At 42.7% G+C, this 144179-nt stretch overlaps 5 protein-coding genes across 8 annotated transcripts; 1 reads left to right on the top strand and 4 right to left on the bottom strand.

The window, feature by feature from the left end:
- Window positions 1-18489: 18489 nt before the first annotated feature.
- Window positions 18490-22683, bottom strand: LOC120055753 (parafibromin-like). Its single transcript, XM_039003697.1, has 4 exons — window positions 22281-22683; window positions 20433-20533; window positions 20025-20166; window positions 18490-19568 (listed from the first exon to the last, which is right to left on the bottom strand). Exons 1-4 carry the CDS (start codon window positions 22571-22573, stop codon window positions 19532-19534), a joined length of 573 nt encoding a protein of 190 aa, XP_038859625.1. The 5' UTR covers window positions 22574-22683; the 3' UTR covers window positions 18490-19531.
- An 8711-nt stretch (window positions 22684-31394) lies between these two features.
- Window positions 31395-34850, bottom strand: LOC120055754 (parafibromin-like). Its single transcript, XM_039003699.1, has 4 exons — window positions 34327-34850; window positions 32481-32581; window positions 32071-32212; window positions 31395-31614 (listed from the first exon to the last, which is right to left on the bottom strand). Exons 1-4 carry the CDS (start codon window positions 34617-34619, stop codon window positions 31578-31580), a joined length of 573 nt encoding a protein of 190 aa, XP_038859627.1. The 5' UTR covers window positions 34620-34850; the 3' UTR covers window positions 31395-31577.
- A 7902-nt stretch (window positions 34851-42752) lies between these two features.
- LOC120056255 (parafibromin-like) lies at window positions 42753-52038 on the bottom strand. Its single transcript, XM_039004505.1, has 5 exons — window positions 52008-52038; window positions 46611-46803; window positions 44757-44857; window positions 44349-44490; window positions 42753-43881 (listed from the first exon to the last, which is right to left on the bottom strand). The coding sequence occupies exons 1-5, from the start codon at window positions 52036-52038 to the stop codon at window positions 43845-43847; spliced, it is 504 nt and encodes a 167-aa protein (XP_038860433.1). The 3' UTR covers window positions 42753-43844.
- A 2092-nt stretch (window positions 52039-54130) lies between these two features.
- Window positions 54131-102030, top strand: LOC120055751 (beta-1,3-galactosyltransferase 2-like). Of its 4 annotated transcripts, none has more exons than XM_039003696.1 (2): window positions 54131-54228; window positions 98520-102030. In XM_039003696.1, exon 2 carries the CDS (start codon window positions 98788-98790, stop codon window positions 100033-100035), a length of 1248 nt encoding a protein of 415 aa, XP_038859624.1. In that variant the 5' UTR covers window positions 54131-54228; window positions 98520-98787; the 3' UTR covers window positions 100036-102030. The 4 variants fall into 4 exon arrangements, with proteins under 4 accessions (XP_038859624.1, XP_038859621.1, XP_038859623.1 ...); XM_039003693.1 differs by lacking the exon at window positions 54131-54228 and adding an exon at window positions 54453-54726; XM_039003695.1 differs by lacking the exon at window positions 54131-54228 and adding an exon at window positions 80778-80807.
- LOC120055750 (parafibromin-like) lies at window positions 55036-124559 on the bottom strand. The gene is made up of 18 exons (XM_039003692.1): window positions 124456-124559; window positions 123773-123948; window positions 122690-122795; window positions 122428-122497; window positions 122206-122268; window positions 121897-121949; window positions 121291-121379; window positions 120498-120711; window positions 119773-119871; window positions 119354-119432; window positions 112300-112364; window positions 77237-77294; window positions 66511-66546; window positions 66321-66408; window positions 58894-59055; window positions 57040-57140; window positions 56632-56773; window positions 55036-56164 (listed from the first exon to the last, which is right to left on the bottom strand). Exons 2-18 carry the CDS (start codon window positions 123901-123903, stop codon window positions 56128-56130), a joined length of 1593 nt encoding a protein of 530 aa, XP_038859620.1. The 5' UTR covers window positions 123904-123948; window positions 124456-124559; the 3' UTR covers window positions 55036-56127.
- Window positions 124560-144179: the final 19620 nt, after the last annotated feature.

Below are 144179 nucleotides of genomic sequence, written 5' to 3'. Positions count from 1 at the left end.
TTTATCGGTAGTGACAATGTTTCCTAGCCTCAGTGCAGTGGGTAGTTGGGAGGAGGTGCTCTTATTCTTCAAGGACTTTACAGTGTCCCAGAACATTTTGAGTTTGTACTACAGGATGCAAATTTCTGTTTGAAAAAGCTAGCCTTAGCCTTCCTGACTGCCTGTGTATATTGGTTCCTAACTTCCCTGAAAAGTTGCATATCACGGGGGCTATTCGATGCTAATGCAGAACGCCACAGGATGCTTTTGTGCTGGTCAAGGGCAGACAGGTCTGGAGTGAACCAAGGGCTATATCTATTCCTGGTTCTACATTTTTTGAATGGGGCATGCTTATTTAAGATGGTGAGGAAGGCACTTTTAAAGAATAACCAGGCATCCTCTACTGATGGGATGAGGTCAATGTCAGAGGGACACCGATTAGAAAGGCCTGTTCGCTGAAGTGTTTTAGGGAGCGTTTGACAGTGATGATGGGTAGTCGTTTGACCGCAGACCCATTACGGTTGCAGGCAATGAGGCAGTGATCACTGAGATCTTGGTTGAAAACAGCAGAGGTGTATTTGGAGGGCGAGTTAGTTAGGGGAATATCTATGAGGGTGCCCGTGTTTACGGATTTGGGGTTGTACCTGGTAGGTTCATAGATAATTTGTGTGAGATTGAGGGCATGAAGCTTAGATTGTAGGTGAAGCCCCAAAATTGCCCTCGCTAGAAGCCTGTGTTTCAGACCTAAGGAAGTGGATGGCTGCAAACGTTCTACTTTTAAACTCGGACAAAACAGAGATGCTTGTTCTAGGTCCCAAGAAACAAAGAGATCTTCTGTTGAATCTGACAATTAATCTTGATGGTTGTACAGTCGTCTCAAATAAAACTGTGAAGGACCTCGGCGTTACTCTGGACCCTGATCTCTCTTTTGACGAACATATCAAGACTGTTTCAAGGACAGCTTTTTTCCATCTACGTAACATTGCAAAAATCAGAAACTTTCTGTCCAAAAATGATGCAGAAAAATGTATCCATGCTTTTGTTACTTCTAGGTTAGACTACTGCAATGCTCTACTTTCCGGCTACCCGGATAAAGCACTAAATAAACTTCAGTTAGTGCTAAATACGGCTGCTAGAATCCTGACTAGAACCCAAAAATGTGATCATATTACTCCAGTGCTAGCCTCCCTACACTGGCTTCCTGTTAAGGCAAGGGCTGATTTCAAGGTTTTACTGCTAACCTACAAAGCATTACATGGGCTTGCTCCTACCTATCTTTCTGATTTGGTCCTGCCGTACGTACCTACACGTACGCTACGGTCACAAGACGCAGGCCTCCTAATTGTCCCTAGAATTTCTAAGCAAACAGCTGGAGGCATGGCTTTCTCCTATAGAGCTCCATTTTTATGGGATGGTCTGCCTACCCATGTGAGCGACGCAGACTCGGTCTCAACCTTTAAGTCTTTACTGAAGACTCATCTCTTCAGTGGGTCATATGATTGAGTGTAGTCTGGCCCAGGAGTGTGAAGGTGAACGTAAAGGCTCTGGAGCAACGAACCGCCCTTGCTGTCTCTGCCTGGCCAGTTCCCCTCTCTCCACTGGGATTCTCTGCCTCTAACCCTATTACAGGGGCTGAGTCACTGGCTTACTGGTGCTCTTTCATGCCGTCCCTAGGAGGGGTGCGTCACTTGAGTGGGTTGAGTCACTGACGTGATCTTCCTGTCTGGGTTGGCGCCCCCCCTTGGGTTGTGCCGTGGCGGAGATCTTTGTGGGCTATACTCGGCCTTGTCTCAGGATGGTAAGTTGGTGGTTGAGATATCCCTCTAGTGGTGTGGGGCTGTGCTTTGGCAAAGTGGGTGGGGTTATATCCTTCCTGTTTGGCCCTGTCCGGGGGTATCATCGGATGGGGCCACAGTGTCTCCTGACCCCTCCTGTCTCAGCCTCCAGTATTTATGCTGCAGTAGTTTATGTGTCGGGGGGCTAGGGTCAGTTTGTTATATCTGGAGTACTTCTCTTGTCTTATCCGGTGTCCTGTGTGAATTTAAGTATGCTCTCTTTATCTTTCTCTCTCTCTGAGGACCTGAGCCCGAGGACCATGCCTCAGGACTACCTGGCATGATGACTCCTTGCTGTCCCCAGTCCACCTGGCCGTGCTGCTGCTCCAGTTTCAACTGTTCTGCCTGCGGCTATGGAACCCTGACCTGTTCACCGGACGCGCTACCTGTCCCAGACCTGCTGTTTTCAACTCTCTAGAGACTGCAGGAGCGGTAGAGATACTCTTAATGATCGGCTATGAAAAGCCAACTGACATTTACTCCTGAGGTGCTGACTTGCTGCACCCTCGACAACTACTGTGATTATTATTATTTGACCATGCTGGTCATTTATGAACATTTGAACATCTTGGCCATGTTCTGTTATAATCTCCACCCGGCACAGCCAGAAGAGGACTGGCCACCCCTCATAGCCTGGTTCCTCTCTAGGTTTCTTCCTAGGTTTTGGCCTTTCTAGGGAGTTTTTCCTAGCCACCGTGCTTCTACACCTGCATTGCTTGCTGTTTGGGGTTTTAGGCTGGGTTTCTGTACAGCACTTTGCGATATCAGCTGATGTAAGAAGGGCTATATAAATAAATTTGATTTGATTTAGGATGGCCGGGGTGTTAAGCATGTCCCAGTTTAGGTCACCTAGCAGCACGAGCTCAGAAGATAGATGAATTGTTTTGTTACAGACCTGGATAGTAAGATAGAACTCTGCAGGCTCTCTGCAGTAGATTGCAACACCGCCCCCTTTGGCAGTTCTATCTTGGCGGAAAATGTTATAGTTAGGAATGGAGATTTCCGTGTTTTTGGTGGTTTTCCTAAGCCAGGATTCAGACACGGCTAAGACATCCGGGTTGGCAGAATGTGCTAAAGCAGTGAATAAAGCAAACTTAGGAAGTAGGCTTCTAATGTTAACATGCATGAAACCAAGGCTTTTACGGTTACAGAAGTCAACGAATGAGAGCACCTGGGGAGTAGGAGTGGAGCTAGGCACTGCAGGTCCTGGATTAACCTCTACATCACCAGAGGAACAAAGGAGAAGTAGGATAAAGGTACGGCTAAAGGCTATAAGAACTGGCCGTCTAGCACGTTCGGGAAACAGAGAGTAAAGGGAGTAGGTTTCTGGGCACGACAGCATAGAGTCAAGGCATAATGTACAGACAAAGGTATGGTAGTAAGAGAGTACATTGGAGGTAAACCTAGAGATTGAGTAATGATGAGAGAGATATAGTCTCTAGAGACGTTTAAACCAGGTGATGTCATCGCATATGTGGGAAGTGGAACAACATGGTTGGTTAAGGCATATTGAGCAGGGCTAGAGGCTCTACAGTGAAATAAGACAGTAATCACTAACCAAGACAGTAATGGACAAGGCATATTGATATTAGGGAGAGGCATGCGTAGCCAAGTGATCGTATGGGTCCAGTGAGTGGTTGGGCTGGCTGGGGACACGACGATTCAGACAGTTAGCAGGTCGGGGCTAGCAAGCTAGCCGTTAGCAGGCCGGGGCTAGCAAGCTAGCATAAGGGCATTAGATGGACGTCGCGATGGGGGAAAAGTCTGTTTTTGCCTCCTCGTGCAGTGACATCGATAGACCAGTCGTGGAATTAGTAGGGTTCCAAGTAGCAGAGGGGTCCAAGTCCAATTGGCAAAATGGGTATAGTGGTCCAAGAAACTGGCCGATGGATCAGCTAACAGTCCAATATGCTCTAGATAGCTAGCAGGCCGCGGTTAGCAGAATGGGCCTTCAGGGGATGTCGCGCCTGTGTGGCCTGTTGGGATCCTCGGGCAGATTATGTCGGTATTCCAGTCGTGAAAGATCGGCGGGGTTCTGTGCCACGTACCGGCGGTAGAAGGGGACTCGATATTGTATCCGAGGAGTGGGCTCTAGGAGTAGCCCAGGAGCCCTAGCCGGAAGATGGGTCTAGCATGGGCTAGCTCCAGGCTAGTTGGTGCTAGCTCCGAAACGGAAGCGTTAGCCAGGAGTAGTCAACCCAAGTTGCGGTTAGCTAGCTGTGATGATCCAGATGAAAAGGTTCAGAGTTTGCGGTAGGAATCCGGGGATATGGAGAGAAAAATAGGTCCGGTATGCTCTGGTTTGAAACGCGTTGTACGAACTGGCGAGAGCTTTCCGAGCTAAAGGTTAGCTGATGACCGCTAGCAGTGGTTAGCTGACTGATAGCTGATAGCTGGTAGCTAGTTACTTAAAAAAAACAGATCCACACCACATTGGGTGAGGCGGGTTGCAGGAGAGTATTTTGAAGTTGAGGTTTAGGAAAAATATTAAAACGAATACGAAGAAAAATATATAAAAAGATATATACATGGGACGAGACAAGACGTCTGACTGCCATGCCATCTTGGATTAGCCAGATAGCCGCTATTCTATTACCAATGGCATTTAGGATAGGTGGCAAGAAAAAGTATGTGAACCCTTTTGAATTACCTGGATTTCTTAGTCATAAAATTTGATCACAACAATAGATAAACACAGTGTGCTTAAACTAATAACACACAAATTATTGTATTTATATTTTATATATGGAATAGATAATTTAAACATTCACAGTGTAGGTTGGAAAAAGTATGTGAACCCCTAGGCTAAGGACTTTTCCAGCTAATTGGAGTCAGGAGTCAGCTAACCTGGAGTCCAATCAATGAGATGAAATTGGAAATGTTGGTTAGAGCTGCCCTACCCTATAAAAAACACTCACAAAATTTGAGTTTGCTATTCACAAGAAACATTGTCTGATGTGAACCATGCCTCGAACAAAAAAGATCTCAGAAGTCCTAAGATTAAGAATTGTTGACTTGCATAAAGCTGGAAAGGGTTACAAAAGTATATCTAAAAGCCGTGATGTTCATCAGTCCACGGTAAGATAAATTGTCCAAAAATTTAGAAAGTTCAGCACTGTTACTACTCTCCCTAGGAGTGGCCATCCTGCAAAGATGACTGCAAGAGCACAGTGCAGAATGCTCAATGAGGTTAAGAAGAATCCTAGAGTGTCAGCTAAAGACTTACAGAAATCTCTGGAACACGCTAACGCTAACATCTCTGTTAACGAGTCTACGATAAGTAAAACACTAAAAGAATGGTGTTCATGGAAGGACACCACGGAAGAAGCCACTGCTGTCCAAAAAATAACATTGCTGCATGTCTGAAGATCGCAAAACAGCACCTGGATGTTCCAAAGCGCTTCTGGCAAAATATTCTGTGGACAGATTAAACTAAAGTTTAGTTGTTTGGGAGGAATACACAACACTATGTCTGGAGAAAAAAAATGCACAGCACACCAACATCAAAACCATCCCAACTGTAAAGTATAGTGGAGGGAGCATCATGGTTTGGGGTTGCTTTGCTGCCTCGGTGCCTGGACAGCTTGCCATCATCGACGTAAAAATGAATTCCCAATTTTATCAAGACATTTTGCAGGAGAATGTAAGGCTATCTGTCCGCCAATTGAAACTCAACAGAAGTTGGGTGATGCAATAGGACAACAACCTAAAACACAGAAGTAAATCAACAACGGAAACGCTTCAACAGCAGAAAATACACCTTCTGGAATGGCCCAGTCAGAGTCCTGACCTCAAACCGATTTAAAATGCTGTGGCATGACCTTGAGAGCGGTTCACACCAGACATCCTAAGACAATTTCTGAACTGAAACAGTTTTGTAAAGATGACTGGTCCAAAATTCCTCCTGACCGTTGTGCAGGTCTGATCTGCAAATGTTTTCCACACACATAGCTATGTGTAGCCTACTTGGACACCAGGTCCCCACATTTCCCACGCTGAATAGCCTGAAGCCACAAGGCTCTTCTCGCAGGCTTTATTTCCCTATCTGGGGAGAAATGCGTAGGTCGGATTTTTGACCTGGTTACAGGGCCGGCACCAGAACGAATCAGTTAGACAGGCCTTTACTATCCATAGGCGGACACGTTTTTCATGGGACCTCCTATGTGTACACACGCTTGCACGTTCACAATTTTTTTTAAATGGGTTTAATAGTAAAGACCATAGGCAGCTCGTGAGTTTCAAGTTTGGGGAAGCTTACAATTTATCCTACAATTTGTACCGATCTGCATGACAGTTATTGATTATTTTACATGCACATTTTTGTGGAACAGTTTAATTTCAATAATACCATTTTTGTATCTCAAAATCATTGTCATGTGGTTAATCATAAAAATCTGAAGTAAAATGTTAAAAATCGAAAAGTTAAAATTCAACTAAGGTGAGAGCACCAGCCTCATTGATACACTGTGGTCCATTGGTGGCTGAAGAAATGAGAGCATAGAACTCAGAAATAGCCTATAGGCCAATGCATTAGTAAGCCTATAACTTCCATCGTCAACTAAGTAAAATACATAAGCCTAAAGCAGACAAATAAAAACAGTAGATAATATCCTGATGGAAATCTGGTTATTTCAATCACATTCATCTTTCTACTCCATCTCCCTGCCTCCCTTTGACTTGAGATATTGCTAGTGAAGTGCAACAATGCATCAAATGATCAACTGGGTCCGGCCTGAAGCTGTCGCTAGAGAACTTGTAACATTGTATCAACTAGCCTACTCCGGGTTTCCGTGGCAGTGAGCTCGGGGCAGACAGCTGTTTTTTATGAAGTTTCCACTGGATATACGGGATCATCAGATCATAACATTTTGTTATTTCACACTAAAGCTTGGGTGGATTCTTTGGGTGGATTCTTGTTGTTTGGTTGGATTCTTGTTGTGTGGTTTACTGTTTAAACAGTCACTGAGAATATATTTCAATGCAAAATGGGCTACTTTGATGATGAATAGCCTCTGTAGCCTACAGATTAGATCAAGGAACCAAGTGACAACACTACCCCCACAGCTGCGGAAGGAATGATACAGTGTGTCTCAATTTCCAGGTAGTAAATAGTATGTCGAATGCCGGAGCCTATTACAAGGAGCCGCCCCTTTTTTGCAACACTCTGAATCTTGCGCCTGCGTAGAGCTTGTAGTAAGCTTTACACCCAATAATGTATATTTACACACTAGATGACTGACAGGGGGCACTGTGTAAAATATTGCTTGGAAGCTATAAAATGCATTTGTTGTTGCCACATGTATTCTATTACAGACAAGTTAATGCATATATTTTAATTATATTATCTGAGCTAAACATACAAATGTTAATGTCTCCGATACATGAAAAGTACTTAAATACATGCAATTTTGTCCTTGAAACAATTAATTGAAATACTGTAGAACTCGTATGGAGGACTGCTTTTCTGTGGAGTGCCAATATAGCCAACCAATATACCCAAAGCCTCTCATTGGCCAATGCATAGCATCAGCAATCCAGGGTTTATATACATCATTGGTTACACCTCTGACACCGGCTAACAAAAAAGTTATGAAAAGCTATCTGTTTGTTGGCTAACGTAAATTACCGCCTCAATGTCTTTCCTCCTTACAAAATGAACTAACTCAGTTATCCAAAAGGGTCCTATTTAACTTACAATGTGTATCAATAGCTTGTAAAAAGAAAGAAACAAATGCTGTACTATAGAAAATATTGGATGACAGCAACATGCATTTGAAGGTCAGAATACGTTTGAGTTACTGTATATGTACAGTATGTGGAAAAGTATATAAATCAAGCCCACATCTGGGCAATTTGTTTTTGTATTGTAAAGAAATGTAGCTTTTGTCCTTCTGTATGTCTTTCTGTCTGTCTTTCTGTGTGTTGGTCTATCGGTTTGTCTGTGCTAGATTACGTCTATTTTTATGTCTGTAGTAGTCAATGTCAGTCTGTCAGTCTATCTGTGCTAACACACATCTGTCTGTTCCGCTAACTGACATTCGTCTGTCTGTCTGTCTGTCTGTCAGTCTTTTCATCCATCCATCCGTCTATTTGGATAGATGTGTTTGCTAAATGGCATATACACTGAGTGTTCAAAACATTAAGAACACCTGCTCTTTCCATGACAGACTGACCAGGTGAATCCAGGTGAAAGCTATGATCCCTTATTGATGTCACTTGTTAAATCCCCTTCAAACATTGTAGATGAAGGGAAGGAGACAGGTTAAATAATGATTTTTAAGCATTGAGACATGGATTGAGTTTTTGTGCCATTCAGAGGATGATGGTGCAAGACAACAAATGTAAGTGCCTTTGAGTGGTGTATTGGTAGTAGGTGCCAGGCGCACCGGTTTTGCAACGCTGCTGGGTTTTTCACGCTCAACCTGTTTTCCGGGTGTATCAAGAATGATCCACCACCCAAAGGAAATCCAGACAACTTCACACAATCGTGGGAAGCATTGGAGTCAACATAGGCCAGCATCCCTGTGGAACGCTTTCGACACCTTGTATGGTCCATGCCCCGACGAATTGATGCTGTTCTGAGGGCAAAAAGGGGTGGGGGGAGCAACTCAATATTAGGAAGGTGTTCCTAATAGGTGACTCCACATAGAAGGTGACTCCACATCGCTAGAATATTGTTCCAAAGTTGCCTCAGGTCACTGTCACTCTTGATGCTGGATGTTTTCCCTAATGAAGTTGTGACTACAAATCAAATCAAATAGATTTATAAAGCCCTTCTTCATCAGCTGATATCTCAAAGTGCTGTACAGAAACCCAGCCTAAAACCCCCAAACAGCAAGCAATGCAGGTGTAGAAGCAGGCATGTTAATGATTCAATGTCTGCCAATTTTACAGGCAGTTTTCGCTGCCGTGATGCGCTCACATCCCAATTACTAATATCATGCTTAATCATCATCTCTTCAGTTAGCTTGAGAACTTTATCAAAGTCTCCCCCTGAGTTCTCTGAACGTAGAAAAGCTGCTTTTGAGGATTTCAATTAAACCAATACAATCCGTCACAGATAATGTAGAGCTTTGTAATCCCTTCGTAGCAAAATCACTAGTGTCAAACAATTTACTAAACTTGACTAACATAAATAAAAACGTGTTCTGGATTTGTTGTAAGAGGGCATCGGCTTCTCTTTCTGTACTTCTATGAATCAAGCATGTCTATGGGATTACTGGTTTTGCTGGTTTACTGTGTCAAAAAAAGTGTTGACATGTCCTGACACTTTTGCTGCGGTGCACAGAACCAAATTCAAACGGTGGGAGTGGCAATGCACATACACCGCTTGCTTAAATGTTTGCTTTAGTAGGACATGTACCCCTCTGTCCCTGACTGAAGCGCCATCGAAACAAAAACCCACACACAGAGTGGGATCCAACTCCAGGGGTTGCAACACTTCAAGTATTTTCCGAGAAATTCCTTGTGCAGACAAATCAGCGGTTTCCATAATCCCAACAGCTCTTTCTTGAATCATTCCAGCATGAATGTATCGGATGCACACAGCAATAAGTTCTCGTTTAGATTGATCTCTATATTCATCTGCTAGTATGGCAAAATATGTGGAAGGCGCAGAATGAACTTCATCTTTTATCCTGCACAGTAACAATGATGCTGCACGCTCCAGCAACTCGTTCTGGATTTCGGGGCTCATAAGCCTGGCATTGCGAGGTAGCTCATTAAGCCTGTTTTGTATTTCTGAATCATACTTTGAGATGAAATTGAAGATTTCTAAAAAGTTACCTTTGTTGATTGCCTCTTGGGTTTCTTTATGCCTCTGAGGGGAATATCCTGCTTTGCACACATTAGAACAATATCTATGACCACTTTAACATGTGCACGGTTTCTTTCTATAAAATCCATGTTTGCATCACCATGTATTTGGTCCAACACAGTCCCACGACTTCTAGGCCCATGGGTCGCCTTGTAGGATTCACATTTTGCAAGGGCACTAGCATGTAATTTGCTATTCTCGTGTTTGCAGCAAGCATTTCTGAGTTTCCAGTTTTTAAATCCATCTCGTACAAATCTGAATTCGACATTTGCCCCAGGAAAGTGCCTACAAAACATACAATATATTGCATCTTTTGCTTTACTATACTCAATCCACACGAACTGGTCATACCACCTTCAAGAGAAGCAGCGTGATTTGCCATTTATCATACTTGAAGGGAACTTTGCTAGCTTTGGTTGACAGGCTGGTTCCTCAACGGCAGACAAATCTGTCGATGGACCTACTGCAGGTTCACCCCCGCCTGCAGCATCAAGAACGATAGGAGACGGTGGGGTAGGCAAGCATGCCTGGCTCAACGTGGCATTGACGGTTGTGATGGCGATTGCGGTTGTTTCTATCTTGGCGCCACCTGTTAATGTCTCACTCTGGAAGCTATCGGTAGATTGATCCAAATTATTTTCTGGCACACTCCTTTTCCTCCAGACGTCTTTATTTTGAAAAACCTAGCAATCGACATTTGGTTTGCCATTGCTAGAACTACTAAATTACCTTAGCTGGTGAGTCAATTCGAGTAAGCTAGTGTGATAGAGCTTGCTAGCTTATGCGCTACAAAGTTCAGCCACGTCACGTTGCCAGATTGTTCAGGTAAACCACCGTAGTATTTTTTTTTTTTTTAACCAATAGTAGGAAGCCAACTTGATTGTCGCAAACTATTTCTTTGTTACATTATATTAAAATTACCCATGGAAAATAAATCTCACATGCGTTTCTTTTAAAAATGTAATAAAATAAATACAAATAAAAATGTATTTTGAATAATTTCTGAAACCTTTTTGAGGTGAGATCAAACTGGATAGGTCACGGTCTACCCAGGCCTACCCGTGGCTATCCCGCTGCATTACACAGGTGCACCTTGTGCCGTGGACAATAAAAGGCCACTCTAAAATGTTCAGTTTTGTCACACAACACAATGCCACTGACGTCTCAAGCTTTGAGGGAGCGTGCAATTGGCATGCTGACGGCAGGAATGTCAACCACAGTTGTTGCGAGAGAATTGAATGTTCATTTCTCGACCATAAGCCGCCTCTAACGTTGTTTTAGAGAATTTGGCAGTACTTCCAACAGGCCTTACAACTGCAGACCACGTGTATGGCGTTGTGTGGCCGAGCGTTTGTTGCAGAGTGCCACATGGTGGCGGTGGGGTTGTGGTATGGGTAGGTATAAGCTACAGACAACGGACACAGTTGCATTTTATCAAAGGCAATTTGAATGCACAGAGATACGGTCACGAGACGGTATCTCACAACAAGCCCATTGTTGTGCCCTTCATCCGCCTCCATCACCTCATGTTTCAGCATGATAATACACAGCCCCATGTCGCAAGGATCTTTACACAATTCCTTCAAGCTGAAAATGTGCCAGTTCTTACATGGCCTGCATACTCACCAGATATGTCACCAATTTAGCATGTTTGGGATGCTCTGGATCGACATGTACAACAGCGTGTTGCAGTTCCCGCCAATATCCAGCCATTGAAGAGTGGGACAACATTCCACAGGCCACAATCAACAGCCTGATCAACTCTATGTGAAGGAGATGTTGCGCTGCATGAGGCAAATGGTGGTCACACCAGATACTGACTGTTTTTCTGATCCACGCCCCTACCTTTCTTTTAAGGCATCTGTGACCAACATGCATATCTGTATTCCCAGTCATGTCAAATCCATAGATTAATTGACTGATTTCCTTATATGAACTGTAACTCAGTAAAAATCTTTGAAATTGTTGCATGTTGTGTTTATATTTTTGTTCAGTATAATAATTATTAAATATTTATTCTCAGCACTTTCTATTTTTGATATTGATACTATGCAAATATGCAAGTAACCATTTCACTGTACCGTTTACACCTTCTGTATCCTGTGCATGTGACAAATAAACTTTAATTTTATTTGAAATAGTGTGTGCTTACCAGAGATGGAAATGTGAAGAACAAATTGACCTGCACCAAAGTCAGATTAGGAGACATGCCAAGGACTTGATAAAGTGTATTTACACTTGCAGTTTTTTCCTTATTGAAGGCTACTACTTTGACCACTTTTAGTCTTGAAATCTTTGGTTGTTTACTACAGTACACCAACTTACTATGTTTAGCACATGGCCTCACAAGTGAATTCTTAAAGATATGGGTGGGGCTAAGGCTTCAGAGGATGTAAACAATGCTGAATAAGTGTCGACAAATAAGAGCTCTCCAGTAGGTGTGCCAAAACATTCAAGGGTCCTTTTCTCAAAAGTGGGGTTACAAGTTTATCAACTTTCAAAGCAGAATTACTTTCCCATTGTTTCTTCACTGCAGTGTATGATATACCATTTATTGTGCTGAGTCTCTACCTTTATCCAATATAAAAACAGCATTTCAAATGTTGCTTCATAAGACCGAATAGAGGTGGTCGGTCACAAATCATTACAATCCCCCCCAAAAATGTGGCAATCAGCTAAAAAGATGATAAAAGGTTGAAACATTGACCTACGGGTCAAAACATCATGATACATTTGGGAAGACATGTTAATCCCAGTGTATGCAGTTGTCCTTTTTTTGTTAATGAACATTGCAGGGTGTTCACCCTGTTTTTAAATCAAATCAAATTGTATTTGTCACATGTGCCGAATATAACAGGTGTAGAGTAGACCTTACCATGAAATGCTTACTTACAAGCAATTAACCAACAATGCAGAATATTTTAAAAAGGAAATAAGAAAAAAACACAAAATAATAACGAGGCTACAGTGAGGGGAAAAAAGTATTTGATCCCCTGCTGATTTTGTACGTTTGCCCACTGACAAAGAAATGATCCGTCTATAATTCTAATGGTAACAGTGAGAGACAGAATAACAAAAGAAATCTGAAAAACGCATGTCAAAAATGTTATAAATTGATTTGCATTTTAATGAGGGAAATAAGTATTTGACCTCTATGCAAAACATGACTTAGTACTTGGTGGCAAAACCCTTGTTGGCAATCACAGAGGTCAGACGTTTCTTGTAGTTGGCCACCAGGTTTGCACACATCTCAGGAGTGATTTTGTCCCACTCCTCTTTGCAGATCTTCTCCAAGTCATTAAGGTTTCGAGGCTGACGTTTGGCAACTCGAACCTTCAGCTCCCTCCACAGATTTTCTATGGGATTAAGGTCTGGAGACTGGCTAGGCCACTCCAGGACCTTAATGTGCTTCTTCTTGAGCCACTCCTTTGTTGCCTTGGCCGTGTGTTTTGGGTCATTGTCATGCTGGAATAACCATCCACCACCCATTTTCAATGCCCTGGCTGAGGGAAGGAGGTTCTCACCCAAGATTTGATGGTACATGGCCCTGTCCATCATCCCTTTGATGTGGTGAAGTTGTCCTGTCCCCTTAGCAGAAAAACACCCCCAAAGCATAATGTTTCCACCTTCATGTTCGACGGTTGGGATGGTGTTCTTGGGGTCATAGGCAGCATTCCTCCTCCTCCAAACACGGCGAGTTGAGTTGATGCCAAAGAGCTCCATTTTGGTCTCTGAATCATTCAGATGTTCATTGGCAAACTTCAGACGGGCATGTATATGTGCTTTCTTGAGCAAATGGACCTTGCGGGCGCTGCAGGATTTCAGTCCTTCACGGCGTAGTATGTTACCAATTGTTATCTTGGTGACTATGGTCCCAGCTGCCTTGAGATCATTGACAAGATCCTCCCGTGTAGTTCTGGGCTGATTCCTCACCGTTCTCATGATCATTGCAACTCCACGAGGTGAGATATTGCATGGAGCCCCAGTCCGAGGGAGATTGACAGTTCTTTTGTGTTTCTTTCATTTGCGAATAATCGCACCAACTGTTGTCACCTTCTCACCAAGCTGCTTGGCGACTTTGGTCTTGGCCATGGTGGAGAGTTTGGAATCTGATTGATTGATTGCTTCTGTGGACAGGTGTCTTTTATACAGGTAACAAACTGAGATTAGGAGCACTCCCTTTAAGAGTGTGCACCGAATCTCAGCTCGTTACCTGTATAAAAGACACCTGGGAGCCAGAAATCTCTCTGATTGAGAGGGCGTCAAATACTTATTTCCCTCATTAAAATGCAATTCAATGTATAAAATTTTTGACATGCGTTTTTCTGGAATTTTTTGTTGTTATTCTGTCTCTTACTGTTCAAATAAATCTACCATTAAAATTATAGACTGATCATTTCTTTGTCAGTGGCAAACGTACAAAATCAGCAGGGGATCAAATACTTTTCCCCCTCACTGTATATACATGGGCTACCAGTAGGGTTGCACATTTTGGGGAATATTCAGAGGTGGAAACTTTCCGTGGGAATTAACGGCAATATATGCAAACTAATATTAATACCTTTTAAATGTAGATGTTTTTTGCATTGGATATATTTACCATATCATATGGAGACAGAAACATAAACCTTTTACCTTATCATAAGTAGGCAATTGCAAATGATTAAATCCTTCCAATAGAAATTTAAAAAACAATTTAGTTACGAATTTAACTTTAATTATGGGATGATTTCACAGAACAACAAAAGAAAGGGAATATTGAATGATCCCCAATGATCCATTGCATCTCCCAAAAACATTTTCAACATAAATCTGTAAAATGATAGTCTAGAAACTAAAGCTTTGGTTGTATTCCTCTCAGGCTTCCATGTCTTCTCCCTGGACCTCCTCAATGTCCACCTTTTGAACATCAGACTCTGAGGCCTCATCTTCACTGCCACTTTCCAACCTTGTTGAGGATGGCTCGTTGTCAGGCTCAAAAAGCCTAAAAGTTGCCTGGATGGCCACCAATTTTTAAACCCATGTATTGGTCAGCCTGTTGCTTGATTTGGTGTGTGTGTTCCCAAACAAGGACCAATTGTGCTCTGAGGCGGCTGATGTTGGTGGGATTTGGAAGATGATGATGGAGGCAACAGGGGAAAGAGCCTCAGATCCACAAATTCCCTTCCACAAGGTGGCTGATGAGATATGTTGGCACGACTGCCATATCACATCTCCATCCCAAAGCCCTTGCTTGGAAGTGTACTTTGCCAGACTGCCAAGAGCCTTGCCCTCATCCAGGCCAAGGTGGCGAGACATGGTAGTTATAACACCATAGGCCTTGTTGATCTCTGCACCAGACAGGATGCTCTTGCCAGCATACTTGGGGTCCAACATGTACGCTGAACAGCAGTTTCCTCTGCTTGGAGCAACAGTGAAGTGGGCAGAGCAGTACGGATTTCTTCTCTTACATCTGCAAGCAGAGTCTGAACATCAGACAGGATGGCATTGTCTCCCTTAATCCGTGCAATGGCTACTGCTATAGGTTTCAGGAGTTTCAGGCTGCTTACCACTCTCTCCCAAAATACATCATCCAGGAGGATCCTCTTGGTGGGGCTGTCCATATCGGCAGACTGTGATATGGCCATTTCTTGGAGACTCCTTCCCCTCCAGGAGACTGTCAAACATGATGACAACACCACCCCAATGGGTGTTGCTGAGCAGCTTCAATGTGGTGCTCTTATTCTTCTCACTTTGCTTGGTGAGGTAGATTGCTGCTATAACTTACTTGATGACCCTTCACATACCTAACCATTTCCTTGGCTCTCTTGTAGAGTGTATCCATTGAATTCAGTGCCATGATGTCCGTGAGGAGCAGATTCAATGCATGAGCAGCACAGCCAATGGGTGTGATGTGAGGGTAGGACTCCTCCACTTTAGACCAAGCAGCCTTCATGTTCGCAGTATTGTCTGTCACCAGTGCAAATACCTTCTGTGGTCCAAGGTCATTGATGACTGCCTTCAGCTCATCTGCAATGTAGAGACCGGTGTGTCTGTTGTCCCTTGTGTCTGTGCTCTTGTAGAATACTGGTTGAGGGGTAGAGATGATGTAGTTAATTATTCCTTGCCCACGAACATTCGACCAGCCATCAGATATGATTGCAATACAGTCTGCTTTCTCTATAATTTGCTTGACCTTCACTTGAACTCTGTTGAACTCTGCATCCAGTAAATGACTAGATAAAGCATGTCTGGTTAGAGGGATGTATGCTGGGCGAAGTACATTCAGAAATCTCTTCCAATACACATTGCCTGTGAGCATCAGATGTGAACCAGTTGCATTCACAGCTCAAGCAAGACATTCATCAGATTTCTCTGACTCCGTTCCTCCATTGAGTCAAAAAAACTTCTGATTCCAGGAGGACCATGAGCTGTTGCTATCGATAAGGTGTCTGATTCACCATTTTCACCTCGAATAGAAGTAGAGGGACTTTTGTCAGAAGTTGCTTGTTGTGAGCGCTGAGGGAACTTTATGCACTTGGCCAGATGATTCTGCATCTTTGTTGCATTCTTCACACATGATTTGGCACAGTATTTGCAAATGTACACAGCTTTTCCTTCTACATTAGCTGCAGTGAAATATCTCCACACATCAGATAGTGCCCGTGGCATTTTCCTATAAAGATTAGAAAAAAAAATTGTTAAAAAAACCCAAATACAATTCCATGTACAGATAAATAGTTAAGCAGTTAGATTAAACAACTTTGTAAAATATATATTTTTAAATTGAAACATGTATGGAAACAGGTGAATTAACACTGTTAGCAGGCTCAAGAGAGCTAAAACCCACATGGTAGCAAAAATTAAACTAGCAGAAATTGTTAATGAGTTAGAAATGTTTTAATCACACTTTGCTGTAGGCTACTATATACTAGTTAACAAAAAATCATGTATGTCATATAAAATATATTCACCCCACCCAGTATTGTAATCAAAACTTATCAGAATGAATGTAGGCCTTGTCGCAGACAGTGTAGTAGTGTGGGCTCAATAGCATCTCATTAGTGTGCAAGATCTTGAGAATCAGCAGTACATGTGATGGAAGAGTGCACTGCATATGTGATGGAAGAATGCACTGTGCATGCAGAAGGTTGCAATTCCATTGAATTGGGGATAGCTGAACCAACTTATGCCAATAGACCTAGACTTGCCTTATGTGTATCCCACAAAAAAGGTGCACTGTTATAAGCTAACTTTTTTGATGAATTTAAGCAAATATTCCCCAAATTCCCGGGCTTAACTTCCCATGGAAAATTATCAGAACATTTCCGACCCTTTGCAACCCTAGTTATATTTGTGACGCTCTATGCGCTGCAAATCCCGAGTGGGCTCCTGAGTGGCCCAGCATTCTAAGGCACTGCATCTCAGTGTTAGAGGTGTCACTACCAACCCTGGTTCGATTTCAGGTTGTATCACTTCTGGCCGTGATTGGGAGTCCCATAGGGTGGTGCACATTTGGCTCAGCATTGTCCGGGTTTGGCCGTCATTGTAAATAAGAATTTGTTCTTAACTGACTTGTCTTTAAGTCCTCATTGGTTTTTAGGAGCATATACCCACGTTGGTGATAGAAAGATGAACTGAGGTCCAAACTCCAGTCAGTAGTGGGTAATGCACCTTAAAGTTGGTTGCCAACCGCCATATAAAGTCCAAAGAAGAAGAAAAAGCCTGAAGGAGAGATTACTAGAAAAGTTTTACCCTTTTATCTGTGGATTAATTGTCAGAGTAGAGGACCTTGAGCATTTCAGGTAAAACAACCCAATGTTTATATCCAAGGACAAATTAGCTAGCAACAGCAAGCTAGCTAGATAAATTGCCATACATGTTTGCTTATCGACCTGTCCCTAAATTAATATAATTGGTTCAGAGTTCGTTTTGATATTTCATCCTGCGTGTCCTGATCCTGTTTGGTGTGGGGGATAAAATCAACATGCGCGCGTTGGCAGAAGCACCCGCGGTCTGGTCAGCATGTCAGTGTGTGGCAAAAGTTAGATATCTAATCAATGTAAAATGGAATTAAAATGACAAAACTCTAAATTAAGGGAGAAGGATAGGCTACAACGACCACGAGCCAACAGGTAGGCTCCTTTTTAATATTCCGAATGGAGTTATTTGTAACTGTAGGATGAGAAAGCGAATGCACTGCAGCCTTAATTAACCCTAGCTAGCTAGCTTGACTATCTTCGTGAAGGGGGCAGCTGCATCCCATAAAGGCGACCGGGTGTGTCGAAATAAGTGGGTGTATGGAAAGCGAATCAGCTAATTGGGCCGATTTGTTGGCACTCAAGACCGTTAAGCCGGCGGTCAGTGCCCTTTACTCCTCCTTGGCAAGTAACGGTAACGGCATGGAAAGTAGCTACCCAGAGTGAAAGTAAGTACACGCATACAACGCATGAAGCAACAGTAGCCTGACAGTTACACCTATAATTAACTTGATCAAAAATACGAAAAGATAGTCCGTTTTATAACTGAAAATGTACAATCATCCTCTGACTTAACGGAAGAAAAAAAACAGCTCAATCAAAAACCTTTACTGTATTTGTTTATAAGTAGTTTTCCTATCTAGCACCCGGATGTTTTCCTGATCAGATCATGAGGGCAGGAAAAACTTCAAGTCCAAATAGAAACCCAACTCTGCATGGTAAAGAAAGCCAAAGGAGATTTAAACTGCAACACAGACGATACACTTTCCGTCTACCAACTTTTATTAACCATTTGCATTGTGAACACATCAAATAAAGCAATGTCCATCATTCCTTAAATTTGCACAACACCAACTAAAAATAACTAAACATCTTTACATCGTCATGTAGTGACCAAAGTGGTGTGTAGTTGCAAAAAATTTTTTTGGGAATTTACTGTCTGGAACATTTGAACCCATCTATGCTGAATCATTAGCTTTGTTATGCATCAAGAATAAGATACCTAGCTTCTTTGATCTTCAAAGTCTGGCTCATATATCATCATATATACATTTGGATGCATGGAATGTCGCTCAGATGCACCTTGGCTATAAGACTGCACACCTATGCGCTTTCAAACTAGGATTCTGTCCCAAATGGCACTCTATTCCCTTCATAGAGCACTGTAGTGCACTATTTAGGAAATAGGGTGCCATTTCGGAAGCATTTAGTAAAAAAGTAGAGACATAAATGTTCCTATCGCAAGGAAGTAAAAACATCGGAAAATGAAACTGACAAAGAGGTCTCCTATCCCTTATTGCCAGCAGTGATTTTTATTTGTACCAATCAATCAATCAATCAAGTTTATTTTATATAGCCCTTCGTACATCAGCTAATATCTCGAAGTGCTGTACAGAAACCCAGCCTAAAACCCCAAACAGCTAGTAATGCAGGTGTAGAAGCACCAGATTTCCAAAGGGCTTCTTATCCAGCTCATGTTTCACATGGAATTTACAAGATCCATTTCACAAAGGAAGTTGTTTTCCCCACCTCCATCTATCCATCCCCCTTCCGCTCTCTCTCCATCTCTCTCGCTCTTCAATCTGTCTCCACAGTAAAACGCTATACTGTTAGAAAATATATAGTTTTGGTATATTGTACATAGGAACTTGAAAAACATGGGAAGCGCCAACCTCCCCTTCCCAATGTCCAGACATACTGTATCTGCTGCTTCTATCTATGAAAACCATGAAGACCAGGTAGAAAGTATTTTCCTGAATGACTATCTGAACACGCGGGTCTATTCTGGGTCCCCAAAGTGCTGGTGGGGGGGTGTTGTGGGCCCGTGTGTCTCCTTTCTCTTCTAGTGGTAGTCCTGGTGGGGAGGAGGAAGGCTAGGTTTGGGGCGGGAGTTTATAAATGCCTTGACGGGACCTGTGGAGGAAGGAGGCCACGGTCCAGGCTCAGAACCTCAGGTGCGACTTGTGTTTCACCATGTATCTGTAGAGGGAACAGGAAGAGAACATGGCATGTGGCCAGAAGGAGCTCATTCATTCTACTGTCATCCCATTCAAATATAAATCCCAAATATTTCTATAACCCCAGAGTATATGAAGTATAAACTTTTACAGATAATATTATTTAACTCAATGTACATGAGTGCTAACATTTACATGGAAACTTATCTTCCAGGGTTAGGGTCAATTCAGAAAGTAAATCACATTTTAACACCACATTTTCCCAATTGAAAAGAATTGGAATTCAGTGCACTTCCAGAATGAATTTTAAATATAATACATTATTTCAGAAATATTTTTCAAGTAATTTCATTGAAAGGATAGACCAGTATAGAAAGAGGGAAGGGAGAAGGGTTTTCATAACAAGATATAGGTGGGTTTGGTATCAACCCCATTGCGTCATGAACATACATGTGCACAATGTGCTATCAAAACAAACCTGTCGAGGGTCTCCCAGAACTTCAGGAACATGGGCCGGTCGAGATGGCGCTTGTGGTGGCTCAGCTCCAGCACGGTCACGTCCCACTTCTGCACATTGGGGTCCATCTTCTGCTCGTCATACTTCAGATGGAAGGCTCGGACTGCAGGGTGACCACAACCACACACAGTCAATTAGGTAGGACCAAATCTCGTTTCGAGACATGGGTTGGACAGGTTAGCTCAAATACATTAACTTAAGTCCATCTAAAGGGATCACAGGTTAGTAGCCAAAGAACTGTATGGGTAGCACTTTACAGTTTGAAATAACTGGGTAACCATTTACCTGTCACAAGAAAGACATACAATTACCTTGTCGAAAGTAAAGTGCTACCCCTGTATGTATAAGAGCAAGTGGGGGGAATCTCACTTTTAGCGAAAATGTCCACAGGAGATCCGTCAGGTAGCAGCCAAGGCCAGCCCTTGAACTGCCAGGCAGGACCTTGCACGAAAACGGCCACCACGCGATCCCTGCACAAACACACACAGTAAACATCAACCTCTAGTGTGAAAACAATTAATACAAAATTAGACCGTTTTGCATGTGTGGCACAGTAAAATGGGAGTAAGTTTTGCACAATCGTCACATTGTAAGCCAGATGTAGAGAGGATGTATCATCATTTGTGGCCATGGGGTAAGTTTTGAGGGGCTGGTTGCTCAAGTGGTATAGCGGTATGTGGGTCAAGTACTTTCATTTACAGCCGACCATTACCACAATATCGTGAGGTACTGTCAATCATGTAGTACTATTGTGTCTACACACACATGTACAAGTCACATATTGCTCTTTAAGAGCATTCCACACCAGGATTGTACAACATTTGCCCATTACTCATTTTAAAATTCTTCAAGCTCTGTCAAATTGGTTGTTGATCATTGCTAGACAACCATTTTCAGATCTTGCCATAGATTTAAGTAGATTAAAGTCAAAACTAACTTGGCCTCTCAGGAACATTCACTGTCTTCTTGTTAAGCAACTCCAATGTATATTTGGCCTTGTGTTTTAGGTTATTGTCCTGCTGAAAGGTGAATTCATCTCCCAGTGTCTGGTGGAAAGCAGACCAGGTTTTTCTTTAGGATTTTACCTGTGCTTAGTTCCATTTTGTTTCTTTTTTTATCCTGAAAAACTCATAACATACCCATAACATGATGCAGCCACCACTATGCTTGAAAATATGGAGAGTGGTGCTCAGTAGTATGTTTTATTGGGTTTCCCCAAACACTTTGTATTCAGGACAAAAAGTTACTGATTTGCCACATTTTCTGCAATATTACTTTAGTGCATTGTTGCAAGTTTTGAAATATTTTAATTCTGTACAGGCTTCCCTTTCACTGTCAATTAGGTTAGTATTGTGGAGTAACTACAAGGTTGTTTATCCATCCTCGGTTTTCTCCTATCCCAGCCATTAAACTCGTAACTGTTTTAAAGTCACCGTTGGCTTCATGGTGAAATCCCTGAGCGGTTTCCTCCTCTACGGCAACAGTTAGCAAGGACACCTGTATCTTTGTAGTGACTGGGTGTATGAATACGCCTTCCAAAGTATAATTAATGTTACAATGCTCAAAGGGATATTCAATGTCTGCTTTTCTTTATTTATTTTTTTATCTACCAATAGGTGCCCTTCTTTGCAAGGCATTGGAAAACCTCCCTGGTCTTTGTGGTTGAATCTGTGTTTGAAATTCACTGCTCGACTGAGGGACCTTACAGATAATTGTATGAGATGAGGTAGTCATTCAAAAACATGTTAAATACTATTGCACACTGAGTCCATGCAACTAGTTAAGCACAATTTAAAAACTTGCCATAACAAAGAGGTTGAATACTTATTGACAAGACATTTCAGCTATTAGTTTGAAAAAAAAATTGAAAAACATAATACCCCATAATGACAAAGTGGAATTGAGTGTAGGCCAGTGGGAAAAAAACTCAATTTATTCAATTTTAAATTCAGGCTGTAAAAAAATCGAGGGGTGTGAATACTTTCTGAAAGCACTGTATTTATGGAAGATCATGAACGGTCATGTATGTTCATAATGTGGTCATGTATGGTCCTGGAGACTCACCAGTTCTAAGTGAAGTGTATGTATTGAAGATCATAAATGGTTATGTAGTAGGGTCATGTACGGTCCTGGTGACACGGTGGCTGGTCAATGATACGGAGTGGAAATGTATGTATCGAAGATGCCAAATGGCCATGTACGGTGGTGGTGACTCACCAGTCCTGCGGAGCTAGTTTGAGGGGCTGGTCGATGACCCTGTAGGGCACGGTGACGCTGAGCGTGGCCCCCCCGGGCTGGATCTGGTCCTTGCGTCTCTGGAGCAGCACCTCGTTGTCCCGCTGGATGCCCTGCTTCTTCTTCTCCTCTGGCGTCACAAACCTCACGGAGAGGGGAGGGAGAAGAGTAATGGCTAATGCAATGGTACAATACAAAACCTCCGTCAAGAAAGCATTACTGTTAGCAAGGCAAAATAAAGTATTATGGTGCCCATGCAATGTTGTTTTCAACATGATTCTAATATAGGGATTTTTAAGTCCGACACATGTGAAGCTTGTTTTTTTATGAAACGTTTATTGATACCTCGTGGATAAATGTTGCAGTCTTGTGTGTGATAAGATGAAGTTACTAAGTGTCCTGATTAATGAAGTGTTATTATTCATTTCCAGCATAGTTATTTTAGCCTAGTCTGAATTGTTCTCACTTGGTCGTCACTCCTTCCCTCCATTTCCTTTCTAGCATGCTAGCATACAAAACAAGTCCTACAATCTTCTTCTACCCATCAAATTAACTATAGCCTACATACCAAAAAAAGTGACATACCTGTAGTTTGTTGTTGCCCGTTTTAAAATTTGGTAACTGCTAGCATGCTAGCCTCTCCACACACAAAACAAGATCTACTGTACTTTCCCTATCACATTCACTGTACAGTATAGCCGATTATATGTATAGACGACATACCAACAACAAAAAAGTGAGCATCCCCCCGTTTTTCACACTTTATTTGGTCTGTTTACAAATGCAACTCTACACAGAGTCAGGCAGTAGACTGGGTTGGTAGCTAAGGGTCATATTCATTAGGCACTAAACAAGAAACTCTGTGAAACAGGGAGGAAGTCAATGGGAGAAGTGAAAATGTTTTGTTTATTTTTTCCAAATCTAAAAAAGGCACAGATTTGTGCCTAGATTTGTACCTAGATTTGTGCCAATGTCTTAAAGGCACAGTGCAGTCAATGTGATTTGGAAAGTATTCAGGCCCCTTCCCCTTTTCCAAAATTTGTTAAGTTACAGCCTTATTCTAAAATTGATCAAATAAAAATCGTCAATCCACACACAATACACCATAATGACAATGCGAAAACAGGTAAAGATTTTTTTTGCAAATTTATAAAATGTAATAAAAAAATATTTACATAAGTATTCAGAGCCTTCGCTATGAGACTCAGGTGCATCCTGTTTCCAATGATCATCCTTGATGTTTGTACAACTTGGAGTCCACCTGTGGTAAATTCAATTGATTGGACATGATTTAGAAAAGGCACACACCTGTATATATAAAAGGTCCCACAGTTAACAGTGTATGTCAGAGCAAAAACCAAGCCATGGGGTCGACGGAATAGTCCGCAGAGCTCCGAGACAGGATTGTGTGGAGGCACAGATCTGGGAAAGGGTACTAACAAATGTCTGCAGCGTTGAATGTCCAAGAACACATTCTTAAATGGAAGAAATTTGGAACCACCAAGACTCATCCTAGAGCTGGCCACCCGGCCAAACTGAGTAATCGGGGGAAAAGGGCCTTGGTCACGGAGGTGACCAATAACCCAATGGTCACTCTGACAGAGCTCTAGAGTTCCTCTGTGGAGATGGGAGAACCTTCCAGAAGGACAACCATCTTTGCAGCACTCTACCAATCAGGCCTTTATGGTAGACTGGCCAGATGGAAGCCATTACATAATAAAAAGCACATGACCACCCGCTTGGAGTTTGCCAAAAGGCACTTAAAGGACTCTGACCATGAGAAACAAGATTCTCTGGTCTGATGAAACCAAGATCGAACTCTTTGGCCTGAATGCCAAGCATCACGTCTGGAGGAAACCTGGCACCATCCCTACGGTGAAGCATGGTGGTGGCAGCATCATGCTGTGTGGATGTTTTTCAGTGGCAGGGACTAGGAGACAAGTCAGGATTGAGGGAAAGATGAACGGAGCAACAGAGAGATCCTTGATGAAAACCTGCTCAAGAGCGCTCAGGACCTCAGACTGGGGCGACGGTTCACCTTCCAACAGGACAACGACCCTAAGCACACAGCCAAGACAGAGCATGCGTGGCTTCGGGACAAGTCTCTGAATGTCCTTGAGTGGCCCAGCCAGAGCCCAGACTTGAACCCGATCAAACATCTCTGGAGAGACCTGAAAATAGCTGTGCAGGGACACCCCCCATCCAACCTGACAGCTTGAGAGGATCTGCAGAGAAGAATGGGAGAAACTCCCCAAATACAGGTGTGCCACGCTTGTAGCGTCACACCCAAGATGATTCGAGGCTGTAATTGCTGCCAAGGGTGCTTCAACAAAGTACTGAGTAAAGGGTCTGAATACTTATGTAAATGTGATTAAGTTTTATTTTTAATACATTAGCACACATTTCTAAAAACCTGTTTTTGCTTTGTCATTATGGGGTATTTTGTGTAGACTGATAAAAACGGCTAACAAAATGTGGAAAAAGTCCAGGGGTCTGAATACTTTCAGAACACACAGTACCAGTCAAAAGTTGACACCTACAAGGGTCTTTCTTTATTTGTATTATTTTCTACATTGTAGAATAATAGAGAAGACCTCAAAACTATGAAATAACACATATGGAACCATAAAAAAAAGTGTTAAACAAATCAAAATATGATATATTTGAGATTCTTCAAAGTATCCACCCTTTGCCTTCGACAGCTTTCAACACTCTTGGCATTTTCTAAACCAGCTTCATGAGGTAGTCGCCTGGAATACATTTCAATTAACAGGTGTGCCTTGTTAAAAGTTAATTTGTGGAATTTCTTTCCTTAATGCATTTGAGCCAATCAGTTGTGTTGTGACAAGGTAGGGGTGGTATACAGAAGACAGCCCTATTTGGTAAAAGTCCATATTATGGCAAGAACAGCTCAAATAAGCAAAGAGAAATGACAGTCCATCATTACTTTAAGACATGAAGGTCAGTCTGCTTCACAGGATTCAAGTAACAGACATCTCAACATTAACTGTTCAGAGGAGACTGTGTATCAGGGCTTCATGGTCAAATTGCTGAAAAGAAACGTCTACTAAAGACTAAAGGACACCAATAAGAAGTAGAGACTTGCTTGGGCCAAGAAACTCCAGCAATTGATTTTAGACTGGTGGAAATCTGTCCTTCGGTATGATGAGTCCAAATTTGAGATTTTTGGTTCCAACCGCTGTGTCTTTGTGAGACGCAGAGTAGGTGAACGGATGATCTCTGCATGTGTGGTTCCCAACGTGAAGCATGGAGGTGTGATGGTGCTTTGCTAGTGACACGGTCACCGATCTATTTAGAATTCAAGGCACACTTAACCAGCATGGCTACCACAGCATTCTGCAGCGATACATTTACATTTACATTTAAGTAATTTAGCAGACACTCTTATCCAGAGCGACTTACAAATTGGTGCATTCACGATACGCCATCCCATCTGGTTTGCGCTTAGTGGGACTATCATTTGTTTTTCAACAAGACTATGATCCAACACACTTCCAGGCTGTGTAAAGGATATTTGACCAAGGAGAGTGATGGAAAGCTGCATCGATGACCTAGCCTCCACAATCACCTGACCTCAACCCAATTGAGATGGTTTGGGATGAGTTGGACCGCAGAGTGAAGGAAAAGCAGCCAACAAATGCTCAGCATATGTGGGAACTCCTTCAAGACTGTTGGAAAAGCATTCCAGGTGAAGCTGGTTGAGAGAATGCCAAGAGTGTGCAAAGCTGTCATCAAGGCAAAAGGTGGCTACTTTGAAGAATCTCAAATACATTTTGATTTGTTTAACACTTTTTTGGTTACTATATGATTCCAAATATGTTATTTCATAGTTTATGTTTTCTCTATTATTCTACAATGTAGAAAATAGTCAAAATAAATATAAACCCTGGAATGAGTAGGCGTCCAAACTTTTGACTGGTACTGTGTGTGTGTATTTTTTTTCACACTACGAGGTTGGAATAATACTGTGAAATTGTTAAAATGTCCTTTTGGGGTAAGAGTGGTTTGAAATTGGTGGGTAAATCAGCAAATAGACTAATAAGAAACCTCTCTACCAACTGCTAGTTTTCAATTTTCCACTCCCCACTCAGACCACTCCCAGACAGTCCTACATTGGACTTTTAAGTAGCTGAACATGCCATTAATACAACACTGTCCAAGAAAGAGAGACAGAATAACAACAAAAAAATCCAGAAAAACACATGTCAAAAATTGTATAAATTGATTTGCATTTTAATGAGGGAAATAAGTATTTGACCCTTCTGCAAAACATGACTTAGTACTTGGTGGCAAAACCCTTGTTGGCAATCAGAGGTCAGACGTTTCTTGTAGTTGGCCACCAGGTTTGCACACATCTCAGGAGTGATTTTGTCCCACTCCTCTTTGCAGATCTTCTCCAAGTCATTAAGGTTTCGAGGCTGACGTTTGGCAACTCGAACCTTCAGCTCCCTCCACAGATTTTCTATGGGATTAAGGTCTGGAGACTGGCTAGGCCACTCCAGGACCTTAATGTGCTTCTTCTTGAGCCACTCATTTGTTGCCTTGGCCGTGTGTTTTGGGTCATTGTCATGCTGGAATACCCATCCACGACCCATTTTCAATGCCCTGGCTGAGCGAAGGAGGTTCTCACCCAAGATTTGATGGTACATGGCCCCGTCCATCGTCCCTTTGATGCGGTGAAGTTGTCCTGTCCCCTTAGCAAAAAACACCCCCAAAGCATAATGTTTCCACCTCCATGTTTGACGGTTGGGATGGTGTTCTTGGGGTCATAGGCAGCATTCCTCCTCCTCCAAACACGGCGAGTTGAGTTGATGCCAAAGAGCTCCATTTTGGTCTCATCTGACCACAACACTTTCACCCAGTTGTCCTCTGAATCATTCAGATGTTCATTGGCAAACTTCAGACGGGCATGTATATGTGCTTTCTTGAGCAGGGGGACCTTGCGGGCGCTGCAGGATTTCAGTCCTTCACGGCGTAGTGTGTTACCAATTGTTTTCTTGGTGACTATGGTCCCAGCTGCCTTGAGATCATTGACAAGATCCTCCCGTGTAGTTCTGGGCTGATTCCTCACCGTTCTCATGATCATTGCAACTCCACGAGGTGAGATATTGCATGGAGCCCCAGGCCGAGGGAGATTGACAGGTCTTTTGTGTTTCTTCCATTTGTGAATAATCGCACCAACTGTTGTCACCTTCTCACCTTCCCACCAAGCTGCTTGGTGATGGTCTTGTAGCACATTCCAGCCTTGTGTAGGTCTACAATCTTGTCCCTGACATCTTTGGAGAGCTCTTTGGTCTTGGCCATGGTGGAGAGTTTGGAATCTGATTGATTGATTGCTTCTGTGGACAGGTGTCTTTTATACAGGTAACAAACTGAGATTAGGAGCACTCCCTTGTCCCTTGTGTCTGTGCTCTTGTAGAATACTGGTTGAGGGGTAGAGATGTAGTTAATTAATCCTTGCCCACGAACATTCGACCAGCCATCAGATATGATTGCAATACAGTCTGCTTTCTCTATAATTTGCTTGACCTTCACTTGAACTCTGTTGAACTCTTCATCCAGCAAATGACTAGATAAAGCATGTCTATTTGGAGGGGTGTATGCTGTGCGAAGTACATTCAGAAAACTCTTCCAATACACATTGCCTGTGAGCATCAGATGTGAACCAGTTGCATTCACAGCTCAAGCAAGACATTCATCAGATTTCTCTGACCCCGTTCCTCCATTGAGTCAAAAAAACTTCTGATTCCAGGAGGACCATGAGCTGTTGCTATCGATAAGGTGTCTGATTCACCATTTTCACCTCGAATAGAAGTAGAAGGACTTTTGTCAGAAGTTGCTTGTTGTGAGCGCTGAGGGAACTTTATGCACTTGGCCAGATGATTCTGCATCTTTGTTGCATTCTTCACACATGAATTGGCACAGTATTTTCAAATGTACACAGCTTTTCCTTCTACATTAGCTGCAGTGAAATATCTCCACACATCAGATAGTGCCCGTGGCATTTTCCTATAAAGATTAGAAAAAAATTCCATGTACAGATAAATAGTTAAGCAGTTCGATTAAACAACTTTGTAAGATAAATGTTTTAAAATGAAACATGTATGGAAACAGGTGAATTAACACTGTTAGCAGGCTCAAGAAAGCTAAAACCCACATGTTAGCAAAAACTAAACTAGCAGAAATTGTTAATGAGTTAGAAATGTTTTAATCACACTTTGCTGTAGGCTACTATATACTAGTTAACAAAAAAATCATGTATGTCATATAAAATATATTCACCCCACCCAGTATTGTAATCAAAACTTCAGCAGTACATGTGATGGAAGAGTGCACTGCATATGTGATGGATGCAGAATGCACTGTGCATGCAGAAGGTTGCAATTCCATTGAATTGGGGATAGCTGAACCAACTTATGCCAATAGACCTAGACTTGCCTTATGTGTATCCCACAAAAAAGGTGCACTGTTATAAGCTAACTTTTTTGATGAATTTAAGCAAAAATTCCCCAAATTCCCTGGCTTAACTTCCAATGGAAAATTATCGGAACATTTCCGACCCTTTGCAACCCTAGTTATATTTGTGACGCTCTATGCGCTGCAAATCCCGAGTGGGCTCCTGAGTGTCCCAGCATTCTAAGGCACTGCATCTCAGTGTTAGAGGTGTCACTACCAACCCTGGTTCGATTCCAGGTTGTATCACTTCTGGCCGTGATTGGGAGTCCCATAGGGTGGTGCACATTTGGCCCAGCATTGTCCGGGTTTGGCCATCATTGTAAATAAGAATTTGTTCTCAACTGACTTGCCTTTAAGTCCTCATTGGTTTTTAGGAGCATATACCCACGTTGGTGATAGAAAGATGATCTGAGGTCCAAACTCCAGTCGGTAGTGGGTAATGCATCTTAAAGTTGGTTGCCAACCGCCATATAAAGTCCAAAGAAGAAGAAAAAGCCTGAAGGAGAGATTACTAGAAAAGTTTTACCCTTTTATCTGTGGATTAATTGTCAGAGTAGAGGACCTTGAGCATTTCAGGTAAAACAACCCAATGTTTATATCCCAGGACAAATTAGCTAGCAACAGCAAGCTAGCTAGAAACATTTTCATAAATGTTTGCTTATCGACCGGTCCCTAAATTAATATAATTGGTTCAGAGTTCGTTTTGATATTTCATCCTGCGTGTCCTGATCCTGTTTGGTGTGGGGGATAAAATCAACATGCGCGCGTTGGCAGAAGCACCCGCGGTCTGGTCAGCATGTCAGTGTGTGGCAAAAGTTAGATATCTAATCAATGTAAAATGTAATTAAAATGACAAAACACTAAATTAAGGGAGAAGGATAGGCTACAACGACCACGAGCCAACAGGTAGGCTCCTTTTTAATATTCCGAATGGAGTTATTTGTAACTGTAGGATGAGAAAGCGAATGCACTGCAGCCTTAATTAACCCTAGCTAGCTAGCTTGACTATCTTCGTGAAGGGGGTAGCTGCATCCCAATATGGCGACCGGGTGTGTCGAAATAAGTGGGTGTATGGAAAGCGAATCAGCTAATTGGGCCGATTTGTTGGCACTCAAGACCGTTAACCCGGCGGTCAGTGCTCTAGTTTTGTGCCTGCCGACTCAAAGTGCTTCGTACTGGGTATAAATAATGGTCGTGTCGCCGGTGCGGTGGTAGCTACGTGGCCATTTTCTCTCGCATTATTTTATTTCAAGTATGTTAGAAGCCTACACAATAAATAACTAATATTTATAACCATTTAGACTGTAATACATAGTTTACTACGGCAACAAACGGAACACAGTGCCCTTACTCCTCCTTGGCAAGTAACGGTAACGGCATGGAAAGTAGCTACCCAGAGTGAAAGTAAGTACCGGTACACGCATACAACGCATGAAGCAACAGTAGCCTGACAGTTACACCTATAATTAACTTTATCAAAAATACGAAAATATCGTCCGTTTTATAACTGAAAATTTACAATCATCCTCTGACTTAACGGAAGAAAAAAAACAGCTCAATCAAAAACCTTTACTGTATTTGTTTATAAGTAGTTTTCCTATCTAGCACCCAGATGTTTTCCTGATCAGATCATGAGGGCAGGAAAAACTTCAAGTCCAAATAGAAACCCAACTCTGCATGGTAAAGAAAGCCAAAGGAGATTTAAACTGCAACACAGACGATACACTTTCCGTCTACCAACTTTTATTAACCATTTGCATTGTGAACACATCAAATAAAGCAATGTCCATCATTCCTTAAATTTGCACAACACCAACTAAAAATAACTAAACATCTTTACATCGTCATGTAGTGACCAAAGTGGTGTGTAGTTGCAACATTTTTTTTACAAAAAAAGGCGCAAATATTGGAATTTAATGTCTGGAACATTTGAACCCATCTATGCTGAATCATTAGCTTTGTTATGCATCAAGAATAAGATACCTAGCTTCTTTGATCTTCAAAGTCTGGCTCATATATCATCATATATACATTTGGATGCATGGAACGTTGCTCAGATGCACCTTGGCTATAAGACTGCACACCTATGCGCTTTCAAAACAGGATTCTGTCCCAAATGGCACTCTATTCCCTTCATAGAGCACTGTAGTGCACTATTTAGGAAATAGGTTGCCATTTCGGAAGCATTTAGTAAAAAAGTAGAGACATAAATGTTCCTATCGTAAGGAAGTAAAAACATCGGAAAATGAAACTGACAAAGAGGTCTCGTATCCCTTATTGCCAGCAGTGATTTCTATTTGTACCACCAGTTTTCCAAAGGGCTTCTTATCTAGCTCATGTTTCACATGGAATTTACAAGATCCATTTCACAAAGGAAATAGTATGGGAAGTTGTTTTCCCCACCTCCATCTATCCATCCCCCTTCCGCTCTCGCTCTTCAATCTGTCTCCACAGTAAAACGCTATACTGTTAGAAAATATATAGTTTTGGTATATTGTACATAGGAACTTGAAAAACATAGGAAGCTCCAACCTCCCCTTCCCAATGTCCAGACATACTGTATCTGCTGCTTCTATCTATGAAAACCATGAAGACCAGGTAGAAAGTCATTCAGGAAAATACTATCTGAACACGCGGGTCTATTCTGGGTCCCCAAAGTGCTGGTGGGGGGGTGTTGTGGGCCCGTGTGTCTCCTTTCTCTTCTAGTGGTAGTCCTGGTGGGGAGGAGGAAGGCTAGGTTTGGGGCGGGAGTTTATAAATGCCTTGACGGGACCTGTGGAGGAAGGAGGCCACGGTCCAGGCTCAGAACCTCAGGTGCGACTTGTGTTTCACCATGTATCTGTAGAGGGAACAGGAAGAGAACATGGCATGTGGCCAGAAGGAGCTCATTCATTCTACTGTCATCCCATTCAAATATAAATCCCAAATATTTCTATAACCCCAGAGTATATGAAGTATAAACTTTTACAGATAATATTATTTAACTCAATGTACATGAGTGATAACATTTACATGGAAACTTATCTTCCAGGGTTAGGGTCAATTCAGAAAGTAAATCACATTTTAACACCACATTTTCCCAATTGAAAAGAATTAGAATTCAGTGCACTTCCAGAATGAATTTTAAATATAATACATTATTTCAGAAATATTTTTCAAGTAATTTCATTGAAAGGATAGACCAGTATAGAAAGAGGGAAGGGAGAAGGGTTTTCATAACAAGATATAGGTGGGTTTGGTATCAACCCCATTGCGTCATGAACATACATGTGCACAATGTGCTATCAAAACAAACCTGTCGAGGGTCTCCCAGAACTTCAGGAACATGGGCCGGTCGAGATGGCGCTTGTGGTGGCTCAGCTCCAGCACGGTCACGTCCCACTTCTGCACATTGGGGTCCATCTTCTGCTCGTCATACTTCAGATGGAAGGCTCGGACTGCAGGGTGACCACAACCACACACAGTCAATTAGGTAGGACCAAATCTCGTTTCGAGACATGGGTTGGACAGGTTAGCTCAAATACATTAACTTAAGTCCATCTAAAGGGATCACAGGTTAGTAGCCAAAGAACTGTATGGGTAGCACTTTACAGTTTGAGGTAAATGGTTACCCAGTTATTTCAGTCACAAGAAAGACATACAATTACCTTGTCGAAAGTAAAGTGCTACCCCTGTATGTATAAGAGCAAGTGGGGGGAATCTCACTTTTAGCGAAAATGTCCACAGGAGATCCGTCAGGTAGCAGCCAAGGCCAGCCCTTGAACTGCCAGGCAGGACCTTGCACGAAAACGGCCACCACGCGATCCCTGCACAAACACACACAGTAAACATCAACCTCTAGTGTGAAAACAATTAATACAAAATTAGACCGTTTTGCATGTGTGGCACAGTAAAATGGGAGTAAGTTTTGCACAATCGTCACATTGTAAGCCAGATGTAGAGAGGATGTATCATCATTTGTGGCCATGGGGTAAGTTTTGAGGGGCTGGTTGCTCAAGTGGTATAGCGGTATGTGGGTCAAGTACTTTCATTTACAGCCGACCATTACCACAATATCGTGAGGTACTGTCAATCATGTAGTACTATTGTGTCTACACACACATGTACAAGTCACATATTGCTCTTTAAGAGCATTCCACACCAGGATTGTACAACATTTGCCCATTACTCATTTTAAAATTCTTCAAGCTCTGTCAAATTGGTTGTTGATCATTGCTAGACAACCATTTTCAGATCTTGCCATAGATTTAAGTAGATTAAAGTCAAAACTAACTTGGCCTCTCAGGAACATTCACTGTCTTCTTGTTAAGCAACTCCAATGTATATTTGGCCTTGTGTTTTAGGTTATTGTCCTGCTGAAAGGTGAATTCATCTCCCAGTGTCTGGTGGAAAGCAGACCAGGTTTTTCTTTAGGATTTTACCTGTGCTTAGTTCCATTTTGTTTCTTTTTTATCCTGAAAAACTCATAACATACCCATAACATGATGCAGCCACCACTATGCTTGAAAATATGGAGAGTGGTGCTCAGTAGTATGTTTTATTGGGTTTCCCCAAACACTTTGTATTCAGGACAAAAAGTTACTGATTTGCCACATTTTCTGCAATATTACTTTAGTGCATTGTTGCAAGTTTTGAAATATTTTAATTCTGTACAGGCTTCCCTTTCACTGTCAATTAGGTTAGTATTGTGGAGTAACTACAAGGTTGTTTATCCATCCTCGGTTTTCTCCTATCCCAGCCATTAAACTCGTAACTGTTTTAAAGTCACCGTTGGCTTCATGGTGAAATCCCTGAGCGGTTTCCTCCTCTACGGCAACAGTTAGCAAGGACACCTGTATCTTTGTAGTGACTGGGTGTATGAATACGCCTTCCAAAGTATAATTAATGTTACAATGCTCAAAGGGATATTCAATGTCTGCTTTTCTTTATTTATTTTTTTATCTACCAATAGGTGCCCTTCTTTGCAAGGCATTGGAAAACCTCCCTGGTCTTTGTGGTTGAATCTGTGTTTGAAATTCACTGCTCGACTGAGGGACCTTACAGATAATTGTATGAGATGAGGTAGTCATTCAAAAACATGTTAAATACTATTGCACACTGAGTCCATGCAACTAGTTAAGCACAATTTAAAAACTTGCCATAACAAAGAGGTTGAATACTTATTGACAAGACATTTCAGCTATTAGTTTGAAAAAAAAATTGAAAAACATAATACCCCATAATGACAAAGTGGAATTGAGTGTAGGCCAGTGGAAAAAAAACTCAATTTATTCAATTTTAAATTCAGGCTGTAAAAAAATCGAGGGGTGTGAATACTTTCTGAAAGCACTGTATTTATGGAAGATCATGAACGGTCATGTATGTTCATAATGTGGTCATGTATGGTCCTGGAGACTCACCAGTTCTAAGTGAAGTGTATGTATTGAAGATCATAAATGGTTATGTAGTAGGGTCATGTACGGTCCTGGTGACACGGTGGCTGGTCAATGATACGGAGTGGAATGTATGTATCGAAGATGCCAAATGGCCATGTACGGTGGTGGTGACTCACCAGTCCTGCGGAGCTAGTTTGAGGGGCTGGTCGATGACCCTGTAGGGCACGGTGACGCTGAGCGTGGCCCCCCCGGGCTGGATCTGGTCCTTGCGTCTCTGGAGCAGCACCTCGTTGTCCCGCTGGATGCCCTGCTTCTTCTTCTCCTCTGGCGTCACAAACCTCACGGAGAGGGGAGGGAGAAGAGTAATGGCTAATGCAATGGTACGATACAAAACCTCCGTCAAGAAAGCATTACTGTTAGCAAGGCAAAATAAAGTATTATGGTGCCCATGCAATGTTGTTTTCAACATGATTCTAATATAGGGATTTTTAAGTCCGACACATGTGAAGCTTGTTTTTTTATGAAACGTTTATTGATACCTCGTGGATAAATGTTGCAGTCTTGTGTGTGATAAGATGAAGTTACTAAGTGTCCTGATTAATGAAGTGTTATTATTCATTTCCAGCATAGCTATTTTAGCCTAGTCTGAATTGTTTTCACTTGGTCGTCACTCCTTCCCTCCATTTCCTTTCTAGCATGCTAGCATACAAAACAAGTCCTACAATCTTCTTCTACCCATCAAACTAACTATAGCCTACATACCAAAAAAAGTGACATACCCGTAGTTTTTTTTTTGCCCGTTTTAAAACTTGGTAACTGCTAGCATGCTAGCCTCTCCACACACAAAACAAGATCTACTGTACTTTCCCTATCACATTCACTGTACAGTATAGCCGATTATATGTATAGACGACATACCAACAACAAAAAAGTGAGCATCCCCCCGTTTTTCACACTTTATTTGGTCTGTTTACAAATGCAACTCTACACAGAGTCAGGCAGTAGACTGGGTTGGTAGCTAAGGGTCATATTCATTAGGCACTAAACAAGAAACTCTGTGAAACAGGGAGGAAGTCAATGGGAGAAGTGAAAATGTTTTGTTTATTTTTTCCAAATCTAAAAAAGGCACAGATTTGTGCCAATGTCTTAAAGGCACAGTGCAGTCAATGTGATTTGGAAAGTATTCAGGCCCCTTCCCCTTTTCCAAAATTTGTTAAGTTACAGCCTTATTCTAAAATTGATCAAATAAAAATCGTCAATCCACACACAATACACCATAATGACAATGCGAAAACAGGTAAAGATTTTTTTTGCAAATTTATAAAATGTAATAAAAAAATATTTACATAAGTATTCAGAGCCTTCGCTATGAGACTCAGGTGCATCCTGTTTCCAATGATCATCCTTGATGTTTGTACAACTTGGAGTCCACCTGTGGTAAATTCAATTGATTGGACATGATTTAGAAAAGGCACACACCTGTATATATAAAAGGTCCCACAGTTAACAGTGTATGTCAGAGCAAAAACCAAGCCATGGGGTCGACGGAATAGTCCGCAGAGCTCCGAGACAGGATTGTGTGGAGGCACAGATCTGGGAAAGGGTACTAACAAATGTCTGCAGCGTTGAATGTCCAAGAACACATTCTTAAATGGAAGAAATTTGGAACCACCAAGACTCATCCTAGAGCTGGCCACCCGGCCAAACTGAGTAATCGGGGGAAAAGGGCCTTGGTCACGGAGGTGACCAATAACCCAATGGTCACTCTGACAGAGCTCTAGAGTTCCTCTGTGGAGATGGGAGAACCTTCCAGAAGGACAACCATCTTTGCAGCACTCTACCAATCAGGCCTTTATGGTAGACTGGCCAGATGGAAGCCATTACATAATAAAAAGCACATGACCACCCGCTTGGAGTTTGCCAAAAGGCACTTAAAGGACTCTGACCATGAGAAACAAGATTCTCTGGTCTGATGAAACCAAGATCGAACTCTTTGGCCTGAATGCCAAGCATCACGTCTGGAGGAAACCTGGCACCATCCCTACGGTGAAGCATGGTGGTGGCAGCATCATGCTGTGTGGATGTTTTTCAGTGGCAGGGACTAGGAGACAAGTCAGGATTGAGGGAAAGATGAACGGAGCAACAGAGAGATCCTTGATGAAAACCTGCTCAAGAGCGCTCAGGACCTCAGACTGGGGCGACGGTTCACCTTCCAACAGGACAACGACCCTAAGCACACAGCCAAGACAGAGCATGCTTGGCTTCGGGACAAGTCTCTGAATGTCCTTGAGTGGCCCAGCCAGAGCCCAGACTTGAACCCGATCAAACATCTCTGGAGAGACCTGAAAATAGCTGTGCAGGGACGCGCCCCATCCAACCTGACAGCTTGAGAGGATCTGCAGAGAAGAATGGGAGAAACTCCCCAAATACAGGTGTGCCACGCTTGTAGCGTCACACCCAAGATGATTCGAGGCTGTAATTGCTGCCAAAGGTGCTTCAACAAACTCCCCAAATACAGATGTGCCAAGCTTGTAGCGTCACACCCAAGATGATTCGAGGCTGTAATTGCTGCCAAGGGTGCTTCAACAAAGTACTGAGTAAAGGGTCTGAATACTTATGTAAATGTGATTAAGTTTTATTTTTAATACATTAGCACACATTTCTAAAAACCTGTTTTTGCTTTGTCATTATGGGGTATTTTGTGTAGACTGATAAAAACGGCTAACAAAATGTGGAAAAAGTCCAGGGGTCTGAATACTTTCAGAACACACAGTACCAGTCAAAAGTTGACACCTACAAGGGTCTTTATTTGTATTATTTTCTACATTGTAGAATAATAGAGAAGACCTCAAAACTATGAAATGAACACATATGGAACCATAAAAAAAAGTGTTAAACAATTCAAAATATGATATATTTGAGATTCTTCAAAGTATCCACCCTTTGCCTTGGACAGCTTTCAACACTCTTGGCATTTTCTAAACCAGCTTCATGAGGTAGTCACCTGGAATGCATTTCAATTAACAGGTGTGCCTTGTTAAAAGTTAATTTGTGGAATTTCTTTCCTTAATGCATTTGAGCCAATCAGTTGTGTTGTGACATGGTAGGGGTGGTATACAGAAGACAGCCCTATTTGGTATAAGTCCATATTATGGCAAGAACAGCTCAAATAAGCAAAGAGAAATGACAGTCCATCATTACTTTAAGACATGAAGGTCAGTCAATCCGGAAAATGTCAAGTTTCTTCAAGTGCAGTCTCAAAAACCAAGCACTATATTAAAACTGGCTCTCATGAGGACCGCCACAGGAAAAGAAGACCCAGAGTTTTCCTCTGCAGCAGATGTAAGTTCATTTAGAGTTACCAGACTCATAAATTGCAGCCCAAATAAATGCTTCACAGGATTCAAGTAACAGACATCTCAACATTAACTGTTCAGAGGAGACTGTGTTTATCAGGGCTTCATGGTCAAATTGCTGAAAAGAAACGTCTACTAAAGACTAAAGGACACCAATAAGAAGTAGAGACTTGCTTGGGCCAAGAAACTCCAGCAATGGATTTTAGACGGGTGGAAATCTGTCCTTCGGTATGAGTCCAAATTTGAGATTTTTGGTTCCAACCGCTGTGTCTTTGTGAGACGCAGAGTAGGTGAACGGATGATCTCTGCATGTGTGGTTTCCACCGTGAAGCATGGAGGTGTGATGGTGCTTTGCTAGTGACACGGTCACCGATTTATTTAGAATTCAAGGCACACTTAACCAGCATGGCTACCACAGCATTCTGCAGCGATACACCATCCCATCTGGTTTGCGCTTAGTGGGACTATCATTTGTTTTTCAACAAGACTATGATCCAACACACTTCCAGGCTGTGTAAAGGATATTTGACCAAGGAGAGTGATGGAAAGCTGCATCGATGACCTAGCCTCCACAATCACCTGACCTCAACCCAATTGAGATGGTTTGGGATGAGTTGGACCGCAGAGTGAAGGAAAAGCAGCCAACAAATGCTCAGCATATGTGGGAACTCCTTCAAGACTGTTGGAAAAGCATTCCAGGTGAAGCTGGTTGAGAGAATGCCAAGAGTGTGCAAAGCTGTCATCAAGGCAAAAGGTGGCTACTTTGAAGAATCTCAAATACATTTTGATTTGTTTAACACTTTTTTGGTTACTATATGATTCCAAATATGTTATTTCATAGTTTATGTTTTCTCTATTATTCTACAATGTAGAAAATAGTCAAAATAAATATAAACCCTGGAATGAGTAGGCGTCCAAACTTTTGACTGGTACTGTGTGTGTGTATTTTTTTTCACACTACGAGGTTGGAATAATACTGTGAAATTGTTAAAATGTCCTTTTGGGGTAAGAGTGGTTTGAAATTGGTGGGTAAATCAGCAAATAGACTAATAAGAAACCTCTCTACCAACTGCTAGTTTTCAATTTTCCACTCCCCACTCAGACCACTCCCAGACAGTCCTACATTGGACTTTTAAGTAGCTGAACATGCCATTAATACAACACTGTCCAAGAAAGAGAGACAGAATAACAACAAAAAAATCCAGAAAAACACATGTCAAAAATTGTATAAATTGATTTGCATTTTAATGAGGGAAATAAGTATTTGACCCTTCTGCAAAACATGACTTAGTACTTGGTGGCAAAACCCTTGTTGGCAATCAGAGGTCAGACGTTTCTTGTAGTTGGCCACCAGGTTTGCACACATCTCAGGAGTGATTTTGTCCCACTCCTCTTTGCAGATCTTCTCCAAGTCATTAAGGTTTCGAGGCTGACGTTTGGCAACTCGAACCTTCAGCTCCCTCCACAGATTTTCTATGGGATTAAGGTCTGGAGACTGGCTAGGCCACTCCAGGACCTTAATGTGCTTCTTCTTGAGCCACTCATTTGTTGCCTTGGCCGTGTGTTTTGGGTCATTGTCATGCTGGAATACCCATCCACGACCCATTTTCAATGCCCTGGCTGAGCGAAGGAGGTTCTCACCCAAGATTTGATGGTACATGGCCCCGTCCATCGTCCCTTTGATGCGGTGAAGTTGTCCTGTCCCCTTAGCAAAAAACACCCCCAAAGCATAATGTTTCCACCTCCATGTTTGACGGTTGGGATGGTGTTCTTGGGGTCATAGGCAGCATTCCTCCTCCTCCAAACACGGCGAGTTGAGTTGATGCCAAAGAGCTCCATTTTGGTCTCATCTGACCACAACACTTTCACCCAGTTGTCCTCTGAATCATTCAGATGTTCATTGGCAAACTTCAGACGGGCATGTATATGTGCTTTCTTGAGCAGGGGGACCTTGCGGGCGCTGCAGGATTTCAGTCCTTCACGGCGTAGTGTGTTACCAATTGTTTTCTTGGTGACTATGGTCCCAGCTGCCTTGAGATCATTGACAAGATCCTCCCGTGTAGTTCTGGGCTGATTCCTCACCGTTCTCATGATCATTGCAACTCCACGAGGTGAGATATTGCATGGAGCCCCAGGCCGAGGGAGATTGACAGGTCTTTTGTGTTTCTTCCATTTGTGAATAATCGCACCAACTGTTGTCACCTTCTCACCTTCCCACCAAGCTGCTTGGTGATGGTCTTGTAGCACATTCCAGCCTTGTGTAGGTCTACAATCTTGTCCCTGACATCTTTGGAGAGCTCTTTGGTCTTGGCCATGGTGGAGAGTTTGGAATCTGATTGATTGATTGCTTCTGTGGACAGGTGTCTTTTATACAGGTAACAAACTGAGATTAGGAGCACTCCCTTGTCCCTTGTGTCTGTGCTCTTGTAGAATACTGGTTGAGGGGTAGAGATGTAGTTAATTAATCCTTGCCCACGAACATTCGACCAGCCATCAGATATGATTGCAATACAGTCTGCTTTCTCTATAATTTGCTTGACCTTCACTTGAACTCTGTTGAACTCTTCATCCAGCAAATGACTAGATAAAGCATGTCTATTTGGAGGGGTGTATGCTGTGCGAAGTACATTCAGAAAACTCTTCCAATACACATTGCCTGTGAGCATCAGATGTGAACCAGTTGCATTCACAGCTCAAGCAAGACATTCATCAGATTTCTCTGACCCCGTTCCTCCATTGAGTCAAAAAAACTTCTGATTCCAGGAGGACCATGAGCTGTTGCTATTGATAAGGTGTCTGATTCACCATTTTCACCTCGAATAGAAGTAGAAGGACTTTTGTCAGAAGTTGCTTGTTGTGAGCGCTGAGGGAACTTTATGCACTTGGCCAGATGATTCTGCATCTTTGTTGCATTCTTCACACATGAATTGGCACAGTATTTTCAAATGTACACAGCTTTTCCTTCTACATTAGCTGCAGTGAAATATCTCCACACATCAGATAGTGCCCGTGGCATTTTCCTATAAAGATTAGGGAAAAAATTGTTAAAAAACCCCAAATACAATTCCATGTACAGATAAATAGTTAAGCAGTTCGATTAAACAACTTTGTAAGATAAATGTTTTAAAATGAAACATGTATGGAAACAGGTGAATTAACACTGTTAGCAGGCTCAAGAAAGCTAAAACCCACATGGTAGCAAAAACTAAACTAGCAGAAATTGTTAATGAGTTAGAAATGTTTTAATCACACTTTGCTGTAGGCTACTATATACTAGTTAACAAAAAAATCATGTATGTCATATAAAATATATTCACCCCACCCAGTATTGTAATCAAAACTTCAGCGGTACATGTGATGGAAGAGTGCACTGCATATGTGATGGAAGAATGCACTGTGCATGCAGAAGGTTGAATTCCATTGAATTGGGGATAGCTGAACCAACTTATGCCAATAGACCTAGACTTGCCTTATGTGTATCCCACAAAAAAGGTGCACTGTTATAAGCTAACTTTTTTGATGAATTTAAGCAAATATTCCCCAAATTCCCTGGCTTAACTACCCATGGAAAATTATCAGAACATTTCCGACCCTTTGCAACCCTAGTTATATTTGGGACGCTCTATGCGCTGCAAATCCCGAGTGGACTCCTGAGTGGCCCAGCATTCTAAGGCACTGCATCTCAGTGTTAGAGGTGTCACTACCAACCCTGGTTCGATTCCAGGTTGTATCACTTCTGGTGTCACTACCAACCCTGGTTCGATTCCAGGTTGTATCACTTCTGGCCGTGATTGGGAGTCCCATAGGGTGGTGCACATTTGGCCCAGCATTGTCTGGGTTTGGCCGTCATTGTAAATAAGAATTTGTTCTTAACTGACTTGCCTTTAAGTCCTCATTGGTTTTTAGGAGCATATACCCACGTTGGTGATAGAAAGATGAACTGAGGTCCAAACTCCAGTCGGTAGTGGGTAATGCATCTTAAAGTTGGTTGCCAACCGCCATATAAAAGTCCAAAGAAGAAGAAAAAGCCTGAAGGAGAGATTACTAGAAAAGTTTTACCCTTTTATCTGTGGATTAATTGTCAGAGTAGAGGACCTTGAGCATTTCAGGTAGAACAACCCAATGTTTATATCCCAGGACAAATTAGCTAGCAACAGCAAGCTAGCTAGAAACATTTTCATAAATGTTTGCTTATCGACCGGTCCCTAAATTAATATAATTGGTTCAGAGTTCGTTTTGATATTTCATCCTGCGTGTCCTGATCCTGTTTGGTGTGGGGGATAAAATCAACATGCGCGCGTTGGCAGAAGCACCCGCGGTCTGGTCAGCATGTCAGTATGTGGCAAAAGTTAGATATCTAATCAATGTAAAATGGAATTAAAATGACAAAACACTAAATTAAGGGAGAAGGATAGGCTACAACGACCACGAGCCAACAGGTAGGCTCCTTTTTAATATTCCGAATGGAGTTATTTGTAACTGTAGGATGAGAAAGCGAATGCACTGCAGCCTTAATTAACCCTAGCTAGCTAGCTTGACTATCTTCGTGAAGGGGGTAGCTGCATCCCAATATGGCGACCGGGTGTGTCGAAATAAGTGGGTGTATGGAAAGCGAATCAGCTAATTGGGCCGATTTGTTGGCACTCAAGACCGTTAACCCGGCGGTCAGTGCTCTAGTTTTGTGCCTGCCGACTCAAAGTGCTTCGTACTGGGTATAAATAATGGTCGTGTCGCCGGTGCGGTGGTAGCTACGTGGCCATTTTCTCTCGCATTATTTTATTTCAAGTATGTTAGAAGCCTACACAATAAATAACTAATATTTATAACCATTTAGACTGTAATACATAGTCTACTACGGCAACAAACGGAACACAGTGCCCTTACTCCTCCTTGGCAAGTAACGGTAACGGCATGGAAAGTAGCTACCCAGAGTGAAAGTAAGTACACGCATACAACGCATGAAGCAACAGTAGCCTGACAGTTACACCTATAATTAACTTTATCAAAAATACGAAAATATCGTCCGTTTTATAACTGAAAATTTACAATCATCCTGACTTAACGGAAGAAAAAAAACAGCTCAATCAAAAACCTTTACTGTATTTGTTTATAAGTAGTTTTCCTATCTAGCACCCAGATGTTTTCCTGATCAGATCATGAGGGCAGGAAAAACTTCAAGTCCAAATAGAAACCCAACTCTGCATGATAAAGAAAGCCAAAGGAGATTTAAACTGCAACACAGACGATACACTTTCCGTCTACCAAATTTTATTAACCATTTGCATTGTGAACACATCAAATAAAGCAATGTCCATCATTCCTTAAATTTGCACAACACCAACTAAAAATAACTAAACATCTTTACATCGTCATGTAGTGACCAAAGTGGTGTGTAGTTGCAACATTTTTTTTACAAAAAAAGGCTCAAATATTGGAATTTAATGTCTGGAACATTTGAACCCATCTATGCTGAATCATTAGCTTTGTTATGCATCAAGAATAAGATACCTAGCTTCTTTGATCTTCAAAGTCTGGCTCATATATCATCATATATACATTTGGATGCATGGAACGTCGCTCAGATGCACCTTGGCTATAAGACTGCACACCTATGCGCTTTCAAAACAGGATTCTGTCCCAAATGGCACTCTATTCCCTTCATAGAGCACTGTAGTGCACTATTTAGGAAATAGGGTGCCATTTCGGAAGCATTTAGTAAAAAAGTAGAGACATAAATGTTCCTATCGCAAGGAAGTAAAAACATCGGAAAATTAAACTGACAAAGAGGTCTCGTATCCCTTATTGCCAGCAGTGATTTTTATTTGTACCACCAGATTTCCAAAGGGCTTCTTATCCAGCTCATGTTTCACATGGAATTTACAAGATCCATTTCACAAAGGAAATAGTATGGGAAGTTGTTTTCCCCACCTCCATCTATCCACCCCCCTTCCGCTCTCTCTCCATCTCTCGCTCTTCAATCTGTCTCCACAGTAAAACGCTATACTGTTAGAAAATATATAGTTTTGGTATATTGTACATAGGAACTTGAAAAACATAGGAAGCTCCAACCTCCCCTTCCCAATGTCCAGACATACTGTATCTGCTGCTTCTATCTATGAAAACCATGAAGACCGGGTAGAAAGTATTTTCCTGAATGACTATCTGAACACGCGGGTCTATTCTGGGTCCCCAAAGTGCTGGTGGGGGGTGTTGTGGGCCCGTGTGTCTCCTTTCTCTTCTAGTGGTAGTCCTGGTGGGGAGGAGGAAGGCTAGGTTTGGGGCGGGAGTTTATAAATGCCTTGACGGGACCTGTGGAGGAAGGAGGCCACGGTCCAGGCTCAGAACCTCAGGTGCGACTTGTGTTTCACCATGTATCTGTAGAGGGAACAGGAAGAGAACATGGCATGTGGCCAGAAGGAGCTCATTCATTCTACTGTCATCCCATTCAAATATAAATCCCAAATATTTCTATAACCCCAGAGTATATGAAGTATAAACTTTTACAGAGAATATTATTTAACTCAATGTACATAAGTTTCCATGTAAATGTTAGCACTCATCTTCCAGGGTTAGGGTCAATTCCATTTCAATTCAGAAAGTAAATCAAATTTTAACACCACATTTTCCCAATTGAAGAGAATTGGAATTCAGTGCACTTCCAGAATTAATTTGAAATATAATACATTTTTTCAGAAATATTTTTCAAGTAATTTCATTGAAAGGATAGACCAGTATAGAAAGAGGGAAGGGAGAAGGGTTTTCATAACAAGATATAGGTGGGTTTGGTATCAACCCCATTGCGTCATGAACATACATGTGCACAATGTGCTATCAAAACAAACCTGTCGAGGGTCTCCCAGAACTTCAGGAACATGGGCCGGTCGAGATGGCGCTTGTGGTGGCTCAGCTCCAGCACGGTCACGTCCCACTTCTGCACATTGGGGTCCATCTTCTGCTCGTCATACTTCAGATGGAAGGCTCGGACTGCAGGGTGACCACAACCACACACAGTCAATTAGGTAGGACCAAATCTCGTTTCGAGACATGGGTTGGACAGGTTAGCTCAAATACATTAACTTAAGTCCATCTAAAGGGATCACAGGTTAGTAGCCAAAGAACTGTATGGGTAGCACTTTACAGTTTGAAATAACTGGGTAACCATTTACCTGTCACAAGAAAGACATACAATTACCTTGTCGAAAGTAAAGTGCTACCCCTGTATGTATAAGAGCAAGTGGGGGGAATCTCACTTTTAGCGAAAATGTCCACAGGAGATCCGTCAGGTAGCAGCCAAGGCCAGCCCTTGAACTGCCAGGCAGGACCTTGCACGAAAACGGCCACCACGCGATCCCTGCACAAACACACACAGTAAACATCAACCTCTAGTGTGAAAACAATTAATACAAAATTAGACCGTTTTGCATGTGTGGCACAGTAAAATGGGAGTAAGTTTTGCACAATCGTCACATTGTAAGCCAGATGTAGAGAGGATGTATCATCATTTGTGGCCATGGGGTAAGTTTTGAGGGGCTGGTTGCTCAAGTGGTATAGCGGTATGTGGGTCAAGTACTTTCATTTACAGCCGACCATTACCACAATATCGTGAGGTACTGTCAATCATGTAGTACTATTGTGTCTACACACACATGTACAAGTCACATATTGCTCTTTAAGAGCATTCCACACCAGGATTGTACAACATTTGCCCATTACTCATTTCAAAATTCTTCAAGCTCTGTCAAATTGGTTGTTGATCATTGCTAGACAACCATTTTCAGGTCTTGCCATATATTTTCAAGTAGATTAAAGTCAAAACTAACTTGGCCTCTCAGGAACATTCACTGTCTTCTTGTTAAGCAACTCCAATGTATATTTGGCCTTGTGTTTTAGGTTATTGTCCTGCTGAAAGGTGAATTCATCTCCCAGTGTCTGGTGGAAAGCAGACCAGGTTTTTCTTTAGGATTTTACCTGTGCTTAGCTCCATTTCGTTTCTTTTTTATCCTGAAAAACTCATAACATACCCATAACATGATGCAGCCACCACTATGCTTGAAAATATGGAGAGTGGAGCTCAGTAGTATGTTTTATTGGGTTACCCCAAACATAACACTTTGTATTCAGGACAAAAAATTACTGATTTGCCACATTTTCTGCAATATTACTTTAGTGCATTGTTGCAAGTTTTGAAATATTTTAATTCTGTACAGGCTTCCCTTTCACTGTCAATTAGGTTAGTATTGTGGAGTAACTACAAGGTTGTTTATCCATCCTCGGTTTTCTCCTATCCCAGCCATTAAACTCGTAACTGTTTTAAAGTCTCCGTTGGCTTCATGGTGAAATCGCTGAGCGGTTTCCTCCTCTACGGCAACAGTTAGCAAGGACACCTGTATCTTTGTAGTGACTGGGTGTATGAATACGCCTTCCAAAGTATAATTAATGTTACAATGCTCAAAGGGATATTCAATGTCTGCTTTTTAAAAATCTACCAATAGGTGTCCTTCTTTGCGAGGCATTGGAAAACCTCCCTGGTCTTTGTGGTTGAATCTGTGTTTGAAATTCACTGCTCGACTGAGGGACCTTACAGATAATTGTATGTGTGGGGTACTGAGATGAGGTAGTCATTCAAAAACATGTTAAATACTATTGCACACTGAGTCCATGCAACTAGTTAAGCACAATTTAAATAACTTGCCATAACAAAGAGGTTGAATGCTTATTGACAAGACATTTCAGCTATTAGTTTGTAAAAAAAATTGAATAACATAATACCCCATAATGACAAAGTGGAATTGAGTGTAGGCCAGTGGAAAAAAACCTCAATTTACTCAATTTTAAATTCAGGCTGTAAAAAATCGAGGGGTGTGAATACTTTCTGAAAGCACTGTATTTATGGAAGATCATGAACGGTCATGTATGTTCATAATGTGGTCATGTATGGTCCTGGAGACTCACCAGTTCTAAGTGAAGTGTATGTATTGAAGATCATAAATGGTTATGTAGTAGGGTCATGTACGGTCCTGGTGACACGGTGGCTGGTCAATGATACGGAGTGGAATGTATGTATCGAAGATGCCAAATGGCCATGTACGGTGGTGGTGACTCACCAGTCCTGCGGAGCTAGTTTGAGGGGCTGGTCGATCACCCTGTAGGGCACGGTGACGCTGAGCGTGGCCCCCCCGGGCTGGATCTGGTCCTTGCGTCTCTGGAGCAGCACCTCGTTGTCCCGCTGGATGCCCTGCTTCTTCTTCTCCTCTGGCGTCACAAACCTCACGGAGAGGGGAGGGAGAAGAGTAATGGCTAATGCAATAGGTACGATACAAAACCTCCGTCAAGAAAGCATTACTGTTAGCAAGGCAAAATAAAGTATTATGGTGCCCATGCAATGTTGTTTTCAACATGATTCTAATATAGGGATTTTTAAGTCCGACACATGTGAAGCTTGTTTTTTTATGACACGTTTATTGATACCTCGTGGATAAATGTTGCAGTCTTGTGTGTGATAAGATGAAGTTACTAAGTGTCCTGATTAATGAAGTGTTATTATTCATTTCCAGCATAGCTATTTTAGCCTAGTCTGAATTGTTTTCACTTGGTCGTCACTCCTTCCCTCCATTTCCTTTCTAGCATGCTAGCATACAAAACAAGTCCTACAATCTTCTTCTACCCATCAAACTAACTATAGCCTACATACCAAAAAAAGTGACATACCCGTAGTTTTTTTTTGCCCGTTTTAAAACTTGGTAACTGCTAGCATGCTAGCCTCTCCACACACAAAACAAGATCTACTGTACTTTCCCTATCACATTCACTGTACAGTATAGCCGATTATATGTATAGACGACATACCAACAACAAAAAGTGAGCATCCCCCCGTTTTTCACACTTTATTTGGTCTGTTTACAAATGCAACTCTACACAGAGTCAGGCAGTAGACTGGGTTGGTAGCTAAGGGTCATATTCATTAGGCACTAAACAAGAAACTCTGTGAAACAGGGAGGAAGTCAATGGGAGAAGTGAAAATGTTTTGTTTATTTTTTCCAAATCTAAAAAAGGCACAGATTTGTGCCAATGTCTTAAAGGCACAGTGCAGTCAATGTGATTTGGAAAGTATTCAGGCCCCTTCCCCTTTTCCAAAATTTGTTAAGTTACAGCCTTATTCTAAAATTGATCAAATAAAAATCGTCAATCCACACACAATACACCATAATGACAATGCGAAAACAGGTAAAGATTTTTTTTGCAAATTTATAAAATGTAATAAAAAAATATTTACATAAGTATTCAGAGCCTTCGCTATGAGACTCAGGTGCATCCTGTTTCCAATGATCATCCTTGATGTTTGTACAACTTGGAGTCCACCTGTGGTAAATTCAATTGATTGGACATGATTTAGAAAAGGCACACACCTGTATATATAAAAGGTCCCACAGTTAACAGTGTATGTCAGAGCAAAAACCAAGCCATGGGGTCGACGGAATAGTCCGCAGAGCTCCGAGACAGGATTGTGTGGAGGCACAGATCTGGGAAAGGGTACTAACAAATGTCTGCAGCGTTGAATGTCCAAGAACACATTCTTAAATGGAAGAAATTTGGAACCACCAAGACTCATCCTAGAGCTGGCCACCCGGCCAAACTGAGTAATCGGGGGAAAAGGGCCTTGGTCACGGAGGTGACCAATAACCCAATGGTCACTCTGACAGAGCTCTAGAGTTCCTCTGTGGAGATGGGAGAACCTTCCAGAAGGACAACCATCTTTGCAGCACTCTACCAATCAGGCCTTTATGGTAGACTGGCCAGATGGAAGCCATTACATAATAAAAGCACATGACCACCCGCTTGGAGTTTGCCAAAAGGCACTTAAAGGACTCTGACCATGAGAAACAAGATTCTCTGGTCTGATGAAACCAAGATCGAACTCTTTGGCCTGAATGCCAAGCATCACGTCTGGAGGAAACCTGGCACCATCCCTACGGTGAAGCATGGTGGTGGCAGCATCATGCTGTGTGGATGTTTTTCAGTGGCAGGGACTAGGAGACAAGTCAGGATTGAGGGAAAGATGAACGGAGCAACAGAGAGATCCTTGATGAAAACCTGCTCAAGAGCGCTCAGGACCTCAGACTGGGGCGACGGTTTCACCTTCCAACAGGACAACGACCCTAAGCACACAGCCAAGACAGAGCATGCTTGGCTTCGGGACAAGTCTCTGAATGTCCTTGAGTGGCCCAGCCAGAGCCCAGACTTGAACCCGATCAAACATCTCTGGAGAGACCTGAAAATAGCTGTGCAGGGACGCGCCCCATCCAACCTGACAGCTTGAGAGGATCTGCAGAGAAGAATGGGAGAAACTCCCCAAATACAGGTGTGCCACGCTTGTAGCGTCACACCCAAGATGATTCGAGGCTGTAATTGCTGCCAAAGGTGCTTCAACAAACTCCCCAAATACAGATGTGCCAAGCTTGTAGCGTCACACCCAAGATGATTCGAGGCTGTAATTGCTGCCAAGGGTGCTTCAACAAAGTACTGAGTAAAGGGTCTGAATACTTATGTAAATGTGATTAAGTTTTATTTTTAATACATTAGCACACATTTCTAAAAACCTGTTTTTGCTTTGTCATTATGGGGTATTTTGTGTAGACTGATAAAAACGGCTAACAAAATGTGGAAAAAGTCCAGGGGTCTGAATACTTTCAGAACACACAGTACCAGTCAAAAGTTGACACCTACAAGGGTCTTTATTTGTATTATTTTCTACATTGTAGAATAATAGAGAAGACCTCAAAACTATGAAATGAACACATATGGAACCATAAAAAAAAGTGTTAAACAATTCAAAATATGATATATTTGAGATTCTTCAAAGTATCCACCCTTTGCCTTGGACAGCTTTCAACACTCTTGGCATTTTCTAAACCAGCTTCATGAGGTAGTCACCTGGAATGCATTTCAATTAACAGGTGTGCCTTGTTAAAAGTTAATTTGTGGAATTTCTTTCCTTAATGCATTTGAGCCAATCAGTTGTGTTGTGACATGGTAGGGGTGGTATACAGAAGACAGCCCTATTTGGTATAAGTCCATATTATGGCAAGAACAGCTCAAATAAGCAAAGAGAAATGACAGTCCATCATTACTTTAAGACATGAAGGTCAGTCAATCCGGAAAATGTCAAGTTTCTTCAAGTGCAGTCTCAAAAACCAAGCACTATATTAAAACTGGCTCTCATGAGGACCGCCACAGGAAAAGAAGACCCAGAGTTTTCCTCTGCAGCAGATGTAAGTTCATTTAGAGTTACCAGACTCATAAATTGCAGCCCAAATAAATGCTTCACAGGATTCAAGTAACAGACATCTCAACATTAACTGTTCAGAGGAGACTGTGTTTATCAGGGCTTCATGGTCAAATTGCTGAAAAGAAACGTCTACTAAAGACTAAAGGACACCAATAAGAAGTAGAGACTTGCTTGGGCCAAGAAACTCCAGCAATGGATTTTAGACGGGTGGAAATCTGTCCTTCGGTATGAGTCCAAATTTGAGATTTTTGGTTCCAACCGCTGTGTCTTTGTGAGACGCAGAGTAGGTGAACGGATGATCTCTGCATGTGTGGTTCCCACCGTGAAGCATGGAGGTGTGATGGTGCTTTGCTAGTGACACGGTCACCGATTTATTTAGAATTCAAGGCACACTTAACCAGCATGGCTACCACAGCATTCTGCAGCGATACACCATCCCATCTGGTTTGCGCTTAGTGGGACTATCATTTGTTTTTCAACAAGACTATGATCCAACACACTTCCAGGCTGTGTAAAGGATATTTGACCAAGGAGAGTGATGGAAAGCTGCATCGATGACCTAGCCTCCACAATCACCTGACCTCAACCCAATTGAGATGGTTTGGGATGAGTTGGACCGCAGAGTGAAGGAAAAGCAGCCAACAAATGCTCAGCATATGTGGGAACTCCTTCAAGACTGTTGGAAAAGCATTCCAGGTGAAGCTGGTTGAGAGAATGCCAAGAGTGTGCAAAGCTGTCATCAAGGCAAAAGGTGGCTACTTTGAAGAATCTCAAATACATTTTGATTTGTTTAACACTTTTTTGGTTACTATATGATTCCAAATATGTTATTTCATAGTTTATGTTTTCTCTATTATTCTACAATGTAGAAAATAGTCAAAATAAATATAAACCCTGGAATGAGTAGGCGTCCAAACTTTTGACTGGTACTGTGTGTGTGTATTTTTTTTCACACTACGAGGTTGGAATAATACTGTGAAATTGTTAAAATGTCCTTTTGGGGTAAGAGTGGTTTGAAATTGGTGGGTAAATCAGCAAATAGACTAATAAGAAACCTCTCTACCAACTGCTAGTTTTCAATTTTCCACTCCCCACTCAGACCACTCCCAGACAGTCCTACATTGGACTTTTAAGTAGCTGAACATGCCATTAATACAACACTGTCCAAGAAAGAGAGACAGAATAACAACAAAAAAATCCAGAAAAACACATGTCAAAAATTGTATAAATTGATTTGCATTTTAATGAGGGAAATAAGTATTTGACCCTTCTGCAAAACATGACTTAGTACTTGGTGGCAAAACCCTTGTTGGCAATCAGAGGTCAGACGTTTCTTGTAGTTGGCCACCAGGTTTGCACACATCTCAGGAGTGATTTTGTCCCACTCCTCTTTGCAGATCTTCTCCAAGTCATTAAGGTTTCGAGGCTGACGTTTGGCAACTCGAACCTTCAGCTCCCTCCACAGATTTTCTATGGGATTAAGGTCTGGAGACTGGCTAGGCCACTCCAGGACCTTAATGTGCTTCTTCTTGAGCCACTCATTTGTTGCCTTGGCCGTGTGTTTTGGGTCATTGTCATGCTGGAATACCCATCCACGACCCATTTTCAATGCCCTGGCTGAGCGAAGGAGGTTCTCACCCAAGATTTGATGGTACATGGCCCCGTCCATCGTCCCTTTGATGCGGTGAAGTTGTCCTGTCCCCTTAGCAAAAAACACCCCCAAAGCATAATGTTTCCACCTCCATGTTTGACGGTTGGGATGGTGTTCTTGGGGTCATAGGCAGCATTCCTCCTCCTCCAAACACGGCGAGTTGAGTTGATGCCAAAGAGCTCCATTTTGGTCTCATCTGACCACAACACTTTCACCCAGTTGTCCTCTGAATCATTCAGATGTTCATTGGCAAACTTCAGACGGGCATGTATATGTGCTTTCTTGAGCAGGGGGACCTTGCGGGCGCTGCAGGATTTCAGTCCTTCACGGCGTAGTGTGTTACCAATTGTTTTCTTGGTGACTATGGTCCCAGCTGCCTTGAGATCATTGACAAGATCCTCCCGTGTAGTTCTGGGCTGATTCCTCACCGTTCTCATGATCATTGCAACTCCACGAGGTGAGATATTGCATGGAGCCCCAGGCCGAGGGAGATTGACAGGTCTTTTGTGTTTCTTCCATTTGTGAATAATCGCACCAACTGTTGTCACCTTCTCACCTTCCCACCAAGCTGCTTGGTGATGGTCTTGTAGCACATTCCAGCCTTGTGTAGGTCTACAATCTTGTCCCTGACATCTTTGGAGAGCTCTTTGGTCTTGGCCATGGTGGAGAGTTTGGAATCTGATTGATTGATTGCTTCTGTGGACAGGTGTCTTTTATACAGGTAACAAACTGAGATTAGGAGCACTCCCTTGTCCCTTGTGTCTGTGCTCTTGTAGAATACTGGTTGAGGGGTAGAGATGTAGTTAATTAATCCTTGCCCACGAACATTCGACCAGCCATCAGATATGATTGCAATACAGTCTGCTTTCTCTATAATTTGCTTGACCTTCACTTGAACTCTGTTGAACTCTTCATCCAGCAAATGACTAGATAAAGCATGTCTATTTGGAGGGGTGTATGCTGTGCGAAGTACATTCAGAAAACTCTTCCAATACACATTGCCTGTGAGCATCAGATGTGAACCAGTTGCATTCACAGCTCAAGCAAGACATTCATCAGATTTCTCTGACCCCGTTCCTCCATTGAGTCAAAAAAACTTCTGATTCCAGGAGGACCATGAGCTGTTGCTATTGATAAGGTGTCTGATTCACCATTTTCACCTCGAATAGAAGTAGAAGGACTTTTGTCAGAAGTTGCTTGTTGTGAGCGCTGAGGGAACTTTATGCACTTGGCCAGATGATTCTGCATCTTTGTTGCATTCTTCACACATGAATTGGCACAGTATTTTCAAATGTACACAGCTTTTCCTTCTACATTAGCTGCAGTGAAATATCTCCACACATCAGATAGTGCCCGTGGCATTTTCCTATAAAGATTAGGGAAAAAATTGTTAAAAAACCCCAAATACAATTCCATGTACAGATAAATAGTTAAGCAGTTCGATTAAACAACTTTGTAAGATAAATGTTTTAAAATGAAACATGTATGGAAACAGGTGAATTAACACTGTTAGCAGGCTCAAGAAAGCTAAAACCCACATGGTAGCAAAAACTAAACTAGCAGAAATTGTTAATGAGTTAGAAATGTTTTAATCACACTTTGCTGTAGGCTACTATATACTAGTTAACAAAAAAATCATGTATGTCATATAAAATATATTCACCCCACCCAGTTTTGTAATCAAAACTTCAGCGGTACATGTGATGGAAGAGTGCACTGCATATGTGATGGAAGAATGCACTGTGCATGCAGAAGGTTGAATTCCATTGAATTGGGGATAGCTGAACCAACTTATGCCAATAGACCTAGACTTGCCTTATGTGTATCCCACAAAAAAGGTGCACTGTTATAAGCTAACTTTTTTGATGAATTTAAGCAAATATTCCCCAAATTCCCTGGCTTAACTACCCATGGAAAATTATCAGAACATTTCCGACCCTTTGCAACCCTAGTTATATTTGGGACGCTCTATGCGCTGCAAATCCCGAGTGGACTCCTGAGTGGCCCAGCATTCTAAGGCACTGCATCTCAGTGTTAGAGGTGTCACTACCAACCCTGGTTCGATTCCAGGTTGTATCACTTCTGGTGTCACTACCAACCCTGGTTCGATTCCAGGTTGTATCACTTCTGGCCGTGATTGGGAGTCCCATAGGGTGGTGCACATTTGGCCCAGCATTGTCTGGGTTTGGCCGTCATTGTAAATAAGAATTTGTTCTTAACTGACTTGCCTTTAAGTCCTCATTGGTTTTTAGGAGCATATACCCACGTTGGTGATAGAAAGATGAACTGAGGTCCAAACTCCAGTCGGTAGTGGGTAATGCATCTTAAAGTTGGTTGCCAACCGCCATATAAAAGTCCAAAGAAGAAGAAAAAGCCTGAAGGAGAGATTACTAGAAAAGTTTTACCCTTTTATCTGTGGATTAATTGTCAGAGTAGAGGACCTTGAGCATTTCAGGTAGAACAACCCAATGTTTATATCCCAGGACAAATTAGCTAGCAACAGCAAGCTAGCTAGAAACATTTTCATAAATGTTTGCTTATCGACCGGTCCCTAAATTAATATAATTGGTTCAGAGTTCGTTTTGATATTTCATCCTGCGTGTCCTGATCCTGTTTGGTGTGGGGGATAAAATCAACATGCGCGCGTTGGCAGAAGCACCCGCGGTCTGGTCAGCATGTCAGTATGTGGCAAAAGTTAGATATCTAATCAATGTAAAATGGAATTAAAATGACAAAACACTAAATTAAGGGAGAAGGATAGGCTACAACGACCACGAGCCAACAGGTAGGCTCCTTTTTAATATTCCGAATGGAGTTATTTGTAACTGTAGGATGAGAAAGCGAATGCACTGCAGCCTTAATTAACCCTAGCTAGCTAGCTTGACTATCTTCGTGAAGGGGGTAGCTGCATCCCAATATGGCGACCGGGTGTGTCGAAATAAGTGGGTGTATGGAAAGCGAATCAGCTAATTGGGCCGATTTGTTGGCACTCAAGACCGTTAACCCGGCGGTCAGTGCTCTAGTTTTGTGCCTGCCGACTCAAAGTGCTTCGTACTGGGTATAAATAATGGTCGTGTCGCCGGTGCGGTGGTAGCTACGTGGCCATTTTCTCTCGCATTATTTTATTTCAAGTATGTTAGAAGCCTACACAATAAATAACTAATATTTATAACCATTTAGACTGTAATACATAGTCTACTACGGCAACAAACGGAACACAGTGCCCTTACTCCTCCTTGGCAAGTAACGGTAACGGCATGGAAAGTAGCTACCCAGAGTGAAAGTAAGTACACGCATACAACGCATGAAGCAACAGTAGCCTGACAGTTACACCTATAATTAACTTTATCAAAAATACGAAAATATCGTCCGTTTTATAACTGAAAATGTACAATCATCCTGACTTAACGGAAGAAAAAAAACAGCTCAATCAAAAACCTTTACTGTATTTGTTTATAAGTAGTTTTCCTATCTAGCACCCAGATGTTTTCCTGATCAGATCATGAGGGCAGGAAAAACTTCAAGTCCAAATAGAAACCCAACTCTGCATGATAAAGAAAGCCAAAGGAGATTTAAACTGCAACACAGACGATACACTTTCCGTCTACCAAATTTTATTAACCATTTGCATTGTGAACACATCAAATAAAGCAATGTCCATCATTCCTTAAATTTGCACAACACCAACTAAAAATAACTAAACATCTTTACATCGTCATGTAGTGACCAAAGTGGTGTGTAGTTGCAACATTTTTTTTACAAAAAAAGGCTCAAATATTGGAATTTAATGTCTGGAACATTTGAACCCATCTATGCTGAATCATTAGCTTTGTTATGCATCAAGAATAAGATACCTAGCTTCTTTGATCTTCAAAGTCTGGCTCATATATCATCATATATACATTTGGATGCATGGAACGTCGCTCAGATGCACCTTGGCTATAAGACTGCACACCTATGCGCTTTCAAAACAGGATTCTGTCCCAAATGGCACTCTATTCCCTTCATAGAGCACTGTAGTGCACTATTTAGGAAATAGGGTGCCATTTCGGAAGCATTTAGTAAAAAAGTAGAGACATAAATGTTCCTATCGCAAGGAAGTAAAAACATCGGAAAATTAAACTGACAAAGAGGTCTCGTATCCCTTATTGCCAGCAGTGATTTTTATTTGTACCACCAGATTTCCAAAGGGCTTCTTATCCAGCTCATGTTTCACATGGAATTTACAAGATCCATTTCACAAAGGAAATAGTATGGGAAGTTGTTTTCCCCACCTCCATCTATCCACCCCCCTTCCGCTCTCTCTCCATCTCTCGCTCTTCAATCTGTCTCCACAGTAAAACGCTATACTGTTAGAAAATATATAGTTTTGGTATATTGTACATAGGAACTTGAAAAACATAGGAAGCTCCAACCTCCCCTTCCCAATGTCCAGACATACTGTATCTGCTGCTTCTATCTATGAAAACCATGAAGACCGGGTAGAAAGTATTTTCCTGAATGACTATCTGAACACGCGGGTCTATTCTGGGTCCCCAAAGTGCTGGTGGGGGGTGTTGTGGGCCCGTGTGTCTCCTTTCTCTTCTAGTGGTAGTCCTGGTGGGGAGGAGGAAGGCTAGGTTTGGGGCGGGAGTTTATAAATGCCTTGACGGGACCTGTGGAGGAAGGAGGCCACGGTCCAGGCTCAGAACCTCAGGTGCGACTTGTGTTTCACCATGTATCTGTAGAGGGAACAGGAAGAGAACATGGCATGTGGCCAGAAGGAGCTCATTCATTCTACTGTCATCCCATTCAAATATAAATCCCAAATATTTCTATAACCCCAGAGTATATGAAGTATAAACTTTTACAGAGAATATTATTTAACTCAATGTACATAAGTTTCCATGTAAATGTTAGCACTCATCTTCCAGGGTTAGGGTCAATTCCATTTCAATTCAGAAAGTAAATCAAATTTTAACACCACATTTTCCCAATTGAAGAGAATTGGAATTCAGTGCACTTCCAGAATTAATTTGAAATATAATACATTTTTTCAGAAATATTTTTCAAGTAATTTCATTGAAAGGATAGACCAGTATAGAAAGAGGGAAGGGAGAAGGGTTTTCATAACAAGATATAGGTGGGTTTGGTATCAACCCCATTGCGTCATGAACATACATGTGCACAATGTGCTATCAAAACAAACCTGTCGAGGGTCTCCCAGAACTTCAGGAACATGGGCCGGTCGAGATGGCGCTTGTGGTGGCTCAGCTCCAGCACGGTCACGTCCCACTTCTGCACATTGGGGTCCATCTTCTGCTCGTCATACTTCAGATGGAAGGCTCGGACTGCAGGGTGACCACAACCACACACAGTCAATTAGGTAGGACCAAATCTCGTTTCGAGACATGGGTTGGACAGGTTAGCTCAAATACATTAACTTAAGTCCATCTAAAGGGATCACAGGTTAGTAGCCAAAGAACTGTATGGGTAGCACTTTACAGTTTGAAATAACTGGGTAACCATTTACCTGTCACAAGAAAGACATACAATTACCTTGTCGAAAGTAAAGTGCTACCCCTGTATGTATAAGAGCAAGTGGGGGGAATCTCACTTTTAGCGAAAATGTCCACAGGAGATCCGTCAGGTAGCAGCCAAGGCCAGCCCTTGAACTGCCAGGCAGGACCTTGCACGAAAACGGCCACCACGCGATCCCTGCACAAACACACACAGTAAACATCAACCTCTAGTGTGAAAACAATTAATACAAAATTAGACCGTTTTGCATGTGTGGCACAGTAAAATGGGAGTAAGTTTTGCACAATCGTCACATTGTAAGCCAGATGTAGAGAGGATGTATCATCATTTGTGGCCATGGGGTAAGTTTTGAGGGGCTGGTTGCTCAAGTGGTATAGCGGTATGTGGGTCAAGTACTTTCATTTACAGCCGACCATTACCACAATATCGTGAGGTACTGTCAATCATGTAGTACTATTGTGTCTACACACACATGTACAAGTCACATATTGCTCTTTAAGAGCATTCCACACCAGGATTGTACAACATTTGCCCATTACTCATTTCAAAATTCTTCAAGCTCTGTCAAATTGGTTGTTGATCATTGCTAGACAACCATTTTCAGGTCTTGCCATATATTTTCAAGTAGATTAAAGTCAAAACTAACTTGGCCTCTCAGGAACATTCACTGTCTTCTTGTTAAGCAACTCCAATGTATATTTGGCCTTGTGTTTTAGGTTATTGTCCTGCTGAAAGGTGAATTCATCTCCCAGTGTCTGGTGGAAAGCAGACCAGGTTTTTCTTTAGGATTTTACCTGTGCTTAGCTCCATTTCGTTTATTTTTTATCCTGAAAAACTCATAACATACCCATAACATGATGCAGCCACCACTATGCTTGAAAATATGGAGAGTGGAGCTCAGTAGTATGTTTTATTGGGTTACCCCAAACATAACACTTTGTATTCAGGACAAAAAATTACTGATTTGCCACATTTTCTGCAATATTACTTTAGTGCATTGTTGCAAGTTTTGAAATATTTTAATTCTGTACAGGCTTCCCTTTCACTGTCAATTAGGTTAGTATTGTGGAGTAACTACAAGGTTGTTTATCCATCCTCGGTTTTCTCCTATCCCAGCCATTAAACTCGTAACTGTTTTAAAGTCTCCGTTGGCTTCATGGTGAAATCGCTGAGCGGTTTCCTCCTCTACGGCAACAGTTAGCAAGGACACCTGTATCTTTGTAGTGACTGGGTGTATGAATACGCCTTCCAAAGTATAATTAATGTTACAATGCTCAAAGGGATATTCAATGTCTGCTTTTTAAAAATCTACCAATAGGTGTCCTTCTTTGCGAGGCATTGGAAAACCTCCCTGGTCTTTGTGGTTGAATCTGTGTTTGAAATTCACTGCTCGACTGAGGGACCTTACAGATAATTGTATGTGTGGGGTACTGAGATGAGGTAGTCATTCAAAAACATGTTAAATACTATTGCACACTGAGTCCATGCAACTAGTTAAGCACAATTTAAATAACTTGCCATAACAAAGAGGTTGAATGCTTATTGACAAGACATTTCAGCTATTAGTTTGTAAAAAAATTGAATAACATAATACCCCATAATGACAAAGTGGAATTGAGTGTAGGCCAGTGGAAAAAAACCTCAATTTACTCAATTTTAAATTCAGGCTGTAAAAAAATCGAGGGGTGTGAATACTTTCTGAAAGCACTGTATTTATGGAAGATCATGAACGGTCATGTATGTTCATAATGTGGTCATGTATGGTCCTGGAGACTCACCAGTTCTAAGTGAAGTGTATGTATTGAAGATCATAAATGGTTATGTAGTAGGGTCATGTACGGTCCTGGTGACACGGTGGCTGGTCAATGATACGGAGTGGAATGTATGTATCGAAGATGCCAAATGGCCATGTACGGTGGTGGTGACTCACCAGTCCTGCGGAGCTAGTTTGAGGGGCTGGTCGATCACCCTGTAGGGCACGGTGACGCTGAGCGTGGCACCCCCGGGCTGGATCTGGTCCTTGCGTCTCTGGAGCAGCACCTCGTTGTCCCGCTGGATGCCCTGCTTCTTCTTCTCCTCTGGCGTCACAAACCTCACGGAGAGGGGAGGGAGAAGAGTAATGGCTAATGCAATAGTACGATACAAAACCTCCGTCAAGAAAGCATTACTGTTAGCAAGGCAAAATAAAGTATTATGGTGCCCATGCAATGTTGTTTTCAACATGATTCTAATATAGGGATTTTTAAGTCCGACACATGTGAAGCTTGTTTTTTCATGACACGTTTATTGGTACCTCGTGGATAAATGTTGCAGTCTTGTGTGTGATAAGATGAAGTTACTAAGTGTCCTGATTAATGAAGTGTTATTATTCATTTCCAGCATAGCTATTTTAGCCTAGTCTGAATTGTTCTCACTTGGTTGTCACTCCTTCCCTCCATTTCCTTTCTAGCATGCTAGCATACAAAACAAGTCCTACAATCTTCTTCTACCCATCAAACTAACTATAGCCTACATACCAAAGAAAGTGACATCCCTGTAGTTTGTTGTTGCCCGTTTTAAAACTTGGTAACTGCTAGCATGCTAGCCTCTCCACACACAAAACAAGACCTACTGTACTCTCCCTATCACATTCACTGTACAGTATAGCCGAGTATATGTATAGACGACATACCAACAACAAAAAAGTGAGCATCCCCCCTGTTTTTCACACTTTATTTGGTCTGTTTACAAATGCAACTCTACACAGAGTCAGGCAGTAGACTGGGTTGGTAGCTAAGGGTCATATTCATTAGGCACTAAACAAGAAACTCCGTGAAACAGGGAGGAACTTCCTGGACTTAAGCCAATAATAAACGCTAAGTGTTAAAACACTTCTGGGAATCCCTCACAAAGCATACTCGACATACCAGACTGGGGTTTGGAAAGTCAATGGGAGAAGTGAAAATGTCTTGTTTATTTTTTTCGAATCTAAAAAAGGCACAGTCTACCTAGATTTGTGCCAATGTCTTAAAGGCACAGTGCAGTCAATGTGATTTGGAAAGTATTCAGGCCCCTTCCCCTTTTCCAAAATTTGTTACGTTACAGCCTTATTCTAAAATTGATCAAATAAAAATCCTCAATCCACACACAATACCCCATAATGACAAAGCGAAAACAGGCTAAGATTTTTTTTGCAAATGTATAAAATGTAATAAAAAAATATTAACATAGGTATTCAGACCCTTCACTATGAGACTCAGGTGCATCTTGTTTCCAATGATCATCCTTGATGTTTCTACAACTTGGGAGTCCACCTGTGGTAAATTCAATTGATTGGACATGATTTAGAAAAGGCACACACCTGTATATATAAAAAGGTCCCACAGTTAACAGTGTATGTCAGAGCAAAAACCAAGCCATGGGGTCGACGGAATAGTCCGCAGAGCTCCGAGACAGGATTGTGTGGAGGCACAGATCTGGGAAAGGGTACTAACAAATGTCTGCAGCATTGAATGTCCAAGAACCCATTCTTAAATGGAAGAAATTTGGAACCACCAAGACTCATCCTAGAGCTTGCCACCCGGCCAAACTGAGTAATCGGGGGAAAAGGGCCTTGGTCACGGAGGTGACCAATAACCCAATGGTCACTCTGACAGAGCTCTAGAGTTCCTCTGTGGAGATGGGAGAACCTTCCAGAAGGACAACCATCTCTGCAGTACTCCACCAATCAGTCCTTTATGGTAGACTGGCCAGATGGAAGCCATTACATAATAAAAAGCACATGACCACCCGCTTGGAGTTTGCCAAAAGGCACTTAAAGGACTCTGACCATGAGAAACAAGATTCTCTGGTCTGATGAAACCAAGATCGAACTCTTTGGCCTGAATGCCAAGCATCACGTCTGGAGGAAACCTGGCACCATCCCTACGGTGAAGCATGGTGGTGGCAGCATCATGCTGTGTGGATGTTTTTCAGAGGCAGGGACTAGGAGACTAGTCAGGATTGAGGGAAAGACGAACGGAGCAAAGTAGAGAGAGATCCTTGATGAAAACCTGCTCAAGAGCGCTCAGGACCTCAGACTGGATCGACGGTTCACCTTCCAACAGGACAACGACCCTAAGCACACAGCCAAGACAGAGCATGCGTGGCTTCGGGACAAGTCTCTGAATGTCCTTGAGTGGCCCAGCCAGAGCCCAGACTTGAACCCGATCAAACATCTCTGGAGAGACCTGAAAATAGCTGTGCAGGGACGCGCCCCATCCAACCTGACAGCTTGAGAGGATCTGCAGAGAAGAATGGGAGAAACTCCCCAAATACAGGTGTGCCACGCTTGTAGCGTCACACCCAAGATGAATCGAGGCTGTAATTGCTGCCAAAGGTGCTTCAACAAAGTACTGAGTAAAGGGTCTGAATACTTATGTAAATGTGATGAAGTTTTATTTTTAATACATTAGCACACATTTCTAAACCTGTTTTTGCTTTGTCATTATGGGGTATTTTGTGTAGACTGATAAAAACGGCTAACAAAATGTGGAAAAAGTCCAGGGGTCTGAATACTTTCAGAACACAAAGTACCAGTGAAAAGTTGACATCTACAAGGGTTTTTCTTTATTTGTATTATTTTCTACATTGTAGAATAATAGAGAAGACCTAAAAACTATGAAATAACACATATGGAATCATAAAAGAAAAGTGTTAAACAAATCAAAATATGATATATTTGAGATTCTTCAAAGTATCCACCCTTTGCCTTGGACAGCTTTCAACACTCTTGGCATTTTCTAAACCAGCTTCATGAGGTAGTCACCTGGAATCCATTTCAATTAACAGGTGTGCCTTAAAAGTTAATATGTGGAATTTCTTTCCTTCTTAATGCATTTGAGCCAATCAGTTGTGTTGTGACAAGGTAGGGGTGGTATAAAGAAGACAGCCCTATTTGTTAAAAGTCCATATTATGGCAAGAACAGCTCAAATAAGCAAAGAGAAATGACAGTCCATCATTACTTTAAGACATGAAGGTCAGTCAATCCGGAAAATGTCAAGTTTCTTCAAGTGCAGTCTCAAAAACCAAGCACTATATTAAAACTGGCTCTCATGAGGACCGCCACAGGAAAAGAAGACCCAGAGTTATCCTCTGCAGCAGAGGTAAGTTCATTAGAGTTACCAGACTCATAAATTGCAGCCCAAATAAATGCTTCACAGGATTCAAGTAACAGACATCTCAACATTAACTGTTCAGAGGAGACTGTGTGAATCAGGGCTTCATGGTCAAATTGCTGTAAAGAAACGTCTACTAAAGACTAAAGGACAACAATAAGAAGTAGAGACTTGCTTGGGCCAAGAAACTCCAGCATTGGATTTTAGACCGGTGGAAATCTGTCCTTCGGTATGAGTCCAAATTTGAGATTTTTGGTTCTAACCGCTGTGTCGTTGTGAGACGCAGAGTAGGTGAACGGATTCAAGGCACACTTAACCAACATGGCTACCACAGCATTCTGCAGTGATACGCCATCCCATCTGGTTTGCGCTTAGTGGGACTATCATTTGTTTTTCAACAGGACTATGATCCAACACACCTCCAGGCTGTGTAAAGGATATTTGACCAAGGAGATTGATGGAAAGCTGCATCGATGACCTAGCCTCCACAATCACCTGACCTCAACCCAATTGAGATGGTTTGGGATGAGTTGGACCGCAGAGTGAAGGAAAAGCAGCCAACAAATGCTCAGCATATGTGGGAAAAGCATTCCAGGTGAAGCTGGTTGAGAGAATGCCAAGAGTGTGCAAAGCTGTCATCAAGGCAAAGGGTGGCTACTTTGAAGAATCTCAAATATGTAACACTTTTTTGGTTACTATATGATTCCAAATATGTTATTTCATAGTTTATGTTCTCTCTATTATTCTACAATGTAGAAAATAGTCAAAATAAATATAAACCCTGGAATGAGTAGGCGTCCAAACTTTTGACTGGTACTGTGTGTGTGTGTTTTTTTCACACTACGAGGTTGGAATAATACTGCGAAATTGTTAAAATTATGTCCTTTTGGGGTAAGAGTGGTTTGAAATTGGTTGGTAAATAGACTAATAAGAGAGAGTTCCAAACCTCTCTACCAACTGCTAGTTTTAAATTTTCTACTCCCCACTTAGACCACTCCCAGACAGTCCTACATTGGACTTTTAAGTAGCTGAACATGCCATTACTACAACACTGTCCAAAAAAAACAGTAACTGCTTCATTCTGAAGGAGTGCCTTTGATTTGCTGGCCTGCACATGGGCAGTTCGGGTCAACACGACCGTTAGACCCAGTGACGCATTTCTGTCCATGAGCTTAGCTTGCTATAACATTGTTATGACATCGCCTACAAGTGTGATCGGGGATGTCTAATGGAGATAGTTTCTGGACCGCTTCATGTTTTTTCTTTGACGATAAATAAGGCCAATAAACACTAATTTTCTCCTAGTGAAAATCCTATATGTGCAGCTGTAACGGATGTGAAATGGCTAGCTAGTTAGCGGTGGTGTGCGCTAATAGCCTTTCAATCGGTGACGTCACTTGCTCTGGGACCTTGAAGTAGTGGTTCCCCTTGCTCTGCAAGGGCCGCGGCTTTTGTGGAGCGATGGGTAACGATGCTTCGTGGGTGACTGTTGTTGATGTGTGCAGAGGGTCCCTGGTTCGCGCCCGGGTCGGGGCGAGGGGACGTACTAAAGTTAAACAGCTATGGTTGCAATGTTTATGAGGAGCTGTCATGTGTTCACAGAGCAGAGGGTGGGTAGCTGGGCCCTGTGTTCTGCCCTCAGGGCTCTCTGCCTGGTAATAGCTCCCCCTCCATCTCCATGCTGCTACTGCTCATCCACACAGCCAGAGTCACTGACACCATCTTAGGATGTCCAGTGATTTATGACTCCAACTAAACTGCAAAATAGCAATTACACCACGTGTGTGTGCTAAACTATGAAATGGCATTCAAATATCTGAACCAAAGGTCAATTAGTGATTTAAAACACCAAAACTCACATTTTTGTTAATCGCTCAGCACTACCTTAGAGGCTTAGACAAATACCTGTATATCTTCCAAACGGGTAGGGTTTTGCTCAGTTAAACACAAGTTCCTGTTTAGTACTTTATGCTTCGATAATGACCTTGCCAACACCCAGCCTCCCAGAGAAGCATAAATATTGTGCATGTATTGATAAACTGAATTACCAGGGTTGAACACCAATAGGATTCATCCAACGTGTTTTTCATATAGGCTCTAACACACACACCAGGGTTTCCATTAGCCGCCAACTGACAGCTTTTAGCCCCCCCCAAATAAATAAAGTCGATAAATCAAACTGTTGCCAGCCAAAATGTACAGGAGGAAAAAAATACAAAATAATGCTTTTTATTCATTGATGGAAATAGGTTACCAGTCGATGTAGATACATTGACAGTCATGCTTATCGGTCTATAGCTTAATTTGCATAATTTTGTGGAATTAAATGGGCTTGTGTGTATTTTCATTAGTCATGCATCTTATTTATCCAACAAAACTATCACACAGCAGGATTTCTTAAACAGCTCCTCAGCGGATTGCTGCTGGACTAAAACATGTGCTTAATTGTGCCCCTTCATTTCACCTCCCATTCACCGCGCAGGCAACAGGCCATCAGCGCGTCACCCAACACTTTTTACAATGTGAGCTGAGGCAGGATGCATTTCTAAAACATACTTGTTTGAAACCTGAATGTTTTATTTAACATTATGACGCATGTCTTACCTTGCTTCAAAGTAGTCTATATGCAAAATCCAACCATGGAAACGTGGAGGCAATTCTTTTATAAAAAGACTAGGCGGCACGTTAGTTTCAAGTTGACCATTTTCTACCAGTTGTGGATTTTCATAAGCACATTTTTGTGGAACAGTTTAAATTCAATAATAAGGTTTTAGTTTCTCAAAATCATTGTCATGTGGTTAATCATTCAAATCTGAATTAAAATTATAATCAAAAAGTTAAGTCAACTTATCACCAGCCTCTGCCATATGGACACATTGATAAACCGTGATCATTGGCGGCTAAAGAAATGAGCGCATGGAACTCAGCCTATAGGCTAATGCAGCAGAAGGCCTATAACTTCCATTGCTCTTTCACACCGAGGATTGGTGAATATCGTGGGGTAGATTGTTGGAAAGATTATTCAAATGGCTTACTGTGAGGAACTATAGTTAATATATTATTATTTGCAATGGATGTTAAAGAAATACTTCCCTACACTTCGGCGCAGCAGCCCAGGTACTTCTATGCGTGCGCCATGAGGACAGAGAAACCATACAAATGCTCATTGCTCACATGGAGCACGCCAAACAAAAGAGAATGGAAAAAAACTAACAAATCTAATAAATGATGGTTATGAAATAAACCAAAACTTGTTTCTCACAAGTGTAGCAGGTTGTGAAATCTGCAATCAACGTTTCCACTCCGAGAATGATAAATTAAATGAAATGTAACCAAATGACTAGGATTAATTGATAAAAACAAAACAAAAAAGGGCAAACAATTCACAAAATGAAACAATGCGCAAGAATTGGCAGCAGACAGCTGATCCATTCTGGAGACCGACTCGCCTGAATCTCCACCACACACCCATCCCTTTCTTCTAGTCTCAACATATGAAATTATATTGAAGACACATTATCATCACACATTTTTAGAAGCTTTTCACTGACAGACACAACTCAATAATCAGCTAGGGACGCTGCCCAAATTGCGGGCTTCCCAAATAAGCATAGTTTGAAACAATCCACAGCAAAAAAAAATTAAGATAATGATCCACAATTCCTCTGTGGCCAAGTCATGCTTTCTGGTGAAATATTTTATTTATTTCTGTATAGACAGGAGCAATTATATAATTTCAGCAAATGTATTTCCACTTCCCTATTGGACCCACCGCTATGCCATTTCTCTCCTGTTCTATTGATTTTCAGATGAACTTTCTTTGTCCAGAAGCCAAAGGTACAATCCTAGTCATATTAGCAACCCATCCTAGTTGTTGCATCTTTAGATCCGCCCTCTAAGTTTCTAACATAGATTTGCATCTCTGTCACATATGGAACTGCTATCAGGTGCGCTGTTTACAATGGTGTTGGCAAAAATAAAAAAAAGTATTGGCTGCTTCATTACATTAGTTGCATGTTCTGATACATTACCATAATTGAAATTTGATTTATGTAATTCTGAGCACCATGGGTGGATGCCCTAATGGGTTATGCATCCATATTGACCCGGTAAATTTCAGAAATTACCAGGTAAATTCAAATCTTCCCGTTCATGTTGTCAGACGCCACATTTTCCTAAAGGAAATCCTGGCGCATGCACGCGCACACACAGTCTACTTACTTGAGGTCCTGCAGTAGGTCCTTTGCATTGAGCATGGTGATGAGGGATGTGGTGGCCGCTGGGATGATGACGATGGGGGTCCGAGAGCCTTTAATGAAACGAACACAATGTATATGTTTAAGTTAATCTATTACTATTTATCACCATTCATCAATAACACTCGCACACACACTGTCGTAGCAGTACATACCCTTCTTTTGATTTGGTGGGGGTCTGGCTTGGGAAACTGGAGGAGAAAAATAAATAATCAGTGACAGAAAGAACCGATATCCCATTATGAGCCATGTACTGCAAAAAGTATCAAATTTGACAACAGATGAGACACACTGAACAGAGGAAATGACAGCTCTGGCTTGTGTCCTGAATTAAGTGAAACGGACAGGCATAAACCAGGTAAAGCTAATGCACTCATTTTCTGATCATTTTTTTTTTTTTTTTTTACCCTTCAAGGAGTTAGTTTACCTCAGACACGCACAGCTGTAACGATGTCAGTTTGTCTGGTTCCGAGACAAGCTTTAGCCATTGGATCCAATGAGTAGTGGAGCAGCTACTCTTGGTATGTTTTGTATATTTCACGGAAGCAAAGCACCTGTCTTTTTTGTAGTTAAAACACGGATATCCGCAAAGCATCTCTGTCCCGAAAGTTCTGATCCGAGATCAGGCCACCGAGATCAGGCCACCCCATCAATATAATCTTATTCATTATAATCTAATCTAAAAGGCAAATCTTATCCTATATGAGCACTCCTACCCAGTTCTCATCTAACAGAGCAATGTGTGTGATATGAAGAGCCTTGCGAGCTACAGTACGTTACAGGCCTAGTGAGACTTCCAAAAATAGATTTGCTGTTATGTTTTTAACGCTCACATCTCTTTTCAACTGTTTTTCCACCAAAGACACAAAACAGAATTGATCCTACCTCGATTATTAATAGCTTACTTGACACGAGAGATGAGACACCGTGTTACATTAATGCAAAAACAAAGAATAAGCAAACGGGAAAGACATTGAAATGTGGGGTTCACAAATTAAAGAGAAGAAACACGGTGTCATTAAATAGACATAACACTCCAAAATCGAAATGTGTCAGATATTGTCATAACAAGTGGTCATCGGAGTCCACAAACCAGGCCATTTTTAAAGATGCAGCTATATCCCACAATTCAAAATTAATTCAATTTTTTGGGGGATTGGAGGCAGCTGGGTCACCTTTTTTTTTTTACCCGTTTTGTCCAATCCTAAGCATACATGCATGCAGAATATTTAATGCAATCCTCTCATTGGCAGAATTGCCATCTTTCAGTTGCGCGGTCTGATTGAGCTGATCTGCCCGGCTCTCCCACACAGCTCCCAGGCAGTCACTTGTCAATCTTTTGAACTGATACGAAGCCAGAACACTTGACTTGTAACTAACCTAAAAACAATGTTTACGCTCTCCTTTTCATGTAGGCTATTTTTGTTTTGATCACATCAGAAGCTCTAGTTTCCCATATGCACTGTTATTCATTCAACTGTATTGCCGCTCTTGCACCTGTCGTGGAAATTGATGTATACTGAGACTGTCATTTCTTCAAACAATCACCTTTATTTAATAATGATTAATTATTACAATAATGCAGTTGGTCGGCCACACACTAAAGGTGTTTTGCCGAGAGCTTAACCTTTAATGAAAAAACAGAGATCTTATATAGGAGACCCAAAAATGCTTAGTCATGGCTGCTTCCACCCCCCCATGCAGATCGGGGGCACCATCCTGGGTTCATCCTGTGGTCACCTGCACCCGGTGCCATTTCCCAGATGCAAGAATGATTGGACACAATAAGGGATTGTTCTACTCTGCCAGGCTCTGTCTATCTCGGGTCACACACATCACATCTATGGAATGCCAGCTGTAGGTAAATTGTCAGCTCAAGCCCCAGAGGCCGAACTCAGTCCCACAGACACAGATGAGAGTTCTCATCATAGATATTTGATGCATAAACAGTTTTAAACAATCTTGCGGTTGCTTATTTCCTAATGGGAAAAGAACAAACGCTATTTGATGAATATTAGGAGTACAGTAATACTGCTGGCATTTTTTGGAAAGCTCAAATTCCCCCCTTTTCAAATAAACCACCAATCTACCCCCTAGATGGTTATGATGGGGAGAAATTCAGAGCTGTAAATTGTTTAACCTGTAGCCAAGGCAGGTTACAATATCAATGTTGCCAGCCAAGGTATACGAGGGGATAGTAGGCCTAGTTGGACAAGGCTATCTGAATGTGTACGATGGAAGTTAGAGGTAGCCTAAATATTCATTATTTAATAGGAAAAAAAGCACCGACTACGTGACTAAAATGGCTGTGACTAAAACTGTCCAGAGTTTGTCGACTGATAACTAAAACTAAAAGGATGAAATGACTAAAACGTAACTAAGACTAAATAAAAAAGCTGCAAAAATTAACACTGCTTTAAACTCCCGAGTGGCCTAAGGCACTGCATCTCAGTGCTATAAGTGTCACTACAGACCCTGGTTTGATTCCAGGCTGTATCACAACCGGCCGTGATTGTGAGTCCCATAGGGTGGCGCACAATTGGCCCAGCGTCGTCCGGGTTAGTGTTTGGCCGGGGCAGGCCCATCATTGTAAATAAGAATTGGATCTTAACTGACTAACCTAGTCAAATTAAAAATACATTTAAAAAAAGTGGAGTTTCAGTGTTCATTTCTCCAGGCCAGCATTTGTGATGTCTGCTAGTTTATCAAACCAAGCTCATCTATTAATCTACACAAGCAGAGTAGTGGAAATGTGTAACATTCTGCCTGTCAGGCTATCTGTTACAAAATCCCTGCCTAAGACTCTTAGCACACCATCTCGCAGCCTTCTCTCAGGGATACAAACTCTGCAACTTTCTAACTCTTGCAGTTAGAACTACCTTTCCATGTACATTTCATCCGTGTGTGTGTCAATAAAGTACCCTTGTCTGTGTAACTTTGAGGTTGCCTTATTCACCTCTAACTGCGGGAGGTGCTAGTGGGTCACAGATCAGCCCAAACGGAGATTCGCTCTTTCACTATCGCTCACAACGTGGACGCACACTACATGCACGGGGCATTGTCATGCTGAAACAGGAAAGGTCCTTCCCCAAACTGTTGCCACAAAGTTGGAAGCACAGAATCGTTTGGAATGCCATAGTATGCTGTAGCATTAAGATTCCCCTTCACTGGAACTATGGGGCCTAGCCCAAAGCATGAAAAACAGCCCCAGACCATTATTCCTTCTCCACCAAACTTTACATTTGGTAGGAACATTGGGGCAGGTACCGTTCTCCCGGCATCCTCAAAACACAGATTTGTCCATCGGACTGCCAGATGGTGAAGCGTGATTCATCACTCCAAAGAATGCGTTTCCACTGCTCCAGGGTCCAATGGTGGCGAGCTTTACACCACTAGCCGACAGTTGGCATTGCGCATGGTGATCTTAGGCTTGTGTGTGGCTGCTTGGCCATAGCAACCCATTTCATGAAGCTCCTGACAAACAGTTCGTAATGAAGTGGCTTCCAGAGGCAGTTTGGAACTCAGTAGTGAGTTCATAATTTTTACGTACTGCGCACTTCAGCACTCGCCGGTCCAGTTCTGTGAGCGTGTGTGGCCTACCACGTCGCGGCTGAGCAGTTATTGTGAAGTGGAAACGTCTAGAAGCAACAACAGCACTTAGTTGACCAGGGCAGCTCTAGCAGGGCAGAAATTTGATGAACTGATTTGTTGGAAAGGTGGCATCCTATGACGTTGCCACGTTGAAGGTCACTGAGCTCTTCAGTAAGGCCATTCTACTGCCAATGTTTGTCTATGGAGATTGCAGACTGTGTGCTCGATTTTAAACACTTGCCAGCAACGAATCCACAAATTTGAAGGGGTGTCCACATACTTTTGTATATTTAGTGCATGTCACACAAAAACACACACACAGAGAATGTGACTTCTCTACACAGCCATAGAGATGCCGAATGTCAGAAGGGGATAGCAAAACAGACATGCGATTCATCACGCTGCACAAAGAGCGGGGAAGGGGTGACCTTCAGCTCTGGACCTCATGTTCTTTTAATTTCCACGATAAATGCCATGTGTGGGAACAATGACGGACAGTTGATGGCAGCTGCTAAACACTTGTCTGACCGCGTTCCGTGTAGGATGCCGATCACAGAATTGACAGGACGTTTACAAAGTTGACGTTTGGCAGCTCTCCTTTCATAAACAATTCAATATACACATCTAGATCCATAGCCTCCGATACGATATGTTTTAGTGTGATATGATTTGTGGAACGAATTCATGCGATTTGGTTTATTACTAGCTGCTGCTGATGGGATGACTTCTCGAAGTCGAGTGTGTGTGTGTGTAGGAATTAGGGGTGGGGGCAATTTATACTCCCCACTTATCTGAAACTGCCATCACCCAGTGATTAACTTGTCATTTTTGCAGATCAAATGTTGTTCAGCTACTACTGTCAATATTCATCTTTAGAAATTAGCATGGCATTTAGCCAATGTATATAATTCAGCTTTGAATTATTGCAGTCAAAACAGGGTGTGTGAGAATGCACCTCAAGGCTTAAAGAGATTCATAGACAGAACCCTGCAGGGGAGTGAAAGAGATAAGAAACAAGTCAGACATACCACTATATAGCAACTTGGGCACTGGAAAATGACTGCTGAGCCCTTAGAAAACACTGGAACTATTTTTCGTTCCTGCAAGTTTGTATAACTGTATATGCATGGGCTTGGTCTCATGAGTAGGTGTTGATGTAGGCAATTACATCACTATGGGTTGACTGCAAGCATAATAAAAGCAACTTGGACTTTTTATTTTATTTTGCAGAACTCAGGAGAGACTTCAGTTGTATGTTCAATCTTTGACTTCTGTCTACAGCTGTATTTTGATTAAAATTGATATGATTTATAAGTGCACATTTTGAGTATTCATGATTAAATAGAAGCCCAAGAAAGGAAGCCCAACAGTGGCTAGCTTCACAACACATAACCCGGTCCGGTCGAGACTCACTAGCCAGATGAAGCTAGCTTGCAACTTATAACGTTAGCTTTGGGCAACAGTGTTAAGTAGCTGGCTAGCCATTTATTATCATGAACTGACATTCAATTTCAATAGGCAAACAACAAGTGGCAACCTAGCTAATACTTAATCACAAGGATTCCTAAATCATTGCTAAGAATAATGAAAATGACTGCAGTTTCTACTGGTCATTGTTTTCAGGCTGGTTGTATTAGCGCTAGCTTGGTACCAAGCTAAAGCTAGCTACCCCAGAAGTTGCAGTCAAACAAACAATGCTTTATTACTAACACGGTATTGTAAACACATCGTTCGTGGCCGGTGTTTGCACCGCTTTGACAGTGCTACCGTATCTTTTTTGACACACAATGACCCAAACGGCGTTCCATAGTATGTCGTGAAGCTAATAGCAGTGACGCTATTACTGTGTAACTCCGGTAGGGTAACATCTGAAAAATAGCGCACTTGGTAGTGTGTACTGGTGCTCGACCAATCGGCGAAAGCCAACATCACCCACGACAGAGAACGGTTGATTGTCAAGGGCAATGAATTCCATTCGCCTTTGAGTTGTCTCGCTGAAATCTTCTTACTCTTTCAAATGATTGCTTGACTTGTTGACTGCTCGATCCACACAGCAGACATTGTGTGGGCTAGGTTAGGAATGCTGTTGCACGTGTAGCGCAAAATTTTACGTGCCGTTATTACGTCATGTACCCACATTATATAGGTATGCACGTTAGCTTGACATCGGTTTTTAACATCGCCGTTAAACTAGATATCGACCGATACCGATGTTGGCATTTTTAGCTAATATTAGCTGATTCCGACATGTTCACCGATATATCGTGCATCTCTAGTTTAGACCAGGAATCCCCAACTATTTGCACCCACAAATTTTTTGCATATACTTTTTAAAATTGTTGGACATAAGACTGAGAATCAAGAAATCAGCGCCAAGTGATTAACATTTTGGATATCTGTTCCCAAGTATTCCAACGCATAGACATTTTTTATTTTTTGGTCTACCAGCCACTGTGGCAGGTAGATAAAGAAAAATCTACCAGCCGCTCAGATTTTTTTCAACAAAAACATAAAATGCAACATGTAATGTGCTGGTCCCAAATTTCATGAGCTGAAATAAAAGATACCAGAAATGTTCCATATGCACAAGAAAACTTGTTTCTCTAAAACTTTGTGCACAAATTTGTTTACATTCCTGTTAGTGAGCATTTCTCCTTTGTCAAGATAATCCATCCATCTGACAGGTGTTGCAAATTAAGAAGCTGATTAAACAGCATGATCATTACACAGGTGCACCTTGTGCTGGGGACAATAGAATGCCACTAAAATGCGAAGTTCTGTCACAACACAATGCCACAAATGTCTCAAGTTTTGAGGGAGTGTGCAATTGGCATGCTGACTTCAGGAAGTCCACCAGGCATGTACCAGGCAGATGGTGAAAACCGCTCAGATGGTGAGCGGTTTTCTATTATCAACGTTGTGAACAGAGTGCCTCATGGTGGCGGTGGGGTTATAGTATGGGCAGGCATAAGCTACGGACAACATACACAATTGCATTTTATCGATGGCAATTTGAATGCACAGAGATACCATGACGAGATCCTGAGGCCAATTGTCGTACAATTCATCCAGCCACCATTTCAGCATTATAAAGCACGGCCCCATGTCGCAAGAAACTGTACGCAATTTCTGAAAGCCGAAAATGTGCAAGTTCTTCCATGACCTGCATACTCCGACATGTCTCCCATTGGGCATATTTGGGACACTCTGGATCGACGTGTTCCAGTTCCCGCCAATATCCAGCAACTTCGCACAGACGTTGAAGAGAAATGGGACTACATCCCACAAGCAACAGCCTGATCAACTCTATGCGAAGGAGATGTGTGACGCTGCATGAGGCAAATGGTGGTCAAAGTATTCAGACCCCTTGACTCTTTCCACATTTTGTTACATTACAGCCTTGTTCTAAAATGGATTTAGTTAAAATAAATAAAAAAAATCTACACACAATACCCGAAAACAGTTTAGAAATTTCCGCAAATGTGTTTAAAACAGAAATACCTTATTTACATAAGTATTCAGACCCTTGGCTATGAGACTCGAAATTGAGTTCATGTGCATCCTGTTTCAATTGATCATACTTGAGATGTTGGCTCCAATCAAGTTGTAGGAACCTGTGGTAAATTCAATTGATTGGACATGATCTGGAAAGGCACACACCTGTCTATATAAAGGTCCCACAGTGCATGTCAGAGCAAAAATCAAGCCACGAGGTCAAAGGAATTGTCCGTAGAGCTCCGAGACAGGATTGTGTCGAGGCACAGATCTGGGGAAGGGTACCAACAATTTCTGGCGCATTGAAGATCCCCAAGAACACAGTGGCCTCCATTTTTAAGTAGAAGAAGTTTGGAACCACCAAGACTCTTCCTAGAGCTGGCCGCCTGGCCAAACTGAACAATCGGGGGAGAAGGGCCTTGGTCAGGTAGGTGACCAAGAACCCGATGGTCACTCTAGCAGAGCTCCAGAGTTCCTCTGTGGAGATGCGAGAACCTACCTGAAGGACAACCATCACTGCAGCACTCCACCAGTCAGGCCTTGATGGTAGAGTGCCCAGACGGAAGCCTCTCCTCAGTAAAAGGCACATGACAGCTCACTTGGAGTTTGCCAAAAGGCACCTAAAGGACTCGCAGACCATGACAGAAGATTCTCTGGTCTGATATAACCAAGATTGAACTCTTTGGTCTGAATGCCAAGCGCCACATGTGGAGGAAACCTGGAACCATCCCGTCGGTGAAGCATGGCGGTGGAAGCGTCATGCTGTGGTTGTTATTCAACGGCAGGGACTGGGAGACTAGTCAGGATCGAGGCAAAGATGAATGGGGCAAAGTACAGAGAGAGCCTTGATAACCTGCTCCAGAGCTGGGGCGAAGCACACAGCCAAGACAACGCAGGAATGGCTTCGGGACAAGTCTCTGAATGTCCTTGAGTGGCCCAGCCAGAGCACCCCAAAAAATCTCTGGAGAACTGAAAATAGCTGTGCAGCGACGCTCCCCATCCAACCTGACATAGCTTGAGAAGATCTACAGAGCAGAATGGGAGAAACTCCCCAAATACAGGTGTGCCAAGTTTGTAGCCTCATACCTAAGATGACTCTAGGCTGTTATCGCTGCCAAAGGTGCTTCAACAAAGTACTTATTAAAGGGTCTGGATACTTCTGTAAATGTGATTTAAGTTTTTTATTAATACATTAGCATTTTCATTACGGGGTAGTGTGTGTATTTATTAGGTATAAAAGTAACAAAATGTGAAAAGTCAAGGGGTCTGTATGCACTGTAATATGAATTGTAACTCAGTAAAATCTTTTAAATTGTTTTAAAATTGTTCAGTGTAAAACAAGAAATAAGTTATTAAGTAGTAATATGGTATAGTGGCTGACTTTGTAGATATTCAAGTAAATAATACTAACTTCTATGCCTCCCAAAAAATTATCTATGAATGAACGTCACTTGTTGCACACAGCTCCCCTGCCAGGCAGTGTTGCTGCGTGAGGTGGCATATAGGATTCGTATTTCTTTGTGCAATTAGCTGCCATGAAACAAAACCACAGAAATACTTTGTAAAGAGATACTGCAGCATTTTTCTAACTCACATGTGCTCATACTTGACTTTTTACTATTTTTATTCACAAATGTAATGCTCGCACTGTAGAGCCTTGCAAATTGACAACCCGCCTACGTGGCTGGTGAAATAGGCATTCTTACCCGCCAATACCTAAATTGATCCGCATTTGGCAGGTGTTCATTTTATTCCCCATTATTGATGCATGCATAATTTGGATAGGTATGGGCACCCAGGATGGATGCTTATCGGGACGGATGCTTATCTGTGAATCTTACCATCCCTTACGTTTGGCTTAGGTCACAACCTTGAAGCAACATCAGTTGTCCCGAGAAAGACTTGAAAGTGTTTCAAACGGCAGGAACATGTTGAAGTAGTACATAGAAAGCTGTCTACATGTACAGTCGTGGCCAAAAGTTTTGAGAATGACACAAATAGAAATTTTCACAAAGTCTGCTACCTCAGTGTCTTTATATATTTTTGTCAGATGTTACTATGGAATATTGAAGTATAATTAAAAGCATTTCATAAGTGTCAAAAGCTTTTATTGACAATTACATGAAGTTGATGCAAAGAGTCAATATTTTCAGTGTTGACCCTTCTTTTTCCAAGACCTCTGCAATCTGCCTTGGCATGCTGTCAATTAACTTCTGGGCCACATCCTGACTGATGGCAGCCCATTCTTGCATAATCAATGCTTGGAGTTTGTCAGAATTTGTGGGTTTTTGTTTGTCCACCCACCTCTTGAAGATTGACCACAAGTTCTCAATGGGATTACGGTCTGGGGAGTTTCCTGGCCATGGACCCAAAATATCGATGTTTTGTTCCCAGAGGAACTTAATGATCACTTTTGCCTTATGGCAAGGTGCCATGCTGGAAAAGACATTGATTGTCACCAAACTGTTCCTGGATGGTTGGGAGAAATTGCTCTCGTAGGATGTGTTGGTACCATTCTTTATTCATGGCTGTGTTCTTAGGCAAAATTGTGAGTGAGCCCACTCCCTTGGGTGAGAAGCAAACCCACACATGAATGGTCTCAGGATGCTTTACTGTTGGCATGACAAGACTGATGGCTTTTTTCCGAATGCCCCAAACAATCGGAAAGGGGATTCAGAGAAAATTACTTTACCCCAGTCCTCAGCAGTCCAATCCCTGTACCTTTTGCAGAATATCAGTCTGTCCCTGATGTTTCTCCTGGAGAGAAGTGGCTTCTTTGCTGCCCTTCTTGACACCAGGCCATCAAAGTCTTCGCCTCACTGTGCATGCAGATGCACTCACACCTGCCTGCTGCCATTCCTGAGCAAGCTCTGTACTGGTGGTGCCCCGATCCCGCAGCTGAATCAACTTTAGGAGACGGTCCTGGTGCTTGCTGGACTTTCTTGGGCGCCGTGAAGCCTTCTTCACAACAATTGAACTGCTCTCTTTGAAGTTCTTGATGATCCAATAAATGGTTGATTGAGGTGCAATCTTACTGGCAGTAATATCCTTGCCTGTGAAGCCCTTTTTATGCAAAGCAATGATGACGGCACGTGTTTCCTTCCAGGTAACCATGGTTGACAGAGGAAGAACAATGATTCCAAGCACCACCCTCCTTTTGAAGCTTCCAGTCTGTTATTCGAACTCAATCAGCATGACAGAGTGATCTCCAGCCTTGTCCTCGTCAACACTCACACCTGTGTTAACGAGAGAATCACTGACATGATGTCAGCTGGTCCTTGTGTGGCAGGGCTGAAATGCAGTGGAAATGTTTTTTGGGGATTCAGTTCATTTGCATGGCAAAGAGGGACTTTGCAATTAATTGCAATTCATCTGATCACTCTTCATAACATTCTGGAGTATATGCAAATTGCCATCATACAAACTGAGGCAGCAAACTTTGTGAAAATTTATATTTGTGTCATTCTCAAAACTTTTGGCCATGACTGTATTGAGTCAACCACTAATTCAAGTCCTTGAGTAACAGGGTCTGCAGACCTGCCCATTACGAACACACGAGATTCAACCAATAAAGGTCTTGTGTTTGAGTACTGAAACCATGCCCACCGCATTAGGGGTTCAACGTGACGTGCAGGGTTTTATTCCAACCCAGCTCTAAAAGTAACTTTTTTGGGCCAGGGTTGGTGGTGACTGCTGATACAGGGGTTTTGAATGACTGGGAAAGCCGTCTCTACAAAAGGCCTACATTGACACAATGTTTTCGTGTCATCTGCTTTGGTGGTGACAGATACAGACCTGGTCTGGGGACGGGCTGCAGGGCTGGTGTCTGGGCCTTCCTGGCAGACGCTCCCTCCTGAAACACACAGACAAAAACACAACGGTCAATCTACAGCCTGATGAATGAAACGCCAACCCTACATATTGGCATAGGATAAGCAAGTTCCATCCAACTCGGACTGTCTCCAACATATTTACACTGCATTTGGAAAGTATTCAGACCCCTTGACTTTTTCCATATTTTTACGTTACGTTACAGCCTTATTCTAAAATGGATTAAATCATTTCCCCCCCTCATTAATCTACACAATACCCCATAATGACAAAGCAAAAACAGGTTAAGAAATGTTAGCAAATTTAATATCACATAAGTATTCAGACCCTTTACTCAGTACTTTGTTGAAACACCTTTGGCAGCGATTACAGCCTCGAGGCTACTTGGGTATGACGTTACAAGCTTGGCACACCTGTATTTGGGGAGTTTCTCCCATTGTTCTCTGCAGATCCTCTAAAGCTCTGTCAGGTTGGATGGGGAGCATCGCTGCACAGCTATTTTCAGGTCTCTCCAGAGATGTTAGATCGGGTTCAAGTCCAGGCTCTGGCTGGGCCACTCAAGGACATTCAGAAACTTGTCCCGAAGCCACTCCTGCGTTGTCTTGGCTGTGTGCTTAGGGTTGTTGTCCTGTTGGAAGGTGAACCTTCGCCCCAGTCTGAGGTCCTGAGCACTCTGGAGCAGGTTTTCATCAAGGATCTCTGTACTTTGCTCCGTTCATCTTTCACTTGATACTGACTAGTCTCCTAGTCTCTGCCGCTGAAAAACATCCCCACAGCATGATGCTGCCACCACCATGCTTCACCGTAGGGATGGTGCCAGGTTTCCTCCAGACGTGACGCTTGGCATCCAGGCCAAAGAGTTCAATCTTGGTTTCATCAGACCAGAGAATCTTGTTTGTCATGGTCTGAGAGTCCTTCAGGTGCCTTTTGGCAAACTCCAAGTGAGCTGTCATGGAAGCCTCTCAGTAAAAGGCACGTCTGGCCACCCTACCATAAAGGCCTGATTGGTAGAGTGCTGCAGAGATGGTTGTCCTTCTAGAAGGTTCTCCCATCTCCACAGAGGAACTCTGTCAGAGTGACCATCGGGTTCTTGGTGACCTCCCTGACCAAGGCTCTTCTCTCCCGATTGCTTAGCTTGGCCGGGCGGTCAGCTCTAGGAAGAGTCTTGGCGGTTCCCAACTTCTTCCATTTAAGAATGATGGAGGCCACTGTTTTCTTGGGGACCTGCTGCAGAAATGTTTTGGTAGCCTTCCCCAGATCTGTGCCTCAACAAACTCCTGTTTTGGAGCTCTACGGACAATCCCTTCGACCTCATGGCTTGGTTTTTTCTCTGACATGTACTGTCAATTGTTGGACATTATATAGACAGTTGTGTGTGCCTTTCCAAATCATGTTTAATCAATTTAAATTTACCATAGGTGGACTCCAATCAAGTTGTAGAAACATCTCAAGTATGATCAATGGAAACAGGATGCACCAGCTCAATTTCAAGTCTCATAGCAAAGGGTCTGAATACTTAAGATATCGGTTTATCCTTTTTACTAAATTTGCAAACATCTCTAAAACCTATTTTCGCTTTGTCATCATGGGTTATTGTGTGCAGACTTAGAATAAGGCTGTAACGTAACAAAATGTTGAACAAGAGAAGGGATCTGAATACTTTCCGAATGCACTGTATATATTGTCCATATCAAGAGCCTCAGTGTTGTGTATGATGACTGTTGCTCCCTCCTCCCTCAGGCCGATTCCCCTTGGAAGGGGTGTGCGTCTAGTCTGATGGGAGTGCATCAAGGGTCACACCCTCTCTAAGGTCTAGGTAATTCATCATCTAATGACAGTCCCAGAGCTCAGCTTCAAAGAAGAGCTGTTAAAACATCTACAGTTTTTTTTCTTCTAATTGTCAATCCTGTCAGAGCTCTCAATACTGTCGATCCGGCCAGAGCCTGGGACTCAAACCAGTGATTGTATCACTAACCCAGACCCAATATTCCCTCTAAGTTGCACGCATTAGAAATAAGCCTGCGATTGAACTTCACTCAACTAAGGGGGGGGGGGGGGGGGGGGGGGGGGGGTTAACACTCAATGCTTCTCTTTACAGTGGGCAACTGTGGTAAAAATCAACATGAGCAACTTTTAATGCAACATACCGAAACAAAACAAACTATGCAAGACTTATTAGTATGCAAAACTATGCACGTGATTTTGTTGTAGGCAGAACGCATCGGAGTCTGATTCTATTGCATTGACACGTAGGACTGTTGTATTTTGAGACAAGCTTCACTAATCTACGTAGCCAATACGGCAGATGGTAGCATAATTGATCTGATTCTCTGTAATAATGGTATGGGGAATAATAATGCATTTTATTTTGTAAAGTGGTTTCTTGTATCAAACATTTCTAGTCACCTTCTTGTCTGAAGGTCAAGTGGATAAACATTTTAACGTCAAGCCCTGCATGTTTTTTTTCCCAAAAGTCTCATGGAATGTAGGCCTACATCTTACATCTTATTGATACTGTGAACCATCAGATCCTCCTCTCCACCCTCTCCGAGCTGGGCATCTCCGGCGCGGCCCACGCTTGGATTGCGTCCTACCTGACAGGTCGCTCCTACCAGGTGGCGTGGCGAGAATCTGTCTCCGCACCACGTGCTCTCACCACTGGTGTCCCCCAGGGCTCTGTTCTAGGCCCTCTCCTATTCTCGCTATACACCAAGTCACTTGGCTCTGTCATATCCTCACATGGTCTCTCCTATCATTGCTATGCAGACGACACACAATTAATCTTCTCCTTTCCCCCCTCTGATAACCAGGTGGTGAATCGCATCTCTGCATGTCTGGCAGACATATCAGTGTGGATGACGGATCACCACCTCAAGCTGAACCTCGGCAAGACGGAGCTGCTCTTCCTCCCGGGGAAGGACTGCCCGTTCCATGATCTCGCCATCACGGTTGACAACTCCATTGTGTCCTCCTCCCAGAGTGCTAAGAACCTTGGCGTGATCCTGGACAACACCCTGTCGTTCTCAACTAACATCAAGGCGGTGACCCGTTCCTGTAGGTTCATGCTCTACAACATTCGCAGAGTACGACCCTGCCTCACGCAGGAAGCGGCGCAGGTCCTAATCCAGGCACTTGTCATCTCCCGTCTGGATTACTGCAACTCGCTGTTGGCTGGGCTCCCTGCCTGTGCCATTAAATCCCTACAACTCATCCAGAACGCCGCAGCCCGTCTGGTGTTCAACTTTCCCAAGTTCTCTCACGTCACCCCGCTCCTCCGCTCTCTCCACTGGCTTCCAGTTGAAGCTCGCATCCGCTACAAGACCATGGTGCTTGCCTACGGAGCTGTGAGGGGAACGGCACCTCCGTACCTTCAGGCTCTGATCAGGCCCTACACCCAAACAAGGGCACTGCGTTCATCCACCTCTGGCCTGCTCGCCTCCCTACCTCTGAGGAAGTACAGTTCCCGCTCAGCCCAGTCAAAACTGTTCGCTGCTCTGGCACCCCAATGGTGGAACAAACTCCCTCACGACGCCAGGTCAGCGGAGTCAATCACCACCTTCCGGAGACACCTGAAACCCCACCTCTTTAAGGAATACCTAGGATAGGATAAAGTAATCCTTCTAACCCCCCCCCCCCCCCCCCCTTAAAAGAGTTAGATGCACTATTGTAAAGTGGTTGTTCCACTGGATATCATAAGGTGAATGCACCAATTTGTAAGTCGCTCTGGATAAGAGCGTCTGCTAAATGACTTAAATGTAATGTAAATGTAATGTAAATCTTACACCACACATTGGCTGCTATTGTAGGCTGCATGATAGAACAGCCATTTCCATGTTCAAATGTTATGGGATGCATTTTGTTTTTGATGGTAGGCCACTCTGGTAGGTCTACATTATGATCATCCACAGAAGCCTATTTGACCACTGTCTGAAACTTAAAGCAGGTACAGCCTCAGTGTTCACAGTGAACACATGCTGGAAGTTCCACAGAATTTTCACAAAGTTCAAGTTTGCACTCAGCAGACCTGAAATTTGCTCAGTACAGAAAAAAAGAGGAACCATTTTCCAGAACCTCAATGGCATACACATTATTTAGAAATGTGATGAAGTTGCCTCTAGACGCTGATCTTGGGTCAGTTTGGCATTTCCCCCTAATGGTTCAGGTTAGGATTGGGGGACGGGAAGCTGATCCTAGATTAGAACCTAGGGGAAACTCCACCCTGAAGCACGTCCTGAAATATTGGCAATGTTGCTTTGACACATTGGTTCCTGTTGGATTTCCACTAGTAGGTTGAATTTAGTCTCTTATTTTATTGGAGATGTATGGCACACGGTCCACAGAACTTCATAAAGAGTCACCAGTTGACCCAGTGTTTCCCATAGATTATTTTCCAACACAGATAGGTGGCAGATTGAATGGTAGGGAAAACTGCTGTGACCAGAGCCATCTGTTCGGAGTTATATAGATATGTTTTCATATAATTTTACTCAGAACTCATAATGCGTCGGCTTCCTGCAGATTTGTCAGTTAACTCCATGGGCAGCAGCACAGACTTGTGAGTTGTCGATGACAGATATGATTCAATAGTTCAGGGCAGAGTCAAGAGAATGCAATGAAAATCCCAGGCCCATGGGCTGTTTTTTACTATTATTGCGGTACATTAAAGTTCTCATGCAATAAATTATGCAAGCCTGTTTTGTATTGTCAAAATAATGAACTGGGAATATTTTATCAGATTAATTTAGCTGTCCAGATAGCGCACATCGTCCACCAATAAAGGAGTGAGGAGTTAGAGGGGCGGTTTAATACAAATTTTGTCCATCTAGTCCAAGGGAGAATTTCAATTGAAAATTCCTCGCGTCCTCTCTCCAAAATCCATTGGAGGAGGTCAGAGTGGAGGGACGTGTGACTTTGTCATCCAATGGGGTTTGAGGAGGAGAAAGGATGCGAGGAGTATTCACTTGAGATTCTCCAAGTACGTGGAAAATATAAGTAACCATTTCTATGTAGGCCTGTACTTCTTTGGTGCCAATTCTTAATGGCATTGGTCACCCTAACTCTCAAAATCAGTCAATACTAGGCCAATAGTCCTCCAGTCCTGTCAAAAAGTAAATACACCTCAATGTATGGGGCTTCTGCCCCTGCAAAGGTTTTTGGTCTATCCCTCTAGAGCTCTTGTCCCTTAATCTCCCTCACATCTAGTTGCTTTCCCACTGTCTTCTCTTTCCTATTCATGATCTACTGGCCTCAGACAGATTAGTGAATCAGCAGCTTTGCTGGGATAGTCTGTGGAAGTCAAGCTGCTTAACTACATCAATACTGGCCTGACTGGAATGCCAGTCATAGGCCTGCACAACAAGCCACAGAAGAGCCATGCTCTCTACGAGAAATGTAAAGGGATACTTTATTTTTCTTCGGTACATTTAAAAAATTCTAATGATCCGAACCAGGGCCTAAAAATGACCTTTTTGGTCCCCCAGCCACTGTGGCAGGTAGATAAAAATCTACCAGTCACTCAAATTTATTTACCAGCCAAAATATTTTTCATATTTACATAACATTTGTTATCAAACCAATAAATAGCGACACGGGACTAGTTTAAAATGGCCCGTATATAAAATGCGCGTGAATCCCGATTAAAAAGAAAAAAAAGGCACATCCAGTAAAAATGGGTCATATTTTTTTTAACCATTTAGGCTAGAGACAAAACATTTTTCTTTGCTGTAAGCATGCCTGTCACGAAGTCCTGCTTTATGTTCCCTCGCTGACACTGCAGCTGAGGCTGCATGACAGTGAACTTTCAAAGTCTACTCAGATTAGTCTGTACTCTTGGTTATAACAAGTGATAAAATGATACAATGTATCAACATTTCTAGCTTTGGGCACTGCTCCAATGTAACAAATGTACAAATCTAACAGAAGACTGACTCATCAGGGTCTGCATCCCCGCTCGCCATCACAGCTAAATTATATATTTCTAAAACTGACGGAGGAATAGACGCGCGTGAAGAGAGGACAGAGAAAAGCATGTAAGGGCATGTAGGGTATGCAGCTGGCTGATTACAGCTGCCACACATGATATGCGCATGAAAGTGAAGTGGATATTGGACCTGTGCACAAGAGACTAGTGGCTGTTGCTTCTTAAATTCAACTGAAATGGACTTTATAAACATTTTATAACAGGCGCCAGCAGATTCTTTAGATTTTCAGTCCTACCAAAGTCAGTAGTATATAAGACACGGTACTACGGTATTCTAAAATGTTGGTATCATAAGTATCATGGCGTTTTGGTACCGTGACATTACAGTGGTACCGGTATACCGTGCAACACTAAAATCTGGTATCGTGAAAAGAGTAGCATACTGTCACCAAGCCTGCAACTATCCATCAGACCATAGAGAAAACAGCCCTGCCCCCCTCAGTAGCCCCCACCAGCTAGAGCAGATGTGACAGAGCGATAGCACAGCAAGAGAGATAGGGAGCGAGGGAGGTTGATAGAGGGGAAGCGTGTGGGGGCAGTAGAGACATAAGCGACGCTGAGAGCACCGTGGATGGAGAGAATGTAGCTCCGGTGCTCTACACACACACAGGCACCAAGAGCCAGTGTGCCCGAGTGAATTTGACAATGAGTCATATTTCAAACCAAGGGAGGGATCGCTCTGCGCGTGTGGGTGCGTTCGCAGCAAGAGGCATTGAAAAACATGGCAGAGAAGGAACGACACCGTCCAAAGCGGGATCCATAGAAGCAGTCGCACCGTGATTGGGCCACCCCACACAGTGAGAGAAAAGCAGCGATAAAACAGTAACCGTGAGATGGAGCTGAGAGCCGAGCCAAGGTCTGTGGTGGACAGGAAGAAATAGATAAACCATTGAAGCTGGCAGCAGCACTGGGCAGTCATGGGTAGGTTGTTGTGCCCTAGTAGATGAGAGATGAGGGGAGCAAGCCCTCCATCCTGCCCTGAAACGACTTGCACTGGGGAACAGGTATGTCTTCTGGTCCGGCGTGCTCAATTACAGCTCAAAAACACGCACATGCTCTTACAAGAGCGTATTGGTAATAAAAGCTGCCATGTACAAAATGATGCACAGGTGCTGGCTGTTAGGAAGGAATATATAGCTTTGGGAGCTCGTTTTTGTTTAGAACCTGAGAACACATTGGGGTGTGTGTGTGTTTAATGTTTCTTTGCATTCCAGAGGATGCCAACATGGGGGATTTGGCTTTTCAGCACCTTTTGTGCGCTCTCACAAACAATCCTTTGTCTGGGGGGGTATTTTAAGAGAGCAGCATGTAATCCAGTCGAATGTGAGAGCCCACACCACTCCAGGGGACTAGTTGCCCAAAAATGTGAAAACAGTGCAGTGCTTTCACAGCAATCTAAATTAAACATACTTTTTCAGTTAGCTTGGGTTGCTGTGCCAAATGTGCCCACTTCTTGCTTACACCTTATCCAAGTATCAATTCCTTGTTTAAAGGAGCAATTGAGGACATAAAATATCTTCATAGTTAACTTATTTAGTCCACCCATATATTAGATAGTAACCTTAATCATGCACAGGGGCGGTTTCTTACAAGGAAAGGCACAAATAGCCCTCAATTTAAGAGAGAAGATTTGCTAATAAGTTACTCTAACAGGATGTTGGTTTCCTCTTCATAACACATCTAAAAGTGAGGGTTTAAAAAACTGATACACATGTAAATACAAGTATAATAATAGATCCAGTGGCATGTCATTAACAGAGTACTTCGGTTGATTTTCTCTCAAAAGTAACTGGCTCCAGTTAGACTTGCATGACTCACATGCAAAGCGACATTATTAGTAGTCCTTTTTTAATGTAAATTGTAACACATACAGTACCAGTCAAAAGTTGACACAGCTACTTATTCAAGGGTTTTTCTTTATTTGTATTATTTTCTACATTGTAGAATAATAGTGAAGACATCAAAACTATGAAATAACACATGGAATCATGTAGTAACCAAAATATATATTTACATTTGAGATTCTTCAAATAGCCACCCTTTGCCTTGATGACAGCTTTGCACACTCTTGGCATTCTCTCAACAAGCTTTTTGGAATGCTTTTTCCAACAGTGTTGGTGTTGCCAGATATGCGGAGCACTTGTTGGCTGCTTTTCCTTCACACTGCGGTCCAACTCATCCCACACCATCTCAACTGGGTTGAGGTCAGGTGATTGTGGAGACCAGGTCATTTGATGCTGTACTCCATCACTCTCCTTCTTGGTCAAATAGCTCTTACACAGCCTGGAGGTGTGTTGGGTCATTGTCTTGTTGAAAAACAAATGATAGTGGGACTAAGCATAAACCAGATGGGATAGCATATCGCTGCATGTGTGCAAATCTGTCAAAGGCAAAGGGTAGCTACTTTGAAGAACCTAAAATATATTTTTATTAGTGTAACACTTTTTGGTTACTACATGATTCCATGTGTTATTTCATAGTTTTGATCTATTTTAATATTATTCTACAATGTAGAAAATAAAGAAAAACCTTGGAATGAGTAGTTGGGTCCTACGTAGCGAAATTTGAAAGTGTTCTTTTATTTTTCATTGGATAAAAGTAGAGACTCAGAGCTAGACAAATGGTATACAGTGCCTTCGGAAAGTATTCAGACCCCTTGACTTTTTCCACGTCAGCTTACAGCTTTATTCAAAAATTTTCGAAGTGTTTTCCCCCCCGCGTCAATCTACACCCAATACCCCATAATGACAAAGCAAAAACTGGTTTGTATCCAGACACTTTAGTCAGTACTTTGTTGAAGAACCTTTGGCAGCGAATACAGCCTCGAGTCTTCTTGGGTATGACGCTACAAGCTTTGCACATTTGTATTTGGGGAGTTTCTCCCATTCTTCTCTGGAGATCCTCTCATGCTCTGTCAGGTTGGATGTAGAGCGTTGCTGCACAGCTATTTTCAGGTCTCTCCAGATGTTCGATCAGGTTCAAGTCTGGGCTCTGGCTGGGCCACTCAAGGACATTCTTAGACTTGTGCTTAGGGTCGTTGTCCTGTTGGAAGGTGAAACTTTGCCCCAGTCTGAGGTTATCAAGGATCTCTCTGTACTTTGCGCAATTCATCTTTGCCTTGATCCTGACAAGTCTCCCAGTCCCTGCCACTGAAAAACATCCCCACAGCATGATGCTGCCACCACCATGCTTCATCGTAGGGATGGTGCCAGCTTTCCTCCAGACGTGACGCTTGGCATTTAGGCCAAGGATTTTAATCTTTGTGTCATCAGACCAGAGAATCTTGTTTCTTATGGTCTGAGAGTCTTTAGGTACCTTTTGGCAAACTCCAAGCGGCTGTCACGTGTCTTTTACAGAGGAGTGGCTTCCGTCTGGCCACTCTACCATAAAGGCCTAATTGGTGGAGCGCTGCAGAGATAGTTGTCCTTCTGGAAGGTTCTGCCATCTCCACAGAGGAACTCTAGAGCTCTGTCAAAGTGACCATTGGGTTCTTGGTCACCTCCCTGACCAAGGCCCTTCTCCCCCCATTGCTCAGTTTGGCCCGGACGGCCAGCTCTAGAAAGAGTCTTGGTGGTTCCAAACGTCTTCCATATAAGAATGGAGGCCGCTGTGTTCTTGGGGACCTTCAAAGCTGCAGAATTTCTTTGGGAAACAATCCCGTCTCAGAGCTCTATGGACAATTCCTTCGACCTCATGGCTTGGTTTTTGCTCTGAAATGCACTGTCAACTGTGGGACCTTATATAGACAGGTGTGTGCGCACCTTTCCAAATCATGTCCAATCAAACATGAATTTACCACAGGAGGACTCTAATCAAGTTGCAGAAACATCAAGGATGAGCAATGGAAACAGGATGCACCTGAGCTCATTTACGAGTCTCAAAGCAACAGGTCTGAATACCAAAGTAAATATCTGTTTCTAAAAACCCGTTTCCGCTTCGTCATTATGGGGTATTTTGTGTAGATTGATGAGGAAATTGTTTTATTTAACCCATTTTAGAATAAGGCTTTAACATAAAATGTGGAAAAACTCAAGGGGTCCGAATACTTTCCAAAGGCACTGTACTATACACCGCAGTTGAGGAACAATGGAAAGTAATTCTGATTTTAAAGTTCATACATTTGTAACCCCACTGAGAAAATAGTACACCTACTGGAGAGCACTTTTGTCTACACCCATTCAGCATTGTTCACACCCTCTAAAGCCTTAGTCCCACCCATGTCTTTAAGTATTCACGTGAGGCCATGTGCTAAACAGAGTAAGGTTGTGTAGTAAACAACCAAAGATAAGACTAAAAGTGGTCGCAAAAATACACCTTATCTAGCCCTTGGCCTATATTCTAATCCGAATTTGATGCAGGTCATGTTTTTCTTCACATTACCGTGTCTGGTAAAACACACACTATAGGCAAATCTGATCATAATTCTATCCTCCTGATTCCTGCTTTAATTCAAGCAGGAAGCACCAGGGACTCAGTCAATAAAAGAAAGTGGTCAGATGAAGCAGATGCTAAGCTACAGGACTGTTTTGCTAGCACAGACTGGAATGTGTTCCACAATTCTTCCGATGGCATTGAGGAGTACACCACATCGGTCACTGGCTTCATCAATAAATGCCCTCGATGACGTCGTCCCCACAGTGACTGTACGTATATACCCCAACCAAAAGCCATGGATTACTGTCAACATCCGCTATGAGCTAAAGGGTAGAGCTGCCGCTTTCAAGGAGCGGGACTAACCCGGAAGCTTATAAAAAAATTCCGCTAAACCCTCCGACGAACAGACAAAGCGTCAATACAGGACTGAGATCAAATCGTACTACACCGGCTCCAACGCTCGTCGGATGTGGCAGGGCTTGCAAACTATTAGACGACAAGGGAAGCACAGCCGAGAGCTGCCCTGTGACACGAGCCTACCAGACAAGCTAAATTACTTCTATGCTTGCTTCGAGGCAAGTAACACTGAAACATGCATGAGAGGATCAGCTGCTCCGGACGACTGTGTGATCACGCTCTCCACTGCTCCGGACGACTGTGTGATCACGCTCTCCACAGCCGATGTGAGTAAGATCTTTAAGCAGGCCAACATTCACAAGGTCGCAGGGCCAGACGGATTACCAGGACGTGTACTCCAAGCATGCGCTGACCAACTGGCAAGTGTCTTCATTGACATTTTCAACCTCTCCCTGTCTGAGTCTATAATACGAACATGTTTCAAGCAGACCACCATATTGTTCTTGGGCACAGGGACTAAGGCAACCTCCCTAAATGACTACCGACCTGTAGCACTCACGTCTGTAGCCATGAAGTGCTTTGAAAGGCCGTTCATGGCTCACGACACCATTATCGTAGAAACCCTAGACACACTCGAATTTGCATACCGCCCCAACAAAACCACAGATAATGCAATCTTTATTGCACTCCACACTGCCCTTTCCCACCTGAAAAAAAGACCTATGTGAGAATGCTATTCATTGACTACAGCTCAGCGTTCAACACCATATTGCCCTCGAAGCTCATCACTAAGCTAAGGACCCTGGGACTAAACACCTCCCTCTGCAACTGGATCCTGGACTTCCTGACGGGCCGCCCCCAGGTGGTAAGGGTAGGTAACATCTGCCACACTGATCCTCAACACAGGGGCCTCTCAGGGGTGCGTGTGCAGTCCCCTCCTGTACTCCCTGTTCACTCATGACTGCACAGCCAGGCACGACTCCTACACCATCATTAAGTTGGCCGATGACACAACAGTGGTAGGCCTGCTCACCGACAACAACGAGACAGCCTATAAGGAGTGGGTCAGAAACCTGACCATGTGGTGCAAGGACAACAACCTCTCCCTCAACGTGATCAATACAAAAGGAGATGATTGTGGACTACAGGAAAAAGAAAACCGAGCATGCCCCCATTCTCATCAACGAGGAGCAGGTTGAGAGCTTCAAGTTCCCTGGCGTCCACATCACCAACGAACTAACATTGTCCAAGCACACCAAGACAGTCATGGAGGGCACTACTAAACCTATTCCCCCATCAGGAGACTGAAAAGATTTGCCATGGGTCGTCAGATTCTCAAAAGGTTCTACAGCTGCACCAAAGAGCATCCTGGCGGGTTACATCACTGCCTGCTATGGCAACTGCTCGGCCTCCGACCGCAAGGCACTACATCCGACCGCAAGGCACTACAGAGGGTAGTGCGAACAGCCCAGTACATCACTGGGGCCAAGCTTCCTGCCATCCAGGACCTCTGTACCAGGTGGTGTCAGAGGAAGTCCCTAAAAATTGTCAAAGACTCCAGCCACCCTAGTCATAGACTGTTCTCTCTGCTACCGCACTGCAAGCGGTACCGGAGCACCAAGTCTAGGTCCAAGAGGCTTCTAAACAGCTTCTAACCCCAAGCCATAAGACTACTGAACATCTAATCAAATGGCTACCCAGACTATTTGCATTTCCCCCCCCCCCCCCCCCCCCCCCTGCACTGCTGCTAATCTGTTATTATCTATGCATAGTCACTTTAATACCTCTACCAACATATTACCTCGACTAACCAGTGCCCCCACACATTGACCCTCGCTATTGTTATTTTACTGCTGCTCTTTAATTTGTAACTTTATTTATTTTGTATTTTTCTCAACTGCATCGTTGGTTAAGGGCTTGTAAGTAAGCATTTCACTGTAAGGTCTACACTTGTTGTATTCGGTGCATGTGACACAAAATGTTATTTGATTTATTGATTCACATGCACAGGATACAGAAGGTGGAGACGGTACAGTGAAATGGTTACTTGCAATATTAGAAAAATGTATTATTAGATGATTCCTACCCAGACACAGTGTCTAAATTGATGGGTCATGTGAAATAAATGCTATAACCACCCCCCAGCCACATCTAGCTAAGTGGATGGGTCACTATTGTCTAGACATGTACACACGTTCATTTTTTAAAAATTGATTTTTATTTCACCGTTATTTAACCAGGTAGGCAAGTTGAGAACAAGTTCTCATTTACTATTGCGACCTGGCCAAGATAAAGCAAAGCAGTTCGACACATACAGCAACATCGTTACACATGGAGTAAAACAAACATACAGTCAATAATACAGTAGAAAAAAATAAGTATATACAATGTGAGCATGAGATAAGGTAAAGGCAAAAAAAAAGGCCATGGTGGCGAAGTAAATACAATATAGCAAGTAAAACACTGGAATGGTAGATTTGCAGTAGAAGAATGTGCAAAATAAAGATAGAAATAATGGGGTGCAAAGGAGCAAAATAAATACAAGGGTATGTTTGGCAGCATGAGTGAAGGATGCTTTGTTGCGAAATAGGAAGCCAATTCTAGATTTAACTTTGGATTGGAGATGTTTGATGTGAGTCTGGAAGGAGAGTTTACAGTCTAACCAGACACCTAGGTATTTGTAGTTGTCCACATATTCTAAGTCAGAACCGTCCAGAGTAGTGATGTTGGACGGGCGGGCAGGTGCAGGCAGCGATCGGTTGAAGAGCATGCATTTAGTTTTACTTGTATTTAAGAGCAATTGGAGGCCACGGAAGGAGAGTTGTATGGCATTGAAGCTCGTCTGGAGGGTTGTTAACAGTGTCAAAAAAGGGCCAGAATACAGAATGGTGTCGTCTGCGTAGAGGTGGATCAGAGACTCATCGGGAGCAAGAGCGACATCATTGATGTATACAGAGAAGAGAGTCGGCCCAAGAATTGAACCCTGTGGCACCCCCATAGAGACTGCCAGAGGCCCGGACACTAGACCCTCTGATTTGACACACTGAACTCTATCAGAGAAGTCGTTGGTGAACCAGGTGAGGCAATCATTTGAGAAACCAAGGCTATCGAGTCTGCCGATGAGGATGTGGTGATTGACAGAGTCGAAAGCATTGTCCAGGTCAATGAATACGGCTGCACAGTATTGTTTCTTATCGATGGCGGTTAGGATATCGTTTAGGACCTTGAGCATGGCTGAGGTGAACCCATGACCAGCTCTGAAACCAGATTGCATAGCGGAGAAGGTATGGTGGGATTCGAAATGGTCGGTAATCTGTTTGTTGACTTGGCTTTCGAAGACCTTAGAAAGACAGGGTAGGATAGATATAGGTCTGTAGCAGTTTGGGTCAAGAGTATCCCCCCCTTTGAAGAGGGGGATGACTGCAGCTGCTTTCCAATCTCTGGGAATCTCAGACGACACGAAAGAGAGATTGAACAGGCTAGTAATAGGGGTTGCAACAATTTCGGCAGATCATTTTAGAAAGGGTCCAGATTGTCTAGCCCGGCTGATTTGTAGGGGTCCAGATTTTGCAGCTCTTTCAGAACATCAGCTGACTGGATTTGGGAGAAGGAGAAATGGGGAAGGTTTGGGCGAGTTGCTGTGGGGGGGTGCAGTGCTGTTGACCGGGGTAGGGGTAGCTAAGTGGAAAGCATGGCCAGCCGTAGAAGAATGCTTATTGAAATTCTCAATTATAGTGGATTTATCGGTGGTGACAGTGTTTCCTGTCCTCAGTGCAGTGGGCAGCTGGGAGGAGGTGTTCTTATTCTCCATGGACTTTACAGTGTCCCAGAACTTTTTTGAGTTTGTGTTGCAGGAAGCAAATTTCTGCTTGAAAAAGCTAGCCTTGGCTTTTCTAACTGCCTGTGTATATTGGTTTCTAGCTTCCCTGAAAAGTTGCATAACACGGGGGCTGTTCGATGCTAATGCAGAACGCCATAGGATGTTTTTGTGTTGGTTAAGGGCAGTCAGGTCTGGAGAGAACCAAGGCCTATATCTGTTCCTGGTTCTACATTTCTTGAATGGGGCATGCTTATTTAAGATGGTGAGGAAGGCATTTAAAAAAAATAACCAGGCATCCTCCACTGACGGGATGAGATCAATATCCTTCCAGGATACCCCGGCCAGGTTGATTAGAAAGGCCTGCTCGCTGAAGTGTTTCAGGGAGCGTTTGACAGTGATGAGTGGAGGTCGTTTGACCGCAGACCCATTACGGATGCAGGCAATGAGGCAGTGATCGCTGAGATCTTGGTTGAAAACAACAGAGGTGTATTTAGAGGGCAAGTTGGTTAGGATGATATCTATGAGGGTGCCCGTGTTTACGGCTTTGGGGTGGTACCTGGTAGGGTCATTGATAATTTGTGTGAGATTGAGGGCATCAAGCTTAGATTGTAGGATGGCTGGGGTGTTAAGCGTGTTCCAGTTTAGGTCGCCTAGCAGCACGAGCTCTGAAGATAGATGGGGGGCAATCAGTTCACATATGGTGTCCAGAGCACAGCTGGGGGCAGAGGGTGGTCTATAGCAGGCGGCAACGGTGAGAGACTTGTTTTTAGAGGTGGATTTTTAAAAGTAGAAGTTCAAATTGCTTGGGTACAGACCTGGATAGGACAGAACTCTGCAGGCTATCTTTGCAGTAGATTGCAACACCGCCCCCTTTGGCAGTTCTATCTTGTCTGAAAATGTTGTAGTTAGGAATGGAGATTTCAGAATTTTTGGTGGTCTTCCTAAGCCAGGATTCAGACACAGCTAGAACATCCTGGTTGGCAGTGTGTGCTAAAGCAGTGAATAAAACAAACTTAGGGAGGAGGCTTCTAATGTTAACATGCATGAAACCAAGGCTATTACGGTTACAGAAGTCATCAAAAGAGAGAGCATGGGGAATAGGAGTGAAGCTAGGCACTGCAGGGCCTGGATTCACCTCTACATCACCAGAGGAACAGAGGAGGAGTATAACACAATATAAATAAACAATAAACACAATAGATCTGGTAAAAGATAATAAGGGGGGGAAAAACTGTTTATTTATATATTTTTTGTACCATCATCTTTGAAATGCAAGAGAAAGGCCATAATGTATTATTCCAGCCCAGCTGTAATTTAGATTGGCCACTAGATGGCAGCAATGTGCAAAGTTTTAGACTGATCCAAAGAACCATTGCATTTGTTCAAAATGTATCAAGACTGCCCAAATGTGCCTACTTTGTTTATTAATAACGTTTCATGTTCAAAATTGTGCACTCTCCTCAAACAATAGCATGGTATTATTTCACTGTGATAGCTAGTGTAAATTGGACAGTGCAGTTATATTAACAATCATTTAAGCTTTCTGCCCAAATCAGATACGTCTATGTCCTGGTAAATTTTCTTGTAACTTACAACCTCATGTTAATTGCATTAGCCTATGTTAGCGCAACCGTCCCGTGGAAAGGACACCGATCCCGAAGAAGTTTTAAGAGCTCCAGCACAGAGAAGAGAAAGGAGCCTTGAATAATGAAACCTCAACATGTTGGCTAAAGCAATTGAATTCAGGAATTAATTCAACTGTTTTTAATCTTGGCCGTACCAAAGACTTTAAAACCTTTTGTTAGAACAGACTTTATGGGATGGATTATAACGTGTTTGCAAACATCTTTTCAAAATGCCTCGAGCTGTCCATCACTACTGTAAACCGAGAACTGTATAAAAAAAATATTTAAAAAACAGCTTCTACAGTGGTAGAAATAAATTATTTAATTCAAAGAAAGTTAAAAAAAATATTTTAAAAAAGCATATTTTTATTAGGCTACTTTGCAGTGTGACAAAAACCAATAGGACAATGAGATGTTTACTGTAGCCTACATAGTAAAGTGCCTAATTCCTTAGATAAAGGGAGAACAGACCATGTCCAGACTTTCGATGACCTCAAGTACTCGTCAACTCTGTCTTTAATGCTTTTTCGGGTCGCATCTCTCATGGACATTTAAAAAATAACATTAGACTTGGGGATTACGGTCACGGACAGTGATATTCACAAACACTATCGTCAGATGCCTGTGTTACGCCAAACTCACAGGAAAATGAACAGGTACAGTACCTAATAATTCTTAAATAAAATCTACTGCTGGTCTTTATGGTCTGTTGCACATTTTTACATTGTATTCCATTTCCAGCGAGACTATTCAAGCCATCAACTCCCTGATGGATGATCGTGCAGTCTCTCTCCTCTCGCTACAGCCAATTTCATTTGAATTAGAATAAATTAATATATTTGTAGGGGTTGATGTATTTTCCGTTAGGTCAAATCTGGTCTGTGATATGGAGTTAAAATGTAAAACTTCATAGACTTCTTAAGCCTCATACATTGCAAGTTCACCCTTTTTTGCCATTAGGGTACACTTTACAATAGGACTCAACTCTGACTGACAGCAGCATTTATCGGTAGTCTAAAATGTGGCACAAATTGGGGGATTTCAAACACCCAAGGGCGATCTATTAGACTATCCTTTTGTAAATTAATGGAGGTGTGAATGTTCCAGTCAGTCGCTCTCCTATTGCACTAGAGTCCTGCATCAGGCAACAACAAAATCAGCTGGCGGGTGTTCCCAGAGTTGAGAGAGAACTTCGGTAAATACAATGGCGCAATTACACTTGACATGTGGACTGACGATTTTTGAAAAATAGGATACTTGTGCCTCTGACAGCCTATTACATAAATGATGAGTGGACGTTATCCAACACGGAGTGGGACAGTGCAGTTCAAAACTGCAGATAACATAAGGCCAGCTATTGTGAAAGAATACTTGTGGATCTTGTTGATTTCCTCTATCGCTTCAACGGGCCTACTGTCCACCTGGTAATTGTGTGGTTCCAAAAGGATAAAGCGTCACCTACTGATGGATGTGTGGTTTCAGAGATGACATCCCTTTCCTGCACAGCAAATTGAAGAAATCTAGTTGTGAATGGACTGTTCATTAGGTTATAATAATCCATGCCTTCTGGGAATGTTATAAAGTCCAAAACTTATGGGTGGAGTTAGAAATTTGGCTGTCAGAAGTATTAAAATGGATATTGTCTGCATATTTCAAGACATGGCAAAGAAGGGTGCAGTGAGATACCCTATGGGTTGGATGATATTTTTCTCGTCAATAAACTTGATGCAAAATAGCCTACTAAATAGGACAAGCCTAAACAAATATATTCAATTGCCTAAATAAACTAGTATATTTCATAAATACACTGCTCAAAAAAATAAAGGGAACACTTAAACAACACAATGTAACTCCAAGTCAATCACACTTCTGTGAAATCAAACTGTCCACTTAGGAAGCAACACTGATTGACAATAAATTTCACATGCTGTTGTGCAAATGGAATAGACAAAAGGTGGAAATTATAGGCAATTAGCAAGACACCCCCAAAAAAGGAGTGATTCTGCAGGTGGTGACCACAGACCACTTCTCAGTTCCTATGCTTCCTGGCTGATGTTTTGGTCACTTTTGAATGCTGGCGGTGCTCTCACTCTAGTGGTAGCATGAGACGGAGTCTACAACCCACACAAGTGGCTCAGGTAGTGCAGTTCATCCAGGATGGCACATCAATGCGAGCTGTGGCAAAAAGGTTTGCTGTGTCTGTCAGCGTAGTGTCCAGAGCATGGAGGCGCTACCAGGAGACAGGCCAGTACATCAGGAGACGTGGAGGAGGCCGTAGGAGGGCAACAACCCAGCAGCAGGACCGCTACCTCCGCCTTTGTGCAAGGAGGTGCACTGCCAGCGCCCTGCAAAATGACCTCCAGCAGGCCACAAATGTGCATGTGTCTGCTCAAACGGTCAGAAACAGACTCCATGAGGGTGGTATGAGGGCCCGACGTCCACAGGTGGGGGTTGTGCTTACAGCCCAACACCGTGCAGGACGTTTGGCATTTGCCAGAGAACACCAAGATTGGCAAATTCGCCACTGGCGCCCTGTGCTCTTCACAGATGAAAGCAGGTTCACACTGAGCACATGTGACAGACGTGACAGAGTCTGGAGACGCCGTGGAGAACGTTCTGCTGCCTGCAACATCCTCCAGCATGACCGGTTTGGCGATGGGTCAGTCATGGTGTGGGGTGGCATTTCTTTGTGGGGCCGCACAGCCCTCCATGTGCTCGCCAGAGGTAGCCTGACTGCCAATAGGTACCGAGATGAGATCCTCAGACCCCTTGTGAGACCATATGCTGACACATGCACATTTGTGGCCTGCTGGAGGTCATTTTGCAGGGCTCTGGCAGTGCACCTCCTTGCACAAAGGCGGAGGTAGCGGTCCTGCTGCTGGGTTGTTGCCCTCCTACGGCCTCCTCCACGTCTCCTGATGTACTGGCCTGTCTCCTGGTAGCGCCTCCATGCTCTGGACACTACGCTGACAGACACAGCAAACCTTTTTGCCACAGCTCGCATTGATGTGCCATCCTGGATGAACTGCACTACCTGAGCCACTTGTGTGGGTTGTAGACTCCGTCTCATGCTACCACTAGAGTGAGAGCACCGCCAGCATTCAAGTGACCAAAACATCAGCCAGGAAGCATAGGAACTGAGAAGTGGTCTGTGGTCACCACCTGCAGAATCACTCCTTTTTTGGGGGTGTCTTGCTAATTGCCTATAATTTCCACCTTTTGTCTATTCCATTTGCACAACAGCATGTGAAATTTATTGTCAATCAGTGTTGCTTCCTAAGTGGACAGTTTGATTTCACAGAAGTGTGATTGACTTGGAGTTACATTGTGTTGTTTAAGTGTTCCCTTTATTTTTTTGAGCAGTGTATATGAAGTAGCCCAGGTCTTGAAAATATAGGCCACATTTCCCCTCGCTGGACTCTGTTTCTTCTTCACATTAGCAAAGGACTGTTTCAGAAAATCTATAGAGGGGCTATTCGTTTTTCGCACTGTGGTAAATAAAGCCAGCTTGTTATTTAGGTTTTAAGAGGGAGAGAAACCAAAAGCATAATCAGCGTTTTAACTCCCCCTTTGTGATTGCGTGATTCCATCAGTGCGCCACACTATCTACCACCATCTACCACAAACAGTCACGACATGAGCTAAAAACTTAGTTGAGGAACCACTGTACAATCAACTCTCAGAAAGCAGGGGATGCTCATTAGTCAGCTAATTGAAGACATCTCTAAATGACACTTAAAAGGGCTCATAAGCTTTGCACAGTATACTTTTCACAGTTAATTCAACATTAGTCGATGAATGATAGAGTTACAGTGCATTCGGAAAGTATTCAGACCCCTTGACTTATCCAATTTCTGTTACGTTACAGCCATATTGTAAAATGTATTAAATACATGTTTTCCATCTGCACACAATACCCCATAATTAAAAAGCAAAAAGTTGTTGCAAATCTATAAAAAATGTAAAACAAATGCTTAATTTAAATAAGTATCCAGACCTTTTGCTATGAGAGTCGAAATTGAGCTCAGGTATATCCTGTTTCCATTGATTACCCTTGAGATGTTTCTAAAACTTGGGAGTCCACCTGTGGCAAATTTAATTGATTGGACATGATTTGGAAAGGCACACACTTGTTGACAGTGCATGTCAGAGCAAAAACCAAGCCATGAGGTCAAAGGAATTGTCTGTAGTGCTCTTAGACAGGATTGTGTCGAAACACAGATCTGAGGAAGGGTCCCAAAAAATGTCCGCAGCATTGAAGGTCCCAAAGAACACAGTGGCCTCCATCACCAAGACTCTTCCTACAGCTGAGTAAAAAGGCACGACAGCCTGCTTGCAGTTTGCCAAAAGGCACCTAAAGATTCAGACCATGAGAAACAAGATTGTCTGGTCTAATGAAACCAAGATTGAACTCTTTGGCCTAAATGCCAAGCGTCACGTCTGGAGGAAACCTGGCACCATCTCTACGATGAACCTCCGCCCCCTCAGACTGGGGCGAAGGTTCACCTTCCAACAGGACAACGACGCTAAGCACACAGCCAAGATAATGCAGGAGTGGCTTCGGGACAAGTCTCTGAATGTCCTAGAGTGGCCCAGCCAGAGCCTGGACTTGAACCCAATCGAACGTCTCTGGAGAGACCTGAAACACTCCACATCCAACCTGACAGAGCTTGAGAGGATCTGCAGAGAAGAATGGGAGAAACTCCCCAAATACAGGTGTGCCAAACCTGCAGCGTCATACCCAAGAAGACTCGAGGCTGTAATCGATGCCAAAGGTGCTTCAACAAAGTACTGAGTAAAGGGTCTGAATGCTATTTATTTTATTTTTTTAAACATTCACAAAAATGTCTACAAAAAACTGTTTTTGCTTTGTCATTGTGGGGTAGTGTGTAGATGAAATAGTTATTTCCCCTCATCAATCCATTTTAGAACAAGGCTTTAACGTAACAAAATGTGGAAAAAGTCAACGTGTCTGAATACTTTCCCAATGCACTGTATGTTATCACACCACTACAATCCCTCAGTCACCCTAGACAAAGCGTTTGATGGTTTTAACTTGTGCTAACATTATCACTGTTGTTTTTCTCCTAGATAAAAACGTTGACCTCTGCTGAAGACCGCACTTTATCCCTGAGCATGAACCTGGTTGAAACATATGGGCGGGTTTGACAACTGACCAACAATTCAAAGTGACTTGAATGTTACTGTTTAATACATGCACCAGCTCTGATGTAGCTCCCTCAGGAGCCCTCCCGACTAATTACTTGGTTTATCAACAATAAAAAAGTTTGGTCGCACACAGCATACACCTGACTGAGTGTGTTACGGCTGCCCAAGTGAGGTGGTGCACATAGACAGCATGCAGTGGAGGAGGCGCCACTGCTACACGCACGTCGCTGGCCTACTGTCTCTCCTCTTGCTCCTGATCATCCTGGGCCATCAAGACTGGCTGCCGGGCCTCAGTGGGACAACATGGCAGAGGGAGCACCCAGTGGCTTACACCGAAAGAGGACTACACTCTACCAAAGAAAAAGGGAATCACAGCTCATCACAGATTCTACTGGTTCCCCCTGCGCCTCCGGAAAGAAATTCCAACCTCAGTTCCACCCAGGACTCCTCCTTTCCACAGCGGATTACGGGACTGGAGAACTCAATGGCTGCTAATGCTAGCTTGAGTGGAGAAGTCGGGCTAAGGGGCCTGCTGACCTCAGAGCCATACCCTTACATCATCAATGAGCCCGACAAGTGCCGGGAGGGCAACCCAGAGCCCTTCCTGGTGCTGCTGATAACCACGGAGGCCCAGCAGGTGGAGGCCAGGGAGACCATTCGGCAGACCTGGGGGAACGAGAGCATGGTCCCAGGCCTCAGCTTTGTTCGGCTCTTCCTGCTGGGCGTAAAGGAGGGCAGGGTGGGCCACCTGCAGCAGAGCAGCCTGGAGGCCGAGAGCCGGAGGCACCGTGACATCATCCAGCAGGATTACATGGACACTTACAACAACCTGACTATTAAAACCCTGATGGGCATGCACTGGGTGTCTGCGCACTGCCCGGGCGCCAACTATGTCATGAAGACAGACAGTGACATGTTTGTCAACACAGAGTATCTCGTGCACAAGCTGCTCCGGCCAGAGATGCAGCCGAAACGGGACTACATTACGGGCTACCTGATGAGGGGCTTTGCACCCAACAGGAACAAGAATAGCAAGTGGTACATGTCGCCCGAGCTGTACCCCAGCGAGGTGTACCCTACTTTCTGCTCAGGAACGGGCTATGTGTTCTCAGGGGACCTGGCTGGAAAGATCTACAGGGCCTCCCTGAGCATCCGCAGGCTGCATCTGGAGGACGTTTACGTGGGCATCTGCCTGGCCAAGCTGCGGATCGAACCCACGCCGCCGCCTAATGAGTTCCTGTTCAACCACTGGCGGGTGTCCTACTCCAGCTGCAAGTATAGCCACCTCATAACCTCCCACCAGTTTCACCCCAACGAACTGCTCAAGTACTGGCACCACCTGCAGAGCAACAAGCACAACGCCTGCATCAACACATCCAAAGACAAGGTGGGCAGGTTTCGCCAGAGGAAACTGCAGGGGGTACAGCCTATTTGGTGACAGAGGGTTGAGTGTGATGTTAGGTCATTGCCTGTGCAAGATACTGGGCAAGAGGTGACCGAGTCAAGCATGTTTTCGGACAAACTAATGATTGAAGGCCGTCTTTTTTTATTACTACAGTTCATATTTTTGAGTTTAATACATTAATTGATTGAAAGAATATATGCATTGGTGGACAGATGAAGACATTACTTATGTGAAATGTGGATGCTGTTTATTATGAGGATAAATCTTAGACTATTGGTGGACTGTCACTGTCTAGTATCCATTTTGTTCAACTTGAGTTTAAATACTTTTCCTTTTAAGGTTGAATCGAAGTAGCATAATAAAACATTTAAAAAGATCTGTAAGTTTCAGCTAGAGATGTTTTTTTTTGTTGCATTGGATCTACACGTCGCACTTCCGCATCTGTGGTGAAAGTTGTTAGCAGTTGTCGTCAGACATTGAGACATCCCAAAAATCGGTGGTCTCACAAAATCATCCAAGCAGGTTTGGACTACAAACATTTATAACCCCTCTATGGAAAGATGACTCACAAAAACGAGGGTGTTCTCCATTTTGCTCTATGACCACCACAATTTGGGACTCGTCTGAAGTCGGTACAGCTGATCTGCGAACTTCTGTATGCAGCGTCCGAACAGTATGGGCTACACACTAATGTGACCCCTCTGTCCCTCCAGGATTTAGCAACATTTGTGAATTCTGCAGCCAAAAAAGCTTGATTTTGCGTAAACTTTTCTGAAATACATTTTGCAATGTTTTTTTTCACATTAATTTCATAAAGCAATACAAGTCATGTGCTCAGTTTTAGTACGATTTTAAGCAGAATACATAATAGAAAAACAATTAGAAACATCTAAAGTGCTCAATTTTGGTTATTTTCCTTAACAGCTTTGTCATAATCCACTCACACCTCTCCATCAGGCCTGCCATCAACACAAGATGCATCTAACAGATTCAAAGCTGATCAATCTCTTTCAATTTGAGGATCAGTATTTCTTTCTAATAAGTTATCAATATCAAGAATTTTGAAGACTTTCTGAGAGGGTCGTAAGGGAGATGAAAAGAAAACGTAAAAATAGAGAATTGTGGTTGATATTTACTATTCCATTTATTTTTTTTTAAATCCAGAAAGATTTCGTGATCAGTATTACATTTTAGAGAGTTTAAAACAGCAAAGCTGACAAATTGCACTCAGTGCTTTGAGCAGCGCTCTCCATAGACAGACTGGGGAGAGCAGAGTGCTGACCCCCCTCCTAAAGCCAAGGTTAGCGGAGTAAAAGTTGAGTAAAACGCCACAACCTGATTCTTTCAGCGCTTGCCAGTCTTCCCTGCTACCACTTCAGTCATGGTGATCTGCCGCTGCTGTGGGAACTGTTCTGACATTCTCATATGCTTTGCTGATTCGAAGTGACTTGATCGTCGACATTCTCTAGTTTCCAAAAACATTTGGAAATTGTTTCGCACGGTCGTTAGCTGTTATTGTTGGCAAATGAGATTAATGAACAGAAATCACTGCCCGTCAGCCATCAACAATCACCCCTCTTTGCACGCAAATATGCTGACAGGCCAGGGGGAAAAAAGAAAAGAAACCTGTTGACGTGTGGTTGGATTGGGCCATTTTCCACGGTAACAGTGCAGTAATTGGTAAAAATTTACAAACTCGCTTTTGATTGGACCCTTTTATGCGCTAAAAGTGCGGGAATTGGTCAAAATTGCGAACTACTGCATCATATGCGTTGATTGGTTGATTTTGCATTGAATTATGCGATCACAGAAATGCAGAATCCTGGGAGGGACTGCCCTCTGCAAAGATGACTTTCACTGACACGAACATGTCGGTTGTTTTGCTCTAAGACGCCCATAGGCCTCAAGACTCGTCTGAATGTCCCCTGGTACCAGTTGAAATAAATTTATGAAAGTACACTGAACAAAATATAAAACGCCACGTATTGTTCGTCCCATGTTTCATGAGCTGAAATAAATAAAAATACTAGGAATTTTCCATATGCACAAAAAGCTTATTTCTCTCATTTTGAGTATTTCTGCCTGCAATAAAGCCCTTTTGTGGGAAAAGCTCATTCTGATTGGCTGGGCCTGGCTCCCATGTGGGTGGGCCTATGCTCACCCATGGCAGCACCCCTGCCTAGTCATGTGAAATCCATAGATTGGGGCCTAATGAATTTATTTAAATTGACCGATTTCCTTATATGAACTGTAACTAAGTAAAATATTACAAATTGTTGCATGTCGCGTTTGTATGTTTTGTTCTCATATACATACACTATTGTTCAAGTTTGGGGTCACTTAGAAATGTCCTTGTTTTTTTAAAGAGAAGCACATTTTTTGTTCATTAACCTCTAACACCTCCCAAACCCGGATCCGGGAGCACCCCCATCAGTAGAAAAGCTACTAGCATAGCCTAGCATAGCGTCACAAGTAAATACTAGCATCTAAATATCATTAAATCACAAGTCCAAGACACCAGATGAAAGATACACATCTTGTGAATCCAGACATCATTTCTGATTTTTAAAATGTTTTACAGGGAAGCTAACCACGTTAGCAAAAGACACCACTTTTTTTACTCCATCAGTAGCTATCACAAATTCGACCAAATAAAGATATAAATAGCCACTAACCAAGAAACAACTTCATCAGATGACAGTCTGATAACATATTTATTGTATAGCATATGTTTTGTTAGACAAATTTGCATATTTCAGGTATAAATCATAGTTTACCATTGCAGCCACCATCACAAATCTCACCAAAGCGACTAGAATAACTACAGAGAGCAACGTGTATTACCTAATTACTCATCATAAAACATTTCTTAAAAATACACAGCGTACAGCAATTGAAAGACACAGATCTTGTGAATCCAGACAATATTTCAGATTTTCTAAGTGTTTTACAGCGAAAACACAATTTAGCGTTATATTAGCTTAGCACATGTGCAAACATCACCCCAGCATTGATTCAAGGCAAAAAGAGCGATAACGTATAAACCACCAAAATATATTAATTTTTTCACTAACCTTCTCAGAATTCTTCAGATGACAGTCCTGTAACATCATATTACACAATGCATATAGAGTTTGTTCGAAAATTTGCATATTTAGCGGCACAAATCGTGCTTATACAATGAAAATAGTGTCCAAATACTCAAGCAATCTGTCCGGCGCCATCTTGGAAAGACACCTATTCTTATCGAAAACTATTCATAAACTTGACAAAAAAAATACAGGTTGGACAGCAATTGAAAGACAAATTAGTTCTTAATGCAATCGCTGAATTACATTTTTAAAATTAACGTTACTGCTCAATACAGGGTGCGATAACGCAAGGCTACACTGCAAGAAATGGCGTCTTATGCATTTGACATTTTTCAACAGAACAATGAATTATCAGCATAAATAGTTCTTACTTTTCGATGAACTCTCATCAGAATCTTGGGATAGGTGTCCTTTGTCCAAAATAATCGTTGCTAGGTTGGAGAACGTCGTCTTCCACGTTGCAATTAGCAGTAAACATTAGCTTGAGAGAGAGAGATACCCAACTTCCTACAGCGCCAAGAAAATAAATACCCGAAAATCGCAATATACTGACATAAACTGATATAATTCGGTTCAAAATAACAAGATTATGATGTCTTTAAAGCCTATATCGAATAAAAACACAGCCGGAAATGTCTAAGATCTATAACCGATGTTTCCAAAAGAACGTTCCAAGGCCCTCAGTGCGTCAGAGCGAAGGGGAAAAGAACGATACACCTCGTTTCCAATCAATTTATAGACTTTCAGCTCTGCCTAGAGACTCCATTTCAAGGCCCTCTATTCGCTGACACCCAGAGGAAGGCGTATGCAGTGCATCTCAACCAATAGAAGACAGGCAGATTTATAAACAGGTCTGAGAACAGGTTGGAAAATTCTGCATTCTCAACTCCACATAGAACTGGACTTAGAGCAATTTCCCTGTTTCACCCACAGACATAATTCAAACGGTTTTAGAAACTAGAGAGTGTTTTCTATCCAATAGTAATAATAATATGCATATTGTACGAGCAAGAATTGAGTACGAGGCAGTTTAATTTGGAAACGAATTTGTACTATGTCAAAATGGCACCCCCCTAGTGGCAAGAAGTTAAAACAACACCAAATTGATCAGAAATACAGTGTAGACATTGATTATCTTGTAAATTACTATTGTAGCTGGAAACGGCAGATTTTTTTATGGAATATCACATAGGCGTACAGCGGACCATTATCAGCCACCATCACTCCTGTGTTCCAATGGCACGTTGTGTTAGCTAATCCAAGTTTATAATTTTAAAAGGCTACCTTGTTGGTATCAACACATCCCTTCCGCTGATCCTCAACACAGGGGTCTCTCAGGGGTGCGTGCGCAGTCGCCTCCTGAACCCCCTGTTCACTCATGACTGCACAGCCAGGCATGACACCAACACCATCATTAAGTTGGCCGATGACACAACAGTGGGAGGCCTGATCACCGACAATGAAAAGACAGCCTATAGGGAGGTCAGAGACCTGACCGTGTGGCACAAGGTAGGGGTCTCTCTCTCTCTCTCTCTCTCTCTCTCTCTCTCTCTCTCTCTCTCTCTCTCTCTCTCTCTCTCTCTCTCTCTCTCTCTCTCTCTCTCTCTCTCTCTCTCTCTCTCTCTCTCTCTCTCTCTCTCTCTCTCTCTCTCTCTCTCTCTCTCTCTCTCTCTCTCTCTCTCTCTCTCTCTCTCTCTCTCTCTCTCTCTCTCTCTCTCTCTCTCTCTCTCTCTCTCTCTCTCTCTCTCTCTCTCTCTCTCTCTCTCTCTCTCTCTCTCTCTCTCTCTCTCTCTCTCTCTCTCTCTCTCTCTCTCTCTAATACAAAGGAGATGATTGTGGACTACAGGAAAAGGAGGACAGAGCACGCCCCCATTTTCATCAACAAGGCTGTAGTGGAGCAGGTTGAGAGCTTCAAGTTCCTTGGCGTCCACATCAACAAACTAACATGGTCCAAGGACACCAAGGCAGTCATGAAGAGGGCACGACCAAACCCATTCCCCCTCAGGAAAAGATTTGCCATGGGTCCTCAGATCCTCAAAAGGTTTTACAGCAGCACCATTGAAAGCATCCTGACGGGTTGCATCACTGCATGGTATGGCAACTGCTCGGCCTGCGACCGCAAGGCACTACAGAGGGTAGTGCGTAAGGCCCAGTAAATCACCGGGGCCAAGCTTCCTGCCACCCCTATACCAGACTGTGTCAGAGGAAGAACCTAATAATTATCAAACACTCCAGCAACCTGTGTCATAGACTGTTCTCTCTGCTACCGCACAGCAAGCGGTACCGGAGCGCCAAGTCTAAGTCCAAGAGGCTTCTAAACAGCTTCTACCCTCAAGCAATAAGACTCCTAAACATCTAATCAAATTGCTACCCAGACTATTTGCATTGCCCCCACTCCCTCTTCTACACTGCTGCTGCTACTCTGTTATCTATGCATAGTCAATGTACATATTACCTCGACACCGGTGCCCCCCGCACATGGAGTCTGTACCGGTACCACCTGTATATAGCCCCGCTATTGTTATTTACAGCTGTTCTTTAATTATTTGTTATTCTTATCTTACTTTTTGGGGGGTCTTTTGTTAACTTCTTATGGCTGTAGCTTGATGAATAAGGTTCCCAGAGTAAACTGCCTGCTACTCAGGCCCAGAAGCTAAGATATGCATATTATTAGTAGATTTGGATAGAAAACACTCTGAAGTTTCTAAAACTCTGCGCTTCGTGAATTTGGATTTGTGAACTAAATGCGCAAACAAATAGAGGTATTTGGACATTAATTATGGACGTTATCGAACAAAACAAACATTTGTGGAACTGGGATTCATGAGAGTGCATTCTGATGAAGATCATTAAAGGTAAGTGAATATTTATAATGCTATTTCTGACTTCTGTTGACTCCACAACATGGCGGGTATCTGTATGGCTTGTTTTGGTCTCTGAGCACTGTACTCAGATTATTGCATGGTGTGCTTTTTCCGTAAAGATTTTTTGAAATCCGACACAGCGGTTGCATTAAGGAGAAGTGGATCTATAATTCCATGCATAACACTTGTATCTTTTATCAATGTTTATTATGAGTATTTCTGGAAATTGATGTGGCTCTCTGCAAAATCACCGGATGTTTTGGAAGCAAAACATTACTGAACATAATGCTCCAATGTAAACTGAGGTTTTTGGATATAAATATGAACTTTATCGAGAAAAAACCCCACACATTATTGTGTAACATGAAGTCCTATGAATGTCATCTGATGAAGATCAAAAGTTAGTGATTAACTCTATTTCTGCTTTTTGTGACTCGTCTCTTTGGCTGGAAAAATGGCTTTGTTTTTCTGTGACTAGGTGCTGACCTAACATAATCGCATGGTATGCTTTCGAGGTAAAGCCTTTTTGAAATCGGACACTGTGGTGGGATTAACAACAAATTTATCTTTAAAATGGTGTATAATACTTGTATGTTTGAGGAATTTTAATTATGAGATGTTTGAATTTTGCGCCCTGCACTTTCACTGGCTGTTGTCATATCGATCCCGTTAACGGGATTTCAGCCGTAAGAAGTTAAATGCATTGTTCGTTAATGGCTTGTAAGTAAGCATTTCACTGTAAGGTCTAATATCTGTTGTATTAGGTGCATGTGACAAATAAAATTTGATGTCAGAGGAAAAACCAAGCCACGAGGTCGAAGGAACTGTCCGTAGAGCTCCGAGACAGGATTATGTCGAGGTACAGGTCTGGGAAAGGGTACCAAAGCATTTATACAGCATTGGAGGTCTCTAAGAAGACAGTGGCCTCTATTATTCTTACATGGAATAAGTTTGGAACAACCAAGACTCTTCCTAAAGCTGTCCGCACAGCCAAACTGAACAAATCGAGGGAGAATGGCCTTGGTCAGGCAGGTGACCAAGAACCCAATGGTCACTGACAGAGATCCTGAGTTCGTCTGGAGAAAGTTCCAGAAGGACAACAATCTCTGCAGCACTCAACCAAATCAGGCCTTTATGGCCAGATGGAAGCCACTCCTCAGTAAAAGGCACATGACAGCCCTCTGGAGTTGGCCAAAAGGCACTTAAAGGACTCAGACCATGAGAAACAATATTCTCTGGTCTGATGAACGCAAGATTTGACTCTTTAGACTGAATGCCAAGCGACAGGTCTGGAGGAAACCTGACACCCATCCTACGGTGAAGCATGGTGGCAGCATCATGCTGTGGGGATATTTTTCCAGTAGCAGGGACTGGGAGACTAGTCAGGATCAAGGGAAAGATGAACAGAGCAAAGTATAGAGATCCTTGATGAAAACCTGCTCGAGAGCATTCAGGACCTCAGACTGGGGCAAATGTTTACCTTCCAACAGGACAACAACCCCAAGCACACAGCCAAGATAATGCAGGAGTGGCTTCGGGACAAGTCTCTGAATGTCCTAGAGTGGTCCAGACAGAGTCCGGACATGAACCGGATCGAACATCTCTGGAGATACCTGAAAATAGCTGTGCAGCAACACTCCCCATCCAACCTGACAGCGCTTGAGAGGATCTGCAGAGAAGAATGGGAGGAACTCCAAATACAAATCTGCAAAGCTTGTAGCGTCATACCCAAGAAGACTCAGGGCTGTAATCGCCGCCAAAAGGTACTTCAACAAATTACTGAGGTAAAGGGTCTGAATATTTTTTCTATTTTCTTTGATAAATTAGCAAAAATGTTTAAAAAAATGGTTTTTGCTTTGTCATTATGGGATATTGTTTGGAAATTGAAAACAATTTAATCCATTTAAAAATGTGGAAAAAGTAGAGGTCTGACCACACTGTCTCTCAGATACAGGACAGACTTTAGAATAAACTTCGATTTTTTGGGGGGCGGGGGACTGTTGTTCGATGCGTTTGTATGGGCTAAAGCAGTAAGGCCAAAAATAAACAAACATTTAATCATTTTTTTATACTTCAAGGGGACATAAAATGTATAATCAAATTGCAAAATGATCCTCCGTATTACCTTCTTAAAAAATTCCAGATAACTTAGTAGTAAAAAGTGTACAGTATCAAAAGGAACATTGAATCATTTCACAAGTACCAGTTGATCTACATGAATTATGAAGGGCAGGACAACTGCAAGAGAGAACGTGGGTGAAAGAAGACAACGATATGGGTGGTACACTACAAACCACAAATGGTAAAAGACATTTAATAAGGTTATACATTTTTCTGCCATTTCCAGAGATGAAAATAATGAAACCTCCCTGGTCAGGGTTCAGCCCAATGATTGATAAATCAATACATCTTGTTTATACTGAAAGCACTCCACCCCTGACAATCAGCTAAGCAGAGAGATCCTAACTAAACACATTGAATAATTCTTATCAAAAAGGTGTCTACAGTACTGTTGTAGTCACTTCAAGGGTTTAACCAACATTGGTGTTAAATGTGTTTCTAGCTTACCATGTACAGTGCCAGTCAAAAGTTTGGAAACACCTACTCATTGAAGGGTTCTCCTTTATGTTTTACTATTTTCTACATTGCAGAACAATAGTGAAGACATCAAAACTATGAAACATGGAATCATGAAGTAACCAAAACAAAAAGTGTTAGACAAATCAAAATATATTTTATATTCTTCAAAGCAGCCACCCTTTGCCTTGACAGATTTCCACACTCAACCAGCTACACCTGGAATGCTTTTCCAACAGTCTTGAAGGAGTTCCCACATATGCGAAGCACTTGTTGGCTGTTTTTCCTTCACTCTGCAATTCCAACTCATTCCAAACTAATCTAAAATTGGGTTGAGGTTGGTTGATTGTGGAGGCCAGGTCATCTGATCCAGCACTCCATACTCTACTTCTTGGTCAAATATCCTTTACACAGCCTGGAGGTGTGTTTTGGTTCATTGTCCTGTTGAAAAACAAATTATCATCCCACTAAGCGCAAACCAGATGGGATGGCGTATCACTGCATAATGCTGTGATAGCCATGCTGGTTAACTGTGCCTTGAATTCTAAATAAATCGGTGACCGTGTCACTAGCAAAGCACCATCACACCTCCATGCTTCACGGTGGGAACCACACATGCAGAGATCATCCGTTCACCTACTCTGCGTCTCACAAAGACACAGCAGTTGGAACCAAAAATCTCAAATTTGGGCCCATCAGACCAAAGGATAGATTTCCACTGGTCTAATGTCCATTGCTCGTGTGTCTTGGCCCATGCAAGTCTCTTATTATTGGTGTCCTTTAGTAGTGGTTTCTTTGCTGCAATATGACCATGAAGGCCTGATTCACGCAGTCTCCTCTGAACAGTTGATGTTGAGATGTGTCTGTCTTGAACTTATTTGGCTGTAATCATAGGCTGGTAACTAATTAACTTATTATCCTCTGCAGCAGAGGTAACTCTGGGTCTTCCTTTCCTGTGGCGGTCCTCATGACTCTGGCAACAACTCTGGTGGACATTCCTGCAGTCAGCATGCCAATTGCATGCTCCCTGAACTCGAGACATCTGTGGCATTGTGTGACAAAACAGCACATCTATTGAAGCAAGCACAAGGTGCACCTGTGCAATGATCATGCTGTTTAATCACCATCTTGATATGCCACACCTGTCAGGTGGATGGATTACCTTGCCAAAGGAAAAATGCTCACTAATAGGGATAAACAAATTTGTGCACAAAATACAAGAGAAAGCTTTTTGTGCATATGGAACATTTCAGGGATTTGTTTTTATTTCAGCTCATGAAACCAACACTTTACATGTTGCTTTTATATTCTTGTTCAGTGTAAATTAAGCAAATTGCATTCTCTCCAGCTATTAGGGATGTAATGATTCACAGATATACATTTGAACCTTGGACCGATGCATAAGATACTAGTGCATTGGTCCCTGGGAGCATTTGAAAACCGATCCAAAACGTTACGAATTGCCGGTTTACTAAATGTTTTTTTACTCATTGTTTCATTCCAAAAATACCTCATCTGTTGTGGCTGAATTGACAAGTCCTCTCCTTCAGTTCAGTAGCCTATCAAACTTTTATGCATGTAACTGCGTACAACTATCTGATAAGTGTACAGTTTAAGACAGTTGCTCATGTCAACGACAGATGGGCCTTATCCCTGTTCTAATAGGCTATTTGTGCATCTGCACAGCACGTTCAGCATTCAAATGCTTGTAAAAATGGCATTCACACTGTCAAATCATAGGCTCTATAAGTTAAGTGACAACCAATGTAATTTGCTGGGTCATTGTTACCAAATGCACTGTAGAGAATGGTGTTTTAACAGAGTGGACAACCCACATCCAACTGCTGATTGGAGTTTTCAAACATTCAGAATTTACTTAGATTCAGGTTCACCATAATAAATAGTTTTGATAGTTTTGCTTTAAAACAGTCAGGGTAGTGTGATTTTTACATGAACAGGGTCTTTTCATCAAGGACATCATTTTTAAAAGTTGCATAGACATGGTCACGTATTAGTACCCGAAACGGTCAGTACAGCAACCTCTGACCCGCCTGCGAATGAATACATAAAAATAATTGTCACCAAAAAAATCTTCTGTACGATGGGTGTGGTCGATAAACCAGAATTGAAGGATCCTCCATGATCGTTAAAATCCCTAGTTTGGGAATATTTTGGCTTCACAGTAGATTACAACAACGATGGACCGAAAGTTGTGGATAAAACGTTAACAGTATGTCGCTACTGCTCAACGAGAATAGCCTACGCAGATTGGTGCATGTAGCTTGTTGTTGTTGGCTAAATCACAAGTCACCAACACGGCACTATAATCATAGAGCCTCCATGCGTGACAAAGCAAGTTGAGATGATCCAATCAATGGAAGATATGGAAATATAGTGCCTTCGGAAAGTATCCAGACCCACTAACTTTCCCAACATTTTGTTACGTTACAGCCTTATAAAAATGGATTTAAAAAATAAATAATCCTCAGCAATCTACACAATACCCCAGTCACAAAGCGAAAACAGGTTAAATGTTTGCACATTTATTTACGTAAGTATTCAGACCCTTTGCTATGAGACTTGAAATTGAGCTCAGGTGCATCCTGATTCCATTGATCATCTTTGAGATGTTTTGTCAGAGCCCTCAAACTCAACTCTGGACCGCGAAGCCAGTTCCACTGCTTGTTTTCAAAATCAGGTAGAACAGAAAACAAGCAGCATCCAGACCTCGTAGAGTAAGAGTTGAATACCCCTGGTGCAGAGAATCATTGTACCATCTAGACCACTGAAATATATTTCAATAACCCAAAATTTGTAGTTTCAGCTGTTTGAAACTGGTGTACAAAACCAAGACTTTAAAACCGGAAGCATAGAAATGGCGCACTTAGAACAAATATACTGCTTCTTGACTTACTTTAAATGAATAAGAAATTTGAGTTATAGATCTGTCAATGTGAATTTGGTCAAGTCACCCAAAAACTTAGTTAGATATTGCATCGTTAATTGAGAAGGATATGACCAAGAGCCAACAGATAGACTGCTACTTAATAGTCAATGGAGGTTAGGCCTGGGTGGTATACTGTATACCGGGGTATTTGGAAAAAGGCCACAAAATGTTTTTTTCAATACCGTCAAAACTAATATTGTAGTTTTTCTATAAATTTGAATATTTGTAGATACTTTAAGTTAATACCCGCAGTCAACTTGTAAAATACATTAGAAGATACCGCTTACAGTAGTTCCCCAGAACAGTTGAGCCAGTCACGTTTGTTTGTAAATAGCATAACGGGAAAAAGTGGGAGGTGGTGAGTCCATAGCGTTCTATATCTATCGGCAAGTTGTTGTGCAGCGCTCTTGAGGGGATGAAGTTACACTTGTATGCAATTCACCACTAAATGTTTGCCATCAGATATCTTACAATGGCTTTCCGCCGTATTTGAGAAGTCCTACTACTAGAATTTCTTCCCCATCCCCTCTGCTCCGTGTACACCTGCTGCTCTTCCTTCAGAAAAGCATGCATAACAACTTTGTTCATTTGCACAATTTCTCTCACTTAGAAAATGTCCACATTCACCAAAAACCACATTCGGTAGCTACTAGTTATGCTTGTATAGCTTTATGAGCTCGATTTGCCAATCGTTGCAATTACGTTGGTTTTTCACTCATTAGCATTTTGCTAACGGTGTCTATGTGACTTTGCTATTTCTTGTGCCAATTTTGTTAGCATTCTGGTAGACGCCCCAAAAGAAGAAAGATGGTCTTACCGTTACAGATTTCAGGGTCATGCCGTGGTAGGTGCCCATGGTGTCAATCTTGAATCCCTCCGTTTCTAAAGGACACAAGTCAATCAATCAGTAATGCACGTTACTTTTCAGGTGGTTTGGGTAGGGCTGTGGCGGTCATGAAATTTTGTCAGCCAGTTGATTGTCAATAAAATAACTGCCGTTAATTAACAAACACATTCAGCATTTCCTGGCTTCCACGCATAGCCTACAAGCCACTGATGCAGCCTTTGGAACATCTACATTTAAAAAAAGTCTAATAAATCCACGTAATATAGCCTACACCATCACAATAAATCAATTATTGATTTTAGACAGGTCTAAAGAAACATGTTAACCTCTCTTGGGCACGTGAGACGGTAGCATCCTACCTCTTCAACAGCCAGTGAAACTGCTGGGCGCCAAATTCAAATACAGAAATACTCATAAAAATTCAGAAAACAAAACATATTTTACATAAAAAATGCTTTACGGCGAAAGCATACCGTACGATTATTTGAGAACATAGCCCACTAGACAAATCATTACAAACAGTAGCCAGCCAGGTAGAACAGTTACACAATGTAGAAATAGAGATAAAATGAATCCCTTACCTTTGATGATCTTCATATGCTTGCACTCAGCAGACATTCATTTACTCAATAAATGTTATTTTTGTTCCGATAAAGTCTCTTTATACCCAAAAACCTCCGTTTTGTTCAGTAATCCACAGGCTCAAACACAGTCAAAACAGGAAGACAAAAAAATCCAAATTGTATCCGTAAAGTTCATAGAAACATGTCAAACGATGCTTATATTCAAACCTCAGGTTGTTTTTAGCCTAAATAATCGATAATATTTCAACCGGACAATAACGTTGTCAATTTAAAAGGTAAACAAGAAACGCACTCTCTCGGTCTTGCGCAGGAAAAAGCTCTGTGACACGGCAGGGTCCACTCATTCAGACTGCTCTTCTTCATTTTTCAGAATACAAGCCTGAAACAATTTCTGAAGACTGTTGACATCTAGTGGAAGGCATAGAAACTGCAATTTGAGTCCTAAGTTAATGGATACTGAATTAGCATTGAATAGAAAACTACAAAACCCCCAAAAATAACTGCTTCCTGAATGGATTTCTCAGGTTTTCGCCTGCCAAATCAGTTCTGTTATACTCACAGACACTATTTTAACAGTTTTGGAAACTTTCGAGTGTTTTCGATCCAAATCTACCAGTTATATGCATATCATATATTCTGGGCCCGAGATGCAGGCAGTTTAATTTGTGCAAGCATTTCATCCAAAATTCCAAATGCTACCCCCTACCCTAGAGAAGTTAAGAAACTGTAGTCTATTTCAGAAGAAGATAATACTTTGAGATGTCCTAATGTTAGGCCTTGATCTGGCTATGCCATAAAGCTGTGAGCTACACTAGTTCACTTAGCAGACAAGATTTGCTTCGAATTCCGCAGCATTATTTTATATTATAAAGAACACAATTGAACATAGCTGAATAAAATAAATGAGGGAGTGCGCTAATGCGGCTATTCTGTGTTGAGCGGTTAACAAAGAAAAAGGTACTCCTATATGCTTACTTTAAATTAATTTATCCAACTTTTAGTTGTGATACAAAAGTTGGGCTATACAGTGCATTTGGAAAGTATTCAAAACCCTTCACTTTTTCCACATTTTTTTATGTTACAGCCTTATTCTAAAATGTATTCGATTATTTTTCCCCCCACTCGTCAATCTACACACACAAAAGTCTGACAAAGCGAACATGGACATAAAAAAAAAAAAACGTATTTATAAATAGTTTACATAACTATTCAGACCTTTTGCTATGAGACTCTAAATTGAGCTCAGGTACATCCTGCTTCCATTGAATCATCCTTGAGATGTTTCTACAACTTCATTGGAGTCCACCTGTGGTAAATTCAATTGATTGGACATGATTCGGAAATGCACACACCTGTCTATATAAGGTCCCACAGTTGACAGTGCATGTCAGAGAAAAAAACCAAGCCATGAGGTCGAAGCAATTGTCCGTATAGCTCCGAGACGGGATTGTGTCGAGGCACAGATCTGGGAAAGGGTACCAAAAAATGTCTGCGGCATTGAAGGTCCCCAAGAACACAGTGGCCTCCATCATTCTAAAAAGGAAGAAGTTTGGAACCAACAAGACTCATCCTAGAGCTGGCCGCCCGGCCAAACTGAGCAATCGGGGGAGAAAGGCCTTGGTCAGGGAGGTGACCAAGAATCCGATGGTCACTGACAGAGCTCTGGAGTTCCTCTGTGGAGAGGGAAGAACCTTGCAGAAGGACAACCATCTCCAGGCACCGCTCATCACCTGGCCAATACCATCCCTACGATGAAGCATGGGGTTGGCAGTAGAGGTCGACCGATTATGATTTTAACGCCGATACCGATTATTGGAGGGCCAAATAAAGCCGATACCGATTAAATCGGACAATTTTTTATTTTTGGGGGGTAATAATGACAATTACAACAATACTGAATGAACACTTATTTTAACTTAATATAATACATCAAAATCAATTTAGCCTCAAATAAATAATGAAATATGTTCAATTTGGTTTAAATAATGCAAAAACAAAGTGTTGGAGAAGAAAGTAAAAGTGCAATATGTGCCATGTAAGAAAGCTAATGTTTAAGTTCCTTGCTCAGAACATGAGAACATATGAAAGCTGGTGGTTCCTTTTAACATGAGTCTTCAATATTCCCAGGTAATAAGTTTTAGGTTGTAGTTATTACAAGAATGATAGGACTATTTCTCTCTATACCATTTGTATTTCATTAACCTTTGACTATTGGATGTTCTTATAGGCACTTTAGTATTGCCAGTGTAACAATATAGCTTCCATCCCTCTCCCCGCTCCTACCTGGGCTCGAACCAGGAACACAACGACAACAGCCACCCTCGAAGCAGCGTTACCCATGCAGAGCAAGGGGAATAACTACTCCAAGTCTCAGAGCGAGTGACGTTTGAAACGCTATTAGCGCGCACCCCGCTAACTAGCTAGCCATTTCACATCGGTTACACCAGCCTAATCTCGGGAGTTGATAGGCTTGACGCACAGCGAAGAGCTTAGTGCTGTTTGAATGAATGCTTACGAGCCTGCTGCTGCCTACCACCTCTAAGTCAGACTGCTCTATCAAATCATAGACTTAGTTATAACATAATAACACACAGAAATACGAGCCTTCGGTCATTAATATGGTCGAATCCGGAAACTATCATCTCGAAAACAAGACGTTATTCTTTCAGTGAAATACAGAACCGTTCAGTATTTTATCTAACGGGTGGCATCCATAAGTCTAAATATTCCTGTTACATTGCACAACCTTCAATGTTATGTCATAATTACGTACAATTCTGGCAAATTAGGCAGCCCAAACTGTTGCATATACACTGACTCTGCGTGCAATGAACGCAAGAGAAGTGACACAATTTCACCTGGTTAATATTGCCTGCAAACCTGGATTTCTTTTAGCTAAATATGCAGGTTTAAAAATATATATTTCTGTGTATTGATTTTAAGAAAGGCATTGATGTTTATGGTTAGGTACACATTGGAGCAACGATAAGCACCACATCGATTATATGCTAGCTAGCAACTTATCTTGACTTCTACTGCATTCGCGTAACAGGCAGGCTCCTCGTGGAGTGCAATGTATTCAGGTGGTTAGAGCGTTGGACTAGTTAACTGTAAGGTTGCAAGATTGAATCCCCCGAGCTGACAAGGTAAAAATCTGTCGTTCTGCCCCTGAACGAGGCAGTTAACCCACCGTTCCTAGGCCGTCATTGAAAATAAGAATGTATTCTTAACTGACTCGCCTAGTTAAATAAAGATTAAATAAAGGTGTAAAAAAAATAATGAAAAAAAAAAATACCGATTTCCGATTGTTATGAAAACTTGAAAATCGGCCATTCCGATTAATCGGTCGACCTCTAATCGTGATATTATATCGTTCGGACAGTTGAAAATATCGTGATATGAATCTAAGTTCATATCGCCCACCCTTAATTGAACTAAAGGAGAGAAGGGAGCTACCAATACTAGTGTCTGGGCTGGTAGGACGGCTAGTACGGTTAGCTGGCTTTGTAAAGCGCAAGCCAAGTTAGCTATGCTTTGTTTATGGTATGGGAGCTAAATGTCTTGGTAAGTCAAAGTATTTAACAAACTTTAGGAGATTGTTCTGCACACAGGCAGCAGGCAGGCTGGGCGCAGCAGCTCAAGATTATTTGATTGACAGTTCCGGCCTAGTGATGGATGTTAGTCTTGCTTCAGTCCCCTTCAAACCCTATCCCAGTCTGCTGTCCCCACATGGTCCAGATGGCCACCATTGTTCCTGTTCCCAAGAAAGATAAGGTAACTGAACAAAATGACTATCGCCCCGAAGTACTCACTTCTGTCATCACGAAGTGCTTTGAGAGACTAGTCAAGGATCATATCACACTACCTGTCACCCTAGATCCAGTCCAATTTGCTTACCGCCCCAATAGGTCCACAGACGATGCAAACGCTTTCACACTGCACTATCCCATCTGGACAAGAGGAATACCTATGTAAGAATGCTGTTCATTGACTACAGCTCTGCATTCAACACTATAGTACCCTCCAAACTCATCATTAAGCTTGAGACGCTGGGTCTCGACCCCGCCCTGTGCAACTGGGTCCTGGACTTTGATGGTGAAGGTAGGACAACATCTCCACCCCGCTGATCACAAGGGTACGTTCACAGCCCCCTCCTGTACTCCCTGTTCACCCATGACTGCATGGCCATGCATGCTTCCAACTCAATCATCAAGTTTGCAGACGACACTACAGTGGTAGGCTTGATTACCAACAACGGCGAGACGGCCTACAGGGAGGAGCTGAGGGCCCTTGGAGTGTGGTGTCAAGAAAATAACCTCTCACTCAATGTCAGCAAAACAAATGAGATGACTGTAGACCTCAGGAAACAGCAAAGGGAGCACACTCCTATCCACATCGAAGAGACAGCAGTGGAGAAGGTAGAAAGTTAAGTTCCTCTGTGTACATATCACCGACAAACTGAAATGGTCCATGCACACAGATAGTGTGATGAAGGCACAATAGCGCCTCTTCAACCCCAAATTGGCTTGTCACCGAAAACCGTCACTAACTTTTACAGGTGCACAATTGAGAGCATCCTGTCGGGCTGTATCACCGCCTGGTATAGCAACTGCACCGCCCACAAGCGCAGGGCTCTCCAGAGGGTGGTGCGGTCTACACAACGCATCACCGGGGGCAAACTACCTGCCCTCCAGGACACCTACAACACCTGATGTCACAGGAAGGCAAAAAAGATCATCAAGGACAATAACCACCCGAGCCACTGCCTGTTCACCCCGCTTCCATCCAGAAGGTGAGGTCAGTACAGGTGCATCAAAGCTGGGACAGAGAGAGATAGAAGCTGTTTTTCAATCTCACGGCTTCAGATTGTTAAACAGCCACCACTAGCACTAGCAGCTGCCTACCTACAGAGTTGATATCATTGGCCACTTTAATAAATGGAAAACTAGTCACTTTAATGTTTCCATATCTCATATGTATATACTGTATCCTTCACGATCTATTCTTTACCATCTATTGAATCTTAGCCTGCTCATCCATATATTTTATACTTATATTCTTATCCTATTCCTTTACTATTATTGTGTGTATTAGGTTTTGTTGTGGAACTTGTTAGATCTAGAAGCATAAGCATTTCGCTACACTCGCAATAACATCTGCTAACCATGTGTATGTGACCAAAAATTTGATTTGAGAAGCCTCATTCCTTTACAGACAAGAAAAATGCTGGTTCATATCTCCAGAGGTTTCGTGTCCGCATTAAAATGTTTGCCTACCCGGACAGACAAACCTGTCGTAGCCGAGGTGCATTCAAGGGGACACATTCCATTGTGTGTGAAAAGGTTAAATCGATAAAGGCTACCGATAGCCTACTGTAAATTCATATTATGGGACAAAAACAAATAGGGTGCCCCGTGCTTGCAAGACTGGCCTGAAGACACCCCTGTAGCCCAGCGACATCGTGCCATGAATAGGCTAGGGTATCCTACACGCAACTGACAGAATACCAAACGCACACTTGCATCATTAGCAAAGAGACAGAGCAGGCAGGCAGCGCAAAGGAGAGAGGGGAGGGGCAGGCAGAAGCGTGTTCATACATTTTGGTGTCACCGTACCTAAACCGGTCGAGCATGTGCGCAAATAAATTTCCCCCCCACACCAAACGCGATCACGACACGCAGGTTGAAATATCAAAACAAACTCTCAACCAAATATATTAATTTGGGGACAGGTCGAAAAGCATTAAACATTTATGGCAATTTAGCTAGGTAGCTTGCAGTTGCTAGCTAATTTGTCCTGGGATATAAACGTTGAGTTGTTATTTTACCTGAAATGCACAAGGTCCTCTACTCCAACAATTAATCTACACAAAAACGGTCAACCGAATCGTTTTTAGTCATCTCTCCTCCTTCCAGGCTTTTTCTTCTTTGGACTTTATATGGCGATTGGCATCTAACTTTCATAGTTACCATGATGACCGACCGAACTCAGTTCATCTATCAGCTTCTATAAACCAATGAGGAGATGGGAGAGGCAGGACTTACACCGCGTTCAGTGTCACAAATAGAACTGGCTTCTATTTTAGCGCATGGCAACGCAGACTGTCGTTGGCGCGCACGAGCAGTGTGGGTGCATTAATTGAATAACATGTTAACATTTATTTTGCGAGCGCACGTGACACAAGCGGTGTGGTCAACATGTAATAAACAGTTTTTTGGTTAGGGATTTTTCTGAACTTTAAGGATCACGACTTAATTTAAATGTTCACAACCCTAGTGCCAAACGCATAGCAACAACGCATAACTCCGTTCCATTTATTCCATTCCAGCCATTACAATGAGCCTGTCCTCCTTTAGCTCATCCCACCAGCCTCCTTTGCACACACACACAAAATACTATTATTCATGGATATATTTACAAAGAAACAACGTCCCACTCACCCTCTTTTCCTTTGAATCTCTCCTGATCGTATCGGTTATAGGCAGCTGGGACAGGTTGCTTGGTCCTTATGGACTGGTCCTTGAGGGGAGGCAAGAGGTTACACTTAAAACACAGGTCATTTCCAATTAATGATCCGCATATAGAGACTATTATAATGAAGTGGTAATACTCCGCTCAACCCTGCGTCGACAGGTTACATACTCATTTTTATGGAGAAGCACCAAGTTCATTTCACGCTCCATTTCTTTTAGAAATGACAACAGGGAGGTGAGGTACTCATAGATGTTATGGAATTGGATTTATGGATTTCATTCTCAATGATGCATTGGCTGGATTCTTAGAATGCAAAAGAGTGTATCCAAAATCAAATCTATGGTGGTACATCTACAGCGTGCATTAAATTAAACATGTTCCTTACCACCAGAGTGGTGTTCTGTGCTGGCCTCTGCTCAGGGGCGCGTCCCTCCTCCCTGGCCTTCACCGATTGCAGGATGGCAAAGATGTTTTTGGAGAAGTTCTGCATGAGCAAAAGATTTATGAGCACAGTGTAAAAGGTAGGCGAGACATCACTCCAAAGAAAAAGCTTTGATGTGTAGATCAAAGCTACAAAGGACCCTTTTCTGTGCACATTGTGCAGTGACATGTGTAAAGCGAGCACCATAAACAAATCCATTGAGCTTCCTCTACCCAAAAACGTCCTAAACTCAAATGTATATAAATCAAGAGGTATTAATAATTGGGGAGATTAGTCCACAGAAATGTTGTACTTTTCTTTTTAAAACTAGATTCTGATACATGGAGGTTTTCTGCAAAATGTGTAATCTCAGACATGACTTAACACAACAGCAGATCTCACCACCAAATCAAAAAACATTTCCCTTGTGGTGATGCTGCCACCTGCAGGCATAAAAGAACACAAGTTTTAAACCAAAGGTTTTTGATCAGCTATGGATAAGGATCATCGCCCCCACCCTTCAAGGCCAATTTTGTTCTATGGTTACCCGAGGACACACACATGGAGTGTGTGTCTTCCCATGTGGCCGGCTTCCTCCTCATAATGTCATGAAATGACAGCATCCCTAAATGACAGAATGACCCCTCCCCCCAGTCATTGCCAGTCTAGTCTAGGGGTTGACCTCTGACCTTTCCAGTGCTCTGTAGGATGGTGGTCCTGGTCCTCCACACCCGCTCCCTGCTGACAATGTCCCTGGTCACGTCCACCTCAGCATCCACAAAGCTCCTCTGCTTCAGGGTGATGTCCTCATCCAGGTCTGTCTTAATGGTGGAGCGCTTCTTTGCCATGATCTTGGCTTTGATGGCGGCGATCTTCTCCACTGACATAGCCTCGGAAAGTGACCTGGGGGGGGGGGGGGTAGAGATTATTTCAACTAACACTTATTTCACTAGGTGAACTGAAAGGAACACGTTATCATTTAGCTTTTTACTAAAATGATGAAACGCTAAGTTGTCATTGAGTAGAGGTTCATGTCCGAGGTTGATTGAGCAGCAATGCGATTAAATAATGCACCGTTTTGAGAATAAAGCAAGGTTCCTGGTTTGTGTTCATGTCTGTTAACCGCTCTCATTGGGATTTGTTAGCTAGTATCTTAAAACCTGTGTGCAGCAATGGTGGCTCATTGATAATTGCCCCCTTTTGTAACTAGGGAGCTCAATGAATGTGCCTTCATACCTATCCTAATGCTAGTCATAAGAAAGTGAGACGACTGCTCCGCTAAAGCCAACAGCCCAACATTACCAACTTCTTTCATCCATTGCTAAGGACCTACACCTTTTTTTATCCATGTACATTTTAATAGCAATTCAGCTTGTTGGTGCCAGTTGTACAATGTTGTTGAAGAACAGTAAAAAAAACTAAAACATTTCTGCACTTCCAAAAAGAAAAACAACCCGATGGACGGGTATAGGCACCGCATACCTGATCTGGTCAGTTTGCACAATGCCCTCTTTGTGGCCCTCCAGTCTAGCAGCCAAACGCTCCTTGTCCAGACGCACCCGTTCCTCATCCTAGAGAACGACAAAACGTTATAGTAAAATGGTAAAATGCTCCGTTTTCTATGGCAAGACTTGAAAATGGCTGTCTAGCAATGATCAACAACCAACTTGACAGAACTTGAAGAATTTTTTAAAGAATAATGTGCAAATATTGTACAACCCAGGTGGGCAAAGATCTTAGAGACTTACACAGAAAGACTCACAGCTGTAGTCGCTGCCAAAGGTGACTAATTTATTGACTCAATTAGGTAAGTATTCAACCCCCTAAGATATTTTTGTGTTTTATTTTTGATATATATATATATATATATATATATATATATATATATATAAAAATATATATGTTTTGACAGAGTATTTTTTGACAGAGTATTTTGACAAATTACAATTAAATCCCACTTTAACAAAATTAGGAAAAAGTCAAGGGGTGTGAATACTTTTAAGCACTATCTGGCCTTTTGTTAAACAGGATTTCTATTGGAGCTGAGGAGTCAGAACGTTGCAGGTCAAATAAAAAAATATTATTCACCTCTATCCTTGGTTTTTTGGCTTCAGATGACACCTCATCTGCTGCTCGTTTGACTGAGGGTGCAAAAAAATGAATAATTAGCCAACTACGCAATACCTTTTCAATATCTCTCAAATTACTTTCTACTTCACTGTGTCTCACCAAACTGATTGCATAAGTGCAACAAGCCAATGGCGTACAAATAGCATATTAGGCCTCACAGCATGGACTGTGGATATATCCGATGCAAGAGAACATATTTCCTAATATGCATGGATTAAAATCATCCAGTCAATCAATGGAAGAGTATCCAAAATGCTTAAACTGTACCTTGTGTTGGCCTTTGCAAACCAATCTCTATGGGGGCACTTCTGTCGATACTTGTTGAAGTAGCTGTGAAGGGGAAATCAAAGAGCAATATGTTTTAGTACAATGATTTCAATGGAATCAACACATGTGTATTCATTTTACTAGTTAGGTTTCCATCTAATTGGAGACATTTTCATGCAAATATTTTTCAATCTGCATAAATAATTCTCAATTCATACTTACAACTTTCTCCATTGAGATACGAAAGCAAGCCCTTTCGATCAGGTCTTCTGACAACTGGAATGTTCTCGGTCTAGGGTGATCATAAAACCAATGTAATCACGATGAAATACAACAAAATTGACAAAGGTCACTACAAAGCTTCTGACAACAACAGCCAATAGGCCAATGGCAACACCAGGTTAGAAGACATGACATTCATATCAGCATTAGGCAACACATTCTAACTAAGAAGCTTTTGGAATGAGGATATAAATGTACTTACTGCAGCCCTTCGCACATAGGATGGATGAGGGAGATGCACATTGTTGAGCAGGAACAGGATGGAGTCCAGAGTATAGTACTCCTTCGGCTGACCCTCCTTTCCAGTTCTGAAAATGGAAGGTGAAAATTACCATCAGCTTTGTCCACAGTTGTTAAAGCAAAATCGATCTTGGCCCCCTCTTATGGAACTAATCTGGAATTTAGGCACAATGCATGCATTAATAGCTATGGCTATTTTGGTTTTTTAATTGTCTAAATCCTGTATTTTGTTAATGACATTACACACAAATTGTGACCAGGGCAACCATGTCACAGCTCTTCAATTACACTTCCAACAACTGGTCCAACTTGCTTGGTTCAGGTGCATGAGGTTAATTAAGGGATTGTCCAACCATTACATTTAGTATGGCCTGAAAGACTGTTGGTTCTGCAAAAAAACTGTAAATACTGTAGCTAGTAGCTAGCTTGCAAGCAAAGGTAGATTGTTATCTAGCCACACAAACTCTACTAGCCAACTTAGTTACCTGATTTGCTCATAACATCAAGGTAAATGTCTACCTGGCAAGCTAGAAATGTCAAACAGTGACATTTATGGTCACGTGCAGAAATCAATAATAGCTAGCTAACTGCAATATTGTAGCTACCTGGCTGGCTAATCGATTGTGGACAGATTCTCAAATACAATTTTACTTCTGATTACTAGTTAACGTTACCTAGCTACCGTTAGCTGACTAAACCTGGTGGGTTTAAGTGAGACAGCTGGCTTACGACAACGTTGCCTGGCATGGTTCTGTTAGCTAGGCAGCTAACCTTAGCTGGCTACACGAACCATAACAGTATACATTTGAATAAGCAAGTTAGTTAGCTTGAAATTAGACGGTTAACGTAATAGTTAAACCCCAAAACGAACAGTAAAAACCAGCTGCATGTGCGATCTTTCAGTGCAATTAGTCGCACCTTTCAAACAGCAAGAAAAGTTTTGGCAACACAGCAGTGGCTAGCAGCTAACTAACGTTACTCATTAGCTAGCTACAACAGGCCAATTGAAGAGTTATTTACCAATTTATAAGCAAAATTAACATACCCCCAAATGACATAGTTAGTCTTGACATTTTTTGGCCAAGAGAACTCTCCAAAGATAACTTCGTCTCCTTTGGCGACGATTTCTTTTTTCTGGATGTTGTACAGGCGAAGAACACTCAATACGTCCGCCATCTTCACTTGTCTTCATGTAGCTATGATTGCAAGGCCTCCAGTCACCTATCAACATAGTGCAATGTGGTCTCACTTAATGCCTGATCCCAATTTCCAGTTGTATTTATGTTCAATGTCAATTGATAAACCTAGCCTGAAAACAAACTGCATTACACATATTGACTGATCCCTCTATGTACACACACACATTCAAAAAGTGTCTTTAATTCATGCCCATTAACGTTATACCTCAAAGTTTGAGATGCACTAAAATCTCTGCAGTAACAGTGTAAGTAACGTTACTCATAACATATTTTCTTTGCTTTCTCTGTACAAAAAAAAGTACAATTGATAGTAAACACTACTATTAAGGTTGGCATTGACACTATAGCTGCTGTAAATGGCTAACCCATTCATAGATGCTAATTTAGCAGGGGGAAGTTTTGTAAGAGCCCAACGACTCTCGTTCTGTAAAACTCATAGCTTGCGGTACGGTTTTGAAAACATAAGACCTTATCCTTCATATCAGCGAGAAATAATTTTCTAAATACAAAAGGTTCAATTACAACACACCTTTACATGGTTCGAGTTCCCACACAGCCATATCGCCATGTTACAGCGCTTGTTTATGGAAAGCAGGTGGTTACCCACGCTAATTAGCTTCCTAGCATGTTTCGAGCACTTGTGTGTAAGAAAACTGGGGAGGAAGTGTAGTTCATCAACTGGAGGCACACACAGCATATGTTTGTAAATGTTAAAACAGTGTTGGAATTGTAATTCACACCCAGCCAACCGTACCCGCTGAAAACCGTTGAAGGTTTTTCGAGAGCTAGTAAATGGCATGCAACAGAATACGCCTTAAATTTCATTGAAAGTGGAATGGAATATTACAACCATGTGACACTAAGGCCTACATTTTCAATTTAGTTCAATTTATAGACCATGTCAGATTGACAGGTCTCTATTAATATGGACTGTGGCCATTTTAAATCGACAGGTGTCAATGTGGCCCACTGTATTCAATTACTGCAACTGACTCCAATGTACTTTTCCTCAGAATGGGCATTGATTGTAGCCTGCAAGTATGTTTAATTACAGGGTATAGTAGTACATATTCAAACATGTACTTTCTGGTGGGTTCTAAATAGATTGACACACCTTGTGCCTTTATTGCACAATATGAAAACACATAAATAAAACAAATCTTTAGAAATCAGTTACATGGTCAACATTAACTTTGTCTAAGTAGGGGTTGATCTGAAATGGTAGATGACCAAAAATAACTCAATGAATCCCAGTTACTATTTTCCACGTGTGCAATTGTACCTTCAGCTGTCCTTCTCCAATTGAAATGACCCATATAGATGAATCATTTTAGTATTATGCCATTTTATTTATCCAATATTTGAAGAAATAAATCATTGCATTTATACTTCTAAAGTGTTACACAATTATGTCAAAAGTTACATTGTTGGATCTATTACATTGGAAAGGTACCTAGTGCGTTTCTACGGGAACATTGGTAAGTTAGGTTTTGCATGACTGACATCATTACATTAGTTTTTATCAAAAACCTCCTTCACTGGAATACTTCTAATGTGCTTCTAGCAGCTTCAGACTTTATCGATGGCTACCATTGTTCCTGTACCCAAGAAGGCAAAGACAACTGATCTAAATGACTACTGCCCCGTAGCACTCACTTTTGTCATCATGAAGTGCTTTGAGAGGCTAGTCAAGGATCATATCACCGCCACCTTACCGGCCACCCTAGACCCACTTCAGTTTGCATACCGCCCCAACAGCTCCACAGATGGTGCAATCGCCATCACACTGCACACTGCCCTATCCCATCTGGACAAAAATAATACCTATGTAAGAATTCTGTTCATTGACTACAGCTCAGCATTCAACACCATAGTACCTAGTGGCTAGGAAAAAGTGGCTAGGAAAAACTCCCTAGAAAGGCCAAAACCTAGAAAGAAACCTAGAGACACTAGCCCCTTGTGGGGCCCCAGTGTTGAGGATCAGTGAAGTGGAGATGTTGTTTCCTGCCTTCACCACCTGGGGGCGGCACGTCAGAAAGTCCAGGACCCAGTTGCACAGCGAGGGGTTGAGACCCAGGGCCTCCAGCTTGATGATGAGCTTGGAGGGTACTATGGTGTTGAATGCTGAGCTTATAATTTTTTTGCAAATGCATTACAAATAAAAACAGATACCTTATTTACATAAGTATTCAGACCCTTTGCTATGAGACTTGAAATGTAGCTCAGGTGCATCCTCTTTCCATTGATCATCCTTGAGATGTTTCTACAACTTGGAGTCCACCTGTGGTAAATTCAATTGATTTAACATGACTTGGAAAGGCACACACCTGTCTATATAAGGTCTCACAGTTGACAGTGCATGTCAGAGCAAAAACCAAGCCATGAGGTCGAAGGAATTGTCCGTAGAGCTCTGAGACAGGATTGTGTTGAGGCACAGATCTGGGGAAGGGTACCAAAACATTTCCGCAACATTGAAGGTCCCCAAGAACACAGTGGCCTCCATCATTCTAAAAAGGAAGAAGTCCCAGACCTGCTGTTTTCAACTCTCTAGAGACCGCAAGAGCGGTAGAGATACTCTTAATGATCGGCTATGAAAAGCCAACTGACATTTACTGCTGAGGTGCTGCACCCTCAACAACTACTGTGATTATTATTATTTGACCATGCTGGTCATTTATGAACATTTGAACATCTTGGCCATGTTCTGTTATAATCTCCACCCGGCACAGCCAGAAGAGGACTGGCCACCCCTCATAGCCTGGTTCCTCTCTAGGTTTCTTTCTAGGTTTTGGCCTTTCTAGGGAGTTTTTCCTAGCCACCGTGCTTCTACACCTGCATTGCTTGCTGTTTGGGGTTTTAGGCTGGGTTTCTGTACAGCACTTTGAGATATCAGCTGATGTACGAAGGGCTATATAAATAGATTTGATTTGATTTGATTTGGAACCACCAAGACTCTTCCTAGAGCTGGACGCCCGGCCAAACTGAGCAATCGGGGGAGAAGGGCCTTGGTCAGGGAGGTGACAAGTCCGGACTTGAACCCGATTGAACGTCTCTGGAGAAACCTGAAAATAACTGTGCAGCGACGCTCCCCATCTGCTGAGAATAATGGGTGAAACTCCCCAAATACAGGTGTGCCAAGCTTGTAGCGTCATACCCAAGAAGACTCGAGGCTGTAATCGCTGCCAAAGGTGCTTCAACAAAGTACTGAGTAAAGGGTCTGAATACTTATGTAAAATGTTATTAATTTTTTTTATGTTGTATAAATTTGCTAACATTTCTAAAAACCTGTTTTGCTCTGTTATTATGGGGTATTGTGTGTAGATTGAAAGAAAAAAACAATTTTATATATTTTAGAATAAGGCTGTAACGTAACACAATGTGGAAAAGTCAAGGAGTCTGAATACTTTCCACAATCACTGGTAACCAGGGTCACGATCATTGGGCACCAAATGGAAGAAAAGACAAACAGGAAAGGACTTCCTGGCCTTTTCCAGTAAGAAACATTCCTTTTCATTTTCCACTGCCCCAAAAAATTATATTTAACACGACCCAGGGAATAAACCCATTTTGCAAGCTTGCTATAAACTGGCAGTGACAATGACGATGGTCCTTCTCCCATCTCTTGGCATCAAATACTTCCTTGTTTTGACGTGGCAAAGTAAAAGAAAACTCAAGATGGTTTCGCCTTCACTTGTTACATGTTTAAGTGCACCAAGGATATTCTATCATGAGTTTGATCTCATCAGAAATATCAATTTGTAAAAATTAAAATAAATTGCTATCAAACAAAACTAGTTGGTTAGTCTGAGTATAGTGGTCAATTTGAGTAAGACAGAAACAGTCCAAGGGCCCTGTCATTACACTTCTCGATAAGCTCAGTTCTAGATTTTCACAGAACATCCAATAACTGACTTTCATTGGCTTTCTCAGACGCTTGGTGCCTGACTTCTTATCGAGTCCTCCAGTTTATCTGTACTAATTTACAATGCTACATACAGGGGAACAGACTTCAAAAGACCCTTGGTCCTTCTCTCAACACATATAAAAGCTAGTGAGCTGCAACAAACGCTCACTGGACAGTTTTATCTCAATCTCTTCATTCAAAGACTCAATCATGGACACTCTTACTGACAGTTGTGACTGCTTTGCATGATGTATTATTGTCTCTAACTTCTTGCCCTTTGTGCGGTTGTCTGTGCCCAATAATGTTTGTACCATGTTTTGTGCTGCTACCATGTGCTGCTGCCATGCTGTTGTCATGTTGTGTTGCTGCCTTGCTATGTTGTTGTCTTAGGTCTCTCTTTATGTGGTGTTGTGTTGTCTCTCTTGTCGTGATGTGTGTTTTGTCCTATATTTTAAATACAATTTTATTTTATTTTTTTAACCCCAGCCCACGTTCCGGCAGGAGGCGTTTGCCTTTTGGTAGGCCGTCATTGTAAATAAGATTTTGTTCTTAATTGACGTGCGTAGTTAAATACAATTTTTAAATAAGGTAGCAACAAAAAAAACTTGCTTTAACATATCATAGTAGTAATGTACTGTACAGTGATCCCCTCCAACAGAAACCTACAATGGAACTATTGCCCATTACAAGATACACCACTGCTCCTCGATTCAAATGAAACATCTTGAATAATCATGAATGGTCTTTCCATGTAATGTCTACCATTATTTATTCTTGAAAGAAAGCATTGTTATACCATAAGAGTACTGTACGCATTAAAGGAATGATTCACCCATTTTTAATTGCACAAATACAATATGACATAAAAAAAAATGGGTGAATCTTCACTTTAATAACCATTCTTGTAGTGTGATATATATGTAGTCGCATATCATGATATTGTTTTAGGTCTCCTTTACCAACTTTCAGATAATAACCGAACACACATTTTCCACAATTTGGTTGAACCTGCTGGACGCATCGTCATTTCACTCACGATCAAAATAAAAAACGATATTGTAAATATCAATATCTTTTTGAATTTCTGCTCTCCAGGGCACTTTGTGCGAGCCAAGTCAATTTCATAGTCTTTCCACCATTGCGAGCCAAGTCAATTTCATAGTCTTTCCACCATTTCTATCAATGTTTTTATTTATTTGTATGGTCTAGAATCTGTTCGAAGATCAGGGCAAGGTTACGGATGACGTCCACGGCTCCCAAGTCAAAGCCCTAGAGGTTGAGCATGCCCCTGTCCTCAGCAGGGGCGGCGATGGAGGGGCCTTTGAGGTCAGCCCGCACACTATCCGTTTGGAAAAGCTACCTATTTTCTACCAAAATCAAAACACAATAGAGGCATGATGAATAACAATGATTTGAATAACAATGATTATAGTTGTAGATGAGACAAAACATTTGGCAACTGTACAACTACTTGGATAACCAGTGTCGTTCCATGTCATTTCAGCAAGTCATGACACCCACCATCTAAGATTGTTCTGAAATAGTTTCATTAATTAGAAACAGATATTTGATTATTTTGTTGAAAGACGTTTTGAACTCTGAGAAATTAAGGTAATTGATTGCCCTCAAATTGGCCATTTAAAGGTATAGGATTCAGTTAGTCAAATATAGTACCCAACATCCGATTTGCACAAAAACCTCCTCTTAACCATGGTTAAGATGTGAGGAATCCAAATAAATGGTCAAACAACACCCACGGACCACCCAAACCCCACACCAATGGCCAGTATACAGTATCAGATCTCTGTTTGACAAGTTGTGACTTGGAGTATTGTTTAATCATACTATGTAATGCATTCTCAGTAGGTGTAGGTGTGTAACGGTACTGAACAGTTCAGTACGGGGACCTCGGTTCAGTTCAAACCCAAATGAATACATAAAGAAATATACTGTATATATTTACAAAATTAAAACAGTATGCCTATAGGCTATGCCTACGCTGCAGCCCATCACATTACCCTTGTAGACCTATGGCTCGAGCAAATATGAGCTGAAAAAAAATATTCAGGCCTATGTGCACGTTGTAATCAAAATTCAAACCGTAATGGGCGCATTTCAAACTGTCCTTTGTGAGGCGCAGCTGGGAACTAGTTCTGTACAATGGCAAGTGGTGGGGTCGATAAACCAGAATTGGAGGATCCCCCATCATCGTTTAAAATCTCCAGTTTGGGAACATTTTGGCTTCCCAGTATATTACAACGGCAATGGACAGCGAGTTGTGGATAGAATGTTTACAGTATGTCGCCACGCTCAACAAGAATAGCCTATGCAGTTGCCAACACCTGAAATATGATGACACATTTACGCCGACGTCACCCCAGTATACCGGAGCAAGACGTAAACTCAAAGAAACACATCCTCTCCCCTCTGCTGATTATTTTTTATTTATAACCCCCTTTTCTCCCCAATTTCGTGATTACGATCTTGTCTCATCGCTGCAACTCCCCAACAGGCTCGGAAGAGGTGAAGGTCAAGTCATGCGTTCTCCGAAACATGACCCCCCAAACCGCACTTCTAAACACCCGCTTGCTTAATCCGGAAGTCAGCTGTACCAATGTGTTGGAGGAAACACTGTTCAGCTAACAACCGAAGTCAGCCTGCAGGCGCCCGGCCCGCCATAAAGAGTCGCTAGAGTGCGATGAGCCAAGTAAAACCCTCCCCGGCCAAACCCTCCCCTGACACAATCCTGTCTCAGAGCTCTACGGACAATTCCTTCGACCTCATGGCTTGGTTTTTGCTCTGACATGCATTGTCAACTGTGGGACCTTATATAGACAAGTGTGTGCCTTTCCAAATCATGTCCAATCAATTGAATTTACCAAAGGTGGACTCCAAGTTGTAGAAACATCTCAAGGATAATCAGTGGAAACGCGATGCACCTGAGCTCAATTTCGACTCTCATAGCAAAAGGTCCTCATGAGAGCTAGTTTAATCATAGCGCTTGATGGTTTTTTGAGACTGCACTTGAAGAAACTTTCAAAGTTCTTGAAATTTTCTGTATTGACTGACCTTCATGTCTTGAAGTAATGATGGACTGTTGTTTCTCTTTTTGTATTTGAGCTGTTCTTGCCATAATATGGGCTTGGTCTTTTACAAATAGGGCTATCTTCTGTATACCACCCCTATTATGTCACAACACAACTGATTGGCTCAAATGCATTAAGAAGGAAAGAAATTCCACAAATGAACTTCTAACAAGGCACACCTGTTAATTGAAATGCATTCCAGTTGACTACCTCAAGCTGGTTGAGAGAATGCCAACGCTGCAAAGCTGTCATCAAGACAAAGGGTGGCTACTTTGAAGAATCTCAAATATAAAATATATTTGGATTTATTTAACACTTTTTTGGTTACTACATGATTCCATATGTGTTATTTAATAGTGTTGATGTCTTCACTATTATTCTACAATGTAGAAAAAAGTAAAAATAAAGAAAACCCCTGGAATTAGAGTAGGTGTGTCCAAACTTTTGACTGGTACTGTAAATGAGGAAAGATTAAAAATATTAAATTAAGTGAGTAGATCACAATCTGGTGGTAGACTTTTGGTAGATTGTTTACTTTTCAATAGACAATATGAAACATGTGAGAGTTCCTCTTGTGTTTTTGACCTATTTCAGTATCAGGTTGAGTTCCCAGTTCGAACAGGTCAAGAATATACTTTAAATAGACTGTTTTAGGGGTTAAAAATAAACCTCAATGGATGAAGGTGTGGTGAGAAATGACTGGAATGTAATATGCCATATATGCCATTTAGTACTCTGTTGCGTGACATGATGTAGAACAGACATGCAAATTATGTGAACTGTAAATGAACAGAACTATACAAAGTTGTGTGTTTATCAATTTACGCAATAAGCACCCTACAATTTGAAACTGCATAAGGAAAGGATGGTACATACATTGCAAGAAAAGCAGAGTTTCTAGGTGAAATCGGATCTGCTATATTCCGATTAAATTTGAGGTGTATGGTTGTGGGTGGGAATTTCCCAATACCAAGTTTGCGGCCTCCTGTAGACTTCCACGCATCCCTGAACACTTGCGTGATATGGGAATTTCTGGGATAGTAAATTCCCAACTATACATAAATTAATACGTCTCTGGAAATGTACAAACCATGCATGTCACGTAAATTCTCAACTGCCCAACTATACATTAATTAATAGGTCTATGGAAATTCACAAACCATGCATGTCACGTAAATTCCCAACTGCCACAGGCAGGCCTCTCTCTCATGTGTTAGAAGAGAAGCCGAGTAAAAAGAAGCCAACTCTCCGTGTCTCCTTATTTATCCTGTTTTTAAGGCTTGTAACAATTATAAGCACGGTTTCGAAATCTAGAGATAACATGTTTATGGTCATGGTTTCCTTTTGCTCTTCATGAGTGTACTCGTTGCATGTGGTACAGCTGCTGACAAAGTCTTTCATTTCTGCTTGCATGTTTGGCCAATATAATGTTTAATGTGCCTGGCAGTAGCATGGGTCACCTCCAATGTGACTGGAGTGTATTCAAGGAAGCATCTCTGGATGTAGTTATTTGGGGATAATGACTTTCTGACCTCTGAACAAGATGCCATTTTGCACGCTGATCTCATCTCGAAAGGTCTAGTATTCTCTCGCTGTGAACGGTGTCTCCTCTTTCAGGTACGGCCAACCTGTGAGAACCATGGACTTCAGTGACTGTAGGTGTTCATCCTTATCAGCGTGTTGCCTAATCTGGGCTAGGCTGTGACGTTTAAGTTGTCTGCCTGATTGATCTGTTGAACATCTTGTTGTTCCGGCTCCAGGCCTATGGCCGAGAGAATGTGGCCATAGAACTTGACATCTTTCACCTTGAGCTGCAGCTTCTTCAGGTCAAGGCACAGCTTAACTGATTGGTAGTGCTCCATCAGTGCCAGGAGCTTCACATCGTGGTTGCGTTCTGCTTCTTCGTCTGTGTCAGCACAGCCTACGATCAGGACATCATCAGCGATGGGTTCAGTGCCCTTGAGCCCAGCCAGTAACTTGTGCTGCTTGTGTTGGTATACCTCAGTTGCCACTGAGTCACCAAATGGGAGCTTGAATCAGCGTTTCTGACCCCAGCGGGTCCAGAAGGTAGTCATGAAGAGCTGCTTTCTTCATCCAGCTTGCATTGCAGGAAAGCATCTTGGGTGTCCCCCAAGGTGAAAATACAGGCCTTGTAGAGGACATCCTCCAGTGTCGGCATGATGTAGTGGGAGCGTTTCAGTGCTTGGTTCAGATGCTTTGGGTCGATGCAGACCCTCAGCTTCTCTGGCTTTTTCACTACGACCATATTGCTGATCCAGTCAGTTGGTTCAGTCACAGATGTCATGTGGCCATCGGCCTCATACTTGTCCAGCTGGGCCTTCACAGCTTCACAGCTTGTCCAGCTGGGCCTCCACTTTCATTGCAATGGGCACATTGCGAGGAGCACACTGGACTGGAGTGATGCTCTCATCCACTTCCAAGTGTACCTCCCCAGGTACTGATTCAATGGGTCCGTTGAATGCATCGTCATATCTGCTGAGTAGTTCTTTGAACAAGGGTCCCTGCTGGACATGCTCCACAATGTGCAGGTAATTTGTTACGGTGAACTGCATCAGTCCCAGGCATTCGCATGTAGAGCCTGAGAGGAGAGGATGTTGACTGGTTTTCACAATCTCAAACTCCAGCTTGTGTTTGTGTCCCTGAATAACACATTCGGTCTCAAATATGCCCAGAGAGCTCATTAGCTCTCCTGAGTACAGCTTTAGTCTAGTATCGCTGGGTAAGAGATGCGTGTCAAGTATCAGAATGATTTTGTCTTTGTAACTCATTACGTTGCACGTAGCACCGGAATCCAGTTGTCATTGTTGCAGCTTGTTGTGTAATTATAGTGTCACAAACCATTTCTTCCCTCTTAAGTGTAAAGCCCCAATGGATTCATGCATGTACATGTGACATCATCACCACAGTGAATCTTGCCCTCACTCACCCTTGTTTTGCCAGAAACTTTTGCAAAGTGATCATTAGTTCCACAAGCTCTGCATGGTTTTCCATAGGCAGGGCAGTGCTCTTTGCCTCATGCGTGTGCATTTCCACAGTATTTGCGTGCTATGGGGCTGTCTGTGTTCACCATTCGTGAATTACTCTACCTCGATTGGTTTTATCTGAATGTCTGCCTGGCAACAGCATGAAAAGTATCAGCGTCGGTGTGTGGGGTTTCGATTTCCATTGCTCTCATTTCAGTGACTTCGGCAATGCGGCACATTTCAATGGCAGTCACTAATGTTAAGCCTCTCTCTCTTGCAATTCCCAGCACTATTTTGTCACGAATCAGTTCAACTTTCAATCCCCCGTATTCACAAGTAGCGGACATTTCAAATGGGTTATAAAGTTGTGTACTGACTCACCCTCTTCCTGTTTGCAGCTTCCAAAAACGAACCACTCGTAAATGACGTTCCTGGCGGGTTTGAAGTAATTCCCCAATGCATCCAGTATGGCCTTTGCGTCACCCTGTTGTCATGCTGTGAGGGTAAGATGGTGCCGGTAGATATGTCGGCATTCGCTGCCCATTAAGCTCCTCAGAGTTGCCGCTTGGACCTCGTTGGGTTTTTCATCTAGACCGGTCGCCAGCGCATAGTCCTCGAATTCATCCTTGAAGTTAGTCATTAGTATTCCAGTCCCCTGTGAGAACCATGGGTTTTGGTGGCGGAATGTTTGCGGCCATTGTGATGGAATAGGATATCTCTTTGCCTTCAGCCATCGAGGTAGGTAGTGATGCTAGCTAGCCAGCTAACAACAAGTTGAACAGTGGTGTGACTAACGTTAGCAGTAGGAAACGGCGTGCGTTCGCATATGGAACCTAACTGTGCCTATACAGTACTTAGCTACAAAAATAACAAACGTGTGGTTTTTGAGCCACTTCTGATACCATGTTTCTGTATGATATGTTAGATTAAAGAATAAAGACAGACACAAATGTCAAGTTCAACAGCCTTGTTCAAGCATGGGAACAGCCCAGCTAATCGATTACCTATCAACTAGACTCCGTAACAGCAACCTATATCCCATGGACCAATCAACACTATAGCAGCCCCAATGGAGGCTCGCCCTTGGCCAAGCTGGATGACTCCTGTCAGTACTGTGCTTTATTCTTTTGAAAACACTATTGTTGATCTTTGAATAGGCTCGTTCATTTTCCTCCAAATGAGATATACCCCCACAGTCCTTTAACCCATGTAAGCAGGTAAGCACCACATTTGAAATTCAAAGATGAAGGAAAGTGTTTAATCGTTTGTGGTGCTTTCGCTGTAAAGCCTTTTTGAAATCGGACACTGTGGTGGGATTAACAACAATATTACCTTTAAAATGGTATAAGATACTTGTATGTTTGAGGAATTTTAATTATGAGATTTCTGATGTTTGAATTTGGCGCCCTGCATTTTCACTGGCTGTTGTCATATCGATCCCGTTAACGGGATTGCAGCCATAAGAAGTTCACAAGAACTTCAACATTCACAAGGCTGTGGGGCCAGACGGATTACCAGGACGAGTGCTGACCAACTGGCAGGTGTCTTCACTGACATTTTCAACACTCCCTGATTGAGTCTGTAATACCAACATGTTTCAAGCAGACCACCATAGTCCCTGTGCCCAAGAACATGAAGGCAACCTGCCTAAATGACTACAGACCCGTAGCACTCACGTCCGTAGCCATGAAGTGCTCTGAAAGGCTGGTAATGGCGCACATCAACACCATTATCCCAGAAACCCTAGACCCACTCCAATTTGCATACCACCCAAACAGATCCACAGATGATGCAATCTCTATTGCACTCCACGCCCTTTCCCACCTTGACAAAAGGAACACCTATGTGAGAATGCTATTCATTGACTACAGCTCAGCGTTCAACACCATAGTACCCTCAAAGCTCATCACTAAGTTAAGGATCCTGGGACTAAACACCTCCCTCTGCAACTGGATCCTGGACTTCCTGACGGGCCGCCCCCAGGTGGTGAAGGTAGGTAGCAACACATCTGCCACGCTGATCCTCAACACTGGAGCCCCTCAGGGGTGCGTGCTCAGTCCCCTCCTGTACTCCCTGTTCACCCACAACTGCATGGCCAGGCACGACTCCAACGCCATCATTATGTTTGCTGACGACACAGCAGTGGTAGGTCTGATCACCGACAACGACGAGACAGCCTATAGGGAGGAGGTCAGAGACCTGGCCGGGTGGTGCCAGAATAACAACCTATCCCTCAACGTAACCAAGACTAAGGAGATGATTGTGGACTACAGGAAAAGGAGGACCGAGCAAGCCCCCATTCTCATCGACGGGGCTGTAGTGGAGCAGGTTGAGAGCTTCAAGTTCCTTAGTGTCCAAATCACCAACAAACTAGAATAGTCCCAACACACCAAGACAGTCGTGAAGAGGGCACAACAAAGCCTATTCCCCCTCAGGAAACTAAAAAGATTTGGCCCCCAAGATTTGGGTCCTCAGATCCTCAAAAGGTTCTACAGCTGCAACATCGAGAGCATCCTGACTGGTTGCATCACTGCCTGGTATGGCAATTGCTCGGCCTCCGACCGCAAGGCACTACAGAGGGTAGTGTGTAAGGCCCAGTACATCACTGGGGCTAAGCTGCCTGCCATCCAGGACCTCTATACCAGGCAGTGTCAGAGGAAGGCCCTAAAAATTGTGAAAGACCCCAGCCACCACAGTCATAGACTGTTCTCTCTACTACCGCATGGCAAGCGGTACCTGCGTGCCTTGTTAAGGACAAAAAGGCTTTTACCCCCAAGCCATAAGACTCCTGAACAGGTAATCAAATGGCTACCTGGACAATTTGCATTGTGTGCCCCTGTCACGCCCTGACCATAGTTTGCTTTGTATGTGTCTATGTGTAGTGTTTTGTGTCAGCACTATTATTCGATAGCTTCACGTTCGTTGTTTGTTATTTTTGTTTAGTTCGTTCAGTGTTCTCTTTTCTAAATATATTTCAAGATGAACACTTACCATGCTGCATATTGGTCCTCCGATCCTTCCAACTACTCCTCCTCAGAAGAGGAGGAAGACGAACGTGACAGCCCCCCCAACCCCTCTTTTACACTGCTGCTACTCTCTGTTTATCATATATGCATAGTCACTTTAACTATACATTCATGTACATACTACCTCAATTGGCCCGACTAACCAGTGTCCCCAAACATTGGCTAACCGGGCTATCTGCATTGTGTCCCGCCATCCGCCAACCCCTCTTTTACGCTACTGCTACTCTCTGTTTATCATATATGCATAGTCACTTTAACCATATCTACATGTACATACTACCTCAATCAGCCCGACTAACCGGTGCCTGTATATATCCTCGCTACTGTTCTAGCCTCGTAACTGTTATTTTTCACTGTCTTTTTACTGTTGTTTTTATTTCTTTACTTACATATTGTTCACCTAATACCTTTTTGGCACTATTGGTTAGAGCTTGTAAGTAAGCATTTCAATGTAATACACCTGTTGTATTCGGCGCACGTGACAAATAAACTTTGATTTGATTAGCATTCAGTGGGGTGAATAAGCATGCACAACCTTGAGCAAGTTCACAGCCATTTACTGGCATTTATGGGAGAGACGGGCGGACATGGTCGGAGACGTTAAAGGTGTGCACTGGCGTGTGTGGTGGTTTGTGGGGATTTACTGAACCGTTTCTGGACATACTGTATACACGTCCGTGAATGTCCGAGCACAAAAACAGGTTGTTTGGATCCTGGATGCTGATTGGTTTATAGCAAGGAGTTATAGCACCACAATCCCCGCATTCCACGGGTAATGCCTGTTAACATTACCTACCCCTCCCCCCCCCATTTTTACGCTGCTGCTACTCTCTGTTTATTATCTATGCATAGTCACTTTACCTCTACCTACATGTACATACCTCAATTACCTCAACTAACCTGTGCCCCCGCACATTGACTCTGTACCAGTACCCCCTGTATACAGTGCCTTGCAAAAGTATTCATCCCCCTTGGCGTTTTTCCTATTTTGTTGCATTACAACGTGTAATTTAAATTGATGTAGATTTCATGTAATAGACATACACATATAGTCAAAATTGGTGAAATGAAAAAAATTACTTGATTCCAAAAATTATAAAAAATAAAAAACAGAAAAGTGCATATGTATTCACCTCCTTTGCTATGAAGCCCCAAAATAAGATCTGGTGCAACCAATTGTAACGCTCGTCTTCCTCCTCGTCTGAGGATGAGCAAGGATCGGACCAAAATGCAGCGTGGTTTGAATACATACTTTTTAAAATAATAATAACGAAGACGAAAAACACTTGATAAACTACAAAACAACAAAACGACGTGAACAGACCTGAACATGAGAACATAAAACATGAACGCACGAACAGGAACAAACGAATGAACGAACGAAACGGTACCGTGTGGTGAACAAACACAGACACAGCAACAATCACCCACAAACAAACAGTGAGAACAGCCTACCTTAATATGGTTCTCAATCAGAGGAAACGTAAAACACCTGCCCCTGATTGAGAACCATATCAGGCTAGTTGACAACCCAACATAGAAACACATAACATAGAATGTCCACCCAGCTCACGTCCTGACCAACTAAACAAGACTAAACAAAGGAAATAAGGTCAGGAACGTGACACCAATTACCTTCAGAAGTCACATAATTAGTTAGATTGCACACAGGTGGACTTTATTTAAGTGTCACATGATCTGTCACATGATCTCAGTATATATACACCTGTTCTGAAAGGCCCCAGAGTTTGCAACACCACTAAGCAAGGGTCACCATCAAGCAAGCGGCACCATGAAGACCAAGGAGCTCTCCAAACAGATCAGGGACAAAGTTGTGGAGAAGTACAAATCAGGGTTGGGTTATAAAAAAATATCTGAAACTTTGAACATCCCACGGAGCACCACTAAATCCATTATAAAAAAAAATGAAAGAATATGGCACCACAACAAAGCTGCCAAGAGAGGGCTGCCCACCAAAACTCACGGACCAGGCAAGGAGAGCATTAATCAGAGAGGCAACAAAGATACCAAAGATAACCCTGAAGGAGCTGCAAAGCTCCACTGCAGAGATTTATGGAAGAGTGGCCAGAAAAAAATACATTGCTTAAAGAAAAAAATAAGCAAACAGGTTTGGTGTTCGCCAAAAGCCAAAAGCTCTGGTCAGATGAGACTAAAATTTAGCTTTTTGGCCATCAAGTAAAACGCTATGTCTGGCACAAACCCAACACCTCTCATCACCCCGAGAACACCATCCATTTTTCATCGGCAGGGACTTGGAAACTGGTCAGAATTGAAGAAATGATGGATGGTGCTAAATACATGGAAATTCTTGAGGGAAACCGGTTTGTCTTCCAGAGATTTGAGACTGGGACGGAGGTTCACCTTCCAGCAGGACAATGACCCTAAGCATACTGCTAATGCAACACTCAAGTCGTTTAAGGGGAAACATTTAAATGTCTTGGAATGGCCTAGTCAAAGCCCAGACCTCAATCCAATTGAGAATCTGTGGTATGATTTAAAGATTGCTGTACACCAGCAGAACCCATCCAACTTGAAGGAGCTGGAGCAGTTTTACCATGAAGAATGGGTAAAAATCCCAGTGGCTAGATGTGCTAAGATTTTAGAGACATACCCCAAGAGACTTACAGCTGTAATTGCCGCTAAAGGTGACACTACAAAGTATTGACTTTGGGGGGTGAATAGTTATGCATGCTCAAGTTCTGTTTTTTTGTCTTATTTCTTGTTTGTTTCACACCATTTTTTTTTTAGCATCTTCAAAGTGGTAGGCATGTTGTTTAAATCAAATGATACAAACCCCCCAAAAATCAATTTTCATTCCAGGTTGTAAGGCAACAAATTAGGAAAAATACCAAGAGGGGTGAATACTTCTGCAAGCCACTGTATAGCTTCATTACTTGTAACGTTCGTCTTTCGGGGAGAGAGTGGACCAAGACGCAGCGGGTGATAAATACATGATGATTTAATTTAGACAAGACGAACACTGACACGAAAAACACTTGATAATTTACAAAACAACAAACGACGTTAAACAGACCTGAACTTGTGAACTACATACAACGAAGAACGCACGAACAGGAAAAACCGAAACAGTACCGTGTGGTGTAACAAACACAGACACAGCAACAATCACCCACAAACAAACAGTGAGAACAGCCTACCTTAATATGGTTCTCAATCAGAGGAAACGTCAAACACCTACCTCTAATTGAGAACCATATCAGGCAACACATTTGACCCAACATAGAAACACATAACATAGAATGCCCACCCCAACTCACGCCCTGACCAACTAAACACATACAAAAACAACAGAAAACAGGTCAGGAACGTGACATTACTGTTATTTTATTGTTACTTCGCTTCGCTCCACAGGTAGTATTACATTTCATTACAGTACAACGGTTTGATTTGTTTGATCTTAGCACTTTTTTCTTAGCTAGCTACATAGCCGTCTTTGTATCAAAGATAATTGTGTAGTTTAGAGTAATTATCGAGGTTAGCTAGCCAGATATTTTCGTCCTTCCAACGTTGTCAACACTGCTAGCTAGCCAGCTAGCCAACTTCTACCGAATAGCAGCACTGTAGAAACTATTACATTACAACAGAACGACTTGATTAGTGTAGTGTTAGCTAGCTACATAGTTGTCTTTGCTGTCTTTGTATCTAAGATAATTGTGTAGTTTAGAGTAATTATCTAGCCAGTTATCGAGGTTACCTAGCCAGCTCCACTTTCAAACAAAGTCAGCTAGCCAGCTATTTTCGTCGTCCTAACGTTGTCAACACTGCTAGTTAGCCAGCTAGCCAACTTCTACCGAAACATTACAACGGAACGATTTGATTAGTGTAGTGTTAGCTAGCTACATAGTTGTCTTTGCTGTCTTTGTATCTAAGATAATTGTGTAGTTTAGAGTAATTATCTAGCCAGTCATCGAGGCTACCTAGCCAGCAACACTTTCAAACAAAGTCAACAACGCAGCCACTGCTAGCTAGCCTACTTCACCAGCCAGCAGTACTGTATCATTTTAATCATTTTAGTCAATAAGATTTTTGCAACGTAAGCTTAACGTTCTGAACATTCGAGACGTGTAGTCCACTTGTCATTCCAATCTCCTTTGCATTAGCGTAGCCTCTTCTGTAGCCTGTCAACTATGTGTCTGTCTATCCCTGTTCTCTCCTCTCTGCACAGACCATACAAACACTTCACACCGCGTGGCCGCTGCCACTCTAACCTGGTGGTCCCAGCGCGCACGACCCACGTGGAGTTCCAGGTCTCCGGCAGCCTCTGGAACTGCCGATCTGCGGCCAACAAGGCAGAGTTCATCTCAGCCTATGCTTCCCTCCAGTCCCTCGACTTCTTGGCACTGACGGAAACATGGATTACCACAGATAACACTGCTACTCCTACTGCTCTCTCCTCGTCTGCCCACGTGTTCTCGCACACCCCGAGAGCTTCTGGTCAGCGGGGTGGTGGCACTGGGATCCTCATCTCTCCCAAGTGGACATTCTCTCTTTCTCCCCTGACCCATCTGTCTATCGCCTCCTTTGAATTCCATGCTGTCACAGTTACCAGCCCTTTCAAGCTTAACATCCTTATCATTTATCGCCCTCCAGGTTCCCTTGGAGAGTTCATCAATGAGCTTGACGCCTTGATAAGTTCCTTTCCTGAGGATGGCTCACCTCTCACAGTTCTGGGTGACTTTAACCTCCCCACGTCTACCTTTGACTCATTCCTCTCTGCCTCCTTCTTTCCACTCCTCTCCTCTTTTGACCTCACCCTCTCACCTTCCCCCCCTACTCACAAGGCAGGCAATACGCTTGACCTCATCTTTACTAGATGCTGTTCTTCCACTAATCTCATTGCAACTCCCCTCCAAGTCTCCGACCACTACCTTGTATCCTTTTCCCTCTCGCTCTCATCCAACACTTCCCACTCTGCCCCTACTCGGATGGTATCGCGCCGTCCCAACCTTCGCTCTCTCTCCCCCGCTACTCTCTCCTCTTCCATCCTATCATCTCTTCCCTCTGCTCAAACCTTCTCCAACCTATCACCTGATTCTGCCTCCTCAACCCTCCTCTCCTCCCTTTCTGCATCCTTTGACTCTCTATGTCCCCTATCCTCCAGGCCGGCTCGGTCCTCCCCTCCTGCTCCGTGGCTCGACGACTCATTGCGAGCTCACAGAACAGGGCTCCGGGCAGCCGAGCGGAAATGGAGGAGAACTCGCCTCCCTGCGGACCTGGCATCCTTTCACTCCCTCCTCTCTACATTTTCCTCTTCTGTCTCTGCTGCTAAAGCCACTTTCTACCACTCTAAATTCCAAGCATCTGCCTCTAACCCTAGGAAGCTCTTTGCCACCTTCTCCTCCCTCCTGAATCCTCCTCCCCCTCCCCCCCCCCCCCCCCCCCTCCTCCCTCTCTGCGGATGACTTCGTCAACCATTTTGAAAAGAAGGTCGACGACATCCGATCCTCGTTTGCTAAGTCAAACGACACCGCTGGTTCTGCTCACACTGCCCTACCCTGTGCTTTGACCTCTTTCTCCCCTCTCTCTCCAGATGAAATCTCGCGTCTTGTGACGGCCGGCCGCCCAACAACCTGCCCGCTTGACCCTATCCCCTCCTCTCTTCTCCAGACCATTTCCGGAGACCTTCTCCCTTACCTCACCTCGCTCATCAACTCATCCTTGACCGCTGGCTACGTCCCTTCCGTCTTCAAGAGAGCGAGAGTTGCACCCCTTCTGAAAAAACCTACACTCGATCCCTCCGATGTCAACAACTACAGACCAGTATCCCTTCTTTCTTTTCTCTCCAAAACTCTTGAACGTGCCGTCCTTGGCCAGCTCTCCTGCTATCTCTCTCAGAATGACCTTCTTGATCCAAATCAGTCAGGTTTCAAGACTAGTCATTCAACTGAGACTGCTCTTCTCTGTGTCACGGAGGCGCTCCGCACTGCTAAAGTTAACTCTCTCTCCTCTGCTCTCATCCTTCTAGACCTATCGGCTGCCTTTGATACTGTGAACCATCAGATCCTCCTCTCCACCCTCTCCGAGTTGGGCATCTCCGGCGCGGCCCACGCTTGGATTGCGTCCTACCTGACAGGTCGCTCCTACCAGGTGGCGTGGCGAGAATCTGTCTCCGCACCACGTGCTCTCACCACTGGTGTCCCCCAGGGCTCTGTTCTAGGCCCTCTCCTATTCTCGCTATACACCAAGTCACTTGGCTCTGTCATATCCTCACATGGTCTCTCCTATCATTGCTATGCAGACGACACACAATTAATCTTCTCCTTTCCCCCTTCTGATAACCAGGTGGCGAATCGCATCTCTGCATGTCTGGCAGACATATCAGTGTGGATGACGGATCACCACCTCAAGCTGAACCTCGGCAAGACGGAGCTGCTCTTCCTCCCGGGGAAGGACTGCCCGTTCCATGATCTCGCCATCACGGTTGACAACTCCATTGTGTCCTCCTCCCAGAGCGCTAAGAACCTTGGCGTGATCCTGGACAACACCCTGTCGTTCTCAACTAACATCAAGGCGGTGGCCCGTTCCTGTAGGTTCATGCTCTACAACATTCACAGAGTACGACCCTGCCTCACACAGGAAGCGGCGCAGGTCCTAATCCAGGCACTTGTCATCTCCCGTCTGGATTACTGCAACTCGCTGTTGGCTGGGCTCCCTGCCTGTGCCATTAAACCCCTACAACTCATCCAGAACGCCGCAGCCCGTCTGGTGTTCAACCTTCCCAAGTTCTCTCACGTCACCCCGCTCCTCCGCTCTCTCCACTGGCTTCCAGTTGAAGCTCGCATCCGCTACAAGACCATGGTGCTTGCCTACGGAGCTGTGAGGGGAACGGCACCTCCGTACCTTCAGGCTCTGATCAGGCCCTACACCCAAACAAGGGCACTGCGTTCATCCACCTCTGGCCTGCTCGCCTCCCTACCTCTGAGGAAGTACAGTTCCCGCTCAGCCCAGTCAAAACTGTTCGCTGCTCTGGCACCCCAATGGTGGAACAAACTCCCTCACGACGCCAGGTCAGCGGAGTCAATCACCACCTTCCGGAGACACCTGAAACCCCACCTCTTTAAGGAATACCTAGGATAGGATAAAGTAATCCTTCTAACCCCCCCCTTAAAAGATTTAGTTGCACTATTGTAAAGTGGTTGTTCCACTGGATATCATAAGGTGAATGCACCAATTTGTAAGTCGCTCTGGATAAGAGCGTCTGCTAAATGACT

The sequence above is a fragment of the Salvelinus namaycush genome, chromosome 11 (genome assembly GCF_016432855.1).
Source record: "Salvelinus namaycush isolate Seneca chromosome 11, SaNama_1.0, whole genome shotgun sequence".
NCBI classification, from domain to species: domain Eukaryota; kingdom Metazoa; phylum Chordata; class Actinopteri; order Salmoniformes; family Salmonidae; genus Salvelinus; species Salvelinus namaycush.
The sequence above is the reverse complement of the archived record's forward strand: the minus strand, read 5'-3'. Positions and strand labels throughout refer to the sequence as shown.

Excerpts from the sequence above, each read along its gene's own strand:
- LOC120056255 (XM_039004505.1), bottom strand. The coding sequence starts at position 52,038 with ATGTGCTACAAGACCATCACCAAGCAGCTTG. Across the intron at positions 44,858-46,610 it reads AAACTAGCTCCGCAGGACTG|GGATCGCGTGGTGGCCGTTT; the intron begins GTGAGTCACCAC and ends GTGTTTGTGCAG. Across the intron at positions 43,882-44,348 it reads TTCTGGGAGACCCTCGACAG|ATACATGGTGAAACACAAGT; the intron begins GTTTGTTTTGAT and ends TTCCCTCTACAG.
- LOC120055753 (XM_039003697.1), bottom strand. The coding sequence starts at position 22,573 with ATGTTGAAAACAACATTGCATGGGCACCATAATACTTTATTTTGCCTT. Across the intron at positions 20,534-22,280 it reads AAACTAGCTCCGCAGGACTG|GGATCGCGTGGTGGCCGTTT; the intron begins GTGAGTCACCAC and ends GTGTTTGTGCAG. Across the intron at positions 20,167-20,432 it reads TGTGGACATTTTCGCTAAAA|TCCGAGCCTTCCATCTGAAG; the intron begins GTGAGATTCCCC and ends GTCACCCTGCAG.
- LOC120055754 (XM_039003699.1), bottom strand. The coding sequence starts at position 34,619 with ATGTTGAAAACAACATTGCATGGGCACCATAATACTTTATTTTGCCTT. Across the intron at positions 32,213-32,480 it reads TGTGGACATTTTCGCTAAAA|TCCGAGCCTTCCATCTGAAG; the intron begins GTGAGATTCCCC and ends GTCACCCTGCAG. Across the intron at positions 31,615-32,070 it reads TTCTGGGAGACCCTCGACAG|ATACATGGTGAAACACAAGT; the intron begins GTTTGTTTTGAT and ends TTCCCTCTACAG.
- LOC120055750 (XM_039003692.1), bottom strand. The coding sequence starts at position 123,903 with ATGGCGGACGTATTGAGTGTTCTTCGCCTGTACAACATCCAGAAAAAA. Across the intron at positions 122,796-123,772 it reads ACTAACTATGTCATTTGGGG|AACTGGAAAGGAGGGTCAGC; the intron begins GTATGTTAATTT and ends TTCCATTTTCAG. Across the intron at positions 66,547-77,236 it reads GCAGCCCGTCCCCAGACCAG|TTTCCCAAGCCAGACCCCCA; the intron begins GTCTGTATCTGT and ends TTTCTCCTCCAG.
- LOC120055751 (XM_039003696.1), top strand. The coding sequence starts at position 98,788 with ATGCAGTGGAGGAGGCGCCACTGCTACACGCACGTCGCTGGCCTACTG.